Below are 112143 nucleotides of genomic sequence, written 5' to 3'. Positions count from 1 at the left end.
AGACTTTTCATTTCAATTGTATCAATTCATCATATGTTGAACAGTTACAATAGGCTCTTTAAATAGAGCTGTATATACAGATACAAGTGGCAATGCCACATCAGCACTCTCTAACTGACTGGGTGCCAGCTAAGCAAGGCCTAACTAATTGCTAACAACCTAGTGCCAGCTCATTTAGTTTGTTACACTTTGTTTACAAGGCCTATATTCTAATAAGAAGGAAAAGGTGTAATTGTATTAAAGAAGCAGAGTAACAATTACAAGGATTTGATACAAACAAAGTAACAAACTAGCAGACAGATTCTACTAGCCCCAAAGCACTAAGTGCCCCAAATCACTAACAAGTGATTCCATACAAATAACAGAATTCCAAGATGATTATTCTATCTCACTGACACCACTTATATAGCTATAAACCCATGCACATCATGCATCACTTGGCCACGCCATTATTTTCTATGATTTTCCCTTTCTTTCTCTAAACATCTCTTTTGGTTTGGGCCAAGGTCAAGGCCCACTTTATAATCCACATTTCTATCAGATATTTTGCTATTAAAGTCGACTTATCTAAGGCCTATATATGATCGACTTAATTGGAGTTTCATTCATCATACACTTATGGAGGTGGGGTATCCTAAGGAGTGGGTTGATTTGGTTATGACATCAGTCACTAGTGTTCGCACAAATGTGAAGTGGAATGGGGAGAGAGCAGATTACTTCCATCCTCAATGTATTGTGGCATAAGGCAAAGGTGACCCTATTTCACCTTATTTATTTGTTATTTGTATGGACAAACTTTCCCACATGATTTTTGCAAGGAGTCCAAGATGGAGATTGGAAACCAATGCGAGAGGGTAGGAATGGTCCTTTAATTTCGCATTTAATGTTTGCTGACCATTTAATACTCTTTGCTGAAGCTACTACTGCCCAAATGAATATTTTTTTTAAATATTATTGGTCAGTTTTGCCATCTGTCAGGACAGCAAGTGTCGCAGGAAAAGACAAGCATCATGTTCTCAAAAAATGTATGCTCACAAGTTAGGCAAATTTTGGTTATGATGTCTGGATTTAATGAAGCATCGTCATTGGGAAATTATCTTGGTGTTCCGCTTGTGGGGAGAGCGCCAAAACGGACGGACTATAATTATTTGAATAATCAAGTGAAGACGAAAGTGTCAGCATGGAAAGCTAAACAATTGTCTTTTGCCGGGAGAGTCACATTGTCGAAGTCGGTTATCGATGCAATCCCTATTTTTCCCATGATGACTATAGCTATACCAAAAGCTTGTCTGCATGAGATCCAAAAAATACAGAGAGCCTTTATATGGGGTGATGATGAAAGTGGCAGAAAATATTATGCTGTTAGTTGGGAAAATGTAACTAAACCAAAGGCACATTGAGGACTGGGTATTAGAAGGTTAGTGCATATGAACACAGCTTGTCTCATGAAACTAGGATGGACTATTAAGAGTGGAGAGGAGGCCTTGTGGATATAGGTGATTAAAGGGAAGTATGATAGAGGAAACACCAATTTTGAGCAGGTTGAAGCTAAAAATCATGATTCTAGCCTATGGAAGAACTTGGTTGAGGTGGCAATGGAAATTTGGTGAATGCATGGAAGGACATATGGTTGTTTCCGGAAAATGCTATTGAAGAAATGGGCATAGTGGTCCCGGATAACTTGCATAATTTAATGGTGAAGGACTTAGTTGACACTAATGGTGAATGGAGGACTTATTTACTAGCTTCCTGGTTACCACAAAATGTTACGGCTAAATTATATGCTATATCTTGCCACCTCAAGGAGATGGAGATATTGACATAAGAGCTTGGTGCGGGACTAGCGATGGCAGTTTTACAATAGATGAAAATTGAAAACTGGGAGAAGGAATGGCTAAGCATTTGGCAGCTAACTGTACCGGAACGTGTATGGAGTTTTATTTGGTTAGTTCTTCATGATCGCTTAATAACAAATTACCGAAAGAGTAAAATGCACATTGGAGAATCATGGTGTAATCATTGTGTGACCATTGTTGACGATACAATTCATGTATTGCGTGATTGTCCCTTAGCTAAAAGTGTGTGGTGTAACTTGTTAAAAAGTGATTGTAGGGACTGGTTTTTTACTGTCAATTTGCGGGACTGGATTCATAGTAATATGCATCAGCAGCTTGGTAGTAACATGCACGGGAAATGGGCTAATGTATGGGCAGTGGGCTGCTATTTTCTGTGGAATTGGAGGAACCGCGAGGCTCACGGTGAGATGCCATCATATGCGTATACGTCCCACTCACCCCTGGAGCTCCATTCTTGGTTGGGTGCTTCAATATGAGAGAGCAAATGTTAGCAATATTGTGAGTTCTTCAACATAGAAGATACAAGTTAATATTGCATGGAACAGCACGGAGGAGGTTGTTTCGTTCTAAATACGAATGGGGCATGTAGAGCAAGCAATGGCTGGATGTGTGGGACTTATTAGAAATTCCAGTGGGCAATGGATTGGTAGTTTCTCAAGGTATTTGGGAAGGTGTAATGCTTATCTCGTGGAGCTTTGGGGAGTTTTGGAAGGTCTCCGTTTGGCGCGTGAAAAAGGAGTTAATAAGATGGAGGTAAGCGTGGGTTTGAAGAAATTCGCCGGTTATTAGCTATGGACTGGGAGGTGCTAGAGCAGAGTGTTTTCGTCCTCAACGAGGTATCCGCCAGGGAGATCCTATTTCCCCTTATTTGTTTGTACTTTGTATGGATAAATTATCTCATTTAATTATGCGTGGAGTGGATAATGGTGACTGGCAGACAATGAAGGTTGGAAGAAATGGTCCGGTGGTGTCACATTTAATGTTTGCAGATGACCTTCTCTTGTTTGGTGAAGCAACGGATCGTCAGATGATTTATATGTTGGAGGTGTTGAATAAATTCTGCGCTATGTCTGGTCAGGAAGTTAGTATTGATAAGACCAGCATCCTTTTCTCCAAAAATGTGGATAAAGCTACTCGTAACAGGCTTGTCCAAATTTCGTATTTAGGGAAACTATGCAATTAGGGAAGTATCTGGGTGTTCGGGTAACAGGTAAAGATCCTCGCCGCGAAGATTATCAGTATATTATTGATCAAGTAAGGTCAAGATTGGTATCTTGGAAGGTGAATCACCTTTCTTTTGCAGGGAGAGTAAAGCTAGCTAAAAGCGTGATTGAAGCAATCCCTATTTATCCTATGATGACCAACCGTATTCCTAAAGTTTGTTTAGGGGAGATTCAGAAATTACAAAGGAGATTTATCTGGGGAGATACTGACGAGAGCAAAAAATATCATGCAGTTAGCTGGAATATTTTACCGAAACCCAAAGGTTTGGGAGGCTTAGGCTTGCGAAGATTGGAGACTATGAATCAAGCATGTCTAGCTAAACTTTGCTGGAAGCTCTATATTGGGGCTGATGAGTTGTGGTGTGATGTTCTAAGAGGAAAGTATGGTTGTCGCAACTTTAAAGAAGAAGTTGTGAGTCATGCTTCATCCTCCTCATTATGGAAAAACATTGTCAAGTTACATCCGCAATTAAAACATTACTGCTTCTGGGCGATTGGGAACGGAACTGGTGTCGAGGCGTGGCATGATGCGTGGATTGACGTTGGCTTACGAGTGGCAGATCTGGACATTAATATTCCAGAAAACTTGTTACATGCTAGAGTAAGTGACTTGGTTGATAATGATGGTAATTGGATGGCTATTGTTACAAATGATATGCATAACATCTTTGAAGGAAATTCAGATTACTGGTTTCAAATAAATATCATGGCTGATTCCTTCATAGAGGGTAATTTGTTTCGGAGAGATGTGTGGGAAATATCATGTCATTGCTTATGGTATTGGAGAAATATGGAACAACACAACAATCACTTAATGCGGCCTACAAATGTTGGGGACTATATTTTGCAGAAAGTAAAAGAGTATTATGTTAGTAGTGTAGTTAGCCAAAGAGCTCGAGTACTATACCACATGTGAATGAACAAATAACCTAAGGGAAAGCAATGAATCTTCATCAAACCATGTATGAATCTTCATTAAATAGCCTAAGGTGCAGTTTCTATGTATCGTCACACTCATGTTTCTGGACGGAACAGTTTTCTTATTTCTCATTTTCCTCCAAGTACTAGATTTCCTTTCTTCTTATAGACAAGGTCTGGAAGTAACTTAGTAATCATGAAAACAAAAAAAGAAAATATTGTACCTTAAGCAGTGCACAACTGTGTAAAATGAGCTTCTCATATGATGAGGAGGAAGGTTAAACTTCTACTCTTTCGTGAAAATCCTTGAATTTTTTTATGCTTTCCTCAACCTTCAAGAACGCATATAATAAATTAAGCACAATATTTTGTTCAAACACACAAGTACTGCAGACAGCTATTATGCCTACGAACATGTATGAATCAAAAAGCCTATCAACAGATCATGATTGTGAGCATGTGGACAAATGTTCACGTGGAACTATGCACTTTTTAGCGTGCAACCCCAATGTAGTAATACCTTAATGCATTTAAGTATTATGTAGTTTCTGATCAAAATAAATTAGCAAAAACTATTCATCTTTGAATGCTTCCTGCATAAATCTACAACATAAGCCATTTTGAATAACCTTAAGCTATCCACCAAATCTGCTCTAGGTTACTTAGAACAAAATCAAAAGAATAACAAGAACGAAGAATTGTGTCTATCAAAGACAATGATGATAAGTATCCAAGCAATTAAGGAACCGTCCCTTAAAAGCTAGCTAACAAGGGAGACGAACCAAACCACTTAAAATTATTCACGTGTGAGACTTAAGCACCTCATAATATCCATGTTTCTATCATAGTGCCGCCCCTTGAGAGCCGACATCCCAGTGACTACAGTCCACAGCACTTTACTCAGCCTTACAGGCATCTCTCTGTAGGTAGCCCTTTCTGAGGCACTGCAAACTAGACTCTGGTACCAGTTGATAAGTATCATAGCACTTAGGAAACTCTCCCTTAAAAGCTAGCTATTAAGAGGGAAGAATCAAGCCACTTAAATACTCCACCGAGCACATCATACTACTTGATACATGACTTATCACCCCATAATACCCAAGTCTCTATCAAATGATGACTACCAACATGATGTTGGAAGAGTTGGTAGCATGACTCTCCCTCAGAAGAACCTGAGTTCAGCTCGAGTCACCCATTAGGAAGGCAGCCTAATCTGGTGTGTAAAAAATCAAATGTTCTGCTGCAGACTCGGGGATTAGTTTTATAGCAGGTTCAAAGGACCTAAGTAAAGCTTATGGGGGTACCTTGAGGAGTCTACTTAGGAGCCAAAGACCCTAATTGCAACGGGTTAGCAACAAAAGAAGCACATGATGACTTATGAGTAACAATTGCTGATTTATTATAAGTATTATGTCTTCTTACCACTACAGAAATATGACATTTAAACATTATTTTAGATTGAACTGGACCACACAGTCCCTGAAAATTTATCTCAGTACACCATACATGATGACCTATGCCTCTGTTTTGTTCAACCTTTATTTAGAACACCAAATCAGTTATATATATATATATATATATATATATATATATATATATATATATATATATATATATATATATATATATATATATATATATATTATCACTAATGTGTGCTGATAGAAAATAGCAAACTGGGTTTATCATGACTAAAGTCCGAAGTAACACAAAATGTGAAACTGGTGATATAGTTCTATAGGATGAAGCAAACTACTTAATAGTATCATACCCTTATGGAAAATATACTACAAATGAGAATTTTCTTACCGATAAATCTGGAATGCTGACTACATAACCAGAAATGAAGTTTGTAAGATTATCTTCTTCATAATCTGCAAAATGTAAGAAAATCACATTAAAATATATACAAGGGTAAAATTTAAGAGTAACAGATTTTATGAGATACAGAAGCTCATATGTCAAAAGAAAAATGTATTATTTTCCAAACCAAACTCAGTGTCATGTCTAACATCATCCATAAAGGTGATTAAAAGATAAAAATTACAATCATACCACTTGTTCTGAAGTCCAAAAGGAGCTTCTCTGCAACAGGTTCCAGTGATAGTCTTCCCAAGGTCTGGAATATCTTTGCTACAGAATCAACAGATGAAAGCTTTTTTATGTCCATGATTTCCAGCACCTCCAAAATATTCTCCTTCCGTTCACTCTCACAAAGAGCCAATAAATAGTTTTCTGCAACATAAGTCGAATAAAGTAAATTTCTAAATCACTATATGAAACAAAATATATATCTGTTATAGTAGGACAAAAATGTGGAGAAAAAAAGCATCATGTTAATAGTTGTCTTGTCTCTTCACCAAATGGTGGATGCACTTGGTTTTGATTTTGACACATGCATGTTTGGCATGAACACTTTTAATAATAAGCTGAATAACTTGTCTCAACATGTTTTAGATTGAGCACATATATGCATTAATATAGATATAATAATCTGAATAAGCTGCATTGCTATAACGTCTCAACTGATTGGGTTGGAAAACCTACTAAAGAGTTATTCTCCTGAGGTGGAGTTACCTTCTCTGCAGATGAATCAACATATGATTATGCATTGCTTCACGTTTAAATACTTTTGTTTATACATCATTCATTCTGCACTGCTTCACATTTAAATGCTTTTGCATAATTTCATTATGCATATTGCATTTATAGTTTGTGCATGATTATGTTTTCTGTACTATTCTTGTGTACACAACATGATGTCTATACATGATCCAACAGGTTATTTCCATGATCGTTTAAATACTTAATCGATCAATATTTTTATTTTTTGATTTCAACAATTAATTTGTAGACACATTATTCTTCGAAAACATCGTCCACTTAATCGATCAATATTTTTATTTTTGGATTTCAACAACTAATTTGTATATATACACATTATATATATATACTAGTAGATTAAATTCATTACTTTTGAGAAATAAAAAAAAAAAAAAAAAAACACTATTGAAATAAGTGTTTTGAACACTTTTTTTTTCTTTCTAAACTAATAATTTTTTACCTATTGGAATGGACATTGGACACATGATGACAGTCAATTATATGATGTTTTTAGCATCATTTTAGAGTAGTTTTAGTAGCAAAGACTAAAAGCAAGCAAAAATCTAGAGAAATGAAGTTACTTGGCCAAGAAGCAAAAAAAGTGGAAAAAGCATCAAAAAAGGGCAAAAACGTAATAAAATGCGCGCACCATCGTACACACGATGAGATACATCACAACACGATGAAGGCGGTTGAAGAAAAACAGAAAATCTTGAGTAAATCTTCATCATACCACGATATGATCCATCGTAGCTACGATGGGCCGATTTTTAACGTCATCGTGGCTACTATGGATACGATGGGAGCGCAGAAAAAGATCAAATCTAGCTGAAAAACTATAAATAGAGTTCTCCTCCTTCACAATTATTCATTCATAAATCACTCAACAATAGTGATAGCTCAAGTAGAGTTAGGACAACTCTAAGGAGGAGGCAAGGAGGGCCAATGAACTCCGAGGCAATAAGGTTCCTTTCTTTTATTGTCTTTGTAATTTTATTTTCCTAGGTTAGGTCGAGTAGATGAACTCCTTTATATGAATGTTTGAGACATGTAATTTGGTTCGAAAAAGTTTATATTTGATTGTTATTCAGTTATTTTTCTATAATTGTTTTGCTTTTTTTTTTTTTGAAAACTTGGTATCCGGTCTTAGGATCGACTAATCCAAGGGGACCAATCCCACCGCCCACTTGCGGGGGCCCCATTTAAAGCCAGAGTTTTTTTTGCTCTGTATGGACTTAGCCCACCGAAATTGGCACCAGTGGGAATCAAACCTGAGACCTTGAGAGGAGCATACTCCAAGGGCTCAAGCCAACACCACTCAACCAACCCCAAGTGGGTTTATAATTGTTTTGCTTTAATTGTTTTCTATAATTGTTTTGCTTTAATTCATTGTTCTTAATCTTGATCACGTTATAGAACAAACCCATAGGAATTAGCTGATCTCGTGACAACAGACTAATAGGCTCGAAACTAAAGACAATTCAACCGACCAAACATGAGACCATTAAATTCAGTATCTGAGAAAAGATGTAGGATTAAGTGTTACACGTAGTAAAATTCTGCATTGTGTATGTGAATCAATAAAGTAGAGAGAACATGTCAAACGTTGAACTTCTAAAGGCAAAGACGCCTTTTTAAAGGCTGAACTCGTTAAAGGTGAGGATATTATAAAACCAAAAGAATCCTATCAACCATTGATTAAACCTATTACAAATTAATCTAGTAGATTATAACCAATAATGAAGAAAAGTATAACGCCAGTTACTAAGCAGGAATAAGGGAGAGATTCGAAACACTTAACCACCATGTGTATCTACTCACACACCCCTTTTATTTTAATTGTCTTTTATTTATCTGTTATTTATTTTATTGTTCTTTACTTTTTAATTGCAAAACTCTCTCAAACCAATAAAGTGAATGCAAAACATTTATTTTCTAAATTCCTAAGCGAAATTAGTAATTTTGACACAATCTTTGTGGAGATAATAACTTATCACTTTATTATTTGGTAGCGATTCTGTACACTTGCAGAAACCACCATCAACGCACATGGTTGATTCTCGCCTTCCAACTAAAATTTCTTTGTATGCAATAGTTAAGAATCAAATCTCTAACCACTTGCTTAAATATCAAAATTTCTTACTTGAATCAATTCATTATTAATATATCTCTATTTTTCTGTTGTGTAAAGATTTGAATGTGTAAACTATAATTTTATAGTCATGAGTTTTTGGCATTGATAGTTAGAACAAAAAAAGACAAATTTAACTTTAAAAAATCGACGAAAACCGCGTACGACCTTTCTTACATACTTCTCTGTACCACAATATAAGTTGTTTTGACTATATTATACAAATTAAGAAATGTAATTAATGATATATGAAAAAAAGAAATTATGAGTTAGTTTACAAAATTGTCCTTCATTAATGATATGAGAAAGATAAAATGAAGAATTGAAAGAAGAAAGTGTAATAAATAGTTAATCATATAATAGGAAAAATAAGATTAAATGTTTTATTGATAATTTAAAGTGACTTATAATTTGGTACAACTTTTTCTCTCAAAGTGATGTATAATTTAGTACAGAGGGAGTAACAAAGCGTAGTCACCATCAATCATCACTAAATTTACGTGAAAAGAGACGTGATGGGAATACTCGAAATGAAAAATGAGAAGGGTCCCAATTGCTAGCAAGGCCACTATGTTAACAACTCCACTAAAAAGACCACATTTTACAATCCTTTCAAATAATACTCATCGGATGCCACAACTCCACTAAGCTTTTAAAGTTGACAATGAATCATGTGTGTAGGAAAATGAAAATGAAAGTAGTTAAACTTAATTCATCAAACTATTAACCACCCATGTTGAAATTATAGAAAGTTATACAAAAGTGAAAATTTGAAAGTGATGATCAACCTTGACATGAAGGAGGAATAAAATATCCTAATGTGTAGTAAAATGTTATATTTTGGAACAAAATTTTAAGCCCAACTTAAAACAAATATTTATTAAGCAAAAGAAAAAATAGACAATTACAGCAAAGACCTACGTGAGCATATATGTGAAGAATGCGTCATATTTGTTTCATTCATTCATTCATAGTACATTCATAATAATAGTCAACACTTTTGTAACCACACGTATTTTCTTTCTAAAGTCCCTTTTTATCGCAACTAATCCAAATATTTAATTGCATGTCTACTTCATATATCTAATTAATTATTAACTAATTTCTTCTTTCCCGTGATGTGCCGTGCCGTCGCAACCACTGCAAATCAAACAAATTAAAATACATATCTAATTTTTTTTCAATCAATTTGTATAACATTCATATTATAAGGTGCGTCCATATTCTTAATAATGGATGCATATCATTGTTTAATGAAATTGAGTAGGCTGCTTTTGTGTATGATTAAAATTCGTTCCACATTATTATATGTTAATTATTCACCTTAGACACCCAAATTCAGGCACCAATTCTAAATTCAAATGAATTGATGAATGGAGTATAATTTATACGAAAAATAATAATATTCGCCATACATATAATATATGAATAATAATAGTAACATTTGATCCCAAAAAGTAAAATAGTAACAAAAATTGTCAGTTTATATAACAAATTTTTCACTACACAATTTTATTACATTATCTTGATGAAGAATAAAATAAAATAAAAATGTATATGAACCTCATTAATGGTGCAATGGATTTGGACCAGTTGGAACAAGGCGTTTATCAACACCATATCGTGGATCGATCTCGGTTTCCTTTGGCTCATGAGGGTGAGCCGGCATGTGACTCCGGTGGTGGTGATCATGATGATGTCGATGACTATGGTGGTGCCGGTTGATAAATGGAGTGAAATCAAATCCGGTTGCTAACATTTTTCTATTTTGATGATAAACCAGAAACTTGTTGCCGTTGATGATTTTTCCAGTAGTACTAATATTTGATTTGAAACTAGACAAGACATGAAAGAGTATCAAAAATAGGAATAACCAAATAATAAAACTAAGTACATGTTGAAGTTTGATGATCATGGCCATGAATGTGATGTACAAAGAGATTGAAATGATTGCATGGAGAGAGAAATTTTTTGGAAGAAGAATTTGATGAATATTGAAGTTTTAGAAGGGAAAGATTTGAAGGTTTGACAGCTTGAAGTTGCTAAGCATGCATAAGAGTTTGACATGGGGTAGTGCTTGCTTCCATGAGACTTTAGCTTATAAATTATATATATGTGAGTGTGAGGTGTAATAATAAATAAGGGGGTTGAGTTATTTTTTGATGCGGAGAGGGGGCAAAATTGTCGAGCATTCTTCTACCAATGAAGCTTCCTTTGCGTTCAAGGAACATAGGTTCATTTAAGAGCAAATTGTCAAACCTTGAATTATATATACAATATATATTGGTATTGCCACTAGAGCTAGAACAGGTCAAAAAGTTTGTATGTGTAGAGGTACTTAGGTACGGGTATAAATATATGAAATCAGAATATAAAGTGCGAATGAGTGAATAATAATACTTAATTCCAAGGACACAAAGAAATTAATCTATTAGTAGATGACAAAATTTCAATTTTGTTTTGTACCAAAAACACAAACATAAAGTATTTAATCAAGGTATAGCACACATTGCCCATAATGTCTCACTTCAATGGTTAAAATGGTTCATAAAATTTTAGCTAGGTGGTTAGAGTTTTATTTTATAACATTGCAAGAGACAATGTTTAAAAAAGATAATAGCGCACATTGTTATCGGTGAATATGAAGTTGTGTGAGAAGGTTGAAGCCCTTATTTGATGGTGTTTTTTTTTTTTTGAAGACTCGATATCTTATTCAAGACTCTTATTTGAGATCCTTGAAGAAACCGTAAAAAATAAATTATGTTAATTTAAAAAGGTAAAAACAAAATGAATATTTCAACTACAAATATAATTAGTAACTTTCTTTTTTTGACTTAAAATATAATTAGTAACTTATGAATTATGGAAATCCATATAAGAATTTAACATAAAAGTAAAATGGAAACACAATATTAATCCATTTAAGTGAATACGTCCTCATCCTTCCTCTGAAAGCACGTTATTGCAGCATGTTGTATAGTAGTCGGCAGAAACTTAAATTAAAAGAGAAAAGAGATAAATATGAGATTACTTGGACTCTGATTATTTTATTTTTTTGGGAATTGACCGACGCATGATTTTCAACAAAGAAAATGAACTTGTTTTTAGTACAAAACAAAGAAAATAAACTTAATTCCATACATAATTTGTCTTCCCTCTTTTAAGATCATATACTACTATTAATTAACTATAACTAGTATATCATCGACATTGACACTAGTGAAAGCATAAACGAGCTGGCAAAAATTATTCAGATCAATATTTTTTTTTAATAAATTTATAATAATGTAATCTATATTGTGCCAATTCACACGTCTATAGTCTACATTTTATTTATTTTAGTATATAGTACGTTGGAACACGCTAAAGCTGCATCGTGGAGCTGAAAACATTGCTTCAGTTAGACTCTTTTCGCTTGTCCTTTTTAAATTTCAAATATATTACATACTATATTGCTTTTATACAGAATAACATATAAATGAATTGATAAATTGTTCACATCCCATCCCATGTATCCTTAATGAACGGCTTGGGCAGGTGGGTCTTGATTTTTTAATTTTATTTTTTTATAAACATCTTGATTTTGTTATTTATATAAAGAAAAAACAAATTGCAACATTTAAATGCTTGTGAACAATGGTAGTCCAATAAATTGCGTCAAGAAAAAGGAAGTGGATTAAGTGCATTACTTATCTTTTAAATAGATCATGCCATTTTAAAATTTCTTCCCTAAACCATTAGGTTTGGCCTAGTGTGAGAAGTTTAGATAGTATGTTAGAGGTTTTGTGTTCAATCACCAACTCCGTTATAAACAAAAAAAATTGATCCCTAAACTCTTGCCAATTATATTATTTTTTAAGAAAATAATAACCATATAGAGCTTCAAAAAAAATACAATGCTTAAAAATTAAAACACTTGAGCAAATAAATTATCAAATTCAAATTATGGGATAACAATTTAGACTTCTGATTGAAGATGGGAGACAGCAATGACCTAACTGCCCATCACTCTAAATTTCCATTATCTTTGGGGAAATGGACAACTTGAATGGATTTACCAAAATGAAGGTGCTTGTCGGGAATGGAAGGAGTAGAATAATTCAGAACTCACCAATTTTTTCAATGGTGTGCGCAACACCATAGGGAACACGTTGGGATACCCCACCATTCACTAATCAAAGTATCCATTGGTAAATAATACTCCCTCCGTCCCAAAAAGAATGACCCAGTTGACCGAAACACGCATGCCAATGCATAACTTTGGCGACTAATATCTTTAATTGTATAATAGTAAAAATTATAAAAAATTGATATTTTGAAAATACTCATCGAGACGAATCTAACAACATCTTATATGTTAATATTTATTTTTATTTATTAGTAAAAAAATATGGTCAAAACAATATATATGAATAGTGCATATATTCAAAATGGGTCATTCTTTTTGGGACGGAGGGAGTAATGTGGTCATAACAAAATGGAATCAGTAGAACACTATTCTTTGGCCAGTCATAACATGCAAAGTTTCAAAAATAGGGTTGTCTGGTCAACCAATATATGATGAAAAGTTGAAAAAATAGTGATTAACTTAAAAGTCAACGGTACACCTATTCTCAAACCATGGATGCATCACCAGCAACATGCACAAGCAAGCAATAAGATAATGAGCAGCTAAATCCGGTCTTGTGTGGTGGTCCATAATTTGAAGTTGTATTATAGTTATACCACTTGTCTTTGCAAATCAGAATAAGCCATTACATTCAGAATGACCTTGATTTTTTTCATCAACCTTCCTCCCAATCGATATCGTCCTCGTCATCTTCTGCGGGAGCATCAGCTTCAACATTCAAATCCACCTTGTAAGCTCCAATTCCATTGCCTTTAAAAGTTACAGCCAGAGTGGAAATGAGGGGACACAAATAATATTATCAACCAAAGGATAAACAAAATAAAGAAAAGAGAGTATTGACATTTAACATAGAATATTTGTTCAACGTTGACATTATTTGTTCACCATTGACATTATTAGACAATCAATTCTGAAAAATAAAAAATGTTCCAATAAACAATCAGAATAAACCAAGTTCCTACTCAATAACCCCATCACCAACATCTTAACACATGGCTTTCCTCGAACCATTTTCCTGAGGCTGGGGTAACCAGAATATATTAGAATAAATTTGAAGAAGATTAAACTTTCCCTTCTAGAGGTTTACAAAGCCTATGAAAACCTCCCTCTAGTTTTTGAAATTAAAATGATATCCTATTCTTGAGGTAATCTTATTTAAGGCACTCTCGGACACTAAATGTAGGCACTTCTCTCAGCCAGGATTCGAACTTTGGTTTGCCACATTGTGGGAGGCTAGCCCCTTCCACTAGACCCCACATTGGTTGGTCCCTATGTGACATTTTCTTAAGACAGATATCTCCTATGAAATTCTTTTGGAATAGGAGATTAATAAATATTTCACGAAACTGCCTTTGAAGCGTCAAAATAAGACCCAGACGGAAGTTAATAGGACCATGAAATAGACAAGACTTAATTTTATAATTACAATTAGTATGGGCACACATATCACTTCAAATAACAAAACAATATTTCCCATTCACGGTAACATTCCCTAAACAAAACTTCTTGCCAGCTAGAGTTCCTTCTATATGTTTGAAAAACCAACCTTTATTGTTTATACTGATCCAACCAAAAGGAGTCAGACAAATATGATCTAAACAAGTATTTTAGCTGCAACACATTTGCGACCAACTACAACTACAATTTAAAACTACAATCTAAACCAACTAAAGAATGACAACCAGCTTCAATTGTAAATGCCTCTTATTTTTGCAAAGATTTAGCCGAATATATAAAAATACTGTGAAAGAGAATGTGGTTGCTCAAAAGTACATTATATAATTACTATATCATTCAAATCTATGTTGGTGCTATTTTTTTCAAAAAACAACTTTAACTGTATATTTCATCTATGCTTAAAGAATTTGATAAAAATGTTTTTTATTTATAATCCAAGTATAATTAGGTTCAACCCCAATTGAACCTCTGCGGCGTGATCTTCTCTCCCTTGGAAATTAGAGACTAGTCTTCCTATTTCATAACACTTTTTACCTGTTCAGATGTTGGGTATTCCTATCATTCATTCCTAGGCATTGGCCCTTCTGTGGCACAATCTTAAAATTATATGGGTAATAATGAATCTCTAAAATGGATCTAGGGTGATGATCATGCATATTAATAATATAATTTCTATCAATGGAGACAAATAGACCGAGCAATAATATAATCAAACATGTAAGTAATCAGTGTTTAAAACTTATGTCTTATAAATTTTTAGATGGGAGGCAAGTTGGGACATTAAACATGTATGCAACAATTAGTAGTCATATATACAGGTGTGTATTCTACACTTGTGCTTTAAGGATCCAAATTTCAGAGTAATCGGATTGGAAAATGTACCTCTAGCAGGAGCTTCTTCCCACTCAGTACCATCATCATCTTCCTTGCGTTTATATTTATCGCCAACTTTGCGAATGGAAGTACTGCTAGAAGGATCATCTGCCGCGTTCGCATCTTGGGGATTTTTTGCAGCTTCTTCCAATTCGTGTTGCTTCTTAAGTAAAGCAGCGTAATAAGCCTTAATATACTCATCCTATAAAAATATAAAAGGTAACAGAAATCTTAGTAATCATAAACTTTCTTTGCACTTACAGGGAGCAGGGACAAGGATCTTGAATAAAAAGAATCAAAACAAAGAAAATAACAGTTCATCTTATTTTACGAGCCTGTATATTTTTATCATCATGCCCAATTGTTGATTTTTTTTCATCTGTGTATTGTGCTGCTGTGGAAGTTGAAGTCCCGTCCATTTTTGTTTCCTGCTTGACCTCTCCACGTTGTTCCTTCGTAAGATTCATACCTGATGTAATCATCCATGGAGGCAAAACCTTTAAAGATGTACTGTCAGTTTCAGATTTAACACCCTCTCCTTTGCCTTCAGTACCATTGAAGTCAACTACCACCTGTCCACATTCATTGATAGACTACTTAACATTTAATCATTTTTAAGGAAGATATGCTGAAATTAAAAGCTATATATCAAACTAAGAAAGCACGTGCGTCATACACTGGAGACATAGACTGACATGTTAACCACCTCCAAGAGATAGGTACTAGAAATCCAATAAACAGAAAATGAAACTTAAACAGAACCGTAAGGAATTCCATTTCCAAATGATATTAATGGTGAAAACTGAAAACAATAGAGCAGTAGGCTCCTTATAGAAAACAATACCAATCTGAACAAGAAAAATACCCCAATTATTTTTGCTAAGATCAGTCCAACCAAGGCCAAAGCCTCACCACCGCACCCAATTCTTGCCCAACTCCCATCGACCTCTCACCTCTCCAATATGTAGAAAAGATTCCATATCTCTCTCCACTCATCAAATGCCACCTGTCCCATTCGGCTATGCCCCCTCTCAATTCTAATGGTTTCCCTCTATCCCACGAGCCTATCAGACTAGACCCTCTCGTGTTGAATTTTCACATGACAAGGTCGTGACAAAATTTTGTATCTATCTCTTCATAGATATTGTAAATTTTGATAGAGCCCTTCTAATTAATGTCTTCTACAAGAGGGACGGACAGTTTTTGCATGACAAGACTGTATGAAGAAAATTAGCATTACAAGGTACTCCCTCTAGTCTTATATATAAGCAAAACTAAAAAAAAAAAGCACACCCTTTAAGAAAGTGGATAAAGTGCATTGAATCATGTGAAAAAACTACCACATTTCCACTTTTATCCTTATCTTTTGTTGAAAACCGTGAAAACAGTGTAATCATTAAGGGTAAACATGGAATATTGATAATAAACATAATAAATGTGGTAGACTTTTGCTTATATTTGAGACTTTCAATTTTTTTTTTGTTGCTTATATTCGAGACCGGAGGGAGTACTAACTTAAAGAAGAAAAATCTGCATTCGTCATCAAATGTAAAGGAAAATTATAGTGCTCAAACTAAAACAAAAATCCAGATTTTTTTGGTTTATAGAAAAAGAAAATTTAAAAGACAAAGAGGGAATGTAGAATTAAGAGGATAATATATCACCCAAAACTAGGGGAAGAGATCCAAAAAAAATCGATGAAAAAAAGAGCATAGTATGGTTGCTAGGTCTCTGTCTTACAAGTACAACACTTAGGCTTTGCAAGTCAGTTAGCCAGCAGCCAGTTGGCATAGTTAGTTAAGTTAAAGTTAGCTCAGTTAGTATATGTACCAGAATCTTCAAAGGTTTAGTACAGTATTTCAGTGGCAGAATATTTAAAGTACAATTCTATCACTCTTGTTGTATTTTCTTTTCCTTTCTATCACTTTCCCTTTTTTTTCCCCAGTTTTTTATTCCTAATACTATGCAAGCCACAAATGATAACTCCCTTAAAACAGCATAATGTTACCTTGGTATCTCCACTGTATGGCATCGGTGCTCCATTATATCCCAAATGAGATTTAGAATCACCAGCATTATCTCCATTAGCTGCACGCCCAGCTGCACTAGCTCGAGCTTCCCATGCTTGAAGACTGCCAAATTCTGGAACAGGCAAGTCTTTTACCCGACCGAGTTGGTCTATTAAAGGCTTGAGTTGTACCTGCACTAGCACACGAAGTACAACAGTCATAACATGCAAAATAAATCATGGGCCAGAATCTACAAAAAAGTAAAATGTTAGTAGAGGCAGTAGACTTGTAAGCCAGCCCAAATTTACCATGAAAATAAGATGAGATAAATGATACCTACAGTCATGTTTGTTTAAAAATGTTAGTAGAGGCAGTAGACTTGTAAGTCAGCCCAAATTTTCAGTTCTACTAAATACATACCCCCAACAAAATTTGATTACATTAGATATACTAGCATGAACTAATACACTTGGTCAAAACTCATAATATTGTTGACCTCCAGTAAATTTGCTGAGTGTATTAGATTGATAGGTACCAGAATTCCATAAACCAGAAATGAAACTCAGAACGGTATGGAATTCCAAATAGTACTAACGGTGAAAACAAGAGAGTAGGTTACTTATAGAAAACTGAATTAATGTAAATGATTATAAAAAAATACCCAGATTATTTTTCCTGTGATGAAGTCGGTCTCACAAAGGACAAAGTGTTGCCACCACTACCCAATCCTTGCCTAACTACAATCTACTTCTCACCTCTCCAATATATAGAAATTATTTTCTATCTCTTTCTCTCCACTCATCAAATGACACCTGTCTTACTCTGTTATGCTTTCGCTCCCTTCTAATTGTTTCCCTTTATGTCACGGGTCTGTCATAAATTTAGCTAGTTACCAAGCTGTCTCGAGCCTTTTCTAAATTGGGTCATGGATCTGACTGATTCAACAAAACCAAGCTGTCAACTATAGTTTGGTTACAAAAAATGGTGAGTTCACAGTTTCATTCTTATAATCCTCTACTAAATAGGGCTGGACTGGTAAGTGATAGGAGAATGGAAATAGCTTCATGGTAAAGGAGGAGAATACATGGTCAGATGCGCTTACAAGGTCTTTCTAAAAGAAGGGAATTGGACTCCATAGTATAAGGTTTGGAATAAATTAGTTTAGTTGAACGTAGTGTGTTTTGTGTGGAGATTAGCATTGAATAGAGTGCCTATTAAAGCAGATTTGGTAGACCAAAGTGTGTTATGGGTGTAGGGCAACTGTAGTCTTCCTGCATTTGTTTTTTGTATGTCCCTTTTATGCTAAGGTTTGGAGGATATCTCTCCAATGGATGGGTATTTCTCAGTTTTGCAAAATGACTGTAGAAGTCACTTTCTTCAATTTCAAGGCTTGTTAGGTTGCAATAATATTTATCGTGATACTTGGCAATCTAATTGGTTTGTGGTTGTTTGGGTGATTTGGCGGTCCCAAAATCAGAAGAGGTTTTGTCAGCACATGTGGAGTGGAGAATATTTTGGATTTGGTGAAGTTGAAATCCTAGAGCTGGTTCAGAGCAAGATTGCCATCTGGGAGGGTGGGAGATTTCTGATTTTCCTTTCTTTTGGTGGTGGTGGGTTGATTTCTCCATTGCCTCATTTGTAATTCTTGGTCTAATATTTGGTACCACTTGTGCTAATTATTAGATTTTCTATAAAACTTTTGGCTTATAAATAAAAGTTTTAGATTCTTACAAGTTTACTCTTAGAACATAAAATACTGTTTTACAGGGTTTGTGGATTTGAACTCTTTTAGCTTTAACTTCTTGCATGTAAAATAAAATTATTTTCGTTCTGATATGCAAAATGAAATCAATGAAAAGTGATTAGAGATACCCTGCAATCATCATCCTCCGAGGGGGGAAACTGTTCTGGTATTCTAGTAGTAGATTAAAATTTAAAAGTATTCACTTCGACACCCATCAACACTAATCAACTAAAACTAACTATATGCTGATGTATTGCATACGTTGGTGTATTATATTACTCCATGCATACTTGATACTCTAGTGAGACATCAATGTCTATATAAACAATATTTGGTTAGAACATCAGTTGTGACACCAATCAGAGAAAGGAAAACTATCCTCATAAAAAATTATCTGTTGACGTCTTTAAAATTATGAACCGACACCCAAACACCTCTATATGTAAGATAAATTCATACGGTTTCTTTGATGTTCCGAAGTCCCTCATAGCTTGTTTAACCTATAAATACAAGGCCTGACCTCAAAAACATAATAACAAACATACTTTGCTAGAAACTACTTTGGTTAGGAATTTTTGCAGTTCCATCAAACAACTATGATAATGATCATCGACAAATAACAAATATAAATAAAATGATCCAACATATGAAGCCAGAAATAGAAACAAATGGTGCAATAAATCGTATAAGAACCTCCATTTTTTGAAGCATGTCCTTTAACTTTTCACGCCGTCGTCTTCTTGCATTTTCATCTCCATCTCCATCTCCCCCTTCTTGAGCAGCTAACTTGTCACTTTCAACGTCAAGTTTTCCGTCACAGCTTTCACAATCGAAGTCCTCGCCATTTCTAGATAGTAACCGCGGTGCATCAAAAGCAGTGTATCTAAAATAATTAAAATCCCCGAGTATTATGAAACAGAAATACGTCGATACAAATAAAATAATTATGACAAAATATGGAACAGATAAAGAGTTAATTACTGAAACCTTTTTCCACAGTTTGGACATATATATTGCTGAATAGTGTTTTTGTTCTCCAGTTCATCTTTCAGCTTATGTTTCATGCGATGCAGTCTGTATCTAACCACATCATATATCTGCAACAAAATCATAAGTTTCCTATATATGAAGGAGCCAAAACTTTGTTGTATCAATTCAAACAAATTGTTTGAAAAGCAGGAAAAATAACACTGATTTTCCCTTCTATCTGCAACAGAAAAACTAAATATCATTGGTAAAGCTACAGTTGAAGAATATATGATTAGTGGAGAGAGTAACCTACCTGTGCATAATCTAGACAACAGTAAGAGTGTGTATGTAATTTGACCTTTTCTTCTCCCTCCTTTCCTGTTGTAGCATCAGCTGTAGCAGCTACAGCAGCGCTATATATTTTTGCACCTTTTGCTGTCTGTGTTAACATTATACAGTAGGAAACATGTGATTAAAATAAATACATGGCTAAATATACTCCCACACATGCAAATCTAAGACTAATGAATATCAAAATAAATAAAAAATTAAAAAAAAGCCGGTGTAAATTATAACCATTAAATATCTAGTAAAAATAGCATTTAATTTATTTTGAAAATGACTTTCACATTACACAAGAGAGGGATTCTTCTAAAATTATACTAATTGAGAAGAGCATACATACTCTTCAAGATCTAGACAAAGCTGTCACTGTAATAAGGGGCAAAAAGATAAAGATGCTACTACGGTTTTTTTTTTTTTTGGAAACCAAGATGCTACTACATTTTGTGGAAACACAACAACTGTCACGGTAAAAGAAAATATATACCATGTACCATAAAAATAAATAAATAAAAAAAATAAGTCCTTGATTTTAGAGCTTCTAGTCACGGGTGGGGATTGACAAACAACAATCAATAATTGATAAGTGGAGGAATGATTTAAACATCAGTAACTGTTTGACTGACTGTGTTAACTTGTTAAACTAATTCAGAAGATCATTGCTAAACTGTGTGTGCTCACAATCAAAGCTATGGATCATACAAAATAGCATAATAATTTGATTGGCTAATTCTTGTAGGCCAAAGTGTAATTCACAAAACGACAGCAACATAATGAACAGACAAAACTGAATAGTTACTTCTCTCCTATGATCTCGAGTGATAATCTTTTCTTCTTCAAAGAACCGCAGAGTTCGACGAAGTTGCTTTGTATGCAATTTGAGGTCCTTTGCCAAATCTTCTTCTCTAACCCATTGTCGTCTGGAATAAAAATTATCAACAGACCAATACAATCAAAATTCAAAGTTCCATACTAAATAAGTAAACCTTCTATTTTGTAATAATGACTATAATCTGCTATTCCCATTCTATCTAATTTACCATTTGTTTTTGTTTTCTTTCCTTTGTAATTGAATATGTGAACTAATTTCAACAGAACTATCACTGATAAACTACATTCTACAATCATATGATAAGAATTATAATTAAACTTGTGCATGATTTGTTGATTAATAAAAGTATTTGCATCAGAAAGGTTGAACCTGGTGAGGGCATCAAGAACAACTACAGCAATTCCTCTGTTATCACTCCTTCCCGTTTTGGGTTGATTATCACCTTTGCTAGTAAGATCGTCATAGAAAGCTCTTGCAGCTAGTTTAACAAGCCTATGGAAATTCACTCAGAAATTTAGAACAAGATTCACATATTTAAATTACAACAATTAGAAAACGCGCATTTTGTTCAATTTTTGGGATCAAATGCAAAAATGATGCACTGAATTGAATTGGAGAGAGAAATTCGTACTTGTTGTAGGGTTCAATCATTGATACGATCTGATTTAGGGTTTTAGTGCGGTGTTTGGGATTGTTCTACAACGTGCCGTGTGGAAGTTGATGATGAATCGGAGAGAAGAGATCGAAGAAAAGATGAAATGAAATGACCACGAGTGGGTTTTATAGATGGCGATGGACATAATGGGCCTTGGGCTTTATCCACTTTGGCGACTCAAAAAAGCCTTGAATTAACTATGCCTTCAATTTGTTTAATTTTTAAAATAAATTAATTTTCAGTTTCTTAATCATGACCGTTGAAAATGAAAAACTCGGCTAGCATAAAAAGTGAGATCTTTTTTTGGTTATCGATTCCTGAATCTGAAACTCTCGTCATCGAATCTATCAGTTAGAGATAAAATGAGTTGATCTCAACCAACTCTATTTGAAGCAAGTTTTTAGAGGTCATATTTATTTAAGTTGGCAGTAATGGAATGGTTTCATTGTCTAAAATGAAGTTAGGATACTGATTGTAGTTGATTCGGTAGTGATTGACGCCGAACTTGGTAGGGAGAACCGCGATTTGATCCCCATAACTGCGATCGGGAGGGGGCCGGAACCACTTGATGCTAAAACTGATCTCCGAACCAGATTCAACTGGTGGTGAAAATCAAAAATAAAAAAATAAAAAAATGAAGTTAGGATTTTCTCTTTTGTTTTCTATTTTTACTCTTCATAATTATTAGGAAAATAGTTTAAATTACATGAAAAAATAATTGGACCTAATTGCAGAAAACAAGACAATTTGATCTAGTTGCAATTTTTAAAATAATTGTCACACAATTTTTAGGTTGTATTAAACTTTATCAACTTTTTCTATGGAGGCTACCAAATATTTCTTTTAGGTTTCCAACTATGTTTTTCTCTGTCTCACTCTAAACCCAAGATCCACCGCCACTCCTTTTCCCCTTTCAATCCAAATCTTCTCCTCTATGAGAGCTTTTATTTACATCCTTGGTTCATCCTCGAGGTCGTCGCATCGTTAACTCTGTTATTCTCCGGCTGCAGTCGTCAATAAATTGTGGTTCGAAATCTTAATTATATATTTTTTAAATAATTTTTGTAATGAATAAGACATTTAAAATTGAAATACAGTGACAAAATTTAAAAAGTTGATAAAGATCAATACAACCTAAAATAGTGTGAATCAACGATTTATATCAATTCAATATATTTATAAGAAAAAATAATTAAAGAAGAAAATTTAACACACAGCCTTACAATTCAACGCATAACCGTATAAAATAAAACACCAACATATCAAATATATTATTTTTTAATGAATTAAAAAATTGAGTTTTTTAAAATGAGCAGTTTTGTTCTGTGTAGAAAAATAAAATTGAACTAAAAATGAATTACAGTAATATTTAGTAGTAAAATTTGTAGAGCATTTAAATTATTTTCATGCAATGAAAATGAAAAAGCTATTTGGCCTAGTTGGCAACAAAAGTAGGGCACAGAGACGCAATAGTTTTCGTCATCATCCAAACACGTCCTTACCTGGGTAGATTTCTCTATAAATAAACGCATCACTCTTAACAAAAGAGAAACACAGAGATAGTGAGATTGAAAGAGAGAGAGAGAAAGGTGCCTCGATTTACTTGCACCTAGAATCTCTAGTTTTCTACATCATGGCGAAGCCTCGCAAGCCCAAGCCCGAAGACCCAAAGCCCGAAAACTCTGGCGCCGTAGTTCACCATCAAAAGCTATGTCTCTCTATCGACATGGATAAGCGCTTAGTTTACGGGTTCGTTTTTTCATTTCTTCCACATGCAACACTTACTTTACTATTTGCATATTCTTCGTACATTTTTTGTTCCGTAGTTGCGTATTAGGTTTTCAGATTCTGATTCTGTTTGAGTTAGATTCAATTCAAGATCACCTAATTAAATTCAACAGATTCCGTTTAATTGTTAGTTTAATTAACTAAATTGTGTTTTACCTTCTAGGTATACTGAATTGGAAATTGCGGTGCCGGAAATTGGGATCGTTGGGTTACATGCGGAGAATTTAGGGATTGAAAGTGTGTGGGTTGATGGTGAACCTACTGAGTTTGAGTATTATCCTCATCAGTATCAGCAGAATGAGGATGAAAAACGATGGAGTTCGGTTTCTTCTCCTAGCTCTGCTGCTGATGCTGCTGTTTCAGTGTATTTGTCTTCTCTCGAGAAAGAACTTGTGCCAAATTTGCTCATTAATTGCTTTAAACCTTCGAAGACTGATACTGAACACAAGCAGCAGGAGCAGGAGCAACCTGTTGCTGAAAATGGGTTTCATTCGTCGGCCGAGCCTAAGCAGGTTATAGTTGCTGTCTTATGATGGATGAATTGGTTGCTGAACTGTTTCTCAGAGTTTTTGTTTCAACAGACTTGTGAACCCTAAGCATGGCTACTTAATTTTACTAGTATATTATAATAACTATAATGTACCAAAGTAATTAGACATTGAAATCATCCATAATATGTATATATTTGTAATTTTTAATTAATCTTCTAAAGTAAATAGACTCTTTACTGTGCATAGGTCATTTTGATATGAATGAAGTACAAACCCAAGTTCACAGCAAATAGACTCTATTTTTTTAGCATTATCTTCTGCTTTGATTTCCGGTGTCTTATCACATGGTTACATGAGATTTATTTATGATAATGGGCGCCTCATGGTGGATGTTGTATTGACATTTCATCCTGTTTGCTTTTTGATATGCATGTACTTGCTAAACACTCACTTATTGGAAAGAAATTGGATAGTTTTTAATTGGGGGGTTAGTGTGAAATCATTTCAGAAAATGTGGTGGTTAAATGTGAGAAATGAGTTGTTGTGGTGAGGTTTACTATTTGTGTTTTCTCATGTAGGTTGATGTTGGGTGCAGAATGTGAGAACAGTTCGTATTCACTATAGCATAGAAAAGGCAGAGACAGGAATCCACTTCAGAGATAATGTTCTTCACACTGATAATCAGATAAGGAGGGCAAGGTGTTGGTTCCCTTGTATAGATGACAATTTACAGCAATGCTGGTATGGAATGTTTAACACTTGCTGTTTTTGTGTGTGCATGCTCACATTTTAATTATACATGTAATTAATATGTACTGTTTGAGCTTAAAGCTTTTTTCTTGTGTTGTTCATGCTCAGCTATGACTTGGAGTTCACTGTAGCACACAATCTCGTGGCTGTCAGTACTGGAAGCTTGTTATACCAGGTAGAAATGAATGATATCAAGTGTTCTTGAATATTAATTTGAAAGCATGTGAGATATTGTTTTTAAAAAGCTGATGATATTTCCTTCCTATGGTGATTAGTGATTACTTTCTTTTGCTGTCTATTACCGAAGCTTGAAATGTCTGGGAGATCAAATGTGATGCTATGACTTTGTTTTGTATACTGAATACTGGAGATACTGAATATTGTAGTTTTCCAACCTATTTATTTATTTATAATTCATGCACTAGACCAAAAGGAGTACCATACAATTTGGAATGCTATCTCCTTTTCATTTGTAAGCTGTTACTGGATGTTGTTATACCTTATCAAATATCTTAGGATACTTTCTTTTGACTTGCATCTCTCCCTCCTTTTATTCGATGCAGACTTCCCCCTCCTTTTCCTCTTCTCATCCCAAAAATACCCATATATGTATTATAACTGTCTTTTTAATTCAATTCTAATATGTTGGAGCTGGTGCATGATCTGTGGGGTTACACTCAATCAGCCATATAATGATATCAACTTAGCACAGTCAATTTGCTATTAGTTGGCACAACTCTGCAATGCCACGGGCCGGGTTTTAGTTTCTCTGGCTGGTGGTGCTTAATTTGCGGTGATAGCTTAGTTGGGAGAGCGTCAGATTGAAGATCTGAAGGTCGCATGTTCGATCCATGCTCACCGCATGCATCTAGGGTCAAGGGTTTATGTAGCCAATGTTACTGTCCATTGGATCTGGCTTGTATTAGTTAGCTCTTAATTTTCAAGAATACATTTAGGTTTTGCAAAACTTTCAAGCAGCGTCCCACCTTGTCATCTGCTTTCGATTTTTCTATTTTTAGTTGATTAGTTGTTGTCTACATGCAATGAGATGTGGACTCTATGATGCCCTTTTCTATTATGTTTTTTCTTTCTTTTGGACTTCATTTCATCCAATTACCTCTTTTGTCTCTAATAAAAAATTTAAAGCAAAACAATCATCCGTATATTTTATATGCATTGCTGAGTTAAATTTGTATTTGCTCGAATCATCTATCTTTTTCAGGTCTTAAGCAAGGACAATCCTCCTCGGAAAACATATGTCTATAAATTAGATGTTCCAGTTGCTGCAAGGTGGATATCGTTGGCTGTTGCCCCATTTGAATTTCTTCCGGATCATGAATTTGGCTTCATATCACATATGTGTTTGCCACCTAATCTGACCAAAATGCAGCATACAGTGGAGTTCTTCCATAGCGCCTTCAGGTTTGACATGTGATAATTGCAACTTTACTTGCTTGAAATAGTTATCTAAAAATTGTCTAACGGGTTCAATGTTTGGACTTTTATTGGTGAGCAGCTGCTATAAAGATTATCTTTCTGTAGACTTCCCATTTGACTCGTATAAGCAAGTTTTTCTAGAGCCTGAGATGGCAGTTTCATCATTGAGTTTAGGAGCCTCTATGAGTATATTTAGTTCTCAAGTTTTGTATGATGAGAAAGTTATTGATCAGGTCAGTTCATTGTTTAAATTAATCTACATTTCTACTTTTTAATCAAAATTTTCCTTGGTGGATAATAAATCAATTTTTTCTAATGTGGTTTTTGCCTATGATTTTGCTGTTTTGCCAACTAAATGCTAAGCAATTAACAAATTTAGTGTTTGCTGTGACAGACTATTGATACAAGGGTAAAACTTGCTTATGCACTTGCAAGCCAGTGGTTTGGTGTTTATATCACTCCTGAGTCACCAAATGATGGTAACTTGACATGGGATATTGCTGTACTGCTTAATTTGATGTTTTAAAAAGTTTTGGTATAATTTGTGTTTCCTCTAACATGGTTGGCAAATGCTTATTTGCATGTTGCAGAGTGGCTCTTGGAAGGGCTTGCCGGTTTCTTGGCAGATTTTTATATTAAGAAGCATTTGGGTAACAATGAGGCGCGATACCAGAGATACAAGGTTTGTTTTATTTTTGGCTTAATATGATATATGTGAAGGTTAACTCATCTAGCATTAGGCTGTTACAAATTATGGTAGCGTGCACTTCATGGCCGTATGAAAGTGTCATGCCACCATTGTTACTGGGGAGTTACTCTATAGGAAGCAAAGACACTACTCGGATTAAGCGTGTCCGACACCAACATGACATCAACCTCTGTAGCAGCGGCACTTTTGATCGAAGTCGTGTCCGGTGTTTGACACCGACACATGTGATTTACATTCAATTAATTTATTTTCTTAAATTATTGGTGGTGTCGACGTGTCGGTGTTGTGTCTGATGTATGTGTTGGTGCTTCATTGAATTATGTCATTTTCAAATTATTACTTGTGTCGATGTGTCAGTGTCTATGTCGGGTTCGGTATCCGTGTCTGTGCTTCATAGGTTACTCTTTGGAGTTGTCATCATGTATGACTTATAAATATTCTTGCGCCCAGTTGCCTTTTGGTTTTAAGGTGCTGAATCAGACTTGGCTTTTATCTTCTCTGCTCTGTTAGTTGTGATCTGTTAATTTTCTATGACTGCTTATTGATGATTTACTATGCTGGTTACGTATTCCTACTTTTCCTACTTGTTGCATAATCAAATTTCAGTTTTTTATTTGATGTGTTATGCCCTTTCTTTGCCAAGTTAAACTTGGTTGGTTAATGTTATTCTAGATTGAAGCAGCATAGCATTATTTTCTGAGTTGAAGTGTGCAGAAGGTATTTGTGCTAATTATAATTGATGTATGCTCCTAAATCAATCTGCAGGCAAATTGTGCTGTTTGCAAAGTTGATAATGGCGGAGCAACAGTTTTGAGCTGTTCAGCTTCTTGTAAGGATTTATATGGAACACAGTGCATTGGTTTGTACGGAAAAATAAGAGCATGGAAGTCTGTATGTTATTTTCCTTTCCTTTTCCTCCCTTCTCAGTACATAGCAAAAAGCCAATAAACTGCTGTATTTCCTTGTGTTTAGTATTGAATTGAATTATATCATTCTCTATCTTCCTCTCCTTAAACTTTACTTTGTTCAGGTGGCAGTTGTTCAGATGTTGGAAAAGCAAATGGGTCCGGAATCTTTCCGTAGAGTAAGAGTTCTTGACATTTAAACTGTTGCTCTTTCTGTTTTTGACTCTATAATCTACCTGGATGTGTTTGATTTGTGCTTTTACTGTTGATTTGGGGCTTTTGATGTTCCATTAAATCATTGATTTTTTTCCCATAAGATTGAATTAGTTGTTCCCAATTTTTAACTAAAACTCAACCTCTCCAATTAATTTATCCATAATGTAATGCAAAAATGGTTTGGCTTCTATCTGTTTTCAGAAGCCTCACCACTCTCTTAACTTATTCAGTGTGGTACTGACATGGAATGATAAGTTAGTTGGTTCTTATTTTGCATTAAACAATAAAATTTTATGCATGAACTAATGTTATCTGGTACATCCCACAAATATCAAAGCATGGTTGTGGCGTCCAGTGAGCTTGTTTTTGTTCATATATTATGAAATTAGCAGATCAATTAGCAATAGGTGGTAGTACACATTGAGACATTTTTAGTGGTCTCTCGCACCTTTTACTATTATTCATGATGTGGCATGATCCTCTTAATGTGTTTGTTGTTAGTTCTGATTACATGCAAGTTTTCCCCTCCGTTCGGAAGTTATGTGCTTGAATGAGGAATTTGACGACTATTATTCTTGTTTCCGTTTATTTTGTGTGTAGATTTTGCAAACTATAGTTACTCGGGCTCAAGATAAAACACGTTCAGTGAAAACACTTAGTACTAAAGAGGTAAATTCAGTGAATAGTTACCTGCTCTTATCATCTTTCAAATCATCATGTGAATACAGAACTGTAATTTTTTTTTTTTTTTTGTAATTAGATTTGATACTTAAAGCGGTCATGAATCCTTGCAAAATCTCACTAAAACTTAGGGCTCGTTTGACCCAGATTTTTTTAGAGCTTATGCAATTTTTATATATTATTATAAGTTTGTCCAGGTAGTTTTTGATAAAATAGCTTATAAAATTACAATTTTCACTAGTGGGAACTTATAAAATAGCATAAAACCTAATTTATATTGCAGAAGCTGTTTGCATAAGCTCTAAAAAAAGCCGGGCCAAACGAGCCCTTAGAAATGCTAGTGTATTTTCTTCTTCCATGCAGTATTCGGATAATCATGCATTATAATGTGTTCTGTTTTTGTCAATATGATGTGGGTATGATAATTGGCTTTCATTAATTTGCAGTTTCGACATTTTGCTAACAAAGTTGGAAATCTAGAACGTCCATTTCTTAAAGATTTCTTCCCACGTTGGGTCGGTTCTTGTGGATGTCCTGATTTAAGGTGTGAAATAAAGAGTTTCTTGTTATTCTTCTATTTCATTCTTTGAATGTTGTTCTGTGTTTGTGTTCTAATGTTTTTCTTTATTGCTGCTGTTAAGGATGGGGTTTTCCTATAACAAACGGAAGAATATTGTTGAATTGGCTGTGTTGAGAGGATGCACATCATTGCAGACTTCAAGTACAGCCGTTCTTGATATTAATCCAGATACTGAAAATCGAGATGGAGATTCTGGATATCCTGGTATGATGAGTATCAGGGTGTATGAACTTGATGGTATGTATGACCATCCTAATCTACCAATGGCTGGAGAAGCATGGCAGCTTTTGGAAATTCAATGTCACTCAAGACTTGCTGCTAGACGATTTCAGAAATCAAAGAAAGGTGTAAAACATGATGGCTCTGATGACAACGGCGATGTACCTTCAATGGATATACGCTCCAGGTTTGTTAGTTTCCTATTCTTGTTATTACTTTGGTGGTCTTGTCATTGAGTTTCTTACATTTTTCTCTTTCATATAACAGTACAGAGTCTCCTTTATTATGGATCAGAGCAGATCCTGACATGGAGTACCTTGCTGAGGTTCATTTTAATCAACCGGTTCAGATGTGGGTAAGGATGAGATTATGGTTTACAAGTATGGTTCAGAGCCAGTTGATCTTTTGGAGTTATTGTTACATGTGTTTTTACTATCCTATCAGAGGAACTATATGTTTAATTGTATACTGTTGTTCTGTTCTTTTGTTTATTTGGAAAACCAATTTTACCTACCTTGCTTGCAAAATGTGTTAATATCATAACAAAATCATGAAATTTTCCTTAGCTGGTCTTCACCATTTTTGGTGTATGAATATTTGATTTGATGTTGAAGTTCATCAAATGAGGTGTAAAATTTTAGTCTCAGACCTCTTTGTCTCACCTGTCATTAAATCAATACAATTGAACTGAAGAGCTGTGTTAAAAATTACCGTTTGAGCTCAGGAATTATGTTGTAAGGTCAACCTGGTGTGTGTGTGGACCAAATAGTGAGATGAGAGGACCAAATACTCATAGGATCAACAAAGTAATGGCTACGATCTAAATTTTTTAAAAAAGCTGCACATGCTTTTGTTTTTTCATTCGTGCCGATTAGTCTTCCTCTTCCGCTTCTGCTGGGCTCTTTTGTATTTGTTTTCTGAAATCCACTTCGTAGTTTTCATTCATAGTTCCACCTAGTTCCTTTTCTCAAATCAGTGTTGGCCTTCGTTCTTCCCTTATTAGTTTATGAGCACCATTATTGAAAACCCCTTTTGGTTATTTAGGCCAGAGAAACACCTCTCCTTTAAAGAACTAATGATTGATCTTAGATTTGAAAGGTAACAAAATGTGAAAGATGGGCAAGGTATGATACATGTATTTGGGTAGGGATAATACTTAGGCTAGAGAAACACCTCTCCTTTAAAGAACTAATGATTGATCTTAGATTTGAAAGGTAACAAAATGTGAAAGATGGGCAAGGTATGATACATGTATTTGGGTAGGGATAATACTTAGGCTCTGTTTGGCAATGCCAAATTTTGAGCTTATGACTTATGGCTTATTAATTTTTTCCAATGGTACCCCTCTGTCATCTTACTTGAAAAAATTTAATATTAATTAAACATATTTTTTATGTTATTTCATATCTATAAGTTAGTTCAACCGCTAATTTTACCAAATAATACAAATTCAACCGGCTAGCTTATCCACTATATGCTAGCTTATCAGCCATAAACTATAAGCTTATACGTCATAAGTTAACTTATGAGCTATCCACTATTTGTTACCAAACATAGCCTTAATGGAGTTTGATGCAAAAGGCGCTTTTTTCTTTTTTTGGTAATGGTCAAATATGAATTGAAAATGAGAACCTCTTGGAGGAAGTTAATTTCACAGTTGAAAGCTTGAAATACATACAGTCATGCCGAAGAGAAAGCAGAGTTTTATTTTATTTATTTTTTGTTTTTCTTAAAGCAAAGTAAATGATAGCGTGAAAAAAATAAAATTAAGAATAGCACGTAACGTCTTTTTAACACTGTTCCATCCGAGACATTCACTTGGATCCAACGGTCAAAAGGAAATCCTCTCATCTCTGATTATTATTACTCCTCTCATGTGAAAAGGTCCCAACGCTGTGCATGAAGATTTTTTGTATGTATGGTTTTTAAGCCCTCGAGATAGTCTAATGATTGCAAGGAGAATGGTCAATTTTGGAGAAATAGTTCGCCCTGTTTTGTTAAAACCTATAATGTTTTTGGCCAACTACATAAAACATGCAACATGCACTGATGCAATGTTTTAGTCTGGGTTTTGGCATTGTTAGATATTAATCATTCCTATTCATTTTTTTGGTATTTGTATCTTTAGATTAAATCTTTATAATTGATGATATTTATTGATTCTAGTGAGCTGATATGTTGTTTTAGATCAACCAATTAGAGAAGGACAAAGATGTTATTGCTCAGTCACAAGCAATTGCAGCCCTTGAGGCATCACCCCAGATATCATTTTCTGTTGTAAATGCCCTGAACAGTTTTCTTACCGACTCCAAGGTTTGATGTGTTCTGTAGTGTATAGTGTTTCAATAATTGCTCTTAAAATTCTTAACTAAAATCTGGGGTGTTTTGGTCCTAATTTAAAGGCTTTCTGGAGAGTAAGAATCGAAGCAGCATTTGCATTGGCAAGTTCAGCATCCGAGGTATTCAAATGCTAGGAAACTAACTGCATTATGACTTCATGACGTGTTGTCAGTTGTGGTTTTAGTATAATAATTGTTGATATAATTGTTGACTATTGATTGATAACTTGCATTTGCATTCATTTCTTATTTCAAATTTCTTTATATATTTCTGTACAATGTTTAACTCTGAATTGGTACTTGAAGTTTACTGTCTTTTTTATGTATGCATATAAAATGTGTGGTTGCATTTAGAACTTTGTCATTCATTTTACTTTTTAGGTAGTCAAAGTTCATTGGTAACACCTGTGCCTAATGTTGACCAACTATTGCTTGACATGAGTACCAGTATAGTTCATGGATATGATTAATTGAAATATGAATTCTTGTTAAACTTGTTATTCCTACCTACCACAGATATAAATTAGTGTTTTAACTTGACATAAGAAATGCCTGATGGTTTGTTTCATCACGGCTTATTTTGTCCTCATTTAATTGTCTAGCAGGAAACTGATTTTTCTGGTCTACTCCATTTGGTGAAATTTTACAAGAGTCGAAGATTTGATCCTGACATTGGACTCCCAAAGTAAGACTGCTGTAATTATTATTCATTTTTTCTCATTTAACTCTGAGAACATTAAGTGACCAGTTTTTTGTTGTATACTTCTGTCAGGCCAAATGATTTTCATGATTTTGCCGAGTATTTTGTTCTTGAGGTAATGCAAGGAGGTAGGATGTGTAAGAAGTTGTGCCTTGTGTGATGTGCTTGAAATATGTTTGTAATTGCATTATTTGAATATTATCTTGAATTTTTGGGGGTTGTCATATGTGGTTTTATGTTGTATTTTTTTTTTTCTCCGAATTTTTAAATTTATACATGCAATTTATGCAAATGTTATGTGTGACGCATTCTTTTGAACTAAAGGACAATCTGTTATTATAATTGTAATGCCTGAGAATAAGAACACATAACACCATGGTTTATCCAAATATTATATAAGCGCTTTTGTCATGAGATAAGATCAAATAAGTTCTTCCAATTTCCAAGCAACCCATAGGTGTAACCGTGTAAGTAGCAACTTATGAATGTAGAATATAAGTCTGTCCAATGAAGTTGGAAAAAAATCCCTCTTGTTTTTCATCAATAATAGCTATAACTTGTTTCTACGATCACTTTGGCAACTCGCACCAAATAGGATTAGGTAGGATTCAGCCTCAGTGTGGTAATTTATTTGTGAATATATGTAGCTTACTAATACCGCTATCCCTACTATACACTTTAAGAGAGAAATCCATACCAGGAAAACCTGTTATGACAATTCTCCATTGAGGAAATATTAACACCCGAGTTAACAGGAGTTGCTTTTTCCAAATTCCTTTTATTTATTTTTTTTACAATAAGATGGTACATTGTTTGTGGGGGCGACGAGGAGTGTTTCCCTATTCTTTCACCAACATCTTTGGGAAAAAAGAAGACCTAGAAGTGGGATCTTCTTTTTGTGTCACTAGACAGCTTTTGGGACTGTTTACTGGCAAAAAATGGATTACCTTTTCAAACAAGTGGCCAATAACTTGACCTTCTCATTCTCTTTTTCACATGAAGGAATCACAAATACAAATAGTCAAATGAGAGAATAGCATCTTTTCTTGTGCCAAATTAGTTTGGTGATCCCTATTATTCAACCCACATTGGTAGTCCCACATCAACTAGAGAGGTATGGCTTATGTAGTTCTCATAAGGCTTGGGGGTTTGGGCAGTCTTGATAAGCCGATTTTGTGAGGACGAGTTAACTCCATTTAAGTTGTTGGTGTGTTGCACACATTTTTCATAGACAATATTATAATTTTGATTTACATACTTTAATATGGTTATGGAATGATACATAACTAATTGATTTTGTATTGCTACTCCATTCATGAGAAAGTGTGATTTATGATTTATTAATGAGATAGATGGAGTTATTGCCATGTCTTTGTTTTTTGAAATTATCTCAAGTGCTCAAAAGTATGTTATTTTTTAATCTGATAGCGGACCCAAAAGATAACAGAGACTCAGTGACTTGAAAATTTATTAACATGGATATTTAATGTGCAAATCTGCTGGCCTTCTGTGATAATTCCAAAGGGCTATGTATATTCTGCTTGTGGTTAGATGATAAACCAGTTTCACGTTTTCTTTTATAAGTTGCAACTCACTTTTTGTTTAATAATTCACTGTTGTAGGCCATTCCACACGCTGTAGCTACGATTAGAGCTGCTGACAAGAAAAGTCCAAGAGAGGCTATCGAATTTGTTTTACAACTATTGAAGGTTTTTGCTAGTCTAATTTTTAGATGCAATTGTGTTTATGATTTTTTTTAATAAATCTTTTGATATAAAATGTAATATTAATTGTATGTTATGCAGCAATGTTTTGTTTACTTAGATGTATATGTATTTATTATAGCCACCATTGTTCTACCAAATGGCTTCTCTCCTTACGCACGCTGCCTTCTACCATTGATAACTTTGTAGCGCCACTTATATCCTTATTTACCACTACCAAAAACAAAGGAAACATACTTTTGCCGATTCTTTTTGTTCTTTGCTTCTTTTTGTTATAGTGCACCATAGGTTGTACTCATTTGGAATCATATGTTGGTTTGGCTTTGGCAATGAGACTACTTTTTGGGAAATTTGATACTTGCTTTTGGTTATACAATTTTTTTATTAATAGCTTTATGTCTCATTTCATTTTTGTCCTGCTATTCTTTACAGTACAATGACAACACTGGGAACCCTTACTCAGATGTCTTCTGGCTTGCTGCATTGGTCCAATCAATTGGCGAGTTTGAGTTTGGGCAACAGGTTCATGGACTTTACTCTGGCTGATTCTCAAGATTATCTGCATGAATCATTTTAGTGATCTGAGTATTTCATGTCTTTTTCTTGTCTTTAAGTTTTCCTGATCACAGCTCCTTAAGCATCTAATAATTAATCAAAACAACAGCTATTGAATTAAAAGTTTTGTGCCTTTTGGGTTGGTAAACGTGTTTGTAAAATATTTGATTTTAAGCTGTGCAATATCTATTCCTGTAACAACAATGCAAATGTTGTTTGTTTTGGAGGACGTATTTTCTGAACTGTAATTTATATTTATAAATGTCAGTCAACGTCATTTTGACAATTAAGCTCCTTTCTGACAGAGTATTCTCCTATTGTCATCACTCCTCAAGCGCATTGACCGGCTTTTACAATTTGATAGGTAAAATGATAAATTCCCTGCTAATAATGGTAGATTTATCATTTTTTTAATTTCTTTTTTGCATTAGTAGATTTAACAATTTAAATTGCAACTAAATTTGACATCTCTGGAAATTTCATCTGCTAGTCTCATGCCAAGCTACAATGGAATCTTGACTGTCAGTTGTATCCGGACATTGGCCCAGATTGCCCTAAAGCTTTCAGGATTCATTCCTCTTGTAGGTGCATTCTTATTTAGTATCATACTGTTGTTCAAATGTTGTAATGAACATATCTAACACCGAAGCTTCACTACAGGATCGCGTATATGAACTTGTAAAGCCTTTCCGAGATCTAAAGACAATTTGGCAAGTTCGAATTGAAGCAAATAGAGCACTCCTTGATCTCGAATTCCACTGCAAGGGCATTGATGCCGCACTTTTATTATTTACCAAATATGTTGAAGAGGAGCCTTCCTTAAGAGGTTGTGAATCATTTCCCTAGAGAGGATCTATATGATGTTTGGCAATCTAGAAAATGGTTTAGAATTGGTGAAAGTAGAACCATTTATAAAAAGTTGGACTGGTATATAGAATTGGTGAAATTAAAACCATCTATAAAAACCTAACCATTGGTTAAATCTTCTTGAGTTTTTGTTTTATAAAGTTCATTTAATGAAAAGGATAAAAAAGGAGTGAGAAATATAGTCTAATTTGCTTAAGTGGTTATCAACTTATCATGCACATGAGATTTGATATCTTTTTTTGAAAACTTCGTACATGAGATTTGATATCTGATCCCATGTTTCATAATTATCTGATCCCTATATATTGTGCAAAAATGGCTATACTGTTTCTCTATTTTTTCCTGTAGTTTTCATAATTGGTTTCCCCCTTGATTATATGAACGAAAATACTTGCTATTATCTTGTGCAACAATCATTCTTCTGTCTCTGTATACCTCCATTTTCAACTTTGGTTTTCCCTTGATTATATCTAAGGCAAATGTTTACTATATCCCGTGCAAGAATCACTCTTCTGTTTGTCTATACTTTCATTTTCACCATATGTAAGACAAATACCATATCTTGTGCAAGGATCACTTTCTGTTTCACTATACTTTCATTTTTAGTTTACCATAAATTTTATGCAAGTCAAAATACTCACTATATCTTTTGCATGTTTCCTTCTGTCTCAATATACCTTTTCCTTTCATTTTCATTCTTTATTTTCCACTTGATTATATGCAAGTTAAACTTACATTCCTATACTGCAGGCAAGTTAAAACTGGCCACCCATGTTATGAGGCTATGCCAGATGAGAGATGGTTTGAATTCAGATGATGAAATTACAAGCCAAACTCTTGTCTCTTTGCTCAGTTTACTGGAAGGGCGTATGGCATTTAATAACGTATTTCTCCGTCACTACTTGTTCTGCATATTACAAATACTGGCAAAAAGGTAGAAATGTGTCTATTTTATGCTTGTAGAAATGAAAAGCTACGTAGCTGATTAGCTAATCTGTTATGTGAATCTTACATGTACCTGAGACAGTTATTTATGATTTTTTTATTCGCCAGTTGTTTCATTTGTGGCCTTTTCAAGAAAAGAGTTGTGAAACAAACTCCATTTTGGCTTCAGTCCAGCCTATATTTTTTTATTCACCTATGCACTGATATTTACTATGTCTATTCTATTGTATTCATTCAACTAAATGGAATGTACGTATTGTATAGAATTTCTTTCAGCTGTTTTTGTACTTTTGATAGCCTAAGCTAAGTTCACTTGGAAGGGGATATTTTTGTGGTTATTTTAGTTTGGTACTCCCTCCGTGACGATATGTAAGCAAAAATTACCATTCTAGGTTCATTGAATAATTAATGTATCTGACCTATAATATAGGCTAGATACATTGAATGTACAATGAACCTAAAAAGATGATTTTTGCTTATATATTGTCACGGAGGGCGTACTTCTTAGCAGGGTCTTTTTGGGAAAAATTCTCCTCACCTTTTGTTTTACTGGTGGGAATGGATTCTCTCAAGTGTGATTTACACTTGAGAGAATAAAGTGTGGTTTGTTACCATTGATCAAGAGAGAGAAACATATAAAAATTTAGAGAAAATGAATTTAGATGGTGTTAGATTTCACTTTATTCTCTCAAGTGTAAATCACACTTGAGAGAATCCGGGGTGCATATGCGATCTGATAATTTTGTTTGATGGGAAATCAATGTAATCATAAATATAATAATATTTTAGTTAGTATCCTAAGTTTGTGTGTGTGTGTGTGTGTGTTTTTTACAAAAAAAATCCATTATGAAGTTAATCTTTGCTTTTCTGCAGACCCCCAACTCTACATGGAATTCCCAGAGAAAGTAGAATGTTGCATATGAGTCTTACAGAAGCTTCTAACTATCAGAGGAACCTATTTGTTCTTGATTCCGAAAGTAAACCTTTGGAACTGCCAAGTTCCACCGAAAACCTTGCACGAGATTTGATCATAACTGAGGATTTAAGGGATGCACCTGATGAAGCTCCTAAGGTACAAACTTTTGATTCTCCTAAGGACCAAACTTTTGATGCTCCTAAGGACCAAACTTTTGAAGCTCCCAAAGAAGTACATGTTGAAGCTCTGGAAGTGCCTCTTGAGATTCCCAAAGAAGACTTAACAGGATTTCCCCCTGAAGCACCAACTGAAGCTCCCAATGAAATTTCCAAGGAAGCCGATACTGTATCCAATAGCCATGAAAGAAAAAGGCTAATCAAAATCAAGGTTAGACAATCTTCTGCCACCAGTAGGGCTGATACTGATAATCAAATGGTTGAACGATCTTTAGGTGGTCGTGAAATTGATCACGGAGCTAGCAGTTCAGTTTCAGTAGATGCACCTCAGAGATTTGCCGAGACTATTAGCATTGGTAATAACAATATTGAGGAAGTTAATTCTTGGCATGATCCTGGTTCCCGCATGACTGCAAGCATTGGCAGTGTAAAAATTTTGAGTGATGGTGATGAATTGGTCAAAGAACTCCAATGCACTGCTGATTCAAGTGTAGTTTACTCACAACCTCAGCCAGAAGATCCGTCACCGTCTAGTTTTATTCAAGATAACAATATAGATGCTGATGCACGTCGATTTGCCAGCCTTCAAACACTTTCAGTTGGTAAATTTGATCATGATGGAGAATCATTTGGCAAAGAAGTTCCTGCTCGTGCGAAAGATAAACACAAAAGTAAGGATAAGAAACGGAAAAGTCACAAGGGACACCATGATGACCCGGAATATTTGGAGCGAAAACGATTGAAGAAAGAGAAAAAACGCAAGGAAAAAGAATTGGCAAAACTACAAAGTATAGAAGCAAAGAAACCCTCCATAGACTTGTCATGTAAGAAAGAGGAACCTAAAGTGGACAATGTGAAGCAGCAGCTGAAATCTGTTGAACCCAGCGGTAATAATTCTATATCAGACATTGGAAGGATTGATACCAAACCCAGTGGTAATAATTCTATATCAGACATTGGAAAGATTGATACCAAACCCAGAGCATCTGAAGGTACATCTGGTGCGCCCAAAATTCGTATTAAAATTAAAAATCGAATGCTCAGCAAATCATAAAGAATAAATGCAAGTTACATTGCACTTTGTATTATCTGGGATGTAGTTTTTCTTTTCAATATCCGGCATAGTATGATATTCTTTGAGCTTTATTCCTTGGTAGTTTGTTATTCTTGTTTTAGAGCTATGTGATTGCAATTTCAATCGTATAGTATTCAAATTGTGTAACTGGAGCCTTGTCTTGATTACCATTGTAAATTTGTAACTATGCTTCAGTTGTAAATTTAAAATTTTGTTGTATTGTTCTTTAAAACTGTAATGTCAAATCTAGCGGGTTCAATATAGGTATTTCATTGACTGCCAACACTGCATTTACTTCCAATTTTGTTCGGTCCTATGACGTTTATCACTTAGGTCAAAGGGTTGGTAAATCTAATTGTGTTTAGGTACTGTGATTTTGAATGAACTATGACGGAACAGTCGCTGACCTACATTAGAGTAAAGGCATGGAAGTTATTTTGTCTGTTTTTATATATTTTGCCCACTGGCTCTAGTTTTTATATTCTCCCCACAGCCTCAGGATTTTTTGTATGCAATTGCATTGAAGTATGTATGTTTGAAATTTGAAAGAAAATTAAGTCTGGTTTAAGGAAATTAAACACCTCATATTTTAAGCTTTTTGTTTATGAGAGGGTGAAGAGAAACAATAACATGATTTTTTAACTTTGTTTTTATATTGAATGAGGTAAGAACGCGCAAAGGTGTTAATTTAGTGGTAAGAGTATATTCTATTTGAATTACTTTAGTCCGATGTAGAGTGGATGTCCCCCTCCCCCATTTGAGATTTTCTTTTGCCCTATCAGTTTCTCGTGTGCCCTATGAATTTTTTTTCTTTCCCTTCTGCAACTTGTAGCGGGCGTTATAAAAATGAGAAATTTGAGGGGAAAAAAATACTCTACATGAAATTCTAGATTTTAAATGTCATCCAACTTAACTAGTGGATTCTGTCTTCTACTTAAGTAGCGGACAAAGGTATTTAGTAATTTTTTAGGGCTCGAATTGGTAGATTGACATAAGAAATTTTTCAAACATTATTTAAGAGGTAAAACCCATTATAATGATTTCTATTGAGAATTCAAAGCAATACATTAGGCTTGGGGTCATGATTATTTTATGGTGTATTTTGACCTTAATTTAAAGAGTGACGGACTGTTCACAACAAATAGTCTGATTAAATGTTACTGTATAAGATCATGCTTACTGTAACGATCCAAATTTATTATTCACTATTTAAGTGTTTAATTATTTGGTGACGTGATTTTTAAGTAAGATAGTAACTTTAAGTTATTTATCGAGAGTTTTAGTTAACGCGCGAGTTAGTGAGAGTTAACGCGAGTTGGGCCAAGTTAGTGGGCTTGAGGCCCAATGGGCCTTGTCTCCAAGTGGGGGGCGGTTTAAGAGGCTTTGTTAGAGAGAGAGAAGTTCATTTTCCTTGTTCTTGTGGAGAGCTAGAGAGAAGGGAGAGCAAGAGGAGCTAGGGCAAGAGCTTGGAGGAGAGATTCGAGGAGCAATCTTCGTGAGTTCGTCGATCCAAGGTAAGAGAGTAGATTTCATATTCGTGGGTGACTCGAGGAAGGGGAGAATGTCGATTTCTCCTCACCCGAACTTCCTCCACCCCATTTTCGTTTTAGTGTGAATGGATTTTCTTAATGGAAATCGATTCTAATGTTCATAACATGTTTAACATGCTTTTATCATGATGTATGAACGAATTTAATGGTTAAAAACGAGTTTTATGAAAGATTAAACTCAAGAACTTTGTGTTCTTGAGAGTTTTGATGAAAAAGTGTTCAATCCTTACTTTTTCGATGTTTATGATGTAGATCGGTGATATGAACTGTCCTTTTATGTTTATATACATGTTATATGCGTGAAAACAAACTTATTTGGGATTTGGAACATCAAAAATGGGATTTTTGGGTGGATTTATGCTCAAACCCGAAAACAGAGCTCCTGTGGCTGGCATACTGGCTGGGCCAGCCTTGCAGCGAGGCCTAGCTTTCTCTGGCTTTCTCTGGCTGAAGCCAGGAAGCCACGGGTTCCTGCTAGCTTTCTCTGGCTTTCTTTCGCTCAGCCACCATGACAGACTAGAACTTATTTTGCTGATGTTTCTAAGTGCAATTAAAGGTTTGTAACATGTGATTAGGGTATTCTAACATACAATTAGGTGTCTATAACCATGATTAATTGTATTGTGATGAATTGTTGATTATATTTGTGTAATATAATTGTTGTTGATTGTGTTGATGATGTTTGTTAAAATGTCAAAGAAGTATATTAAGGTGTTAATTAACTTAATAAAGAAGTATATCGAATTATGTTATTCGATAAAGACGTATATTAAGGTATAGTGTTATCTTAATAAAGAAGAAATATTGGATAGTGTTCCACATTATAAATGAAGAGCTTAATGCTATTGATTGTGAGTGAATTCATGAAATACATACATGCATTCATGAATATATGTGATATTGGATATTCCAATAAAGAAGGATATCGGATTATATTTATCCGATAAAGAAGGATATTAGAGGTGAGATACTCTAATAAAGAAGATGGTACCACATGCATTAGAAATGTCTAGGATGACATAGCATGAAGTTGAAGCATTAGATTTGCATTAGGTTATGTGTACATTATATAATAATTGGTATGTGACACATAATTGGAATTGTTTGATGTATTTGTCTATATGATGATGGACAAGTGACATAGTTGTACTTGTTGATGAATCGTCTTTATGTGTTAGACATTAATTGTTTGATGATTATAAATGAAGTTTTATTTCAATTATGTGGTATTCATAATTAAATGAAAATGAAGCATGCTAATGAGTTAGAATATGATGAAGTGTTAAGTTTATTTACTTACACTTGGATATTATTTGAATATGACTTCTAACTCTCTTTTATGTGTTATGTGCTGGACCGTTGGGGGTCCAGATTTTACAGGATATGTGTGTTTCGTTGTTCGAGTCTTTGGTGAAGCTTCGCTCTGATTGTGACACGGGAAAGGGGGTTGTATATAGTATATAGAGTCATTCATGACTCATGTATTTAGATTGGAAAAATGTATCTTTTATAAGGGAATTTATATCGTATAAAATGAGTTTTTATTAAGTAATCATGTTAGTATTAATTTGTAAAGAGGAGTGTAATACCTAGAACTAATATTCTATAAATTAAATTGTAATTTTCCGTTGCGTATTTTAAAAAAGATTTAATAAAGATAGAATTACTTAAATAATGGGTTCGGGTGTTACACTTACCATGTACGTAATTTCGTCAAAATTGTTTTACTTAGAGACAGTTTCTGAAAAAGGGGTTTTGTTTAGCGACTTTGATGGAAAAGGTAAAGGGTAGGGTACCGTTGCTTAAACCCACACACCACAGTATAGCTATATAGTCTAAGAACAATCTCAGCAAACATAATGCATATAGTACAGTATATTCGTTGGATGACATTTATTGTTTGAGCTAGCTCTATACTACTCCACACAGTTTGCTATATACATTGAATTTTACTATAAAGTAACATTGCCAAAGGTCAAAAAGAATGGCTGCAATGATGTGATGTCCTTCTTCTTGTACTTGCTTAGAGGCCCCAAAATCTGCCTCAATGTGATGATATTTGTGTTTAATTTTTTCTAAAATGGTTTAGTATACGGCCTTAGACCCCTATTATAACCAAAAAAATAGTTTAGTATAATTAATAGAATAAATAATGCTATCACTCTATTACGAAATATCATAAAAAATCTAGAATAAAGTGGTTAGAGTATATCTTTCACACCTATATAAATTATAAATAGATTATCATGGTTCATTTGTAAGTAACTAACTTCATAACAATATAATTTAGGCTTAATTGCACTTTTAGTCTCTTATCTTTATTTTAGGTTTTGAGTTGGTCCCTTATTTTTTAAAAGTTTTAAGTTGGTCCTTATCTTTTCTGCAGGTTTCAAATTGGTCTCTCCCATCAAATTTTTCACTATTATCGTTAAATTTGGACACATATCATCTTTCCAAGTGTGGTTTTCGTTTCTCACTGTCCAAATTTAACGGTAATAGTGAAAAATTTGACGGGAGTGACCAACATAGACGGGAGTGACCAACATGAAACCTGCAGAAAAGATAAAAGACCAACTTAAAACTTTTAAAAGATAAGGGACCAACTTAAAACCTAAAATAAAAATAAGGGGAAAAAATGCAATTAAACCTATAATTTATTTCTAGCTACAAAATCTCACACTACTTACTACATTTATCTTTCGACTATCAACTAAAGTCTTCAATACTATTCACTTACATTTTAAACTATAGCATTACTATATCAAAAACTAACACTAACGATAAGATAAAAAAGCTCTTGAAGTGAACAATTATTTGTATTTCTAGAAACAATGAAAATGTCAAAACTCAAAAGAACTATTTTCAATATTTTCAAAGTTACATAATCTTTAACATACATTTCATCTTCTCACCATCATCATTACTCACTCTCTCATTTTTTTTAAGTAGTCTATTAGCTAAAAATTTCACATTTAAAGTGAATAAGACCCTGTTTGGATTAACTTATTTTTGAACTTATGCAAACACCTTATACAATATAAATTAGGTTTTATGCAATATAAGCTATTTTATCATAAACTACATTGACAAACTTATAATAATACATAAAAATTGCATAAGCCGTTTGCATAAGCTTAAAAATAAATTAATCCAAATGGGGCCTAAGTGGGATATCCGGGGTTCGAAATTCACCCCTTACATATATAATGCGATTTTCCTACAAATTGAGCTAAACTCACATAGACATACCCTTAGTTTTTCAACACAAAACAAAATAAAACATATATTTATAAAAATGAAAACAAAACTTATTTTCACAAAATAAACATACCCTTGGTTTTTCAACACAAATTTATGAGAATGTGATTTATGTGATTAACTCATTAATTAAGTGAGCCTCTCCCTATTTGCTCTTCACTCTGCAGAACCCTACTTAAAATTATATAATATAGTCACTATTAGAATAGCATGTAGCTTATATGTGCAGCCACATGCACTACTCTGTACTATTGTGAATTGTCTATTTTCATTTTTCATTTATTTATATAACAATAGGATTAGGAAGTAGGAAGTAGGAAGGAGTACTTACTACTATCAGTTTTCATGTTTATTTCTTCTTCTGCCTATACATACATCATATGCAATCTTCCTTTTAACACATTACTCTCTCTTTCTCTGCCTCTACAATATCTTCTTATTCATCTTAAGGTCGGTTCTATTTAATTTTCACATATTTTGTTTCATTATTTATTCATTTATCTTTCAATTCATAATCTCCATTTCACTTTACACAGTTGTTAAGTGGTCGTGTTGAGGGCCAGAAAATCCATCTCACCATTCATTCTTCCAGGTAATTAACTTCTGCTAATTGGATTAGTTTTGTTTTATTTTTAATTCTAACCACACTTTAATTTCAGTTTTCCTAACTATAAGTAAGATAATTTGAATTTTGAGTTTCTATTCATTGCTGCTTCTTTAATGATATAGTACTATACCTAATAACTTAGTAGATATTAATTAGGAGTAATTACTTATTCATATGTCTTCCTAATTATTAAAAAAAAAAAATATTTATATATATTTTAGCTGAATTAAGAGCATCTAAACATCAAGAAAAAATAAATAAATATCCCAACAATATTGGCACCTTAGTCATTCCGATCTCGTGCCTATATCTCATAAATATTATAATAAAAATAGGAAAAAAAAATGCACGAGGGGGGGGGGGGGGGACTAGGCCTTACCCGTAAGCGAAGAGCTTCATAAAGATAAATGATGAGGAGGAATAGAATGGGTGTGATAAGGTATCTCAACACTTCTAGCTTGTTTATTATTCTTCTTACGTTGTTGTTTAGAAACGTAAGTCATGAACGGTTTCTCTTGCTCTTTCGTTTCGCTCAATACTTGTCTAATAAATTTTATATCGTTCTGAACCACTAGTGAAAGCTCTGTGTTTTGTGTGTCCCGCATATTCTCTAACCACAATTGAGTTCCAGGGATTGCACTATCGGCTTTCTCTGCAAACACGGTCTTATCGGAATTGTCAATTTTTGTGTGTGTGAAAGGAACAATAATATTATTATTATTATTTATATTTTAACTAATGTACTTATATTTATATTTGAGATAATCTAAGGCGGCTTCTAATATGAATAGTGACATAAGTGGCACACGATGCACCATTTGTCGATAACACCATAATAAATACGAATTTTATAAAATTTATCGTTGGATTGAAAGTTTATATCATATAGATCATCCATACATATTTTAAAAAAAATTGAAAATTATTTGATGTGTTATTGAGACCCACCAATATTAACGGTATTTAATAAAAATTCATAAACCGTTAATCTTAATGGGTCCTTAATAACATATCATATGATTTTTAATTTCTTTAAAAATTTGAGTGGAAGATCTATTTGATAGGAACTTTCAATTCAATGATGAATTTTATAAAATTCGTATTCATTATAGTTATTGATAAGTGGTGCACGGACCATGCACCATTTGTCCCAATGTTTCATGTTAGCCAAAACCGTAATCTATATATTGCATCTTTAAAATATGTTTGATAGATTGGATTCCATTATGCAATTTTTTGTTTGGTGAATGAATTGGATGGATGGATTAATCGATCAAATTAATAAGTTTCTCCATGACCGGACTATGCTTTAACAATTCTTTGGTTTTTCATATTTTTGCTACTACTTTGGTGTGAGTTGAGATAAATTATTATCACTATTTCTTATAAAATGTTCAGTTTTGAGGGGCACTCAATGGGACACGCAATCTGACTATCTTTGTTAGGAAAACTTTTGATGCAAAAAGCTGGTCGAACCTTTTGTAGAAGGATCGGCTCTGATACCATTGTTGGATTATGAGAGGTCCGAAGATCTTCACATTTGGCATTATTCAACAAATACATAAGTGAGTTTGACACCTTATTTTAACCCAAAATTATCAAGCATTAGGTGGGTCCTCTCATACTTATAAAACGTTCAATATCAAATGTGAGACTCAACTCACACTTAAAATAACAACATAAAAAGTAAAAATGAAAATCATTATCACATATAAGATCGTTTGATTTGTATGAGATAAGTATTAGACAAAACAATACAAAGCAACGCATGACAAATATTTAATGTATTAAACAAATTTATTTTAGGTAAGCGATAAATAGTTATCTTATGTTTCAGTGAGAGTTCTTTAACCCTGTCCCTCAGTTTATCTAATAGTCATATAAACAGTTTTAAAATAAAAAATAGGCTTTAATGCAGTTTTGATCCCCCTATTTTGAAAAAACTGAACTTTTGATCCCCCTATTTTAAAACTCAGCACTTTTGATCCCCTATTTTAGTTTTTTGTTAGTTTTAGTCTCCCACCTCAATTTGGTCAAACTTTTGCTAATGTGTCATGCTCACTGATGACGTGGCATTGTACATGTGGACAACTTGTTATGATGATGTCAGAAAAATTGGTGACACACAATATTTGACCTATAGAGATGCATGTTTTGCAATGAGATTCCTTAAAGATGACCGTGTTTACATCACTGCAATCAAAGAAGCAAAAGATTGGGGCTCGGGACACTATCTAAGGAAATTGTTTGTCCACATGTACAATGCCACGTCATCAGTGAGCATGACACATAAGCAAAAGTTTGACCAAATTGAGGTGGGGGACTAAAACTAACAAAAAACTAAAATAGGGGGATCAAAAGTGCTGAGTTTTAAAATAGGGGGATCAAAAGTTCAGTTTTTTCAAAATAGGGGGATCAAAACTGCATTAAAGCCTAAAAAATAATACGATAGAAATTGCCATGTTAAATCTCGTACTTTTTAGAAATTGGTCTATGATAGATAAATAGGTTTTGACTATTGACTATTGACTATTGACGTATGTATAGTACTGCGATGACTATTGTTTTTGGTAGCCTACGTGGAAGAATTGAATATATTAATTTCGATGTTAAAAAAGATAAAATTGTAACCTTTTCATGTTTAATAAAAAAGACTATCAGTGTAAGAAGTAAGAAATTTAAAACACACTACAAACCATCTATGAAGTAAAGAAGATGAATTTAATAAAGTTTGATAACTGAGATCGCTACTTAAGTAGAGAATTGTGGAAGGTATCAAATTTATCAATTTTATAACGTCGACTACTTAAATAACGAAAGGGTAAAAATAAAAATGAGTAGGGCGCTCGGCGCGCGAAAAACACCAAAAGAAATTCTCCAGCTTGCATTGCATCTACCCTCTAGTAAAGTCCACTCTAGTTGGGCTTTGGCCCAAATCCACAACAAGAGGTAATTCAAATGTGCAAGTGTAGACCGTAAAAAAAACAAAGTAGTGTAAATAATGTTGTCATTATTTATGCATCAATGTAATTTTTATATAATTATTATATATTATGTATTTCATCTTGCTCCAACTACTTGTCTACGAGACACCTTATGTTGCAATGTATAATGACCAAAATATACTCGTCATCCCATTCCCAGCAACATGATGTTTGTGTTAGCACATCAATCTCACACTTTAAAAGAATCATCCTCAGTTTAAGAGAATAAAGCATTGATAAACACAAATTAACAAAGTACGGACTATGTCGCTCTCTTTAAGACGTTTTACGTCTCTGCCTAAACTTGTGCAAGATAGACAACGTCCAAGAATAAAATAGTATAGTTCAACTATTACGGTTTGGTTTACTGCACTATAGAAAAAATGGTTCAGAATTACACCCAATATGACTATTATGATCTATCTGTTATGGTATGAATACCTACGACCACTCTAAAATAAACAAAAAAGAAAAAATTTCAAAGATGAAGTGAGAAGAAAAAGATCAGAAATAATTCAAAATTTTGGAATTCTTGAGTGAACAAGAAGTCTAAGTGGAGGCCTCTATTTATAGAGGGACTCCAAAATTGAAAAAGAGAGAAAGGTGGGAGTGGATGCACGGCGTATCGGGTCAAATAAAAGACAAATCAATTTATCCTTATTCGAAATTAATACACCACCTGAGTGGTCACCTTCCTTCTTATAATACTACTAAAGTGTGTTGTCCCTCTAATATAGAACTTATTAAACATTTTCAAATTCACACTTCCTACATTAGTTCAAACTTATGTTTATTTCTTGCAACTTCCAACCAAAATCCCTCCAAATTTCAAACCATGTTCCAACACCTACTAACTTAGCACACTAGTAAAAAAAAAAAGTTGAGTCATGCTCAACAAATCCTCCAAATAAAAACTTCATAGACACAACAATTTAACTATGAGATATATTGTGAAACATATTAGAATTAGAATCTCATCAGCCTGATCTCACTTATTTGCACCCCTTGTTAATATATTACTTTAATTTGCTTGCTAAAAATAGCAAACTGATATATTTAGTTATGGAGGGAATATGCTATATATGATCCTATTATATATCTCCCTCTCACCCTTTTTATGTTTGATATGCATTTCATTGAACCAATTATCATCCCAAATGTAATTTTGACCGTTATATATATGAAGCTTCAATTTGTTGCTTCTATATATATGTGGGCTTCACGGTAACAAACATGTCTTTTCTTATGGGATGAGATGAGTAGCTCAACTGATTAAACTAGTTGGGCTAAGGGTTAAGGAGCAGGAGGTCCAGAGTTCAAATCCTAGCAAAGGAGAAAAAATTAATATAACATTGTAATACTAACAACTAACATTGCTTATAAAAAAAAACGTCTTCTCTTATAGATCCAAACTAATCCGCTAAACAGATAGTGGATTGATTAAAAATATTCAAATTCATAAACCGTTTAAGATTTCATACCCCTCAGAGATTCTCGGAATTTTTTTTGAATTATTTTACTATCCGTTACCTAAGTAGAAAACATGAGGTGTGCCGTTGAACCAATTCACTACGGTATATATATATATATATATATATAGACAATGACCATTAGACACAAATAATATCCTCCTCCATCAACTATTTTCCCTCCACTCCAAACAAACAATATCCTACTTAAGTAACAAACAATATATATATATTAACAATGAACGACTATGCGTATGTTTACACACGAAATGACGAAAACTAACAAAAACTAAATAAAATAACAATCAAAAGAAAGAAAAAACAGAAGAGAAATGGAGAGGTGTGTGAACTGAGTGATGAAGAGGGGGTTTTATAGAATTTTTGCTGCCTCTTGATATTGGCCAAAATCATGTGATGAAGCATAAGTGATGAATTAAAATTGGTTACTTGATAGACCTTTGATTGGTACAGAAGACTTGACTACTGATCAGTCTGCTACATAAGTAGTGGAAGTTGTCCGCAAGACAATGGTTTTCAAAAATTTCTTTAGAATTTTTCATTTTTTAACACATTCACGACTTAAATAGTGGAAGAGTAAAATTTCTCATTATAATATAAATGATTTGGGTTCAAAACAAGAGTCCATCCTTTAATTAACCTTTTGGGATTTGTAATCAAAAGTAAAAAATTAAAGTATATCTAATCAGTATATTACTGTGTTGACCACTTAGCATTCCTTGGCACATTATCAGTTTAAACCCTTTAAATTATTCTTTAAACCACTTGTTGTAAGAATTCCATACATGCAAGCCTGATATTTAAGACTTGTAATGACCACCCTTTTGAAAAATTCTTAAAGTTAGGCATGTTGGTAGAAATAGGGATCCGGACATTAGCTAATGTCATCATAAGCATCCCTACATGGCATGAGGTCAATTGGTTGATGATTTGTTCTTCAACTGAAGGGTACTCAATTCAAGACCCAACACCAAGAAAAACAAAGCATCCCTCCATATATTGCAAATCAAACTTTAATAGAAAAATGAGATTTAATGGGCTTAGTCCGAATTTGCTTTAATAGATGATGATCATTGGCCTTGTTTTTAGAGTGTTGGGGTATTTATTGTTCTTTGTTGTAGTTTTTGTGTCTGCTATGTTTTGTTTTAGTATGAGTTTTTTTCCTTTCCTTTGGTTAAAGGGGTTAGCCGAATATGCTCTTTGTAGTGCTAGGCTTTGCTCCATTATTGTATTTTTGCTCTACTTTCCCTTATCTTGGCTCTTCTTGTGCCTTGATTTGTGGTTTAATAAACTTTTAGCCATTCAAAAAAAAAAAAAAAAATGGGCTTAGTCCCTCTTCAATATCAAAAAAAAAAAAAAGATTTAAAATTAAATTACTATTGTTGGGTTTCAAGTGTGAGTGGTTAAGTCCCACATCGACTATGTATGCATGAGAATAATGTTGGATTTATAAGAGGTGGCAGATTAACCTAATGCCTTAAGATTTTGGGTGGAGATGTGGTGTCTCTCTCTCTTTGAGATCCCGGAGCATTGACCCTATTGTTTCTCTCAAGCTCTCCCGCACTCCCTAACAAGTGGTATAAAAGTTGTGCTTCGGCTTGGTGGGGTAGCGGGAGTAGATCTTTTTTTTTTGAAAACTTGGTATCCGGCCTTAGGACCGACTAATCCAAGGGGACCAATCACACCGCCCACTTGCGGGGGCCCATTTAAAGCCAGAGTTTTTTTTTTTGCTCTGTATGGACTTAGCCCACCGAAATTGGCACCGGTGGGAATCGAACCTGAGACCTTGAGAGGAGCATACTCCAAGGGCCCAAGCCAACACCACTCGACCAACCCCAAGTGGGTTTAGCGGGAGTAGATCTTGGTTTTGGATCCACTATATAGGATGTGGGAATTCACATTCGGGGGAAGATTGTTGGGTTTCAAGTGTGGGTGGTTAAGTCCCACATCGACTATGTATGGGAAGAATGTTGAATTTATAAGCAGAGGCGGACCTATGTTGTCTTGAGTGGGTGCACTTGCACACCCTCAAGTTCCTAAATTGATACTAATAATTTCAATTTTATTCTTTTTGCACCCCCTCAAATTTTTAAGTTTGCACCAACTGCACTTTGTTCTTCTCTTCTCGTTACAACTTATCATGGTTTGAGACAACCAACAATAATATTGTTAGTATTATTTTATAAGTGGGTATCTACTTCACTTCTTAAGTCACCTCCATACTTCACTTCGTGGACAAAACTGACGGAAATGACTAACTAATGCAAACAGTGGAAACATAACAGACCAAATTGATACTTTTAAACGTAAATGATCAAATGAAAACCTAAAATAAACGTAAGAGACCAAATATGTAGTTAAGTTTAAATTTTAAATATAATTTGCACCCGCCGACCTGAGGTCCTGGATCCGCCACTGTTTATAAGAGAGGTGACTCATTAACCTAATGCCTTAAGGTTTGGGGTGAAGATATGACGTCTTGCTCTCTTGTGGTCTTAAGCAAAAAATAACTATTTTATTTTCATTTTAGAAAGAAAAAGGCAAAATCAATGTTTTTTAAAAGCCTATTGCGCTAAAACAATTAGAATTACACCAAAAATCATTTTAGGTTTACTAGTCTAATAGTCTAATCTATTTAAGTAAATATAAATAATAATATTATTGTTACTATTATTATTATTATTATATAAGCTTTTGACCTTTTGTATATTTTTGTTTCAAATAAATTTAATAATCTTTTATAAGTAAAAATAAATAATATTGTTCCACCAAAAACTAAATACATAATCTTTTATATGTAATTCAAGCATTCCTTTCCTTCATCCAGTTTTTGCATATCATAAATAATCTATTATTAATTATAGATTAAAATTTAAATAGAATATTATATATTGTGAAGATTCTTAATTTAAAATGTTATGATAGATTCAAAGTAGAATTTATTTATTTATTTATTTATTTATTATTATATTTTAGCGGAAATCTGGTATTCTCTGCACGCAGCTGGAGACTAATCTCTTAAGGTATCATTTGACCTGACTTTTTTTCCTCTTATTTAGAGCTTATGCAAACAACTTGTGCAATTTTTATATATTTATGATAAGTTTGTCAATGTAGTTTATGATAAAATAGCTTATAAAATTACAATTTTCACTAGTGTAAACTTATATAATAGCATAAAACTTAATTTATATTGCATAAACTCTAAAAAAGTTGGGTCAAACGGACTCTAAGTCTTGTGTAGCCCAAATGAGTTGTCTATTTAAATAATATGGTTGTCTTGTCTGTTTAAATATATGTTAGATTCGATTAGATGTTAATATGAAATAAAGTTTTAAGTAAGTTAACATGTCATGCCACACTGCCACACTTTTAGAAAATTATAATTCTTACCTAGAGTTTATGACAAATTAAAGCATACTTGAATAAATCTTAGTATTAAACACATCAGATTTAGATCTTGCAAAATCTAACCTGAACTAGTCTATTTCCATCCATCTCTAAAGCTCCCTGCAATCTGGCTCATATGAAAACAAGACTCTGATAAGCCACTAAATTTTGTCTTATGATGATGAGGAATTTGAATAGTATGCATAAGGTATTAAGTTCGATCTTTGATTTCATTGTAAACAAAAAAAACAAAAACAAGTTTTTGATTTAGTCTTGACCTACCATTTTCAAAACAAGATATTAATCTTATACATAGTACATTACGAAGTAGATAAAAATATTTTTGTGTGCCTTAAAATTTCATTTTTTTTCTTCTTTTTGGTGCGATTCTAGGCACCCCAATACAGTTGCGAGGCAGTTTTTGGTGGATTTGAGTAGTATAATGTAGCTGTGGACCGATTTTTAAGTGGAATCTTGCAAGTTAAAAAGAAACAATTCTTTGGAATCAAAGGCTAATTAGGGATAACCACTTAACCCTTTTCTTATGAGATTCTTGGATTGAAAAATACATTTTAAAGACCTTAAGTAGTTTGGATTCATTGGAGGAAGAATTTAAGTTTTTTCTCTCCCATTTTCTTGTGTGATTGCCATTGAGGTTGAGAGAAAGGATATAATAGCACAAGTCTTGTTCAAAAAAAATTAATAGCACAAGTACTTATCATGCTGTATAGTATAAGTTTATATAAGCTATTTTTTAACAAAAGGTAAAATAAGGTTAAATTATTTTATATATGCTATGTTTTAGAAATTTATATTATTTAGTATGTTTTTTATTTTTTGTTTGACAAACTCTTGATGATTATTTGTTAATGCATCATGAATTTGAGGGGAGGTGTTAGATATTGGGCTTATATTTCTAAGTTAGTATAGTTTAGTCGGTTTAAGTTTGCTATATATATATATTTTCTGTGTAATCCTTATTTTATTAAGCAATTGTTATTCTATGAAATTCTATCCGTGTCTTTATTCTATGGAAACTTTATAGTTAGTTAACACTATGAATTGTTTTCATAATCTATATTGGAGAATTTATGAAAATGAGCTTGAAAAAAGTTCATGTAAATTGTCACAAGCTATTTTCATAAGTGATCCCAATCAGTCTCATAAAACTTACGTCAGTAGATAACCTCAAATAAATCAATCAGAATACGCCAAAGTCCCGCAAAACACGGGAAAAAGCCTTATCCATATTACAAGTTAAGAATTGTTTGTTTCTATCCCTATGATCATTATTAATATACGTTTTCCCTTGAGTTGAGTCAACAGTATAGGTATCTAGCAACAAACAAAAATGAGAGACAGAGTGAAAAGTGTGTGAAAGATAAGTTACATAAAGAAAGAGAGTAAGCAAAGAAAAAACAGATTGTCCTGGTTTTTCAATTATTCACTACTTGCCCTAATAATATCAATCAATCACCCTTTACCCAAAAAGAAAGAGAAGACGACACTGGTTTTTCTATTTGAGGCCAACCAGTCTCTATTTGGTATCTTTCATTTGTGCAAGATACGCTTAAATTAATCATTACTCAAAAACAAACCACTAATCGTTAGGGTTTTTTAGCCCTACCTTGCTAGGGTTTGACAATACTCATCATCACAAATCTTCTCTTCTGCTTAACCTTATCTGCATATTTTTGGATTTGGTGTAATATTGTGTCTCTGATTTCTGGATCCGGGTATATTTCCTCTTCTTCTTGGTTTTGTCATGTTTTTCTTTCTTTCTTATTCATAATTTTTCTACCAATAATCCTTTTTTGGTGAAAACCTAAAAAGGGTTTTGGGTTAAAGGTTTTTAAGCTGAAAATGGTGTTTTTTTTTTTAACATTAGTATTCTTCTTCTTCTTCTTGTTTCTCATAACCTGTCTGGTGAAAGAGTTTGGATTTAGTTACTAATTTACCATATATGAAAGCATTTGCAGTTTTGCAGTGTATTCTAGGGCATCCTGCAAGATTTCTGTGTTTTTTTTTTGGGTATAAACTAAGTTTTTCTTGATTATTTTCTTGATTTTAATTTATTTTTGAATTAAAAAAAAAAGGTGTTGGTTTCATTTTCATTTGTGAGTTTTTGGTAATTTATTTATGGATTTAGGTCTAATAATTAAAGATGTCTCTAACTGTCCAGATCTGAGATCTGGTTTTTCATCATGTTCTCTGGGTGAATTTCTACATTTTTTTTTTTAATGTCAGATGTTGATTGGTAGTTGTTAGAAATGTATGTGGAGTAGTTGAAATGAACCTACAAATATTTATCTCACTCTATATAGGGGATGGTGAGTTTCTAGATTTGGTATATGGGTTTCTGGATTTGGTCCTGGTTTTAGGGCATTTTCTGTTGTCATTTTAGGGGTTTGACTGTTTCTAGGATCCATGGATTGGATGAAATGAGAAGACAGATCAGATGCATCAAATTACAATTCTGATCACAAATGCAGCGTCCAATTATTTCTACTTTTTTGTGAAAAGTATAGCAGTTATCATTCACCATCCAGAAGATTGTTATTGGAGAAGGGTATTTAAAATTATTTCTTCAATTTTTTTTAAGGATTTAATTGATATGCATTGACGGTGTAAAACTGTCAACTAATATCAATCATGTTTTTCGCCACATCACCTCACTTCACACCACTTTCATGACATGGCAAAATGATGGTTATTTATTAGACGATCGTGTAAAATTATTTTACACCGTCAATGCATATCAATTAAACTCTTTTTTTAAACTACAATTTCTTTTTTAGAGTGGAATGGAGATGCAGTACTGACGGTGTAAAACAGTTTTACACTGTTATCCAATAAATAATTATCATTTTGTCATGTCATATCAAGAAAGTAATGTGACGTGACAAAAAATATGATTATAATTTTACATTGTTGGTGGCATATTCCTTTTTCTAAAATTCTATTGATAGGCAATGACTCTCAAAATAGAGACAAATAGGGGATTTGCCCCCTTTTTCACCAAAAAAAAAACTCTCAACAAATAAAATTAGTCATAAATCTTGTATTGCATCCGTACGTAAAATTAGATTTCATTACCATTCTTCCAAAACATTCATAAACAAAGAGACTCTCCTCCATTTTTCATGCTTTTATGCATTTAAGGGTTCGTTCGATCTACAAAATATAAGTACTAGACAGAACAGTACAAGACATAAACATCACAAGACAAACATCTAAGGTATTGAAAAAAATTTTGTACGATATGTTTGGCGGACAAAATGTTAATTTGGTAATTTAGATAACTTGTGCAAAAGACAAAAATTTGTAATTTGTCTCATAGTTTAGTGGGGGACAATAATTTCAGTCCCTTGACCCTTAGTTTATCTAGTACGAGGAATAATTTTTAAAATCAAACACAGGATATCTAAAATTGTCATATTTAGTCCCTATTTTTTTTTCGGATCCAACACACCCTTAGTTGATTTCTTTGTATGTCTCCTATAAATTTATAAGAAATCTCAAATTAGACACACTGTTGATCTAAACTAAAAACTTTTTTTTTGAAATGCTAAAGGATTACTTAATGGTTTATAGAGAAAAAGATACAAAGCTGGATTCAATGATATAAACTTATAACTAAAAATACAATACCATAATTAATAAACAAGGGCACAAGAAAACCTTAATTGACAGGCAGTAAGTAGAAGTAATTAAAATGATTTGGAAAATTAGAAACAAAACAAAACCCAAAAATAAAAATTGGTGCTGTGAAACAGAACAAGGTAATAATTGAAACTTTATAGATTCCTTCTTTGTTTCTTCTCTATGGTAGATAGAAAGACACAATTCAATCAGCCACACCACACGAGAAGGAGTGACAGTGCAGTGCTGATGATACTCTCAGAAAATACAGTATTCATCCTTTCCTTCTTTCTTTGTTGCTTCTATAACATTATTACAAGCCAAAACATCTCTAAAGAACTCCTATGCTATGCTATATGCTATGCAATCTTTGTTCCTATCTTTTTCTTTGTTGACTGCTGACTTTGACTGTGTGCAGTGCATGAAATTGGAATATATGCTATATTTATTTTTCTAAAATGTTCGACCTTCATTTTTCTAAATAATGTCGGACTTAACTCATCTTAAACTTGCAACAACAAGTCTGATACACAATAATTATGAGGAATATTGTTTCGGAAATGCTAGATGTCCCGAAATTATTTTCCCGAAAACTCACGAATTACGTGTTTGGTCCCTCTGACAGTAAACACAGCAAAATGTCTACACAGTTCACATACCGTCACACTATGGGATCCACCGAAAACAATTAATCCTCATCCACAATTTGTTAGATGCAAAAATCATCTCTCCCAACACACTCACCATGCACTTCTTAGTTCCTATGTCAGTCTAAGGGATGCAAAAAATATTTTATAGAACTTGTTTATTACTAGAGAATTTGGGCTATGTCTTTCTCTATAACTATGGTTAATCATAGAAACTCTTTTCCGGTAAAACACAAATAAATCATAGAAACTCTTTTAGGGTATTCTATTGCTTTGAACATAAAAAACAAATTTAGCATGGAAGCATTTTATTTTCTAGAATGGATTAGAGAACAGGCAGAGAGGTTGGTTATAAGGAGAGAAGGTTGCAGAAGGTTGGTGGAAAGTGGAAACAAAATAAAGTGAGAGTGGCAAATTAGAAAAAAAGTTAGTCATGGGGCAATTTATTTGAGTTTGTTTTATTCAGTTAGTACGGAGTATTACTTAAGCGTGTTTTAGGATTTCAATCCAATTAATAATAGTCAATTCGTGATATTCGGGAATTTATTTTTCGGGACATATAGCAATGCTCATATTGTTTTAGTTTGTGTAACAATTTAACATTGGGATGGAGAAATTAAAAGTGATGAATAAGTGTGCATGAGAAACTATGTACGATAATAACTATGATATTTTATTTTATTATTTTGACGTAAATCAGATATCCTCTGCGCGCAACTGCAGAAACTAATCATCGAGTCTTGTGAGATCCAAATGTTTGGCAAACTCTCTGTAATAGTTTTAACACCGTTGAATGCCCAAGTCAGGGATTGAGCTCAGGACCTTGGTTAAGCTAAAAGAGATCCGCGTCATCTCATCTAAGTGCTCTTACGTATAACTATGATATATTTTAAACCGAATGATTGTGAAGTACAAAGAAAAATTAATCTTGAAGATGTGGGAGGAAATTAGAAGTCACATAATCAAAGTATTGAGTGAATGTTGGTTGCGCATAAGTTTAAACACAAGAAATATTAGTTTTGGATTAGAGAAGAAATATTTAACAACAACAAAATGGAACGTTTAGGGACTAATTGATTGCTTTTAATAATAGTTTATGGACAAATTGTTGCATTTTCATAGTACAGGGGCTGCTAACAGACAACTTAACAGAAATCATTGAGTGGGAGAATAATTTAGAGATCTATTATTAGTTGATTTTAATTATTTAGGGATTAAATTGGAGAGAGAGTTATATCTTAGAGATGAAATTAATTATTTATTGAAATGATTTATTTGTAAAATATTTTTACACGTACATTCAATTAAATTAAATCATATAAATGTTTACTCAGATATTTTAAGAACTAATTTATAAAAGTGACATTATAGTGTAATTTAATTAGAGACATATTTTTTTTTTTTTTCGTTTACTATGACATATGTGTTTATCTCCTATTCAAATATTGTTAATTAAGTGTTGTATGAATATATCATGAAATTGACTCATTCATGGCAGGTACATTGTAACTACTAATTAGCTATCATTACATCTGACACAGTAAGGACTCCAATACCTCCCAACTGAGACAACCCTGCATAAAGAATTAAGGCTCTTCTAGTTTATTTTTACATTGGTGGCTAGGGTGGACAGTAAAAAAAGCATAGTGATGAGAAAGTTGAAGGTTGGTTACCGAAAATAACTCAGATGATAGAGACATTGTATATAATACACAGAGATTTAGGTTTGAATTTAGATATTTTACCTTTTTTTAGAGGTTTCGCTCAAGGTTTTAAATTGCGGTCCGCATCCGCAATTGCGGCCGCAATATTGCTGACGCGGTAGCTTCCGCAACTGCATCGCACCGCAATTGCGGTGTGATCCTAATTCACGTGTACTGCCACATCGTAACCGCATCAGACGTTTTTGGTGATGTTCATTCAAATTTTTTCACCAAAAAATAAAATTTATGAACTTCAAATTCTAATTTGTGTCAAATCTAATGAATAATCTTACTTTTAACAATCTCTCAACCGTGTATTTTAAAAATATTCAAATTAGTGTTTATGAATTAAACTAAGACACTATGCAACGGTAGAAAAATAGTGTAGTTACATAGTATTTTTATTTTATATAGCTTATGAAATTTTAAAATGATTTCATGCCGCAACAGCCGCATTGTGTGTTGCAGCAACCGCCATGGCCGCATTCACAACAACCGCAACCGTTATCGCTTCGGCGACCGCAACCGCAATTTAAAACCTTGGTTTCGCTAATTACTTGGCAAAAAAGAAAGAAGAAAAAAAAGAAGGTTGAAGGTTGGATCATTACTCTCAACATAGTTCTAACAACAATAACATTGGCCACTTCAAAATTAAAGGACACAAAATATACACACCAAATATTTTATGCAATCAATAACTCTAATTTGTTAAGCACTTCATCGCTAGGAAATTTCTCACTAGACCTTTTATATGTTAGAGACTTGGAGGACACGTTTACAAAACATCCCAACATAAATTGGACATAATTGTCCCTTACATTTCTTATGTTCTTGAATATATGTCATTGAAATAATCTAGTAGTGTAAGTGTCTCTTTTCAATACTTTAGGTTGTTTCAAGATTTGCTAACTTGCATTAGAAGTAATTACGTATGGATATTAATGATTTATAATAAAATTCAACTGCATGCATATACTATAGTAAAGAATATCATAATGAATTTCTGCCCAATGCAAACTATTTTGTATTCTAATGGTTAAGAGTTCTACATTTGATGCCATAATGTTTAAAATTGTGTTTATAAGTGTATGGGGCAATTCGCACTTAGTTACAAGCTGATTTTATAAATTAAATCAAAGACAAATTCTAATATAGTATCAGAAAAGTATTTTGTTATATTTTGCATATTTAATACTGATCTGAACACTCTTTTGATATCAATAAGAGTTTTAGTAAATGTTATTAATTTTACAATTAAAATCAACACAACAAATCATTTTTTTGTTAGAACCACGCACAACTTAAATAAGACACTTTTAATGAGATGGATAAGAGTATTATATTCAAACCAATAAAAAGATTAAATTTCTCCTAAATTGATAGTATATTTTGATCACCGAGTGTCTATTTAATATTAAATTTTTAATATTGAATCACGATCTCATAAAACCAGCTTGTAAATTAAACTCTTCTATGATATTATTTTACTCAATTGTGTCCATGTGAAATTAATTTGAGTTTGTTCTAATACATTCCTTAAGATCTAGCACTATTAAATGGTGGTAGCTAGTATGAATAGACTTTAATATCAAATAAATTTTTTATAAATTTAATTTATTTTTACAAAATGACTTGTAATATCACTCTTTATAAACTTATATGAATAGATTTCTATGAGACTTTATCCCTATTCAATGTTAGACTTAATTTTTTTCAATATTGAGTAACCCTAACCCTTAGCTTTTTGAAGGGATAAGAGAAGAAAAAACAAGAGTAACATGTGGAAATATGTCAGGTAGAATCAGGAAGACTAAATAGACATGACATCAATAACAGCAGCATAAATTGAACACCACAATTAATTATAATTAATCCATATCCACCATATTTGGAAAAAATAAAAATCAAACCAGTTATTTGTTTTTCAATTAAAAACACACCTTACAATAAGAGAACCAATGAACTTGTACCAAAGGGTCAGAACTCATAACAGAAACAAACAAGAAACAAGAAAGGGGTAACACTTTATATAGAAATGACAAACACACACACAACAATATTTATGAAATATTGTTTCCAAAATTCTGAAGATACCTCAACACATAACATTCCAAAAGGAAAACAAAGAAATACACAGCAATATGCACAATGCATTTTATCCTGAACCTTACTGACACCAAAAGGAGATGATGATGATAAGGGACATGTTAGATGCGGTTGTTGTAGCCTTCCCAACATGGTTTTTCCATAGATTGATGAAATTGTTCAAATTGATGCTGCAAAAAATTTCACAAATATATAATATTGCTTCATTACTATATACATATACATGCATGGTGGAGATACATACCTCCCAAGCACGGACACGGACACAGACACGATACATACATCGACTTGTCGACATCGATAATAACTTACGAAAATGACATAATTCAATGTAATCATAAGTGTCGGTGTTGTGTTAGTGTCGAACACCGACGCGTGTCCGACATCAGGACACGCCTAATCTCAGAAGTGTCTGTGCTTCGTAGAGATATACATAAGAATATAATTTGAACTTACTTGTTGAAGGTTATTGAGAGAATTGAACATCAAAGGTGGACTCCATTTGCTCATAATGAACAAAGAATCATCTTCTTCTGAATCTTGTTCCTTTGCTTTTTGACAGCTTCTTTCAACTTCACCTTCATTAATCAGCTTCACATGATCAAAAGAAGGATGATTCACACTTTGTCTTTGATTTGTACATCCACCAGATTCTTCAACACTTTCAAAAGGGTTCCAAATAAGGTTAGTTTTTGTTCCTTCTTCTTCATCATTACATTGCTTTGAACTTGATTCATCAACTAGTGATGTTCTAGTTCTAGCTTTCATTAATTTTTCTTTTGTTCTTTCTCTTGCTCTTTCTCTTGCCTTTTCTCTACCAATAGAATTGAATGCACTCTTTCTACAAACCTTATTAGTTCTATTTCTTGTTCTCTTCTTCATCATAACCACCGTTTCTTGTTTTTGTTGTGGCTCTTCTAGATTTTCAACTTCATTATCCAAGCTTGAAACTCCTTCAGTACATTCAGAAGTTGAAGATGCACTCTTGGTAGGAAAATGAAGATTCTTTTCTCTTGCAAGGTGTTTGATTTCATGTTTTGATTGGTTGAGTAACCAATCAACTGTTTTACTTGCTTTTTCAAATCCTAACATATCTTGAAGACCAAAAAACCTCTTTGCAACTTCAAGAGACAATCTCATTCTCCGATCTCTTAGTCCTTTCGCGGTTTTTATCTTGCTATGCCGATCCCGTTTGCTAGATCTTTTTCTTTGTTGGATCTGCTTCACCTGATGATTCACTATTGTTTTTCCTTTAGTATCACCTGCTTCAGAAACAAGATTACGAACAACAATATCGTTGTTAGCATTGATTACCGATGAATTTGAAGGCCGCTGCCGCTGCTGATCTTGTTGATTTTGATTATGATCAGTACTCACAACATGAGGTGAATGATGAAGATGAAAATCACCATCATCAAAGATTTGGTGATTGTCTTGAAAAGGATCATGAATATCATCAGGATAATTAGGGAATTGAAAGAAAGGGAAAGGAGGAAGTGGAAAAAGGGAATGAATGTTTTGATCATGATGATCTTTTGATGAAGTTGAGTTGCTTTCAAAGGAATTAGAAAAAGGTGATTTAGAAGATGAAAATGTTAGGTTATTTCCATTGAGGCAACTATTTGATGAATACATATCTGGAATGTTGAAATAGATAGATAGATAGTGAGAGTGTACTACATCACCAAAATAATATTTATATATAATAAATATAAATAACAATAACCCTAGCTATAGTACATGTCTTGAATTTGATGATGATATTTGGTTACTTTCCAATGGATTAGAACAACATGTTAATTCCTATTTAAGTATTGATTATAAATATTCCTTCCTTTTCATGAGTTCATTTTTGTTAATTTTTTCTGCTACTCCTGCAAATAAATAAATGTAGTGAGAAAGACACATAAATATTGTACTACTACCGTATGTATGTTGTGTGTGTGAGAGTGATGGTGTATATATATATAAATAAATTGTACAATTAATTGGCTTGTTCAAAGAATGCAAAGTACTAAACAGTATGAGAGTGACAGCATATATATATATATATATATATATATATAAAACATATTTAATACCTTATGAGCAAGGAGAGAATATTAATGAGGAAGGAGAGAAGAGAGGAAAGAAGGTAAAGAATGGAAAAAGAGTGATTTAATGTATATAGACAATGAAGGATGATATATGGTTTGCTTTTGAGCAAAAAGTTTATACCACTTTAGGGAAGATAAAATGAAAGAAAGTGGGTGGATAGAAAAAGTTATAGTTTGTGCCACTTCACGTGGTGGTGGGCACAGCTTGAGGAATTGACACAAAAAACTAAAACCAATTTCAATCACCTCTCATAAGAAAATGGATTAGTTAACTTTTTTTATTATATTTTTATTTTCACCCCCATCTAACAAGTTTCCAAATTCGTTCCTACCCCGAGTAGTATTTATGTAAGAGTGGAATATAACTTTTTTTAAAGGCAAATGAATATATAAATAGAGTACAAAGTATTTGAATTCATTAATTACCGGTAAAGTTCAAATGAGAACAAGAAATTAGGGAAGTGAGGATGGAGGATATATCTCTAAAGGTCAATGAATTTGGAGAAATATTCTCTTGCCTAGATGTGGCTACCTTATTCCTTCACCTCGTCTTGGGGGTCACACTTCTAGTTTTATGGCGGATTCCTTTTGGTGGAAAATATTTCCCTTCTAGGGACGTCGAGTGATTCGTATTCAGATTGATTTTCCAATGGTGTCTAGACTTAAGAGGGTGAGTGATGGCCTGACAACTTTTTGAGTTGATCATTGGGTAAAGGGAATTGTGCTCAGATCTCGGTGTCAAAGGTTGTTCCAACTATCTGACCAGCGTTTGCATATAGTGGGGGAGATGGGTAATTGAGTGGTTGGAGTTTGGGTTTGGGATTTTAGATGGACATCGAATTTATCTTCAGTTGATCTTCATTTGTTGGAGGAGCTCCAAGATGCAGTGTTTGGGACTCATTCTTTAGGGGTTGCAGATACTTGGTTCTGAAAACATGAGCCTAATGGAAGCTATTTTGGGTAAGTCTGCTTATTCTACTCTTACGAGTGGTGGCGTTGTGATTGAGACAAACGATCTTTTGGCTAAGGTGTGGAAGTCTTGGGTTCCTCTTAAGTTATCGTCTTCTTCTGGCAACTTATTCAAGATAGAATGCCGACAAGGAAAAACATTTTTCGTTGTAGGGTGATTAGGGATCATGGTCACACTTTATGTGTGTTATGTGGGGAGATAGTGGAGTCGGTTGACCATTGTTCATTACAAGTGACCTTATCTCTTTTGTTTGGTTTAAACTACTTATGTGGCTGGCTGAGTATTCAATTTGTGTCATGTCAGAGTGTTAGTCTTTTCATGCTTTTTTAGGTCTAGGTTTGATTAGGAAGAATAAGTTAGGGTGATTTATAATTTAGCATTATTGTGTGGTGTATTTGGAACTTTCAGAATGATTTAATCTTCAAAGGAGAAACTATTTATGTCGACATTTTGATTGGTAAGGTGAAACTTTCATCTTGGAAGTGATTTTTGGCTAAGAATCTTATGTCTGTTTGCTCCTTCAATGAGTGGGAAGTGCAACCTGTCTTGTGTTGGAGCCAATAGAGGATATATAATGGGATGTTGGTGTTGGGTCGTGTTGTTCTCGGACTTGTGGGTGGTATGTTCCTTGTTTCTTTTTTTCGACCTTTTTTCTCTATTATTGTTTTTATTTTTCGTGCATGTTATTTTTCGGTGTTAGGTGAGCAAAAAAACACACATGAATGTAAAAAAAAAATACATGAATGAGCCAATTAGAGAAAAACAAGTGGCAAAAACAGAAGGCTACAACAAATACAAATATATAATCCACAAGAAATAATAAACGTATTGGACCGCATAACCATATAAATGAAATGAACAACACTAACAGAGCAAATGGAATGGAAGGGTGAACTTCCTAAACTCACATATATCATGTTTACAATTCATTGACGAAGTCATTTACAATTACAACCCCTTATAAGTATCAATCAATCCTAATATAAGTCCAATTACTAATCATGGTAAACAAGTTTAGATTAGGTTCATATTAAATGTCCCCAATATAATTCTAATTGCTCATGATGAACAAATTCAGCCATTTTTATCATACATTTTTCATTCATTCATTGTTTAAAAAAATTAGGAGAAAATACTCTCCCACGTGTATGAGTGTGTCTGGCTTCTAATCTAACCCTAAATGGAGATAAGTGGTGGAGAGCGTAAGATAGTACAATTATTATTTCTATCCAACCAAGTATGCAATATATTGGTAGCTGGCTAGCCAATATGCTCCCTTTGACTGGGGTTGCTCAGAACGTCACTTTCACCAAAAAGAGATGCACCATCACTCTCTTTCTTTGTGGTGTATTGTATAGTAGAATAGTAGATAGATAGATGTATCTATATCTATATCCATCACATCTTATATTTGAGAATGTTGCATCGTAGTAGTTATCTTCTAACTTAATTTCATAGATATTTATAGCAAGGTAAGGTAGCCTCTTTTTACTAATAGTTAGTTTGTTTAGTGGTGATTATCGCTGAACTTGGTAGGAATACCACAGTTCAATCATCTACAACTGCGATCGGGAGGTCGTTATAACCACTTGATGTCAGAACTGACCCCCGAACCAACTTAAACTGATAATAAAAGCAACAAAAAAAAAAGTAGCCTCTTTTTAACCTATTTTTCTCTTTTATTCGTAGTCTTACTGTCCTCTATTTCTCAAGAAAAAGATACTTCAAATAATTTGAAATTTGATCGAAAAATTTAGTTAAAATTTAGATTTATAGGGACAATTTATTTTTAATTGAAATTCATATTAACCAGATAAACTCGATTATATGATTGAACTCTTTCTCTCTAAGGAAACTTTTGGCATAAGATTAAGATAGAGCTATCTATTATTGCAATAGTACAACAATAGTGCAAGTGTGCGTGTGCTTTGTACTTGCCACTGGCATCTATGTAGAGTATATAACATGTTATAAAGCTCTATAGACCAATGGTAATTCAAAACACACCATGATTTCGGAACTGGATTTGATGCTGTAGTGTTTTCACGCAGTTCCACGTGGTTATCGATTTCGGCCGTCCGATCAGAAACTAATGGTCAAGATTAAAAATTGAGTTCAACTGTCAAATCAACATTGAATAAATATAAACCTTCTGATCAAATCTCTACGGCCGAGATCGATAATCGCGTGGAACTGTGTGAAAACACTACGGCATCAAATCATGATTTCCTCAACTTGTTTTCAAAATGGTAATAGTCTACATCCACACTTGAAATGAAAGCACTCTATAGTACACTTGTTTTCAAATTTGATGGTTCTTTTCTATTTATGCATGCCGTTCTCTCCACTTTCTTTCTTTCTTTCAATAGCTTAGTAGTATAGCAGTCTCAATCGCCACTACTTTAGACTGTCTTTCAATCTAAGGACCACATATATTGCAAAGAAATTAAGGGTTTAATTGTTCTTGTGGGGTTGCTTTCAAACACAAGATAACTATGACACCATATTAAAGTTGTTAGTTTTAGGTGAATTCTACGGATCTTATTTAGATATGTACGATACATCTGCGAACAATGTTAATCATATAGGTTGTAGTCTAATATGAATTTATCTAAACAAGTCCTTCAAAAAAAAATTTTGAATTTATCTAATATGAATTTCTAAAAAATGGTTTGAAGTCAGACTTTTACTAGTTTGAATAAAAAAAAATTAAGAAATGTATCATACTAAAATTTTGTTATTTCTTTCATTTTAACTGAGAGACGCTTATGTACCAAAAAAAAAAAACTAAGAGACCATAGTGAAGTGAATTTTAGGGGGATGAACCAAATAAAGTTGACCTACTTATTGTCTTTATATAACAAACATATATACTTTATATAGTACTACTACTTTTTGTTGTCATTAATTAAAAAATCTAACAGCAAAATTCATATACATTAAATGCATACAAGAATTTTAGTACTATGAGTTTAAATTTGGTTTGAATTTTAGTCTCAAATTTCACAATCTCGTTTAATTTTTACCTCTCAAATTTTAATCGTATGATTTTAACTCATAAGTTTTACATTACAATTATTCTATTTTGATTCTTCGCATTCAATTGCATGACTTTGGTCCTTCATGTTTACAATCTTTTGCACTTTCCATTCTAGCCTCATAAGTTTTGATTTTTGACTGAAAATTTTTTATGTGGTATTTGTAAATTAATAAAAAATTTAAATAAATAAAAGTTGTGTTTAAAATAAATAAATATAAGTTGTGTTTTAAAACATCTTTTTTATTTTAATAACATTTTTATTTATTTTAAAAACATTTTTCTTAATTTTAAAATGTCACATAAACAATTTTTAGTAAAAAAGAAATCAATGGGGACTAGAAAAAGCAAAATGTGACAAACTTGAGGGCCAAAATCGAACAATTAAAACTTGAAAAACCAAATTTGAGCAATCTTAAAAATTTGGGTTTTTATCTTGAGCTGCACTTCCAATAAACATACTACACCCCGTTCTTAAATCTAAGACCCCTTTGATAAAAACACAAAAAAAAAAAATAATAATAATTAGCTTTTTGCATTAAATTTGTTAATAATGTACATTTTAATTTATAAAAGTATCTTTCAATTATTATAAGAGATAAATAGTTGGATCTAATTTTTTTTCATTTAATTAAAAATATTTTTGTGAAAATTTAATCAATACACCTTAAACTTTGAAAATAGTCTTGTAAAAGGACAACAAAAATTTATAAAAGAGTTTTATATATAAAAACGGAGATATATAATATTAATTAATGCATGCACATCTTCCAAAAATAAAGAAATTTGTTTTGACGAAAAAAATAAAGAAATTTTGTCAACCTAACTTTGTGAATTATAATATACTACTACTAAATGGAGAGGGTGTCTAACATGGACCCGGTCTATAAGTAGACCATATTATATTTATAGTCAATTTTATACAATACTCATTATTATTATTATTATTATTATTTGTTAAGTAGTTTAGTGGCTAGAATTTCACTTTTTAAAATGAATAGTACGAAAGTTCAAACTTCAATCCTGCATATTACACATATAATGTTCCTACGAATTGAACTATATTCGCGATGACATTATTGTTGTTATTATTTTTGAGAAAGTCATATTAAACAAATCCTAAAGAGATATACATATATAAGTCATTAGGTTTGGTCTAATAATAAGAGTTTTTAGTAGAATGCATAAAGTCCAATGTTCGATCTTCATATTGACTACATTGTATATAAACCAAAAAACATATGTACGTATTTGCTTTATTTTTGGACTTATATTAGTTATATATAATGGATTAAATATATATCCTATAAATTTACTCTATATATCTTTTTCAATATATATTCAATTTGCCATTGAAAAAACATGTTTTGTAAAATGACCTTTAAAAAATGGATTGTCTATTATGTACTTTCCAACAAAAAGGTTTTAAAGATGTTCTTTAACTATCTTTAACCAAAAACATATAAATTTGTTAATAATAAAATAAAGAGTAGAGATATAATATTTTACCAAAATTAAATTAAGAAAAATGTATGGACCATTTTTGGGAGATGCAAACCATTTAAAAAAAAATCCATCAAAATGTAGGAATTTTTTTTTATGTTACTTAACTTTTCAACACTTTTTTTTTTAAGTATTTTAGTGGAAAAGAATTTCACACATTGCTTTAAAATCAATGTGTGGAAAATTTCAATTTTCTTTTTTATCAGCAAAAAGAATATGTATATATTAACACTCAAAGCTAAGGTACAAATAATACCCAAGCTAGGAGAAGAATGAACATTTTCAACAAATTATAAATCCTAATTCCTACATATTATAAAGCCTATAGGCCCTATACCAGCTAAATTATACTCACAAAAACATTTTCAACAAATTGTATAGCTGTAAGTCCACAATGGATTTTCTTCCTTGTTGAAAATATCTCAAGCTAATAAGTTGTGTGGCACAAAGGAAATGACAGTTTGTCATTATTGTATTATTGTACTATTAAGTTAGATATATTAACATTATGAACTGGAAGTGAACACTTAATATCTGAGAGTTTTATTGAGTATGTAAAAAAAAAAATTAATATCTGAGAGTTTTATTGAGTATATATGTACATGTACAAATCATGTCATTTTTTTTATATATAATTATTATAAAATAAATTTAGATTTTGAATTAATAGTCTATGAACTACCTAACAAAAGTTCAATGAATCTATTCAAGTGATAAAGAACTAAATCATTAAATAAATGGTTACGAATTTGATCCCGACTTATGCGTGTAGAGAGATTTCTTTTTCCACCCGGAAAAAAATAAGTTAAAATTAAAGGGAGAATCAAACCTTGCATTGTATATCCCATAAATTTCACGAAAATTAATCATTATTAAATAACAGTGGAAAACTTCCTATGCCTATAACATGATTGAAAAAAATACAATTTGCAGGTTTCCTAGGTAGTCACTTGGTTGATGAGTCACTTTGCAATTTAGAGATACTTGGTTCGAAACTTAACACTAACCAAAATAAAAATAATAATTTCAAAATCTCATGTTGGTAATTAAGAATTTCCATTAATCTACAAACATTTCATATACAAGTGGGCACACCCTATAATTGCTGAAACGGAATTTGTTGTTGTAGTATTCCCTTTGGCTTTTCTTCCTTGTGATCACCAGAAAATCTTTACTAGGTTGTTTATGTTGTGTGATGAAATTAGCTAAATACCAAGGAAGAATCTTGTTTGATTCTTATTTTTGATTTTTTGCTTGATGTGATATTTATTATTGGTATTCTAGCTTATGACACAAAAGCAACCATTGTTGTCCATTACTCAATTATGTATGAGAGGAACCTGCTATATATAGACCATAGCTATACAAGAGTTTAATTAATTAAATAACTATTATACGACCAATGTCTTATGTATCTAGTTTTTTTCTTCTATGATATGATTAGAGATAAGTTTCCTTCACAATATTTAAAGAGTGATTTAAGATCAATTTTGATTTGGAATTAATTCTCTTCATTATTTTTTATTTTATTTTTAATTAAATAAGTGATTTACACATGATTTTAGATTTTATTTGAGTTTTTTCCTTTGTGATTTTTTCGTTCGGTGTTGTTTTACTCCCGTCTTGGTGCGGAGTTGTTTGTTATCTCGTCTTTGTACGGTGTTTGTTTTGTTCAGATTTACAGATTTGATTCAATCCAAATTCAGTGCAGATTCAATAATTTTAGAGTCGTCAATGTTGCAAATCCAGAGGCATGACTATTCCAGACACTTGAATTTTGTTATATCAATTATAGATTTTGTCATATTTATAAATATATATCAGGTCGTTTTATGTTATTAACTAGGTGTTGTGACTTGTGAGCTTCTTTGCATATTCTTCCTTAAAGAAAAAACTTTAAATTTTTTTATCTCGCTATTTTTAATTATGCAATTTTTTATTTTAATTTCTTTACCAATTCATAGTTTTGACCATTCGATTTAATTACGTGGCAATAAATTAAGTGATCTAATATTAGAAATGGGACAAGTGGAAATCATGCCACTAAAAATAGGTCCATTAATTTAGTTGGATATACTAGGACTCTATAGACAATGTCATTAACAAGTGAGTCAACTTACATTGCCACTAAATTTACAGTGCCTCTCTTGTCTCAGATGCTCATAAACAAGAGCTTTACCAAAGTGAATCAATTTACATTGCTACTCAATTTTATGAATGTGTTTATAGGGTTGAGTTTGAACGCGAGACCCGACTTGAAACCGATGTAATCGACAACACATTATTAAGATTGAAATTAATTTTTTCTCTTCTCTACCTCTCAATCTTATATATTCTTCTTTTTGTTTTGATATAAGAGAGAAATTTTATATTCCATAAAACTTATAATTATAATACGTTGAAGGAGGTGCGAAAGATATTTTAATATACATTATAGATCTATTTTAATTTATACTTCTTTTCTACTTGATCTTTTATTTCTTTAGATCTACATATTTAAAACAAAATAATTGCATCTCACCCTCTTTATTTTTTAATTTAGTTCGTCTATATTTTGTTGCATTGTGTATGAGGTATTGAACTATTAGGAAATTATGAATTTTTGGATAATGGAAGAGTTTTAGATGCAAACAGAGTTTCAATATAATTCGTAATAACCGACCTGTTCAACCCCCCGACCCGACATCCGAACAAACCGAAGATATAGACAATCGAAATTGGGCACAAATGAAATGATTGCGGTTTTTATTGATTTGGTGATTTTCGGCCTGAACCCAATCGAAACTGACCGATGCTCAGGCCAATGTTTAATATGAATTTTTTTTGGGTACAATAATATGAATCTTTCTAAAATGATTCAAAGGTGGCCTTTACCATTTTTAATAAAAAAAGAAATTATAAGTATGCTAATTAGTACATGCCCCTAGAACATTAGTTAAAGAAGTGCCCCTAGAACATTAGAACAAAAATATATATTTCTGTCACTAACTTATTGAGGGAAATATTCCGTCACTAACTGATTTTAAATTCTGTTTGTAAAACATGGTTTTCTTGTAGTGGGTCTTGTAAGAATATTAAGAATGGATCTCTAATAAAAAAAAATTAAAATAGTCATTATCTATTTAAATTGTAGATAACAAAAAAAAAATAATAGTCATCATAATAAATAGCATACAAAAATGACATATTTTAATCAATAACATACATTTTCAAACTAATATCTTTATTAATTTTCTAGTAATGTTTCTAAAAAAAAAAAAAACTTTCTAGTAATATGTTGCTTTTGTTTACCATTAACAACAAAAGTCACTAGGTTTGATCTAATGGTGAGGGATTTAGGTAGTACGTAATAATTCTAGCTCCATTCTAAATATAAAAAAAAACAAGTTATTTATAAAATTAAGAATGAGTTTATTAATTAAATTTTCTATTTTTAACTAATAAAATTGTGTCAAAAAAAAAAAACTAAAAAAATATTTTAGTATTAAGAAACTGAATAATTTTCTTACATGAGACCTCTAAATATTTGAGGTCTTCCATGGTGGCTTACCTTGTACACCCACATGGCCGACCATACTTAAAGAACTAAAATAAGTAAGTTTTATATTAAAAACAACATTTGTTTTAAAAAAAAAATTGACTACACAAATCTCAAAACATTTTTACTATTTTTGCTTCATTAATTAGGGCTCTGAGAACCGTACCTGGTATTTTTTATTTTGTAATAATAAAAACTGAATAACAAAAATAGTAGGATCCATATTTTAGGCTGTGATTATATTTAGGTAAATTTTTCGGTACATCTTATTTGACTATGTACCCGTACGTATATTCATTGAGATGGATAATTTTAATAGGTTCATAAATAGTGTTTATTAAATTTTCTATGTTAAACACTATTTATATATCTATCATAATTGTCAACCGGTTAGCCCTCTTTTTCTAAAAAAAATAAAAAATAATTTTTCTGCAAGCAATTTCCACCACATTTTCCATTTATAATTTTATCCACATTTTTTTATAAGCATTTTCTTTTTTATAAAGAGCAAATTAGTTGTGCTAAGCTGCGCCAGAAAACAATGAACAATACAAATAAAAACACAATGGCTGCTACTCCCTACTTTAACATGTAAAGTCACTATCCGTCTCAAATCTCAATTAAACTCAATTTTTGTGTTATTGGAAACAAATTCAAGTCCACATATAATAAACATAGTTTAGTTCCCATAACCTTATAGTTTGTATTGGAAAATTTAGGTTTCACATTGATTAAAAATAATGTCTAACTATAATTTATATAGAGCGACACTTCACATCTTACAAATTGATTTTGTAAAGATGAGTTAGATCCAATATAAAAATCTAACAATTGATAGAGACATCACATTAATTATGAGCCTGTTTTTGTGTAAAAAAAATTTACAAAAAATTTTTTTATAAAAATTTCAAATAAAAATTTTGTTTTAATTGCTATTCTTAAAAATTTAGTTTATGCATTTCATCATTTTATTGAAACTACTTTTTGATGTCAAAATTTCAAAAAATCACTTAATTTTGAAGCTATTTCAAATAGATTTTTATAAAAATCATTTATGAAATACAATTTTTTGAAAAAATTATGATTTTGACTATGTTTTGATCTTCAAAAATGTATGTTTATGTTATATGATGTCAAAATTAGTGTTTCAATTTAAAAAAAAACGAATATAAAAAAACTTGTAATATTTTGAAAAACGGTTTTACAAAATCTATTTTAATAAACACAAAGAAAAAAAAATATTTTTTTAAAGATGAAACAAGCATACCCTGTATATGCAGAGTGGAGGTTCAAACGCCGGATACTTTACTTATTTACTTTTAAGGTGGAATTTTAAATAAACATACTTTACGAGTCAATATTTTTTTTTTGTTCTAACCATCTTATTCTCAGTAAAAGAGGCTCCAATAATTTAGAGTTCGGTCGCAATTTTTTATTTATAATAATTCATGTCACAAGACTTCTTTTACATAACATAGTTTATAGAGAGTGACATTTTTAACTCAATTTTTTTATTGTTTTAATCCTCGACTTCTCAAATACAATGAGATTTCACACCTGGCAAATATTTAACTCTTTACCACCCTGGAGCAGCTTTTGCAAAAAGATGACGGAGAAACTCTTCGGGAGAAGGGGTTCGGTAATTTAGAGTTCGACCGCAATTTTTTTAATAATAATTCATGTAACAGATAAAAATAAACAAATAAATGTAATTTAAGAATTCGTCGAATGATTTATAAGTTAAGAAATGTAAAAACATACTTTTTATATAGTGTCAGCGTCGCCATTTGTGTCCTAATTACACGTTCCCACCACTGTATTTTAAAATAAATAAAAAATCAAAATTTGAACTCAAACTAAGTCAATGTGAAATTTCTCCATCAAAGTCGAGGTGAGTTCGAACGCTGTTAGTAATGACTAATCTCCGTCGGGGAATCCGTGGGCACAGAAAATGGGTTATCTCCTCTCGATTGAATTTTTCCCATATGCATGATCTAGAAATCGAATCTCTAACTACATGCTTAAGTGGACGAAGAAACTTACCACCACTTTGACCAATTCATTTTTGGCAGTTGAAACCACTATTTGACTAGATCTATTCCTATCGAGTGAGATTTTTTGTTTGTTTGTTTTAAATATCACTTACTTTACTTTACTCTGTTGCCAAAGCCCGTGGGCTTGAAGAACAAACAGCCCGCGAATATTTCCCGCCACTAACAAAAAAGAAGACACCACAAAAACACTTTCGTTTCATTTCCCAATTCATTCTTTCACTATTCACACAAATCTTCTTCATTGTTTCTCTGTTAAACCCTAATTTAATAGCTCAATGGACGAAAACTTCGATGGCTTCAACAATAAACTCCCCGAACTCAAATTAGGTATCGCACTTTCACCCACGTTTCAATCAATTTGTTTTGTTTTGTTTTCTTCTATTTCTTTGTTATTTGGTAATGGGTTTTGTGTGTTTTTAACTTTTGCTAGATTCTAAGCAAGCACAAGGGTTTCTGTCATTTTTCAAAACCCTACCTGATGTAAGTGTTTTCCTTTCTCTTCAAATCTGGTATGGCTCTGTTGGGGTGGGGGTGTTATTAGCATTTAATAAGTACCCCTTTTTTTCTCTATTGCTAAGAATGTGGGAATATTTCATAAACACCATTATGATCGTAAAAATTTATGCTATTAGTCTAATGTTACTAGTATTATTCTGACTCATGTAAGTGTTCGCAAATTAAAATACTTATTTGATAAGCTATGTTTTTTTTAAGCTATTCTTGGATGGTTACTAATATAAGCTAAAAACATCTTATAAGAATTTTTCCATGTTTGAATTTTCTAAATCTTGGCATGCAATGGCTATATACATTGATAATTAGTTATAATTTGTTTTGATCCACAAAAACATTATTTTCCCCTTATGTACCGTCAATTGATATTAGTGTTTCCAACACTTTTGTTTTGCATGTAAGCATTGTTGTTCAACTGTCTTTTTCATTCCCTCTTCGTTGCTTAAAAACCAATGCCACAGTGAATGGCATGTTGGCAGGCATACACTATATTTTATATTTTTTACTTACACTAGTGTAGTTGTTTTGTTATACATTGTGAATTGGCATTATTCTTTCGTTTTCCATTTAATATTTTTATTCACATGTTTGTGTTACAGGACCCGAGGGCCATTAGGTTTTTTGATCGACGGGTAAGTTCATCACTGCTATTCTTATATTTTTAAGTTTTCTAATGACGCTGCTCAGTTAATTGCCAAATAGTGCATTTTCCATGTAGGCGTGTCATTAAGGTATTTTGGGAGGCGGTTTTTGATATCTGAAATGTCATAATATCTTCACTTTTTTTTACTCTGCGGATTTTTGGAGAAGAATAATGTATATAAAGAGGCTTTCTTTCACTTGAGCAATATTAATTAAAATATTTCCCAAGTTTGTAATCCTGAAGTAATTTCGGCAGGACTATGTTAGGATCCCAGTAGTTTGTGAGAAAACAGAAAGTGGAAATAGAGTAGAATTATTACTAGAATTCAGAAAGACGTGGTGAATGAGAACTTTACAAAGAGAACACCTCTGCGAAGTACAAGACACCACCCTCACCATCCAGCCCCTTTCCTATTGAATACCTCTTGACTTTGTCCAACTGCCTCTTGACCAATCACTACTAGCCCCTCAACTGATTATTACCTGCCTCGGGACATTTTAAATAATATTCTTCGATTCGGGTTAATTACAGAATAATACATGCTATAGTGAAACGGTATATTTATTAGACAATAATTTCTCGTAGTTTAAATATAATAGCTTTGAAAGCACTAATAATTCTAGAAAATCTACTATTTGTGGTTTACAAACCATAATTTTTCTGTTGCTACTTTTTAAAGACTTTCCAGATTTTTTATAACTTTTTGTTGAGTATATTTTTCTATATATTGTGTCAATGGATTCTTTATCTTCACACTCTTTGCATTTTCTTAACTATGATGATTTTAGTTGGATTAAATATCCTTTTTTTCAATTATTCAGGATTACTATACTGCCCATGGGGAGAATGCAACGCTCATTGCCAAAAAATACTATCACACTACCACTGCTTTGCGACAGTTGGGCAGTGGATCAAATGCTCTTTCCAGTGTGAGTGTCAGTCGGAACATGTTTGAAACAGTTGCCCGTGATCTTCTTCTGGAGAGAACAGACCATACACTTGAGGTTTATGAGGGCAGCGGCTCTAACTGGAGACTGGTCAAAAGTGGCACACCTGGTAATATTGGCAGTTTTGAAGAAGTTCTGTTTGCTAACAGTGAGATGCAAGATTCTCCAGTTGTTGTTGCACTGTCACTTAACTTCCGTGAAAGTGGGTACACCATTGGATTAGGATTTGTTAATCTAACTAAGAGACTACTTGGGATGGCTGAATTCCTTGATGACAGTCACTTCACAAACGTGGAGTCAGCATTGGTTGCTCTTGGTTGCAAAGAGTGCCTTGTACCTATTGAGCGTGGAAAATCTATTGAATATAAAATGTTGTGTGATGTGTTGACTAAATGTGGCGTGATGCTAACTGAGAGAAAGAAATCCGAGTTTAAGACTAGAGATCTGGTACAGGATCTTGGCAGGCTTGTCAAAGGTTCTATTGAAGCAGTTCAAGATTTAGTGTCTGGATTTGAATTTGCACCAGGTGCTTTGGGGGCACTGCTATCTTATGCAGATTTACTTGCAGACGAAAGCAATTATGAAAATTATACTCTGCGTAGGTACAATCTTGACAGTTACATGAGGTTAGATTCTGCAGCCATGAGGGCACTTAATGTCTTAGAAAGCAAAACTGATGCAAACAAAAATTTCAGTTTGTTTGGTCTCATGAATAGGACCTGTACAGCTGGAATGGGAAAACGGTTATTAAACATGTGGTTAAAGCAGCCATTAGTAGATGTAAATGAAATTAACTCCAGGTTGGATGTAGTACAAGCATTTGTAGAGGACACTGTGCTTCGCCAAGATCTGAGGCAGCATCTGAAAAGAATATCAGACATTGAGCGACTGGTGCACAATCTTCAGAAGCGAAGAGCTGGTCTGCAACATGTTGTTAAACTTTATCAGGTAAAATTTCACCTGTATTTACTGTTAGGTTTTAGTAGAAAATGTAGAATTTTACCTTTTCTATGACTGTCTTACATTGCAGTTGTACTTGCTTTGTTATCCAGCTCTAAAATCTGTCATTGTTCCCAGCCCTTTTTTTGGGTGTTCAGATTTTGCTTTTATTTATCGACTTAGAAATGATATAGTGGGATAAAGAATCATTCAAGACATTTAAATATTGATTCTTTTCCTTTTTGGCAAGTATATTATTATTGTTATTCAATTTCAAACTTTTTTTTTCACTCTGTTGAACATTTCAGCATAAATGTCATGAAGGGTCCCCTTGCCCTTCTTTTTCTGCTTTTTATGTATTTAGGAGCTTAAAGAAATTTTAGAATTTTTCAAAAAAAAAGCTTAAAGAAATTTTAGAATTTTACCTTTGCTATGACTATCTTACATTGTATTTGTACAATGCTTTGTAATCCAACCCTGAAATCTGTAATATTGTTCCCAGTCCCTCTTTCTGGTATTCAGATTTTGTAATTAATAGATTTTTTTATTGACTTAACGTGATATGTTGGGATAAAGACTCACTCAAGAAATTTGAATATTGATTTTTTTTTTCCTTTTTGGTAAGTTTATTATTTTTGCTATTCAATTTAAGACATATTTTTCACTTTGTTGTTGAATATTTCATCAAAAATGTCATGAAGGGTCCTCCGCCCCCATTTTTTTGCTTATATAGGAGCCTGCTAAGCATCCACTCTAATCAGATTATTGAGTATTTAGTACTTCCCACATTTAGTTAATAACGGCCTCTTCTTAACTCCATTTTTGTCTTTTATGTGCAGTCAAGCATAAGACTGCCTTACATTAAAAGTGCTCTGGACAGGTATGATGGACAGTTTTCTTCAATGATGAAGAGCAGGTATTTGAAAGATTTGGAGTTATGGACTGGTGCTGATCGCCTAAATAAATTTATTGAGCTAGTAGAAACTGCTGTTGACCTTGATTATCTGGAGAATGGGGAATACATGATTTCTTCAAGTTATGACTCTGCACTAACTGAACTTAAGGAGCAGCAAGAATTACTAGATAGCCAAATACATGACTTGCACAGACAAACTGCTGTTGATCTTGATCTGGTTGTAGATAAGGCATTAAAGTTAGATAAGGGCACACAATTTGGACATGTTTTTAGAATCACAAAGAAGGAGGAGCCGAAAATAAGGAAAAAGCTCAACACCCAGTTTATTGTACTGGAAACCCGTAAAGATGGAGTGAAGTTTACCAACACAAAGCTCAAAAAATTGGGGGACAAATATCAACAAATTCTTGAGGAGTACAAGAGCTGTCAAAAACAGTTGGTTAATAAAGTAGTTGAACTTTCAGCAACTTTTTCTGTGGTGGGTAGATTTACTACATGTTTTTATTAGGTTAATTTCGATCTCCCTCCCCCCTGCCCCGAAACAGCCTTGTTATGACCTTAGTGTTGGTTATATATTTGTTTCATCTGCTCTGGCTTGAAGAATTTTCCTTCTGCAGGTGTTTGAATCTTTAGCTGAATTAATTTCAGAATTGGACGTGTTACTAAGCTTTGCTGATTTGGCTTCTAGTTGTCCTACTCCATATACAAGACCCGACATCACCTCATCGGTACTTCGTTAATAGTTGTTTTCTATTCTGACAATAACTATTGTTTTCTTCTTGCTTTTATCGTCCGTTTCTATTTTTCTCCTATTATGGTCGGAGAACTCTTCAATAATTAGCATTGAATGTTGTTGTCTTGGCTTTAATAGGACACAGGAGATATTGTTTTAGAAGGTAGCAGACACCCCTGTGTGGAGGCACAAGATTGGGTGAATTTTATACCAAATGATTGTAAGCTTGTAAGTATTCGTAAGGTCTTTGGGGTAATATGAATTTCTTTATTTAAATTTTGGGGCCACTTACGAGTTTTATGTTGCTTTTTCTAACAAATCAGATCAGAGGAAAAAGTTGGTTTCAAATAATAACAGGACCTAACATGGGTGGGAAATCAACATTCATCCGGCAGGTACTTATCTTCTGCACTATTTTATTGGTAATATTAATCACTGTCGTTTGTCTTATAATGAATTTTCAGACGTTATCTTTCTATTTTTATGCTGATGTTAAGCATGGTATGACCATCAAATTGGGGTGCCTCGCCTTTCTTTGTCTAGATATTTTAGTTCATGTATACAATTCAGATACTTGCATCCCTGCTATTTGAGGTTGGAGATTTGATTAGCATAATGGTTTCCATGTAGGTGGGCGTGAATATTTTGATGGCGCAAGTTGGTTGCTTTGTTCCATGTGACAAAGCCAGCATATCTGTTCGTGATTGCATTTTCGCTCGTGTTGGTGCAGGTGACTGCCAAGTGAGTCCTATTCTATATTTTTGGTCCCTTTTAGTAGCATTTTAAAATCTTTGTTTGTGGCTTTTACTCGACAATGGGATTGGAATAGTGGAAGTTGCTTGAAAGTTGAAACTGGTCTAAATTTTTATGGTGGTGACTGTAGTGATATTACCAACCAACTATCAAATCATCCTTTTTATCCTTGTATATATGACCCTTGGTGTATATTGTATGCTTCCGTATGTAATTCAAACACACATGTCACTTATACGCTCCTTTGTTTGCAATGGTATTATGGTCTGAGGTTCATTGGTATTAACTGCAATTTTAAGTTATAGTTGTAGCTGGTTGTTGAATCTACAATTGTATCCTCAATTAATATGAATACTGATGTTTTATTTATATTTACCTCAGCTTCGTGGAATTTCTACCTTTATGCAAGAAATGCTCGAAACTTCATCAATATTAAAAGGAGCTACCGACAAGTCCTTGATAATCATTGATGAGTTGGGGCGTGGGACATCAACTTACGATGGATTTGGTTTGTTTCACTACTAAGTTTTCCCTTTAATGTGTTGGCGTTGCAATCTCTTAAGTCTGTATCATAATTGTCAGAGACAACGCTAAGTTTCTCACATTGTGTATCCTGAGTGACTCATAAAATGGCTTTAAGATGAAAAAGAAAACTGAAAAAGTATTTGATCCAGATACTGAAATTTTCATGTCATAGAATTTATTGACTTTGCATATGACTGCACTGAGTCGCTGATATAAAACAGAAGTGTTCTTAACCATTGGATAACTTTTTATTGAAGATGTCTTTTTTTTTCTTTCACAAAATCCACTGTTGGATTCAAAGCTCCCCTATCACAGGAAATATCCTCAATTTTTAATATTAATACTACTTAAAATGATTTAGAATCAAAACTTGTATTTCACAATAAGAGTTTGCAAATATATATACAAGAGAGAATCTCTCAAGAAAGGAAAACTAGAAAATAAGGTAAACTATATCAACCATAATAAATAGAGAATAATCAACAATACTAAACCAATTTATATATTGATATATGCTTCTCAAATGAATAGTAAAAAAGTACGGATAAAAGTTTATTGATATCTATTTTTTCTTAAATTGGATATGCAATGTCAATATGTTGGTTGCTTGTAATTTGATAGTTGGATTGATGAGAATTAAATTCTGCAAAATAATTAGTAAATGAGTTATGCAATGTTGTTTTACATCGGCGTCAAGATATCTTTATAAATTCATGTTTTGATTCAGTTGGCTTGGCTTAGTATCCAAATCCCTTAATAAACATTTTAGTGCATTAAAATAAGTTTGTATATTATATTGTGATATGCAGGTCTAGCTTGGGCCATTTGTGAGCACATAGTTGACGTGATAAAAGCACCTACTTTATTTGCAACTCACTTTCATGAACTGACTGCATTAGCCCATGAAAATGATCCACATAAACAAATTGTTGGTGTGGCAAATTACCATGTTAGTGCACATATTGATGCATCTACTCGCAAGCTAACTATGCTATACAAGGTAAATGCTTTCAAACATTTTTTTTCCGTCTAGCAAACTGTGTTTACTCCATTGGCTTTATGAAGTTCATAGTGTGTACTGTGTCCTTTGATCTTTTCTTTTAAAAATAATTCCAATTATCATAAAAATTTAAACATGTTTTTATATTTAAAAGTTCTCCCTTTTCTGAAGAAAACACCGAAAAGGTGCCTAGATAGTTTGCCTCTTCCCATTTTCCTTGGAAAAAATAATTGAATTTTATTTGAAGTGGTAGAAGGCGAAAAGAAAAAGGTAGAAGGCGAAAAGAAAAAGAACATGACCTTTGAGGCTTGAAACAAACTTCATAGGGTTTATCTTATATTGTTTAATGTTTGCATTCAAATGTGTTCGACGAACATCAATTTAAAACTTCATTAGCCTGCACCAGACTAGGTTTTGCATTATTGGGCTGCGATGTGGTGACAACTGGATTTTAAGGATGAACTAAATTCTATAATAATTAAGGATTAGAACCGTCAATATAATGGTTCACTTTTACACATTTCCAACCTGAAATTTATTTCAAGAATTCTTGAGTTGATGCTTCAATTTTTACTCTCTGCCTAACCACCTATGACATATCTGCGAATCTTTTTATTTCCAGATTTTTCACCCCAAAATAAATACTTTTTAGCTATTGCTCCATGATGCTTGTTTTAAAAATATAGTTTGATCTCTTACCTTCTCAAGAAGTCTGGAGATAAAGTTCAGAAACTGCAGTACTGATCAAATAGCGATCTATATTTACATCAACTCAACCCATTATTTTTCTTGTGTTTCTACTTTCTAGGTTGAACCAGGAGCTTGTGATCAGAGTTTTGGTATTCATGTCGCCGAGTTTGCAAACTTCCCTGAAAGTGTTGTTGCCCTAGCTAGAGAAAAGGCAGCAGAATTGGAAGATTTTTCTTCTTCTGCTATTTCCTTAATTGATTCTTCTACAGAAGAGGTACAACATTTTTTGTGGCATGTGCATTTTCTTTCTGTGAATAAACATGAGGAAATAAGTCAAGATTATTTTTCTCTCTATTTGTTTGTCTTTATTCAGCTATTAGTTATACACAATTGCTCAGTTTTTGAAAGGTCTGCATGCTTTGAGTTACAATAGCTTTTGTTTTGTGTTGGGGATTCCTCTCTTAAATATCTAATATAAATAGTTGTTTCACAATTTCTTGGCATATAAGCAACCGGCAGCTTCTTGATTTTTCCTCTAACTCTGGTCCCGTATCTAAATTAGAAAACTTCAAAAAGTAAAATAGTGTAACCTTATCATGGAGGGAGCATGTCACTTGCACAGTTGCACCTGCAATCCTTTGTATTCAGGTTTCAAAGGATGTGATTGTTTATGTGTGCCTTTACTCTTTGCTAAGCTACCTCTCTTTTACATTTCCCCTTATTGTTCCTGTATTTTAATGTTAACATATGAAAAACTGTTGTCTTGTCTGAATTTGAATAATAAAAGAATGTTGGAAATAGTGGCTTTTTTATCTATGCTAAATTTATGCTTGTATCTGCAAAATTTTACTGTAATATGTTTTGATAAAATTCTCATCATTGGAATGAATCGTCAAAGTTTTGCTTATCATTTTCAGGTGGGTTCCAAGCGTAAGAGAGCATTTGAACCTGATGATATTTCTAAAGGGGCTGCAAAGGCTCGCCAAATTCTTGAAGCGTTTGTTGCTTTGCCACTAGACACCATGGACAAAACGCAAGCTTTGCAAGAAGTTAAGAAGTTGAAAGATAATTTAGAGAAGGATGCACAAAACTGTCACTGGTTGCAAAAATTCTTGTAGTTGTAAAAAGGAGTTTGTTGGTAGGGATTTGAATTTTGATGATTAATTTGTTAGGAAAAGAGATTTGTTTGTAAGGTAAAAGTAGAATAGTGCCGTGGCTCTGGCTTTTTGTGCACTGTTTGTAAGGTTTTTGGCATAGCCCAGTAAAAAGAGAGATGTATATTCTAACCTGACTTTTTATGTAGAGTAAACCTTGTTAGTTAGGTTGCATCCTGTGATCCTATGGAGTGGATAATCTATTTAACAGCTATTGATAAGTTTATAATATATACTCCATAGCATCCTTTCCTATTTTGTCCCGAATATGGAAACAACATTTAAATTAATAGTATAGGTTAAATTTTATGGATGAAAAAGACAGACCATGACAATGTCATGCCATTTTATTTAAAAGTAAAAGAAAAAGAAAGTTCTATTTCACTTTTGAGTTGGGATAATCTCCATTTCTTAAAAGAAAAAGAAATGGAAAGTTCTATTTAAAAAAAATAAACACCAAAAAAAGTGGGATCTACTTAATGATGGTGGGAACTACCTTCATTTATCAAAGTCCAAATAGTATTAGTTTATCAAGTCCATAATTAGTTTTTTTTTTTGTTGCAAAAGAGTGTCAAAGCCCAACAAAAAACTAAAAAACTAAACGAATATTTCTAGTCATGCAAGCTTCAGAGAAATTATCAAAAATAAATATACGGAGCTCACTAGGAGGAGTTTTCATTCTAACATTCTATCATATTAAAATTTAATTAGTTAACCTAAACTTCTATAAAATGTATTTTAGACTTTATCTTTAAACTAAGTGGGATTTAATTTTTTTTTCTAATAATTCAACAAAATCTCTTTCCTTCCATCGTCAAACAAAATACAAAACATTTTAAAATCTCTCCACTTAAAATAATTATTTCCTTAACATTTCACTTTAAGGTGATGGATATTTATTCGTGGTTTGGTATGTAGGTATGTGGATGCTTTATTATCCAAATCCAAACTCAAATCCTCAATTATTTTGTCACTATGCTTTATAAAATGTATTTTTGTGCAAAGGGTGGGAAGTGATGGCGACTTATTTAATTTTCAAGAACAAGAAGGCTTGGTTTTGTCACCTTATAATAATAATTAAAGTACTTGGAATTTTTTGTGCTAAACCGAAATATAATAATATGCTTCATGAACTGTGGATTAGTTAAAAGGTCATCCATTTAGCAGCTTAATATAAAATATATATACTAAGATGGTTGGACAAAATTATTCTAAACTGAACAATTTATTTTAGTAAATAGCATGAGTAGTTTTTTTGGACTGTTACACCTCTCAAACTCTTTATCCAATACAATTTTTTAGTTCTTCCATTTTGAGAGTTTTTTTTGTTACCATTGTGTATCTATATATATAAATCCTAGATAGTTATCCAATTGTCTATCTAAACCTTAATCCACAAACCAATCAAAACCTTTCATTTAGCCACATCACTTACATCCATTTAATGTGTGGTACTAATTATAATAATAATAATAATAATAATAATAATAATAATAATTATTATTATTATTATTATTATTATTATTATTATTATTGTTTTGGGTTTTTATCCATTTTAATTTTTTTAAATTTTATTATTTTGTGTATTTTATTGTTTTTTTTTTCAAAATAGTTAATGTTCAAAATTTGTCTATTCTTTGTGTATATAAGGAGTTGGTCGATTGTTAGGATTACTTCCTAATGTTAGTAAAAAAAAAAATACTAATGGTTGGTATGCACCGCATGATTTTTATCATATTCGATTTTGAGTATGAGTTAAGTTGGTTTATCGTTGCTCCAATGAGTTTCAAATTAATATAAATGACAAATTCAATAATAAAGTAGTTTATCCAACTCATAATCATGCCTTATTCAACGTCAATTGTTTTTCAAGGTCAATTATATGTTGTCATTTCCAAAGTTATTTTAAAGAATGAGTTAAAGATATTGCTAACCAATGTTAACGAAGAAAATACCAAAGTAACTTCAAATGTGATGTATAAATAAATAAGTTTTTTAAATGTATAAACACATATTTAACATCTATATCACATTTAGATAACTTTTATTGTTACTATTATTTTGATAACCAATTATTTCAATTTAAAATTACTACTTATACAAATAATTTTTTGACATTATAATATAAAATAGAGCATAAGACCCGTGCATCGCACGGGTAAGCGTCTAGTATATACAAAATTTATATTGTTGTTTAGCGGTGACTAAACCCTAATAATTTAGTTATGAACCCAAAAGTTCAAGAACTGATTCATTATATGCTCAAACAACTATTTTTTATGTTTGGCGAGAATCAACTAGGGTGGCAAAGAGGGCAAACCCTTCCCATTTTTTAGGCTTGTCTCACTTAAGTCCGTCTAAAAATGGAACTAAACAAGCAAATTTAGATGGCTGAGTCTAAAATCACACTATACTCATATTTACTAGCGAACAAACGAGTTTACAAACTAATCCATCAAATAATTTTTTTATTTTCTATTTTATTTTAACACTTGTATTGTTAGAAGAAAATATGCTGATGTTATTTAAAAAATTGAAAACAGACGATTGAAAAATTTATTACTACTATGTCACTTTGTCACCCCTCAATCGAGCAACTATATTAAGTGGATTTCACGGCAAGCAAAGAAAACACACAAGTGGTCCACTTTGCCTACTAATAATTAATTAATTAATTAATTAGTAGAAATGTTTGGGTTGCGTGAGCACTCACTCACTTGTTCTTCGTATACGCATTTCATTTTCACGATCATCATAGTGTATCATAATTTATGTTTCCTCCGACTTTATTTATAAGTAAAAGTTGTTTTTTAGATTCGTTAAAAAATTAATGTATCTAACTTAAATATAAGCTAGATACATTGATTTTTCGATGAATCTAAAAAGTAACTTTTGCTTATAAATAAAGCCGGATGAAGTAAACATAAAACAATAGTAAAAAAATGGGGGATCATAGTAAAACCAGAAACAACTTTTTGCCGTTCCGGTTTGGCGTTAGTAACTGCCATGCCAAACCAAAGTCAAAGACTTTGAACGAAGAACAAAACAATAGTATGAGTCAGTTAATGAGTAAATGCATTTTATTTTATTTTGCTAAATATCAACACTTTTGTTTATTTAATTTTGTTTTGTCTAAAATATTTTCTTTATGCAAAAATGTTTTAGGTGACTTGAATTATGGGACTTACGTTGGATCAGTCTATATAGAACGAAACTCTGACTTTAAATAGGATTTTTGCAAATAAATAGTATTATTGGTGCCCTTCAAATTAGTTGATCCTTAAACCGAATATCATGTCTTCAAAATTAAAAAAAGAAAATTATGTGTCTATTCTAACCTAAAATCTATTGCACCAAAAATTTGAAGTATTGTATCTTATCTTGGATTGAGAAGTGTCCATGTTATTTATATATTTTCGCTTCGATTCTCACTTTATGTGTGCATAGTTAGCCCAATAATTCTAGTCCTAGATCTAATGCAAAATTTAAAACGACTTTTAAAAATTAACAATGACTAACTTGGAAGACTTTTGACAAGTCGTATGTTTGGTTTGAGAGAAAAAAAATGGAAAGAGAGAAAAACACAAATTTCATTTGATGTATTTAGTCCAAACACACCCTAAGTCCAATAATTTTTTTTTTTGAAACAATCATTTTTTAAATATTAGATAGCTTATAGATAAATTCCCATTATTGATTACTTATATTATGAAAACTAAAAAAAAGTAAAACTAATAAAATTAATAATGATATTAATTAAATTAAAAGTATGATAAATTTGAAGCTCAAGAATGTTTGACCCTTATTTTATTTTAAAAAAAATATTTGACCTCTAATTAAGGCACCTTCCTCATTTTTTAGACTTTGAGCGAGTGTGAATGTGTGACTTTTAAAAGTATAACAATTTTTTTAGAATAAATGAAAAATACTACCGAGTATTCGTAAGTTTAACAGTTGGTATGGGATATTGCATTCTAAATGTAGAGATCGGGGTTCAAGTCCCAAACATCCAAATTATCTATCTTATGGGTGAAATTTTAAGTCCTTAGAGTAACCTAGTTGCATATTACAACCATTAGAAATAAGAAAGATATGGATCCACATTATAACCATTAATGTGAGTCAAAGATTCGTACCAAATTGTAATATTGCTATATGCTTAACACTTCGAGAACATAATTTGTATCACAATTGATTTATATGTCTTAGTGGTTGTTGAAATGATTTATCCTAAGCAAGTCATCAGGGTTTAAGATTCTCATAGTTAACAAATTTCTAAATTTTTTTAATAAAGATACGTGAAAAAGTTCTCGCCTAAAATGCAAAGCAAATTAGGGTTAACACATAGGGATGACAATTTGACTCATACCTAATAAGTACCCACAATGGATAGGGTAAAACTTTTTAGGTATGAACACGGGTAATTACCCACAGAAACCCATCCCGCCCATACCTATATAATATATATTTATTTATTTTAAAGGTTTTTTTAAATGCACCCAATTTTTTTTGTCAATTGATGATAATTTAACGAAGAACACGACACTAGGGATGACAATTTGACCCATATCCAGAGGGTACTCGCAAAAATTACCCACAACGAGTAGGGTAAAAATCCGCATTTTTGTGTACATGAACGAGTATGGGTAATTACCCGCAAAAATGAACGGGTATGGGTGCGGGTACGGGTACCTTAGTACCCACCCCACCCCATACCCGGATAATATATATTTATTTATTTTATTTATATTATTATATTATAATATATCTAAATCAATTTAAAACAATACAACTCTACTAAACTATTACATATTTTTAATAAAAATATTTATTTATAACATAATATATAAATAATGTGAATATTTAACATAAATATGAACTTTAACATAAAGTTAGTAATCATTTTGTTTATAATTTTCATTAGGCAATATTAAAATTTTGAAATTTTTTTAATTCTATTAAAATTTTATGATATTTTATAATTGATCAATTTATTTTTAGTAAAAATGCGAGTAACGGATACGGGTATGGATACCTAGGTACCCCTAGAGTATGGGGACGGGGGCAAAAATTGTTACCCACACGGACATGGAGATGAGTACGGATATTTTTTCAAACCACGGGTATGAAAATGAGTAGTATAGTACCCTACCCATTCCCTACCCATTTTCATCCCTACACGACACCCAATATTTCTTTCGGTGGCACAAAAAACTGGGTTTTGAGTTTCAGTAATTAACGTTGACGTGAATTGAAACTCGAAAGAAACCATCTTCAAAGGTAATGGGTTTTTGTTTTTTTATTTTCATTATTCAATTCAACAACTCTTGACTCTGTCTCACTCTGACATGTTTCCTTTTACTTCCCTCTTTCAGAAAAACAACCAGAATCACATCACATGTAATGTAACTGAACAACAAAAACCAAACCTATGAACTGGATAATCAACGTGTGTGTCACATAATTTCTCACAGATTTTCTTTTGGATTCTTCTATTCTGCAGCAAGTCAGATAAAGACAGCGACTTTTTTGTTTGATTTTGGGATATTTTCGAATTGGGTTTTTGTTTTTGTTGTGTGTGGTTCCCTTTAATCACTAAAAGGAAGGAACTTTGGGTTTGAAGAAGAAGATGAGTTGGAGTAGGGTGTTGAAATCTGCTCAGGCATTTGCTGCTCATACTTTTCTATTGTGTTTCACCCTTTTGCTTCTTCTCAAACTTGATCATCAAATTTCTTCATCTTGGTGGTTAGTTTTTTTGAATTTGGTTTTTTGGGTTTTGTTTTTGCCTCAATTGGGTGCTCAATTTTGATTAAAGTTTTGGCTTTTTATGGTATTTTCTAAGTTTTTTTTTTTTTTTTAAACTAGTATGTTAATTGTTAATTTGTTATTTATTTTTGTCTAATTTTGGAGACAAGGTTTGATGATGTTTCTTTGTGTGTCTATTAGCCTAGTAGCTAGAATTTCACCTTTTATGGTGAATAAGTGAGAGTACACTCTGAACCCCGCTTGTGCATATTACATGCAACGTCCCTACCAACTGAGCTATACTCACGGGGACAAGGGTTTGATGATGTTACCCAAATGAGTTTGTTCATTTTTGGTGTGTGGTAGAAAAACAAAAAGGGTTGGCATTAAACAGGCATGATCACATGCAATGTCTGATATAGTGATATGTATATGTTCTGGTCTGAGTAGATAACTCATTTAGAATGCATATGTTAATTGTAATTACCCCCTTTCACTGGATTGTGGTTGTGTTAACTTTGTCACTGTGATTCCCCCAAATTTAAGTGACTGATGTTTTTGTTGTTTTATAAATCGGGTATAGTAACCTTCGAGTCGGGTAGGACCACACGGATGAACTTTCCCTCAAGAGTTTAAAGGTTGCTGTATTTCTAGGGTTTGGACTTTTGACTTCTAGTCAAACTAGAAGAGACCTCAGGCCTGTGACATCTCATATGAGCGCTAATCAATGATGTGAATTGATTTGGATAAAGTGTTTTTGTTGTGGGAAACACTTGTAAGTCTATGTTGTATGGATATGGGTATGGTAGGTTATCACTTATCCGTAACAGATACAGATATGTTACGAAGAACAAAAAATCCAATTACTGCCTATAACTTTTTCAAATTTACTGCATTATAATCCCAAATAGAATAGAATTAATAAATTAATAAATATATATACTTGGAAATCATGATATTTACACAGCCGGAAATAGGGAAAGAATATTTACATAGTGGGAAAGGAAAGAATCTACAAGGTAATAAGGAAAGTATTAACAGTAATGAAAACATAATTTTTTACTACATGCCAATACCTACGTGTTATGGATTAGTATGCTCCCAAACAGTACCTACGTGTATCTATAGTATAACTCTCGTAATAAAAGTACAATAAGGATTAGCATAATGATTAGTCAAGTATTAAGTGTGTGTTAGTCAAGCTGTTAGGACTAACACACCTTATCCCTAGCCTATAAATACTTGAATTCACATAACTGTAACTATGAATTCAATAACAAAAATAACAGAAAGAAAGTTTGTTACAAAACAGTTATGAGTTCTCTCTAGCTTTCACAGTATCCAACGCATACTGAATAAGTGTATGGCTTAAGTTTTGAAGTACTTGTGCATCATAGTGCAAATAGCTCCTGAAAAAATGCAGTTGATTGTATTGTATAAACTTTGTTAATATGGAAATTTTATTATAGTGAATATGCGTGGCAAATTGCAGTGTGTATTGGATTCTGAGATGATGATTATAAATCATTGACTTCAACTTTAACATACAGGATAATATTTTCACCTCTTTGGATGTTCCATGGCGTTGTGGCTCGAGGGAGGTTTTCATTACCTGCACCATCAGCTCCACGTAATCGACATGTATGCCAATGTCGTTTTTAACTGATATTTGAGACATTTCCTATTCAGTTTTGTTTTGTTATGTTATTGTGGATATCACACCATATGACTTCAGAACCATGAATTTTTGTATTGTTTTTTGGCTATCATGGATAAAACCTCAAATTAGTATTTTGAATCCTTATTTCATCTTTCTTTTAATTACTATTATCAAGTGTTCTTTTTCCCAGTTAATGATTATGACAGTGAATACAATACCAATTTTCTATCTTGTGACAGTGGGCGCCGTGTCACGCCGTTGTTGCAATGCCATTGCTCATTGCGTTTGAATTGCTCCTTTGCATATACCTTGAGAGCTTATATGGTACTTTTCTACTCTGCCTTTATGCTTTCAAAATAATTAAGAAGTTTCAATTATCTTAATCGATTCAATTATTTCAGTTGACTTTGCATGGTTTTCAATTTCCAAAGAAATATTAAGTTGGTATGATTTGTTCATCTAGTTAGATTGATGCTCACAAAATTCTACTATAGATTTTGAACGTTTTGCAATATCTTTGTGCCTGTTAAGTTTAGGCTTTTGTCACAATAGAAGACTTGACACTTTATTATAATAACAATTGTGCAAGATTTCCAATTATAACGATGCATTTTTTTCCATGCACAGTTCGTGGCTTTCCAGCAGTAGATCTGAAGATTGTGTTCCTCCCTTTACTAACATTTGAAGTCATTATTCTCATTGACAATTTTAGGTAACTTGTTTACGATAGCTCCGGTATATCTTAGTTTCTTTTGAACTTTTCTTTTGTTTCGGACTTCAAAATGTTCAGATCTCAATCATTCGTGTGGGCTCATACGCGCTGATTTTTTCTGTCATTTTTACCAACGAATGTTTGATATCTGTGCAGAATGTGTAAAGCTCTAATGCCAGGGGATGAAGAAAGAATGAGTGATGAAGCAATTTGGGAAACTCTTCCTGTAAGGCTTTATATATGTAATTATGTCAATTTTCTTGTTCTCATTTTATTCCTTTATCGATATTTAATGGAAGACATTCTACCCGATTACAATTGCTGCTTGAGTCAATTCAAAGTTTTGTGATGCTTGTTATGTTTTTGCTGGTATGAAATTGGCTTGCAATTTTTCTTATTGTAATCTTAAATATTGAAGTTTTTGAAGCTTGATTACACTGAAAATGCTTTTCATTCTGTTTTCTGTAGCACTTTTGGGTTGCCATCTCCATGGTGTTCTTCGTTGCTGCTACAGTCTTCACACTCCTAAAACTGAGTGGTAATTCCTTTTCTATACTGTTCAATAGATGGATTTTCTTTTCATTTACTCTACATAAATCCTGTCATTATTTCTTCTCTGATACAGGCAGTGTAGCTTCTCTCGGTTGGTGGGACTTATTTATTAACTTCACGTAGGTTTCTATGTTAAACACTGAAATGTACTTTGATAATTAGCTTTGTGTTTATTAGATTGCTGACTTGAATTTTTTTGTATATGTTTTTTATATCTTACTTTTTTGCAGTATTGCCGAGTGCTTTGCGTTTCTTGTATGTACAAAATGGTCCAATCCTGTCATTCATAGAAGTTCCAGAGAACCGAGTTCTTCTTCTTCTACTACAATTAGATATCTTGACTGGAACAATGGTTTATTGGTTTCTTCAGAAGAAGATCAACGTCAGGCGAGAATCTGTACCCTGCAAGACATAGGGGGCCATTTCATGAAAGTACCCATTATTGTCTTCCAGGTTCTTCTTTGCATGCATTTAGAGGTAGACAACGCCGAATTGTGTGCTTAGTTGACCTCGGAAATTCACATTATATTTGGCAATCTAAGCTGTTTTGCATTTCAGGGAACACCTGCTTTTGCTGCACAATTACCTCTTGCAGTTCTTTTTTCTCCCCTTTTCGTACTGCAAGGTGTTGGCGTGATATTATCTGCATCTAAATTTGTGGAGAAACTTGTGCTTCTTCTACGAAGTGGAGCCGGTGGAGGACTTTATTTTAGAGTCTCTTCCATAGCTCATGATTGCTTGGGATTTTTGCACCATGGTTCTAGGTAATAAATCTTCTATTGTTGCGCGGTGTGATTTAAATTTTTTGTTCCCGTAATCTTTACTCTGTTGTTATGACTCAATTCTGAGCTCTTTTGTCCATTTTACGATTAAATTTAAGAGTCGCATATGTTGCAGCATAAAACTCCTGTCCCTCAGATGTTTCTCAAATCCAATAAATCCCTGATTACTAAATTCTATTCACCAGATAATTTTCTTAAATATGAATGGAAACCGCTCAGTTATATTGTTTTTTACTCCATTATGGTTATAGTTAACAATCCAATGTATATCGGGGTCATATTTTTATAAAAAAAATGCTCTAGTTGGTTCAGTGCACAAACTTAAAAATAATATCTCAAAACCTCAAAGGAGTAATCTGATTTGGTTGGAGATGAAAAATCCAATGTTTAAAGGTCAAGGTTTTCAAAAAAGCAAGCAGCTATCTTGTTGAATTACCATATGCGTGTAATTTGCTACACTAAGTCTGATCTGAACATTTATGGAATCAGATTATTAGGGTGGTGGTCAATTGATGAAGGGAGTCGGGAAGAACAGGCACGGTTGTACCATGAGGGAGCATCTGGGTAAGCATCATTTCATTTTAATACAGCCTAAGTGTCTCGTATGTGGTTTCTCTTTATTTCCTGTTTAACAATGAAACTTGTATCACCTTGTTGCACCCTTCTTATAGATAAGTTATTTCTAGGTTTTTGATATACGTTCAGCTAGCACTTGATTTAAAAGATCTTTGAACATTTGGCTTCTCATGCGCAGGTATAATACATTCAGTGGTTACCCTCCTGAGATTGTTAAAAAAATGCCTAAAAGGGATCTTGCTGAGGAGGTAATAACAGTTCCTACGACATAAATAGATCAGTTTATGGTGAATTCTATTCATGTATATGTGTATAGGTGGATATGAACATCCATAGTAGTATTGTTGAAATAACCTGCATAGGTTTAGTTTATTATGCCCATCTTTTCAATATTAGTTACAAAAATTTCCATCATTGACGTGCTTAGAATTTTGTAATGTCAGGTGTGGAGACTCCAGGCAGCTCTTGGCGAGCAGACAGAAATTACAAAATACAGCCAACAGGAATATGAAAGACTTAAAAATGTAAAAATTCTAACTTCTACAAGTGCTTTTTCTTCGTTTGTTTAGTAATTTCCAATGTTTCTTATATGATGTTGAAGAAACCATCCACATAAACAAGGGTCAATACTATTTAAGATCCTAACATGCTAAATGGTATTGTCTCTGTTTCATTTTTTGTTTGTATCAGGAGAAAGTGCTGTGCCGAATTTGTTTTGAGGGGGAGATTAGCGTCGTTTTACTCCCATGTAGGCATCGTGTCCTTTGCAGGTAAGAATAAGATAAAAATATGTGATGGTCAAATGATACATTCATAGCTTGTCCTTATGCTAATGTATTTACATGAATGAACTGCAGCTTATGCTCAGAGAAGTGTAAGATGTGCCCAATTTGCCGCAACTATATCGCAGAGCGCTTGCCCGTATATGACGTCTAAGCATTAACTTGACCTACTTTTTTGTACACACAAGACCATAGAAGAAAGTGACTAAAGGAAAGTGACAACATGTTATATATAACAGGGTGGATGAATACTTGGTACAGTTTTTGTTGTCGCGTTAATTCAGCACCAACTTTTACATTGTTTAATACACAGCAAAGGGGTAGGAAGAATAGAGCAACCAGTTGGTACTTTGGATTTTGAATTTGATTTTGTTCTGCCTTTACTAATTTGTATATATATAATAGATATCTAGAGGCGTTATAAATGTTTGCGATCAATTTAATGAATGGTAGTGTACCCAACTTTTTTTTCCGGGTCAATCATGTGTGAAAGTTTGCCTTCAATTCCTATGGCTTATCTGAAAATGGCAATCTGAAAATGTTCTTAACTTTTATTCTGAGATGCTAAGCTTGTTACATTTTTTGGTAATCATGTTATTGGGGCGAAATATACTTATCTCATGAATTCAATCATGAATGCTAAACATGGTTTTAACTTTTAAGGCTTAAATTCGAGCCAAAACATGCCATATCCATATTGATAATAATAGACTTGCTGATGAAATAGGCTGAGCATCTATTTGAGGTTCAACAAAATTACAGTGTCGCTCGCTGTCATTGGTTTCAAAACAACAATTTATTGGTTAAAGCAATAACTTTGAACAATACTGAAATGCTAGAATGAAGAAGGAAACACATAACGAAATATAGACAGAGTCCATTGACACTCATTTGCAAATTTATACAAGATAGTTTAATTAGGATGATCTTCTTTTTTGGGAATCGGATTAGTGGTTTGGCAAAAAAATTGGTGACGTGTTCTGCATATGTTGCGGAGTTATGGAGAGTTTTTAAAGGTTTGAAGTGTGCGAGAAAGATAGATATTAATGCAAGTGGCAACTTAGCGATTTGAGTTAAATATGAGGAAAATGGTCATCCCTAATCAAATATTTTCCATCTCAAGCAATATACACCAATTAATAAAAACATCTTCACAAACTACCAAGATAATCTAGCGAGGTGAATGTGTTTCTAATTAACGATATCCTTAACTTCTTAAGGTCTAATTTATGATATCCATGCATCGACCATTAGAATCTAGCGCAAGTGATTGGTGCAATATGCGAGTGTTGTAAATCATGAGGTACCGAGTTCAATTGCTACTCATAAATAAAGCTTATCCATGCATCGGACCAAATTGAATTTATAGAGAAAAATATCTTCCTGAGTTCACCTTAGGTTTATGTTATGCAAAGAGTGATTTTGATATTGGTTGGAAATCTCACATGGTTGTCTAAGATATCATAGCAATTACAGATATCCAGTGCAAGTTACAAAATCATGATAAACATATTAAGTTCACAATTGATATATTTGCTCTTTTGGTTACAAAACAAATTTGAGGATCTTAGATATGCACAGAAAGTACAACATTTGGCCATCTTACTCACACTGAGATTTGTACTTATATGTACACTGAAAAGTACAAAGACATAAGATTTAAACCCCAAAAGAAATATCCATTCAGTGTTATCAATCGTGGATCACAAAAAACAACGGTTTCCTCAATTTAATTTAGGGATTATAAATTTAGTTTATGTACAAGTAAAAATGTTGTTCTAGTTTGTTGAGTTTGATTTTTAATTTTAATTAGCATGTTCATTATCATTATGCATGCTAATGTTTACAAGGAAAAAGTAGTTTCTCAGGCCTTGTAAACAAAGAACATTTCATTCTACAGACAATGGAAACATAAGTTTTATTGTAATAATAATAATAATAATAATAATAATAATAATAATAATAATAATAATAATAATAATAATAATAATAATAATAAACTTACCTGTTTAGCATCCCAATTTTTTACTGAGTTAGCCCTGATGCCGGAGATGTATGTCAGGGCCGGACCAATGCAAAGTTTAATTACCAATATTTTTTTATACGGATGAGGGCTAATGCCCAAAATTTAATTACCAATGTTATTAGAAAAAGAAAGCTTCAATCTTTATTGAAGCAGCACAAACAACTTCAACAAATAATATTATAACAGCGAATTCAGTAAAGAATATATATTATATTAATTTCATATTTGAAAGAAAAGTAATTCTTTTGAAAGAACTTGGGTAGTCAACCTCTCGTTCCTAATTCTTTTGAAGAAACTAAGATAATCCATCTTCATCATATGAAACATAATGCTCCTTAACATAGTTTTGACCAACATTGTTGACTTTTCTCTCCTAAATCTTCCCGGTAATTGAATGAATCCTCTATCAATCTGTCCATCTCAATGCGACTGACTTTGTCGAATTTGCGGGAATAAAGAGATGATTGTAATGGAAATTGGTTGATCCGTTGAGTTAGTTCGGGGGAAGAAGAAAGTGATTTTTGACTGTTGTTAATTTCTTTTGAATAAAATAGGGTAATAAATAGGCAGAAAAAACATTGGTGGCGCTCGCCATGTGTTTTATGCTATTTTTTTTTAACCAAAATGGTGACCGCCATGAGTTTTACGGTATTTTTTGAATGGATTGATGTGTCTATAATCAACCCAAACTCCTTTTTTAACTAAGCCCAAACATAGTGAGCCCAAACAGAATTTAAATAGTAATAATAAATTAATAATAAATATAATATTTAATTGTTAATATATTTTAACAAGAAAATATTTAATTTTAAACTAATTAAAAATATTTTTTTAATGTTAAGAAATTCATTTTTTTATTTTTTTTCTTTAAAATTATCTGGATTTTATTTCAATAAAGTAAATCATTTTAAGTTAAAAAAGTTTAAAAAATTATTTCAAACAAAAATTTATTTATAATACATTTTTGCAAAGAAATACATTTATGCAAAGAATTGTTTTTTTAATAATAAAAGTGACTATTCATTGATTTTAAAAAAAATAAACAATAATCCATTGGATTTTGAAAAAATCATAAACAATAATCCTTGGATTTTAAAATTAGGTGGAAGAATTAGATCCTTCCATTTAATTAAATGGATAACTATTTTTTTTTTGTTTGTGGATGGATAAATTAGTGAATGGATAATAGATTAACGGATAATTTTGACACCCCTTAGTATTAAATAGTTTTTTTAAAGAGATGTGCAAGACTATATTCATAATTAATTCAACCAACATTAGCAATATTTAATATTGAAATGCATGATTATAGTCATAATTAATTCATGAGAATGAGATAAAATCAATTGAGTGTGAATTATCTAATATTTAAAATTGATTTTTTAATTTAAAATAAATAATATATTAATTTTTTATATTTTCTTTAATTAATATTCATAACACTTAAATTTCTAATTTAAAAGTAAAATTCTACTTGAAATTTTTTTTCTTAATTTCAAAGATATATATGAAACAAACTCTACGAATTTACATTTTGGTTCCACCTAATTTAATAAATTGATGTAACAACTCGATTCTGACGGCCTTAATTTTAACTGCAAATTGCCTGTCAATCTTATGTGAAGTTAAAGTTGAGGGGTATACTTTCAAAATGATTGAGGTTACCTCTTTAAAACACTGTTGAATCTATAAAAAAATACGACAAAAATGATTTTTTTATATTATGTTTATGACATGTGTCAACCATATGGCACCCACTTGTCTCTTGTTTGCAATCGAGTTGCTACATTTTGGCATTATTAGTATATATGGCGTGACTACTACAGATTAAGACTCAATTCTTTGAAAACAAAAGACAAATGTTAAATGTTAATTTGTACCAAAGAAAAAGACAAATGTTAATAGTTATAGGAGTAATTTTTAGGGTTCAAATTTTGGACTTCTTGCTTAATCTTTTAGCTCACAAGTCACAAATTGACCTACTACCTATTTGAGATTACGATTCATTTATTTGTTCTTAAAAAAATAAAATAGAAACTCGTTATTCAACAAAAAATTATTAGTGGTTGCTCTTTTTCTTCTGCGTTGTTCATATAGGCACAAATATATTGTTGGAAGATAATTTTCGATAAAATTTTACACTATCAAAAAATATTTTTCTGTAAAATTTACATCACTAAAAAATATTTTTTGGTAAATTGAAGGATCAAGAGCACTGCAAAGAAGTGAAAAACAATTACTAAAAACAATACCAATGTGTCAAAAAAAAAAAACAAACAAAAAAGTCCATATAATAAATTTTGCTTGTTTATTATTGAAAATTATTGTACTATAGTTCTATAGGAAGTAGATTGTTTTTAAACGATCAACTAGTCTATGCTTTACCGGTTAAAAAGTCACCACTCACTCAAGAGCACTTTAGATGAGATGATGCATGTCTCTTTTAACTTAATCAAAGTTGTGGGTTTGAACCCTGACTTAAACATGCAGCAGTATTAAAACTACACGAAGAGAGCTGATTTAATCTACACAAAGAGTGTTGGGAAAAACCAGCATAGAGAAAATAAAAGAACGCAATCAACAACACAAGAATATAACGTGGAAACTCCAAAACCGGAGAAAAAACCACGGCCATTGTCAAAACCGACAACCAGAGAATAAACACTATGTGAAAATTGTTACAACACATAGACTACCCTCAACCTTCCCTTGGCCCCCAATACACCCACACTCTCCAAAGCAAATACCTAACTACATCTCTCAACCCTCTAATACAAGAGTACAAGAGAAAAAAAAAAAAAAATCAGATATAAGCTTAAAGTGCTACTGACTGGTGCCATGAAACAAGGAACTTGAGATCTCTTTATATAGCATTGAGCTCCTCCACTCTTCACTTTTCTAAGCAATGTGGGACTTCTCAAATATAATTTCCTTGACCTTTTTTCCTTCATTAGCAATGTGGGACTTACATTGCAATCAACCCCAACAATCTCCACCTTGATTGTAATGGTCTTCAATCTTCATTGTCTACACCGACAATCATTATCTTCTGCTTCCATTGTCTATACCGACAATCATTGTCTTCACCGACAATCATAATTCTCATTGTCTATACCGACAAATTAAATTATCATACTCCACCATAAAAAGTACACTCCACTTGGAACTAAACCATCCCAAGAATTTTATTCACTTGGAACTAAACCATCCCAAGATTTTGCTTCACTTGGAACCAAGCCATCCCAAGAATTTCATCTCGAAACCTCGCTGAAAATTTATGGTGCAACTTCCATGTTGGCTTTCTCCGGAAGTTCATCAGCCATCGAGATAACCACGTACCTTGCATCAATGCCAACCAATGCCCGCACGCTATCATCACACACCTTGCATCCATGTCAACCGATGCCCATGTGTCACTTGAACAACTTCAAACATCTGTGAAACCACCTTCGGGCCATTGTTAGGCTCCAACAATTCCAGTTTAGTTACATCACCTAGTAAACCTTGTTTCACTAGTCCAACTAAACTCATGTCACTAACAAGTACTCACCCGAAGATCCACAACTTAACCAAAACATGAGAATCACCACTAGTAGCATATGCATAACCAATAATAGTAGAACTATCTAACAAGTATCTACCTACTATCTATGCATCAAAGTTCAAGAAAATACCTCGCATTGTGTTAAAAGAAACTCACCCATACCTTGAACCTTACAAGCTTTCCGTCACCAAGATGAACAACTCAACCTTCAACTAGCTATAGGGATTCAAAAGTATTTCTTGTTCAAACACATGTGATAGGAGCTTCCAAAGTCCATATGACTCAACACTCCACCGATTCTCAACTTCCACTAGCACCACCTGATGACATTCCGTCATTTGAGTATTTTTAATTATTATTCTATAGTATTTTAGTTAATTTTTAAGAGTATTGCATGATCAAAGAGAAGAATTTATGAAGAATTTGACATATAAAAGAGTTTGAAGAAAGAAGCCTAAAAGGAAAAAGACTTGGAAAACATTCCAAAAATTGCAAAGACTTGGAGAAATAAGTTTTAAAGCTACTGTTTTTCTCGCGTTCCTGTACAATTCATTCGTGGTGCGATTTGGATTTTTTCATCACATGACATCATCAACGCGTCAGCATGATGCAAGCCAATTTTTAATCACATGCCACCTAGGCGATCTAGCTTTTAAATACATGATACGATTTGGTTTGTGGGAGGCATATAAATAGAGCAACCCTTATTAACCAAGGCACGCACGCCGAGAGAGAAAAAGAAGACAGCATACGAGAGATTGAAGAACAACGGCATGCACAACAACTGATCGGTGATTCAAGTGGCTTTATACACCATTCAACCGCAATTTTATGTGTAATTCTGAATACTCTTTTTATCTCTAATCAATATTATGAGTAGCTAATTTTTCAATTGTTAGGGATGAGTAAACCTAGATGACTATTCTTATTTTATGATTTGATTTATGACTATTGAAGAATTCTAATGATTATTTTTCTTATATCTGTGCTTAATGCTTTTATCGATTGATCACCGTTAAATTGATTTACGATTCATATTGTGATACGGGAGTTGAATTTATGAATGCTTTGATATAAGAAATTCTTGTCTTTGTAATTTAGGAATAGATGCAAACCCTTGAAACCAATTTAGAATTCTTGTTCATTCATGCTTAATTCTAATCTTAAATTCACTAAGGAATTAGGAATTATTTTAGAATTAACGACTCTGTCACTAAGGAATTAGGGCACGAATACTTTAGGGAATTCGGTAATAATTTGATAAATAGCTTCAATAGTCATAATCAAGTCACTACATTAAAAAAGTAGTCTAGTGAAACTCATCCCTGACATTTTTATTATTATCAAATACAAAGTAATTTTCGTTATTATTATTATTATTGCTATTGCACCCAATCAAACTGAAACCTTTTGTTCAATCGAGTAGAAATCACAATTCAACAATATAACGCGATCCTTGAGTTCGACACTCGGTCTTACCGTTTTAAATATATTACTTGCAAGATTTCGTACACTTGCGAAAATCGCCATCAAGTTTTTGGCGCCGTTGCCGGGGATTGCCAAATCATTGTTGAATTTTTATTTTTGCTTAATTGAAATTTTTTGCTCTGCAACAAAATTTTTGCTTTTATTTTATTTTAATTATTATTCAATTCTCTATTACTCACTATTTGTCTAATCTTGTATGCGAGGCCAGGCCTCAGCTGAACTTCTCTTTGACGCAGAAATCGAAAAGACCGCTCGAGCAAATCGAAAAGAAGCTCGATTGAGGAAACTCAAAGAGAAGGAGGAAAATAGTGAAGTAAACTTTGACACAGACGAACAGGTACACGAGGAAGTTAACGAGATGGCAGATGATAATCCGCCACCACCACCAGTGGAGAGACTTCTCGGAGACTATGGTGCCCGTGACAGAAACCGAAACAGATTGACCATTACTAATCAGCCTGTGACGGTAAACAAGTTTGAAATCAATCCAGGAAGTTCATCAGCCATCGAGATAACCACGTACCTTGCATCAATGCCAACCAATGCCCGCACGCTATCATCACACACCTTGCATCCATGTCAACCGATGCCCATGTGTCACTTGAACAACTTCAAACATCTGTGAAACCACCTTCGGGCCATTGTTAGGCTCCAACAATTCCAGTTTAGTTACATCACCTAGTAAACCTTGTTTCACTAGTCCAACTAAACTCATGTCACTAACAAGTACTCACCCGAAGATCCACAACTTAACCAAAACATGAGAATCACCACTAGTAACATATGCATAACCAATAATAGTAGAACTATCTAACAAGTATCTACCTACTATCTATGCATCAAAGTTCAAGAAAATACCTCGCATTGTGTTAAAAGAAACTCACTCATACCTTGAACCTTACAAGCTTTCCGTCACCAAGATGAACAACTCCACCTTCAACTAGCTATAGGGATTCAAAAGTATTTCTTGTTCAAACACATGTGATAGGAGCTTCCAAAGTCCATATGACTCAACACTCCACCGATTCTCAACTTCCACTAGCACCACCGCATCCTCATAATAAGTTGTTGTTTCAGACGTAACCCGAGTATTCTTATCACCGCCTCTCCAGACTGATGTTGAGTATTATTACCACCGCCTCTCCAGGCTGACCTTGTGTAACCCAGATTGCATCACCACATCCTTGACTTGATTTTCCACAAGCCAAACATGATTCTTCCATCAGTTTTCTCTAGCCTAAACTTCACAGCGGAACTCCCTCCTCCTGAATCAAACCAAGAGCTCTGATACCAATTGTTGGGAAAAACCGGCATAGAGAAAATAAAAGAACGCAATCAACAACACAAGAATATAACGTGGAAACTCCAAAACCGGAGAAAAAACCACGGCCATTGTCAAAACCGACAACCAGAGAATAAACACTATGTGAAAATTGTTACAACACATAGACTACCCTCAACCTTCCCTTGGCCCCCAATACACCCACACTCTCCAAAGCAAATACCTAACTACATCTCTCAACCCTCTAATACAAGAGGACAAGAGAAAAAAAAAAAAAAAATCAGATATAAGCTTAAAGTGCTATTGACTGGTGCCATGAAACAAGGAACTTGAGATCTCTTTATATAGCATTGAGCTCCTCCACTTTTCACTTTTCTAAGCAATGTGGGACTTCTCAAATATAATTTCCTTGACCTTTTTTTCTTCATTAGCAATGTGGGACTTACATTGCAATCAACCCCAACAAAGAGAGCTGAAGAATTTACGAAGAATTTACCACTCACAAGACTCAAGGAATTAATCTCCACGAAGATAGCTGATTTAGGAAAAGAAATAAAAGGTCGCCACTCACTCACAAGCTGCAAAGGAGTTGAATTCAATACCCTAGGATAAAATATTTTTGTGTGTATATATATCCATACATATACTATATCATTAATTATAAGTACGAGTCTCCCTCTCAAAACAATGTGTGGTACTAGTTCTATTAGTGTATTGGATTAGTCCAAAATTTGTGCTCTATCATGTCCCAATACGAGTTTGTATTGATGTAGTAGTTGTATGGTATGCATCACCAGGTCGTAGTCAGTTGCATATGTTAATTTGTTATTACTTGATCATAAAATTGTGCCGGTTTTGGACGTACGTAGGATGTCACTTCTATTTATTTTTTTTTGAACCAAACAAACTTACTGCATTTCATTAATTATCAAAAGTTTAATACATGAAGAAATAATTTCAAATCAATGGAAACTAGTCCAAGAATTGGCCGCCCTAGCTAAAGTGTGAGCAACCGAATTCACTTGTCTCCTAATAAACTTAACTTCAAAGTTCACATATGATAACATAACAAGAATAATTTCATTAACGATTGAAATAAATTCTGAGTTCCCTTCTAATCTAACTTGTATAATATTGATACTACTATGGTAAAGTCTATTAGGTCACGAGAGAGGAACCTTGATCATTCATATTAGACTCAGAGTAACTATATAAGTGAGTTATACACCACATTTTTACCTAAAATTTTAAGGTATTAAGTTTATGGGTCCTCACACTTGTAAAATGTGCAACCTCCATTTTTCTAAACAATGTGAAATTTTAACACATCTCACAATTGCCGCAACAAAAACATGAAAATGTAGATACAATCTAGTGATGATATATTTCACGGACATCAATCTACTGTTCACTTGCATGAGTGTCTATTTAAAGTTAGTTTTTTTTTTTTTTGTTTCGCGTGGATTGGTCCAACACAAGAAGGATTTGAATTTTAGATTTTGAGAAAAGCGTCCAAACCTTCAAGATGATATAAATATGTGAATTTTGGTATGTGTATTACTACATAATTATTATATAAATTGTGCACAAAGTATTCTAAAACATATATCCCAAAATAAATTCAATGACACAAAAAAAATCATAATTTGAACTCATATTCTCCCATCTCCTTGTGTCAAAAAATAATTCTCCTATCTCCTAAACCTCACTTTATTATTAAACATGGAGTGAAGTGTTTATGCCATCTAAATAGAACTTAGAGGATGTGTCTAATTTCTCCAACAAATTAATGAAAGTAATTAATAAGTGTTCATTTGAAAAATAGAAGAATTATTTGTGCTATTTTTTAATATAAAAAAAAATAAAAAATAAAAACAATAAAAAAAAAAAGATAGAGAGGGGAGAGAGGTGTAATTGTATGAAAAACAAAAACAAAATCTAAAATGGAAAGAGAAGAAAGAGTATATTATTATAGAAGTTTCCATTGTTATGGACTTGTGGTACAAGTTGACCTTTTTATATTAATTAATATGTATATCTATACTGTTTTTTGATATGTATAATGTATTCACTTGACATAATAAGAGTATAGATGTGGATATTATTCTTTTATTTAATTTTCATAATGTGAATGAGAAGGTTCCTCTTTGAGAAAAAGAAAACACACAAATGTGGTTCATATTATCGCAAAGCAAACGTGGAGAATTCGCCACGTCCACTCTGTTTGGCTTTCTTAACAAGACAAAATACTTATAAATGTGGGGGCATATGTGCTTTGTATTTTGATATGGTAATACTTTTTTAGGTAGTATGAACTTTAAACAATTGAATGGTGAATACATATTTAACTAGATCAAACTTTAGAATATGGGAGTTTTTATTTTTCGTGAAGTATTTGTTTAGGACATCATTTTTACTTATCTAATAATCACCTGTAATTGCTTAGACTTACACAACTTAAAATGCGAAAAATTGTGGAATTTTGAGTTCAAACTCCATTCATTATATACAAGTTTGTTTTTTTTTTTTGACGAAATATACAAGTGTTATATAGTTAGAGTTGTCAAAACGGTCTATCTAGCCTTAAACAGGCCGACTCGGATGGACTTTGGATTTTATAGCGCCGGGCCAAAAAGTTCATATTTAAATTTGGACTTTTTCCGGGTTAGGCTAAAAGTCCTGAAAATTCGGGTTTTGGCGGGCTGGCCCATTTTGACAGTTCTAGAGCTGACAAACGGGCTACTTGGCCCTAAATGGACCGACCTGGATGGGCTTCAGGTTTAAAAGGGTCGGGCTAAAAAATCCTATATTTAAATTCGGACTTTCTCGGATCGGGATAAAGAGCCCTATAAAAATTCGATCTAATATTTTCAGGCCCAAGCCCTATATTTATTCGGGATTAACACGCCGGCTATACGATCTAGTCCATTTTGACAACTCTACACGTGGCTACCAAGTACTAACTGAGTTGTAGTTACATAATGATTTATCATTTATCTTGAATTTCATTCTAGATAGACAAATAATTTAATGACAAATTGTAACTTTACTTTCTTTCTTTTTTAGTACAAGAGAGGGGCAAAACCCCTGTAACTTTACTTTTTCTACTCCGCAATTTTGAAATTTAGAATTAGTAAGACTTAAATGCAGTTTTTTATGTGGCCACGATCCCTTATAATTCTTTTTGTGGTATTAATTGTTTGGATGTTTTGTTCTCTGTGTTGCATTTAGGGTTCCTCATCACACTATTGTTTCCTCTTCATTGTTTTTTTTAATGATTTTCCATTTTTTACTGGATCCTTATTCTGGCCCTTTAATTAATGTTTTATTTTTATTATTATCATTTTTTATGAAAAATGAAAATAACATGTCATATTTATGAAATTAAAAACAAAAGAAAAAATGATGTGGTTGCCATGTTAGCATAATCAACATGTCCATGTCATTCAAATTGGAGTTCAACTTAAGTTGAAAATCAAATATCTTAAATTTTACAAATAGAGTTCAACTTAAGTGGAATAAAAATCACGGATTTAATAAAATAGGGAAATCAAAACTGCATTAAAGTCAAATGGTAATTTTGTGAATGAATTATTAATAAGTAAAAGTTTGACTTTATAACTTTAAAATATTATAAAATACCTACTACTTTTACTTTAATTATTTCTTTTCTTCCTTTTTTTCAATTTAAAAATAAAACTATGGAGCATGGTTTTTGACCCTTGATGGTGGCTCTGCAAGTGCACAGAATCGCAACCAAGTAATAAAGTGATAAGTTATCGTTCTCCACAGTGATTGTGCCAAAATTACTAGTTTCGCTTAGGAATTTAGATAGTTTGCATTCGCTTTATTTGTTTAGAGATAGTTGTGCGGGTAAAAGTAAATACCAAGAAAGTAAATGAAAAAGTAAAATGGTGTGTGTGTGTCCGGGCGGAGTGGTTAAGTGTTTTCGAATCCCTCCCTTACTCTTGCTTGGTGGTTAATTTCCTTTGTTCCCCTCTATTAGGATTAGTCTTTATAAAATAGGTTCAGGAGCATTCTTTGCCTATTTCTATTACAAACTGGTTAGAGCCTAGTTTAGGTTGCCTTTACTGCCCACTTCTTCGTAGTCACTTATACTTAGGTATCCTTACCCTTAAGGCTCAATGGTGTTGCAAGTTGTCACGTGTGCCTAAACTAGTCCTCACCCTAACTTCAGGTATAATTTATCGTTCTTGACTTAGCTTTAATCCTACACTAAAACCTCAGATACTGAATTTAATGGTCTCATGGAGAATCCTAGTGTACGTCCTTCAGTAAAGAATCTTATTGGCCTTGGAGTTCATTGACCCTCCTTGCCTCCTCCTTAGAGTTCTCCTAACTCCAGAGTGAATATTGAATATGTTCCAATATTTCTGAATGAATAATATAGTGAAGGAGGAAGGCTCTATTTATATTTTTCAGCTGGGTTTTGGGCTTTTTTGCGGTTCCATCGCACCCATCGTGGCCACGATGGCGTGTAATTTTGTCTCATTGTGGCCACGATGGATCATATCGTGGTACGATGGAAGATCTTCTCCAGATTTTCTGCTTTCTTCAATCGCCTTCGTCGTGCATGGAAAAGATTTGTTGCAGATTTTCTTCAGTTTAAACCGCATTCTCATCGCGCCACGCTGGATCGCATCGTAGGTACGATGGTTGCGCTGTTTATTACGTTTTTGCCCTTTTGCTGCTTTTTCCACTTTTCTTGCTTCTGGACCAAGTAACTTCACTTTTTCAGGTATTTGCTTGCTTTTGGGCTTCAATTGCTATTAAAACTACCCTAAATTACTACTAAAAATATCATATAATTGACTGTCATCAACCCTTGTGTTACCTTTTTTTTACTAAAGGACAACAATATTCATTTAAATTGGTAGAGTACATCAATCGAAACCCTTACATATTCAACTTCGCTAAAAACTAAAAGGGATGAATCTGCAAACAAGCTTACAGCATCCGAGTTAATAGCATAAATAGGCCTAATGTCTACGTATGTGACAAAGCCTACAATTGATATGATAAAATTCAAGTGTCCAGAGTAGTCATACCTCCGGATCTGCAACGTTGACGACGCTAAATTCAATGAATTTGCACTGAATTTGGATTGAAGCAAATCTGAAAATCTGAAAAAACAAACACCGTACTAAGACAGGAAATCAACATTGTATCAAGACGTGACACAAAACAAACAACTCTGCACAAAAACGGGATTAAAACAATACAAGACGAAGGAATCACAATGAAGAAAACTCAAACGAAACATAAAAATGTGTAAAAATAACTTATTTAAATAAAAATAAAAAAAAATATAAAACGATCAATAGGGGTGATTTCGGATCAAAATTAATCCTAAATCACATACATGAATAAGAAGAAAATAAAGAGAAAATAGGGTTTGTGTAGGGTGATGGCAGAGAGAGTTTAGTTGCTCCTTGTGTTACCTGTTATATTATACATTATTAGTGTAAAAATTACAATGACTCAATTCAAATTCAATGAATTCACTTAAAAGGTACTCCACTATTTAAATAGGCATCAGGATTGAAAATAAAATGTTAGTAGTGTTGGCAAACCACAGGTAGCGCTTAAAATCACTTAATATCAATCAACTCAAGTGATTGAATAAGAAGCCATACCTTAATTTGTCACAAGTGGTCTATTCATTAGCATGGTCGAGATTCCCACTCGACATGGAAAAGGAATTCTATCGGGCCTACTGTCTATGGACTTATTGAGAAATTGTGTATCAATTAAAAGTTTTTAACCCTCGATCATCATGGAATACTTTTTGAGGTAAATTAAACTCTAGTAGATATTTCGTACTTTATATTGTGATGACTCAAAAAAAAAAAAGAGATAATTGAGTAAACAAAATTCAAAATAAACTCTAAATATCATGTTATCAATTGAATTCCAAAGAGGAAAAGAGAAAAGAATAACAAAGGATACTAGAATTCTAATATAATGAAATTAGTAAATAATAACTTTTATTTAATATTGTATAAATTCATACGGGTTTCACCAAATATATAAAGAACGCATATAATGCATGCATGTAGTAAGACTCATGAATTTTACTAAAAAAAAGAACATGAATTTTAACCAATAAAGAAAAATGTGTTAGAGATCGAGTGCCTATGCATGTTGATGAAAAATATTTACACGGGTAAAGAATATGACTATTCCGGACACTTGAATCTTGTTATATCAATTGTAGACTTTGTCATATTTGTAGATATTAGGTCGTTTTATGCTATTAATTTGGATGCTGTGAGATTATTCGCAGATTCTTTTTTAGTTTTTAGCGAAATTGAATATGTAATTATTTCGATTGATGTATTCTACCAATTTGAATGAATAAATATTATTGTTTTTAGTAAAAAAAAAACTAGAGTTTATTCTGGAGTTAAATGATAGAGTGCCCAAGTCTCCCTTTTTTTTCTGACAATAAAACATGATTACATTTATAATGAAAAGAAAATACATCCTACTAAACTTAAAATATAAAGGGACCTATAATTTACGAATTTTCTTACAAAGTTATAATTGGTGTGTGAAAGTATATTCTAAATTTAAATCTTTTATATTATAAGCTTGCAATTTTTATTAAAAAATAATACAATTTTGTCTTGACTAGGATTCGAACCCGCAACCCTTCAATGCAAGGCAATATTTCCAACCATTATGGCAAGTATATCAATTGCGATTAAAATTATGTGCAATAATTGATAAGCACCATCAATTTTAAAAGTATATCATATCAAAATTATTGTTGACTATATTATTCATCACGAAATATTTTTATGTCTTTCCTGATCAATGATTTGTTTCTACCGGATCATAAATTTAGAGAATAATTATCATGTGAGATTTGGAAAGTTATTATCACGTGTAATTTGGAAAGTTATTATCAAACTCAATTCTACTAAATCAATTTTTTTTGCAATACAACTAAACACAACCATAGTCATGTCACTAATCACATTCATTATTTTGTTTTTAATATTGTAGATTTAATATTAACCGATGATCAATTGATATAATATGCACTAGCAGACCAATTGTGATTTAAATTATGTCCACAAAGTGTTAAGCTCCATCAACTTTCATAGGAAAGATTTCATACGACAATTAAGCACCATCAATTTTCATTGCACAATTTAAACAATTAAAAACCGATAATCTCTTATATTATAAGCTTGCTAACATAAGCTAACCCTAAACCAAATTTTTTTCCCCTCATTTTCTCTTTCTTTTTATTGCAGCTTTATATTAAAAATATACAGATTTGTCATCGAACCTGCATCTCTTACTTACAATAAAACCTTTCAACCGCTAAAACATGTGCTTCAATTATGAAAGAATTTAGGAATCCTAATATGTTAACCCTGTTTTCAATAAATTTGAACGGCGGAATTAATCACAATTTTTTTTTATTTATGGATGTCTACTTAAGTTTATGTTCTTGATTACATCTTTAATTTTTTTTTTTAACCTTTAATTATCATCAATTTTTTAACCTTTAGTTATCAGCAATTTTATTTTAATAAGTAAACAAAACGATGGGGTTCAAAAATTATTTAAAAAATATATAAAATATAAAATAAGCACATAAACAAATATAGAATAATTAGTCCATGAAATTCCATATACTACTCTTATTGAAAATGCTCTTAGAATTTTTGTATTTTATTTTTTATTGTTACATATTACACCTAATTAGACCCATGCACAGCATGGGTCAAAGTTCTAGTTAATTAAATAAATCTAATCCAAATTAATCCGTCAAAAGATCCCTATAAATATGATGATTTCTCATTGATCTCCACGGTTAAGAAAAAGCAAAATACCGACAATTTGGTCGGTGTAACTGAGGGAGGGGTGAAACAAAAATATTACTACATGAACGAACCCACCAACATGACAAATAGTAGTAACAATATTGTGTGGTCCTTTCAAAATTGATTATTTGATACCACTTTATTTATTATCATACACACATTATGATTCTTCACCTTATCCTACGCACCCTTTCTACTACTATGCTATGTAGAGACAAAAAATTCCACACACTAAAGAAAAAAAGACTTACACACACACACACACACACCACACTTCACCATTCTCATCCTCTAAACTTTGAAACCATAATTCCAAATCCAACCAATATCAACCATGTCATCATCAAGTGGAACAATTTGGAGCTATGAAGAAGAAAAATCATTTGAGAATGCAATAGCCATGCATTGGAATGAAAAAGAAGAAGAAGATTCAAATGAACAATGGGAAAAGATTGCTTCATGTGTCCCTAACAAAACCATGGAAGAAGTGAAACAACATTACCAATTATTGGTAGATGATGTTAGTGCAATTGAGGCAGGTCATGTATCATTTCCAAATTATGCTAATGATTTAGAAACTACTACTAATTCTTCAAATAAAGATTCTTCTAAATCCTCCACAAGTTCATATAAGAGATCATCAAGTTGTAATTTTGGAAGTGGCTTTTCTGGATTAGGACATGACTCTAATCACCATAGTAGTGGTAAAGGTGGATTGTCGAGGTCTTCATCGGAACAAGAAAGACGAAAAGGAATTCCATGGACAGAAGAAGAACATAGGTATTACTTTCGAATTACATTTACAACTCTTCCTTCGTATAATTGTCTATCTCTGCATCGGTCTATCTGACCATCTGTCTATCTATCTGTCACTCTGTGTGTCTTTCGATCTGTCTATTATTCCGTCTTCCTATGTGGACAAATATATTTCAATAGCCATATGAGCTAGCTAGATGTACTTAAATTTCAACAAGGATTCAATTCAATTAAAGGTGATTAATTAACATGGTTAATTAAGTATAATAAGTTTTTTTATTTGTTTTTTTAGGCTATTTTTACTTGGTCTAGACAAATTTGGAAAAGGAGATTGGAGGAGTATATCAAGGAACTTTGTGATATCAAGAACACCAACACAAGTAGCAAGCCACGCACAAAAGTATTTCATAAGGTTGAATTCAATGAATAGAGATAGAAGAAGGTCTAGTATTCATGATATTACTAGTGTTAACAATGGAGATGTAGCTAATAATCATCAAGCACCAATAACAGGTCAACATGGTAACACAATTCCTTCAAATACAATGGGTTTAGGACAATCAATGAAGCATAGAGTTCAACCTCATCATCATCATCATGGTGGTTTAGGAATGTATGGAGCACCAGTTGGACATCCTGTTGTTGCTCCTCCTGCTCATATGACATCTGCAGTTGGAACTCCTGTTATGCTTCCTCATCATCATCCTCATCATCCACCTTATGTTGTACCTCTTGCTTACCCTATGGCACCTCCAACAATGCACCAATAACAACTCTTTCTTTATTTCATTTTTTTTATCGAAATAAAGTTTAGGCGAGTTGGATCTTGAGGGTTCATCAAAGTCAGATAAAGTCTGACGACAGTTGTACTTACATATTATCTATCAACAAAGTCCTCACATCGATAGCAGGATTTGAAATTTTGAACTCAGGTCTTTGTGAAATTTTGTTGAATCATTACCAACTGGACCAACTTATGTTGGCTCAACTCCTCTTTCTTTTATTTGTTGTTAGTTTTAGTGAGGATTTAAAGGAAAATCCTCTTATGTGGAAAGTTAATTAAGTCATAACTCTTATTATGTTAAATTATTATGTTCTAGTTAATTTACTCAAAAGAATTTGAGGAATTGAATAATGGTACTAAGTATAGACTATGTTCTACTTGGTTTAGTAACTTTCTGTATTAGGTCTTGGTGTATCTGTACATAGATATGATATGGTATGATTAAATACCAAGGAATTGAAGCAAAAATGAACTTCTCTTTGTTACCATGAATCCATGAACAGATGCATGCATAATGTGATATGTATTTTTTCTTTTTCTTTAATGGCAGCATGTATCTGAAGTTGTGATAGGTGTCCTGTTATTTATAGAAAGTAAACACTTAAAAACTAATTACTATTGAAAAAGGCATCATTAGATATGTCAGTAACATGAAAATTCTTAACATGATTAGTAGAATCTATTATCATGGTTTTAAAGGCTGTTTTTTTCCTTTCCAAATTTGGCATTTATTATCATAATTTAAGGGCCACTTTTCCAAAAAATCGTACAAAAGTCCATAGATTCATGCATATACACAGATGCAATGTACTCATTATTTATTCATAGTACAAGTTATATAATTTTAAGATGATTATATTGTACATGAATGAAAAGTAAGGTAATAACAAACCGCGCCGCTAATTATTTTTGAATGACAAAATTAATTCACTTAAAATCAATATTCATAGACCTGAAAGACACAACATTACACATAATACACAAATATATTGAATTTATTAGCCATGAAAAAATTGCTTAAAGTAAGTGACATGTCTTCATTGAAAGCAGTCAAATTCAAGTTGAATCTAACGAGATAAGTAGATTTTTGAAGCATGTTAAAGAAATTGGGGACTAGACTACGATTATGTCCCATGTATAACTCTGACTTTAATCTCCATCTTCTGACAATTGCATCTCATGCAAGGAATGTGGTAAGTTATAAATTATTTCAGACAAGATCCATATATAGCTCAACAAAGTTAATTTCTTTCTAAATGTCATGCATGGTGCTTATTAACTATTTGTTTTTTTCCATTCTAACTTCTAATAAGCTGCTTCATATCATAATAGTAGACATAGATGTTTATACCACAATTACTGGAAGCATAAAGCCTTGCAGATTGACAATT

General features: G+C 32.7%; 6 protein-coding genes, 1 long non-coding RNA gene, 1 other non-coding gene and 1 pseudogene across 11 annotated transcripts; 6 read left to right on the top strand and 3 right to left on the bottom strand.

Annotated features, from left to right (window-relative positions):
• Nucleotides 1-4143: 4143 nt before the first annotated feature.
• LOC123922722 lies at nt 4144-12873 on the bottom strand (annotated as a pseudogene).
• A 323-nt stretch (nt 12874-13196) lies between these two features.
• On the bottom strand, nt 13197-21905 carry LOC123921077 (general transcription factor IIE subunit 1-like). Its single transcript, XM_045973471.1, has 10 exons — nt 21720-21905; nt 21458-21580; nt 21056-21176; nt 20228-20353; nt 19933-20042; nt 19639-19828; nt 17201-17392; nt 15528-15764; nt 15202-15394; nt 13197-13611 (listed from the first exon to the last, which is right to left on the bottom strand). Exons 1-10 carry the CDS (start codon nt 21737-21739, stop codon nt 13517-13519), a joined length of 1407 nt encoding a protein of 468 aa, XP_045829427.1. The 5' UTR covers nt 21740-21905; the 3' UTR covers nt 13197-13516.
• A 1297-nt stretch (nt 21906-23202) lies between these two features.
• On the top strand, nt 23203-39099 carry LOC123921937 (transcription initiation factor TFIID subunit 2). 3 transcript variants are annotated; one of them, XM_045974674.1, is made up of 26 exons: nt 23203-23492; nt 23695-24043; nt 24618-24763; nt 24881-24947; nt 25995-26194; nt 26289-26442; nt 26604-26688; nt 26800-26891; nt 27684-27809; nt 27949-28002; nt 28640-28708; nt 29167-29264; nt 29362-29706; nt 29787-29874; nt 31707-31832; nt 31922-31978; nt 32464-32543; nt 32631-32673; nt 34181-34267; nt 34715-34804; nt 35143-35201; nt 35328-35418; nt 35498-35663; nt 36455-36638; nt 37523-38673; nt 38706-38733. In XM_045974674.1, exons 1-26 carry the CDS (start codon nt 23377-23379, stop codon nt 38708-38710), a joined length of 4128 nt encoding a protein of 1375 aa, XP_045830630.1. In that variant the 5' UTR covers nt 23203-23376; the 3' UTR covers nt 38711-38733. The 3 variants fall into 3 exon arrangements, with proteins under 3 accessions (XP_045830630.1, XP_045830629.1, XP_045830632.1); XM_045974673.1 differs by having other exon boundaries at nt 37523-39099; XM_045974676.1 differs by lacking the exon at nt 23203-23492 and having other exon boundaries at nt 23911-24043; nt 24601-24763; nt 37523-39099.
• On the top strand, nt 25563-25635 carry TRNAF-GAA. The gene has a single exon. It is a non-coding gene; the product is annotated as a tRNA-Phe (tRNA).
• A 4772-nt stretch (nt 39100-43871) lies between the features above and the next one.
• On the top strand, nt 43872-58266 carry LOC123882055. The gene is made up of 4 exons (XR_006799685.1): nt 43872-44074; nt 44161-44216; nt 51679-51725; nt 57880-58266. It is a non-coding gene; the product is annotated as an uncharacterized LOC123882055 (long non-coding RNA).
• A 1703-nt stretch (nt 58267-59969) lies between these two features.
• Nucleotides 59970-62335, bottom strand: LOC123923172 (transcription factor DICHOTOMA). The gene is made up of 3 exons (XM_045975843.1): nt 62272-62335; nt 60647-62064; nt 59970-60360 (listed from the first exon to the last, which is right to left on the bottom strand). Exons 2-3 carry the CDS (start codon nt 61823-61825, stop codon nt 60292-60294), a joined length of 1248 nt encoding a protein of 415 aa, XP_045831799.1. The 5' UTR covers nt 61826-62064; nt 62272-62335; the 3' UTR covers nt 59970-60291.
• Nucleotides 62336-73454: 11119 nt separating this feature from the next.
• LOC123923173 (DNA mismatch repair protein MSH2) lies at nt 73455-82456 on the top strand. The gene is made up of 13 exons (XM_045975844.1): nt 73455-73715; nt 73819-73868; nt 74501-74533; nt 75366-76439; nt 77270-77824; nt 77964-78074; nt 78218-78307; nt 78403-78474; nt 78710-78820; nt 79214-79340; nt 80167-80357; nt 81166-81321; nt 81965-82456. The coding sequence occupies exons 1-13, from the start codon at nt 73664-73666 to the stop codon at nt 82163-82165; spliced, it is 2823 nt and encodes a 940-aa protein (XP_045831800.1). The 5' UTR covers nt 73455-73663; the 3' UTR covers nt 82166-82456.
• Nucleotides 82457-87326: 4870 nt separating this feature from the next.
• Nucleotides 87327-93490, top strand: LOC123921257. Of its 2 annotated transcripts, XM_045973728.1 has the most exons (15): nt 87327-87481; nt 87577-87946; nt 89497-89587; nt 89846-89930; nt 90234-90318; nt 90475-90544; nt 90787-90856; nt 90944-90989; nt 91101-91347; nt 91429-91634; nt 92142-92216; nt 92407-92476; nt 92672-92752; nt 92919-92998; nt 93086-93490. In XM_045973728.1, the coding sequence occupies exons 2-15, from the start codon at nt 87831-87833 to the stop codon at nt 93162-93164; spliced, it is 1401 nt and encodes a 466-aa protein (XP_045829684.1). In that variant the 5' UTR covers nt 87327-87481; nt 87577-87830; the 3' UTR covers nt 93165-93490. The 2 variants fall into 2 exon arrangements, with proteins under 2 accessions (XP_045829684.1, XP_045829681.1); XM_045973725.1 differs by lacking the exon at nt 87327-87481 and having other exon boundaries at nt 87495-87946; nt 90787-90989.
• A 15872-nt stretch (nt 93491-109362) lies between these two features.
• On the top strand, nt 109363-111244 carry LOC123921109 (transcription factor MYBS1-like). Its single transcript, XM_045973517.1, has 2 exons — nt 109363-109992; nt 110261-111244. The coding sequence occupies exons 1-2, from the start codon at nt 109547-109549 to the stop codon at nt 110736-110738; spliced, it is 924 nt and encodes a 307-aa protein (XP_045829473.1). The 5' UTR covers nt 109363-109546; the 3' UTR covers nt 110739-111244.
• The last annotated feature ends 899 nt before the right edge of the window (nt 111245-112143 follow it).

The sequence above is a fragment of the Trifolium pratense genome, linkage group LG4 (assembly GCF_020283565.1).
Source record: "Trifolium pratense cultivar HEN17-A07 linkage group LG4, ARS_RC_1.1, whole genome shotgun sequence".
In the NCBI taxonomy this organism is placed as follows: Eukaryota; Viridiplantae; Streptophyta; class Magnoliopsida; order Fabales; family Fabaceae; genus Trifolium; species Trifolium pratense.
Note: the sequence above shows the minus strand (reverse complement) of the source record. Positions and strands in the feature narration are given on the sequence as shown.

Coding starts and splice junctions, on each gene's coding strand:
- LOC123923173 (XM_045975844.1), top strand. CDS start 73,664: ATGGACGAAAACTTCGATGGCTTCAACAATAAACTCCCCGAACTCAAA. Junction 78,308..78,402: donor TACCAAATGATTGTAAGCTT/GTAAGTATTCGT, acceptor CTAACAAATCAG/ATCAGAGGAAAAAGTTGGTT. Junction 81,322..81,964: donor TTGATTCTTCTACAGAAGAG/GTACAACATTTT, acceptor TATCATTTTCAG/GTGGGTTCCAAGCGTAAGAG.
- LOC123921257 (XM_045973725.1), top strand. CDS start 87,831: ATGAGTTGGAGTAGGGTGTTGAAATCTGCTCAGGCATTTGCTGCTCAT. Junction 90,319..90,474: donor ATTCTCATTGACAATTTTAG/GTAACTTGTTTA, acceptor ATATCTGTGCAG/AATGTGTAAAGCTCTAATGC. Junction 92,999..93,085: donor AGGCATCGTGTCCTTTGCAG/GTAAGAATAAGA, acceptor AATGAACTGCAG/CTTATGCTCAGAGAAGTGTA.
- LOC123921937 (XM_045974673.1), top strand. CDS start 23,377: ATGGCGAAGCCTCGCAAGCCCAAGCCCGAAGACCCAAAGCCCGAAAAC. Junction 24,044..24,617: donor CGTCGGCCGAGCCTAAGCAG/GTTATAGTTGCT, acceptor TGTTGGGTGCAG/AATGTGAGAACAGTTCGTAT. Junction 32,674..34,180: donor CCGAGTATTTTGTTCTTGAG/GTAATGCAAGGA, acceptor TCACTGTTGTAG/GCCATTCCACACGCTGTAGC.
- LOC123923172 (XM_045975843.1), bottom strand. CDS start 61,825: ATGTATTCATCAAATAGTTGCCTCAATGGAAATAACCTAACATTTTCA. Junction 60,361..60,646: donor CTCTCAATAACCTTCAACAA/GTAAGTTCAAAT, acceptor AATTTTTTGCAG/CATCAATTTGAACAATTTCA.
- LOC123921109 (XM_045973517.1), top strand. CDS start 109,547: ATGTCATCATCAAGTGGAACAATTTGGAGCTATGAAGAAGAAAAATCA. Junction 109,993..110,260: donor TGGACAGAAGAAGAACATAG/GTATTACTTTCG, acceptor TTGTTTTTTTAG/GCTATTTTTACTTGGTCTAG.
- LOC123921077 (XM_045973471.1), bottom strand. CDS start 21,739: ATGATTGAACCCTACAACAA. Junction 19,829..19,932: donor TGTCCAAACTGTGGAAAAAG/GTTTCAGTAATT, acceptor TAATTATTTTAG/ATACACTGCTTTTGATGCAC. Junction 17,393..19,638: donor ACATGCTTCAAAAAATGGAG/GTTCTTATACGA, acceptor GTGCTAGTGCAG/GTACAACTCAAGCCTTTAAT.